We start from the raw sequence: 136,811 nt of genomic DNA on the forward strand, positions 1-136,811 counted from the left end.
AGAACGTTACTTTTTGTCACAAAAGGAAATGTCTCACTTATAGTGGGACGGCCTAAAAACAAATATGTCTCACTTAAAATGTGACGGGAGGAGTAACACCCAACAAAGATGTTTAGGCTTTGCATGCTATTACACTTGAACGAGAATGTATTATGTACTCAGCTGAAGTAATGAATGTGGGTTTCCACAAAAAATAAAGATGCAGCACTGCTAGCGACAAAATACCATCGAACTGGATAAAGGCATAATTTCAACAAAAGACTAGGCACTGAGAGAGAGAGCTTGACAACTTGAATATTGTGAATGAAGAGATTTTGGTGTTTTGTATGCATGGACTTGACAACCATATTAATAGGTGTAATCCCCTGCATGAGGCAATTGATATTAACACAACTTAAGTCTGTCATGATTGCTAGAGTGAAATTACTCCACCGGGGGTTACAGACATTACACGCGCCACTCAGGGACGCGTGCTCGAGTTGAACCTGGACAGACGTACCTCACGTCTAGATTCGTTCACAGATGAGGACTTCTATATGTCAGTCACGTTTGCTTCACCTTGTTATGTTGGCGAAGCGGCCATCTCTGACCATGGACCACGGCTCACGACCTCGGCCTCTGCATCCGCAAGGTGAGGCAAGGTAGTGGCGTGCGCGTGAGCTTTACCACTCATCTTTTGTCCACTTTAATTATTACATGAAACAATTTAACCTCTAAATATATGAGGGCTCTAAAATCAATATGGGATAGTTAAAACACATATTCCGTCCCATAAAAATATGTGTATTTGAAATGACATGAGAATTAATGCATAATTGGAAAAGTAAGAGAGATGAGAAGAAAGTTAGTTAAAAATAGTGTTAGTGGATAGTGAGATTCACATTATTGTTAATGTTCAATGAGTTGTAACTGAGGGTCATAATGGTATAAGTTTTAAATAAATTGATGTATATGAGTAACGAGTCAGGGTCAACTTTCCATAATTAAACAAATGCCACTGTCTTCACAAAATTATACTACTTCACTTTCCCCATTTTGACCTTGAATTGGAAAATTTTCCTATGATTAGCTTCCCACAATTGTTCCAAATTCAGTAAAAAGCAAAGATTAATCGTCTGGAAAGGTTATGGTGCTATTATATCTCCTACTTGTATGTTTTGCTGGTTGGCATTCACAAATCACAATAGTTTAAATTGACATTCATAGCATGATACTCTTTTCCCTTCTAACAAAATGAGATTCACAAATTTTACAATGTATCAGTGAAACAATAAAAGAAATGAATGAAGCAACAAAACTAAATTTGTGTTTGAAACACGTGTGTTCACACATGTTTAACGCGGATACAACTCACTGATCGTTGCTTCATTTCTGGAAAACTCAATTGCTTTGTTCTCGTCGTCGCTACTAGGCACGAAAAACCCCGGCTGCAAAGGCACCGGGAAAGTGTAAGACAAGCTGTGAAGCATCACCACAACCGAAGCCATCGTCGGCCGATCACTTGCATTTTCTTGAACACACAACAAACCGATATGAATGCATCTCAGCATATCATTCCGAGAGGCCGAAGCAGACATCAATGCCGGATCGATCATCTTCTTCGCGGTTCCGGCACGCCAATTTCTCCAAGCCTATAAAAATACTCATGATTTTACCAAATCTTTATTGATGTTTTAACCACTCCTAATCAATGAGAATACTTGAACTTACAAAGCTAAGCATGTAGTCTACATTCTCTCCATTTTCTACATTCTTGAAAGAGCTATTACTCTGTCCGCTGATGATTTCCAACACCAGCACTCCAAAGCTAAACACGTCGGATTTCATCGAAAAATGCCCGTTTCGTGCATATTCTGGTGCCATGTACCCGCTGCCAAATGTACATATGATATATTTTCAAGCTACCGAAAAGAAGGCACTATAAAAGAACATTTATAACTTACTAGGTTCCAGCTATTCTGCGCGTTTTGGCCCGTGTTTCATCCTCTGTGAACAATCTTGCCATACCGAAATCTGAGATTTTAGGGTTGTAGTCTTCATCTAGGAGTATGTTGCTCGCTTTAAGATCACGATGAATTACACGAAGACGAGCCTCTTCGTGCAGATAAACAAGTCCCTTGGCGATGCCCTTTATGATCTTGTATCGGCTGTCCCAATTAATAGCCAAACGCTTCATCGGATCTATTTCTCAACAATATAAGTGCATATATATATACATCAATTTTTTAGTTAGCAGAATTAGGATGTTTTTTATCAAGTGGCCAAAATGAAAGAGGAAATTACCAAAAACAGAGCAATCTAGGCTTCCATTTTGAACAAATTCATATACGAGAAGCCTCTCCGCTCCTCGTAGTGAGAATCCCAACAACCTTACTAAATTTATATGCTGAAGCTTGACCATCAACACCACTTCGTTCTTGAACTCCAATTCACCTTGCTTTGAGCTCATTGATAACCTTTTGACTGCAATTCGTTGGCCACTCCGAAGTTTTCCCTATAGAATTCATGCGTATATCAAACTATGCACTATTGCAGTTTTCCATAATTCTCTTGAATATGAAAATTTGGTTTAAAGTTTAAACTATCTATTATAAGATGATTAATCCCAAATTTTGCCTCTAGATTAATGGTATTCATATTTACGTACCTTATAAACTGCACCAAATCCTCCTTGACCAATTTTAAGCCTATTGGAGAAATTGTTGGTGGCAGCTACAAGCTCTTCAAAATCGAAAATGAGGGACTGCTCTGCGCTTACATCCTCCTCCTCATCTAACCCTATTTAAAATGTAAATATATGTCAGAAACTAGCATGCATCATAGTCACATGATGATTTAAAAATAAACAAAAATAATTGGATTACTTTGTAATGTAATGTGCTCTGTTTTCTTCTTCAGTCTGTTTCTGACATAAGTGCCAACACAAGCAGCAATAAGCAGAGACGCAACAATTGGAACAAGAATAATGGTCACGGTTCGAGTGCTATTACCATCGTCGTTGCCTGCAAAATCCACATTACAAACTGCTTTACATACAGGCAAAATTGTCATTATAAGACATTTATTGGTGGACGGGCTAAAAGGGGAAAACTGAGACATTTTGATGGCAGACGGAGAGAGTATTAAACTGAGTTAATCGATGCATTACTCGACGATGACCGTGTCACCGGAGGAGACAAGGGCGCTGTTATCATCGCTCGAACTTGCTCAATCCGACTAATATTGTAAAAGGGTTGGATGGAATATTCAAGATAACAGCCTGGCATATACAAAGCAATCCGTGCATTGTTACCACAACAGAGCAATTGCTCCGCCCTGATCAGGCAATTGGAGCAGCCCGCTGCCGAGAGGTCCGGCACGCACTGCACCATCGCGAACATCGTCTGAAAATCCGGGGCTGTCTCGTTCCCCGCTGCGATCTTCATCAGCGGCCCTCCCGCGGCCGCCTGGCCTCGAAGCTCCCTGAGCAGCACGCGCAGCTGCTGGTTGAACTGCTCGGGGCTGCTCATGTTCCGGACGCTCCCGGAAAGGACACTGTATGATTGAGCTCCGACGCCGCCGGATATGGGCTCGTCGGAGTAGCGCAGCGTGCACATTTGTCGGAAGAGGATTCCCTGTCTCCGGTTGGGGCAGAGAGACTGGAGAAGTGGGGCGATGGCTCCTCGGAGGCAGCTGCGGCATTCCTCTAGCTGGAAGTCGGTTCGGCAGAGTGCGCTGGCGTAGGCTCGGTCCGGGGCTTGGCCGGCGGTGGCGTTGTAGTAACCGTTGTCGGTGATGTTTGGTGGGAGGGATGAAATGAGGGAGATGAGGTTGGCGCTGTATGTGCCGTTGGCGGTGTAGTTGCCGCCGAAGCAGCCGTAGTTTTGGGCTGTTACGGAGGCGGAGAGGTTGGTGAGGATGGCCAGGATCAAGAGGAGACATATTTGACTACTCATTGTTGTTTGAGTTTGGTTTTAAAATTGGGAATGGGAAGGGGAAGAAATTAGGTAGACCAAATTCAGACAAGTTGGGTGGCGAATATTGCATGCATGCGATTTAACAACGAAACAATTTTATAAAATCAATATGTAGGTCAAAAGTTACTTATATAAAAAAAGACTATGTCGGTCAATAGTTGACCTTAAATAAAGACAATATATAGGTCAATAGATGATCTTATATTATATCAACGCGGTGTGTAGAATTAAGCAGAATTTTAATATTACTTTTAATAATTTTCAATTTATATTTGTATAAAATGCCGTAAACAGGACTTTCACTTACTGAGTCGTCGCTACTCACTCGTCGCATTTCATGAAGAAAACAAAATAAACATTGTACACAAACTCAGTCTCCCAAAATATCACCAGTATTTATTCAGATTTCATTGTATCTTTTCCTCCCAATTATTACTCATTCTCTAAAAATATTGAAACTTCATTGTATCTTATCCCCTCAGGATCATTCTCTTAAAATATTGATATTTTATCTGTCCACAATTTAAAATTTCATTTTGGCTTGATGCTTATTTTTAGAAATTATTTGACTATAAAAAATAAAAGTTAGTGGTAGAAAAATCTCATTTTATTGTCAAACTCCCATTTTGGGTTATGTTATAACTGTAAAACTAGTTTTAAATGGAAAATGCATAACCATAATCATTGCTAGATAACACGAAAATTTTGTGTTATGGTTCATCTATCTTGTGAGTATCAAACATATTGCATACGAAATAATTAATGAACTAAAAACAAACTACTCCCTCCGTCCCGCCCTCCGTCCCACTTAAGATGACACGTTTTCCTTTTTAGTTTGTCTCAACTATAATATCACATTTCCTTTTTTGGTAACTTCCTCTCTCCAATTAATACACTCATGACTCAACCACTTTTTCTCACTCCTATTAAAATATTCATCTTTCTTTATCTCTCTAGTTTAATACTTACACCCACCTTCTCTCTCCAATTAAACACTTTAACCAATAATTCCTAAAACCCCGTGCCGGCTAAGCAATGTGTCATCTTAGCCGGGACGGAGGGAGTAATAATGAACTCCGTGCTATCTGACAATGACCTTCCGTATTTGTGATTGCTACATAAATCAAAATTTCAGACTTTTGTTAGTTGCAAGAAACATTAAGGGTCTCATTGCAGATTATAGCCAGAAAAACAAAGGTACAGGTTACGGTATAACTTTAGACCGATAAAGTAGCTTACGACTGAATGAAAAGTAGACTTATGAAATCAAAATGAAAACAGCAAGAAGGCGAACTCTTATCATGACTCTGGATAAATTTGTTAGTTATTGGAACTTGATATAATTAACATTACTCGAATGACCTGTCGAGAATGATGCAGGTTTTATACCAACTAAAGCAATGTGTATAGATGAAACAAAACCACTAACCTAACTCTGCTACAACTCTCCACCCTATAAAGGTATCAAATGTTTGTACATCACTCACCAGTAATCCTCTCTAATCCAAGTGCTTTGGATACTGGATACTGGATACTTCTACAAGTATTTCCTCTGTATTGAACAAAAAATGCAGCTCTGCAAAAGCAACAACTGAAAGTTAATCATAACGCTAGAATAATAAACCTTCATCGATAACTAACTTTATCAGCAACAGGTCTGATTGATTTCTGGAAATATACGAGTTTGCTGCAACCAACAAGATATGATATGCAAGACATACCCACTTCTTTGGTCTTCTTTACTCAGAAATTCTCTTGTTTCTTGCCTCTGCTTTCCAATGCCTTCGGCTGGATCCATTTGCTGCACTATTATCCGAATTTTGAGTATTTGAAGGATTTAATAGTGGATTTTCTTGATGGCCGCCACCATCCACAAAGGTTGCTGAACTTCCGCTTGAAATTACAGTGCCACCATTATTCAAAGGACATGTGTCTGAGTTCTTGTGCATATGGGCTGTCCTGGCATCTTTCTTCCAATCTCTCTGACAATGAATACGGGTCAAGTAATCTGGGGCAATTCCGCTTACTGAAATATCAACTTCCAGAGGTACAGATAGAAACTCAGTATGCAGCTGCTGATAATGCATAGGTGTTGATTGATCAATACTTGACGCCTTCCTTAGATCAGCTTCTTGACGCTTACGAGCTCTATATCTACGTTGCCTCTCCCTATTCTTCAAACGACGAACCGAAATGTCATCAGGACTTCTAGCAGCTTCTTTTTCATCATGATGTAACAACAGAGAACCATCCATCCTGGAATAACCACAAGTAAAATACAGGTTAGTAAGACATGTGTTTCAAAAGAACATCAAGTAATTTCCAGCCCAAAACAGCTTTCTCTATAACCCAAGCCTTTTGAAGAAAGTATCCTTCAGTGCAGGGATTTCAACCAGGTTGACTCTTGATTGCACAATTTACTTCATCCATATTGATTTTCAATAAAATTTTAATTCAGCAATGAACAAATAAACTGGGTTTATTTGTCTGTAAGCAGTCACCACGCGTAAAGGGATAAAAGGCACAGAAACGTAAAAACTGTTCCAATTAGAGGAACAATATATAGGTGTAATGGAGACTAGGAGATCCTCTCATATAGGAACATATAAGTTTGTAGTTTCTGAGAGAATGAGAGTTTGGATGCATGTCTAAATTAATAACCAAAGTTAGTTCCATGGCGAATATACTTTGGAAATCCTTTAAATTTGAACCTGAGATGTATTCAACAACAAAATGTAGATCAGATTTTCTCCTTGAAAGATGAAGAATTATAGCTTCTACTAAGGAACTCATACACAATATTTACAACTCATCTGACCAGCTAGGGAGGGTAGGCACTTAAAAGAGAGAATTTTTCCAAAGCTCCTTATCTTTTAATAAAGTATGTTTGAGCCTATAAGAAACAGCAAAGCAGACCACATGTACACTTCACATGCAAAATTGCAATAGCTACAACACAAATATAGATGACCCAGTACTTTAAATCCACCAAAAGGTAAAGTTTACAGTTAGAAAAGAGGGTACAATGAAGGTGGTCATTGGCTGATAAATCTTTATGGAACACTTTTAGCAATGCAGCTCGGCAGTAGACATATTCAGTTGACAAGAGATATTATTGAGCAAGAAAGAAATAAACCACTAAAAGGTAGGTAGCAGTAGATATGGCTTGAAGATACACTAAAACTGATGGTAGCACTAGCATCATATTTTAAACAACCGCTTTTAGGGGAAACTTTCACTAGTAATTTTTTACCCGGGCAGCTCTTAAGATGATTATATCATTCTTGCTATCTTAAACTATGCAGAGCCTCCTTCTCACTCTTTCTTGCAACTTTCTCAATGATGGCCTGGAACCTATTCATGGTGGACTGGAATAACTCCAATAGTTAGTTCAATTGGTGGTACGTATCAGAGGCAGTGCTAGAAATATATCTTGACTTAAGGGGAGCTAGAGTTCGGAATTTTCAGCAACAAAGGGGCTAAAATCAAGATTTCTGAAAAAACAGAAAATCATAAGGTAAGAATCACCTGGGTTTGCATTTAATTATTGTAAATGAACCCTTCAGAGGTTTAAATGATACTATAAGCTATAGAATTCCATATATCACTGCCTTATTATTTTTCAGACAGGTTGTTAGTACAGCTGAAGAGAATTAACTCAGTGGAAGATATCCTATTTCTTCTTTTAGTTCCCAAGTGCTATTGACTTAATGTTAGCCACTTGATTCACTGATTCTAGTTTTTTCACAAACGATACTCCCTTCATCCCTCACAGGTATAGCACATTTGACTTGCATGTGTGAATGCCAATCATAGTAATTGTGCTACACTTTTGAAGGACGGAGGGAGTATTAACAACACCATAAGTATGCGTTGCAACTTGCATGTGTGAATGCCCAGACTGTTAGCATCACACACGATGTTGTCAAAAACGAGCCTGGGGCGCAGGGTGCACGCCGCTTGGCTGGAACTGCCCCAAGGTAGCCAGAGCGAGCCAGGAACTGCTGGGCGAATCTGGGGCGGTTGTGACCTTTCAAATCTTTAAGCATTAAAACCCTCAAATGTCATAAATCTCTTTTTCCTAAATACAAAGAACATATTGAAATCTGACAGAATCCCTTCAAATCTCCAAAAATAATCTCTAACATTCCTTTAAAAACAATGAATGTTCCACAATACAGCACATTGTCACATCCACAATTCTGAATACGGCTCGGCTCATATTCAGCATTCTTCTTCTACTCAAATTCCTCCTTGTTCTTCGAGTTCGACTGAAAATTTTCAAATCCTTCCTCAATTCGACTCACATTCTCCCAGAATATTTCCAGAAATGGAAACAATCCAGTCGAAATTGAGTCATGTTTCGAATTCCACCTGTGACTTTTGTTTATATTTCTAAGGTTACTTTTGTTTTTGTTTCCGAATTCCACCTGCAACTTTTGGTAAGTGTCTTCTTAATTAATCCCAGTGACTTCCACACAGGATTTTCTCTTTCTAGTGCAGAGTAACTGATTTTTGGAACTGTAAGTGCGCCCGAATAGTGAGGCCAGCACCCTGTCGCCTCATGCCACACATGTATCATAATTTAGAAGTTATGGATACAAGAAGATTTCTAGTCCTCTGTGGAAGTCTTTGAATAACCACACCACAACTTAGGGGAATATAACTGACAGTGATTAAAATTTCCAATTCTTCATATAGGAGTTTTCTGTATCAGACTATCAGGATTAATTAAATGTGCATCAAAAACTAGTTTATAATGGCTCCTCCACACATGAATTAATCATTGATCCCTAGATGATTTCTCTTATTAGATTGATCAAGAAACAAAACATAACTGTATATTTTGTCTAACAGGGACAGATAAACTTATACTACTATTCAACATCGATGCTTGTTCAAAACCACCAATAGTCACCAAATAACAAATTCAGAGAGAGCCAGAGACGAGAAATTATCAAACACATCACCTTCACAAGATCCATCACAGTTTCTATGAGGGAATTGCTAGAGGAGTTGAAGTCATGCATTATTAAAAATTAATTAAAGACTGAAGACAGCTAAATGAGCTTTGTTTTTACCATTTTAGCATTACTGCTCAGGCTGGAACACAATCTAACGACGTCTCCTTTGATGATCTTAACTTGCATGCATTCTACAGTAGTATTTTCCAATAATCAAAATCACGAAATCATCAGAGCTCGCACCGGGCCCTACCCTTTCACAGATATGAAGTTATTAGATCTCTGTTATGATCTATTTCGAGCCATTTATTTCCAGTTTAGTTAAGACACATGTTACAACAGCACTTTCTTACCTAAGTTTCTCTTATTTGATATATCATGTAAATTGTCATTTTCCTGAGACTTTCTTCATCAATTCCCTACTTTAATTATTTTCAAATGAATACATAAAGCCAGGCGATAAGCATAATAAATTAATGAATTAGCAAAGAAATGTGTTAATCAACAATAAAAGCTCAGATTCCCCATTTCACAGAGATAAAAATCTTAGTCATGATCTCACAGCAAAATCCGTTCAGGAGGTATACATATACATATCAAGCAACAAATTTAGTAATCAATCGAGATTACATATCTATGCATTGCGTATATAGAAATCACAAAACACCCTAATTCTACAACCACGCCTGCACAAAAAAAAAAGAGAAAAATTTACCTGGTTGAAGATTCCCCGGTGAAAAAAACAGCTACCAGGAAACACCATGAACAGACCGCCGTAGCTAAGCCGGAAGATTGAAGAAGAGGAGATGGACGATCGAGAAATGGGATTGGTGTTGGGCAAAGCTAATTTCAGTTGCTTTACGGAGAATTTCTTGGGTTCATAATTTGATATAGTCAAACTTCCCCTAAAAATAACAAATTCATTTTAATTTAGGCGACTCTATGGTAATCTTACTTTCTCACCAACTTTTGTTGTTTAAAGATAACCTTCGATTTGTTATAAATTTAGGGCTGGCAAAACGTACCGAAATACCGCACTTATCATATCGAAAAAATACCGAAAATACGAATTTTTGGTATACCGCACTTTTCGGTACGGTATGATACCTTACCGGTAGATTAAGGTACGGTAAAGATATGGATTTTGCATATACCGCGGTATACCGCAATTACGGTATCTACTGCAAAATTACAGTATATACCGTAATTTTGCGGTATATACCGTTAATAAATATATTTTTTAATATATATTATTTATAAAATTATAATATTTATATTTTTAAAACTAAAGAAAGATTTGAGGCATAATTCGTAAAGCAATAGCAGCCATCATTAATTCATTATTCTGCCCTAATTTTAAATCTCAATTCTTCAATATTTTATATATCAAACAGGTATGATTTGCGGTATACCGCGGTATACCGCAACACGGTACGGCATACCGAAATGTCGGTAAGGTAAAAGTTTTCAAATATTGACATACCGAATTTTCGGTATACCGGTATAGGTATGACATTTAGTCATACCGCAATTTGCGGTACGGTATGCGGTATGACATTCTCGGTGCGGTATACCGTACCGTGCCAACCCTATATAAATTACTCCTACTACCGGTATAGGATAAAAAAAATTTATTGATAACTGTGTTTAGGTATGATATAACTACTTGATATTGATATACTCCCTCGTCCCCCATAATTTGTCACCATTTGACCCGGCACGGATTTTAAGAAATGTAATAGAAAGTGAGTTGAAAAAGTTGGTGGTACGTGAGTCCTACGTTTATATATTAGTTTTATAATAAAATGTGAGTAGGAATGAATTAGTGGAATATGGGGTCCACTACCAAAAATGGTAAAAGTGAAAGGTGACAAATTTTTAGGGACGGACGAAAAATGAAATAGGTGACAAATTTTCAGGGACGGATGGAGTATAAATTAAAAAGGGATCCGCAAACTTTGTCAAATTTTCATTTTTGGTTTATAACATTTGAAAATATGTTCGTCAACTTCGATTTAATATCATTTGAGCTACTCCCTCCGTCCCAGTTTTGGAGTCACATTTTGTCATAAAAGTCCATCCCAGTTTTAGAGTCATATTTAGAATTTTTCATGTTTGGTCATACAATTTTACCCATTGTTTATCAAAATTACGTCAAAATGTCATTATCTACATTAAAATAAACCAAAACAAAAATAAAAAACCAAAAAGTCAAAAAAAGGACTCACATTCAACCAACTCACTTCATTTATTACACACTCCACCATCTCACTCCACCATCTCACTCCATTCATTACAAACTCTACCAATTTCTTAAAATCCGTGTCATAACTAAATGTGACTCCAAATGTGGAACAGAGGAAGTATTTTTTTATATAAAAATATCATTAGAGCATCCACGATGGATGCTCTTAGCTAAAAGCAGCTCATGCTGTCAGCTCGACACACAACGAGCTCGCCGTTGATGAAAGACCATGCACTCAGCCTACTCCAATTTAGTTTGATTAGAAGTTCCATCGATTCATAGATTAAATTGTGAACTAATAGTTCCATTACTTCGATTGATGTTCTGATTTTTGTAACATTAATACTATTGGCATTCCCATTTTAGGATTCATTGTTAAATTTGAGGTTGGTTAAAGTGTTCTTCAAACTAATGTTTTGAAAGAATCTAGAAACAAATTTAGGATTCAAATAATCTTGATCGAAGGTATACATGTACAATGGCCGCCAACTAATTGGACTTAGAGCATCTTCAATGGCGGACTTCCCGTCGCCCTTCGGAGAGGCTTTCGGAAGTTCGTCGGGGGGAAGGGCGCCATTGTGGCACGGAGAGGAGGACGCGGACGTCCCGTGAAGACACGGGAAGGGCACGGCCTTCGCGGAAAGGGTGGGCGGACGTCCGCCAATGTGGCGAGGCGCGGACGTCCGCCGCGGATGTCCCGTATTTTAATTTTTTTTTTTTAAAGCTCTATATATACAGTCCGTTGAACTTCATATCGAAATTTTTCTCGTAACGATTCCATATCGAAATTTTAATTTTGTAACGTAAATTGAATATTTGTGAATTTGTGAATTTTTTTAATTGCGGGAAGGGCGATGAGAAGGGCGGATTGTGCAGTGAGAAGTCCTTATGACGTGGCAGGAGGGTGAGAAGTTCGTATGATGTGGCAGGAGGTGTATTTGGGAAGGGCGTCGGGGAAGTCTGCCCATTACAGATGCTCTTATTCAGGCCGTTGCCTTATTGAGATTAGGCTAAAAATTATGGACCGTGAATAGTATACTATCTGCATATTTTAAAAATAAAAACTTTTAAAACAATATAAGTTTTAATATATGATTGGTAAAGTAAGAGAAAATAAGAGAAAAATTGATAAAGTAAAAAAAATAGAGAAATTTTATAAAATAAGAAAGGAAAGAGAAAAAATAATGAAGTTAATGTTAGTGGATCGTGGGATCACTTAATTGTAGCGATATAAGTGGTAAAGAAATTGATATCTAGGAGTTCAAAGATTTCCTAAAATAGAAAGCTTGAAAGCTTCTATATCTAAGAGATGAATTAAGATGAAACGAGTCCTTATTTTTAAAATAAGGAGATTACTTTCATTTCACGATAATTTTAAATGTTACCGATCAGATTCAAGTGAATCATACTTATAATTTATAAAAGTGATTAATACCACAAAACTGCAAAATTTATTAATGAATACAGTAAAAAATACAAACTTGGATAGAATTTAAAATGTTTAATTTAAGAGAAAACTGAAATTTCATTTTGAATAATGTTTTGACTTTTGAACTAAGCAAGTTATAAAACTGAAATTTCAAAACACAAATATCTGTAATCTATTGCTGATTATATGGATCCAGCTGCTTAATCATTTAACAGTGACAGTAACTGAATGGAATTAAATTGGTGATTGTCAAACGCTGCCTTCAATTCTCAATAAAACTGTCTTAATTTAATCATTTCTTACTTTCGCGTTGACCAACCAAAAGGTTTCACCGGCGATTCTTCAGCTGCAGAAAGAAATTGCTCGTGCTCCACACCATTCTCCCGCAGTTCAAGGTCTCAATTTCGTTTCCTTTTTTTGTTTTCCATTTCCATAAGGTCTGGTCCTTTTTATCTGGGGATTTGAGGGAAAGATTGAGGAGTTGTGAGTTTTTTGAGGTCCCAACGAGGAAAGTTGTCATTTTGTTTCTCTGGGTGAAAGAATCAAGGTTCTGGATTTCAGCAGATAGATTCAGGATTTATCTGTCTTGTTAGTGCTTCTTGGGTTTGAGGCTTGACAAGAAGATCTAGGGATTTTGCTTTGTCGGTGGAAGAATTGAGATTTTTGAATTTAACCCTTGAGGTTTTGGAATTATTGATTACTGAAATTTGGGGTTTTTTTGTTGAAGAAGAAGGAAAAGTAGTTAGGTTTTTGCTGAGGAAAAAGTGGAGTTTCTAGTCTTGAAAAAATGGATCCAAATCAGCCACCTTCGAATAGGCAAACTGATCATTTAGGTGTGAACAAGATTGGGAAAAACATCAAGAAAAGCCCCTTGCATCAGCCTAATTTTGCTAGTGCTGCTGGAAGGCAGCAGCCTCAGCCCCAAGTCTACAATATCAACAAGAACGATTTTCGCGACATAGTTCAGCAGCTCACCGGTTCACCATTACGCGACCAGCCCCCTAGGCCTCCCCAAACCCACCCGAAACCCCCCAATAACCGGTTACAGAGAGTCCGCCCCCCACCCCTGGCATCGACCGGTAGGCCTCAGCTCCCCTTTCATCCTCAGCCCCCAATGCGAATGCCTGCACAAGCTCCCATGCCTTACCCGAATAACCTAGGGAGACCTCCACCCCCGGCCCAGTTTGATCAGCGTTCCCCCAACATGTTGCTACCATCCCCTCCTCCTGATGTATGGGGAAACACTGCTGAGTCTCCCATTTCTGCCTACATGAGATACCTTCAAAACTCGATCATTGATTCAGGTCCCAGACAACCCCATCCTTACCCACAAGGCCAAATGCAGCATCAAGTTCCTGCACAAAATCAACCACAGCCTCATGCATTTCCTAACCCGGCCATGCCTCCGAGAGGAAATGGACCTCCCACGAATCTCCCATCCCCTCGTTTCAATGGTCCTCCACCCCTTCTTCCATCGCCTCGTATGAATGGGCCAATGCCCCCTCTTCCTTCACCAAGGGCAAACGGACCTCCGCCCCTTTTACCCTCCCCAACTTCGCAGTTCCTCTTACCTTCGCCTACAGGCTTCGTAAACTTGTTATCTCCGAGATCACCTTATCCGTTGCTTTCTCCAGGGTTTGACTTTCCCCCGATCTCACCCAATTTCTCGTTCTCTGGAATTTTAGGTCCCGGACCTCATCCACCTCCCTCCCCTGGTTACGGATTTCCTTTGTCCCCTTCGGGTTTCTTCCCTGTACCCAGTCCAAGATGGAGGAACCAATAACGGTTTAGTCGAGACTCGAGCACAGCTTCTCCTTCAGGGATCATGATGTGGACTGCAATACAAGACTTAATCTTGAAAATGTTTCAAGCCTTTGTACTCTTCCTCTTTACTTTTTTTTTTTTTTTTGGTTTTTATTTGCTCACACAACTTTGTCTTCTTTGTATTGCAAACTATGTAACAGCTACTGTCTAGTCTTTAGATGATTGAGTAGAGATTCCAAAGCCAACTCTAGTGCTTAGATGAAGCTGCAGTAGGTAAGCAGATAGTGTTGTAGAATTTGCAAAGTTATGTAGGTTGCCTCATGTACACTTTATTATTTTTCATCTATATGTTCAATTGACATTTCAATTTTTCCATAACCATGTCTTGCAGATTGTGAATGTGCCCTTTTATTATGGATATGTTTGTTGAAAAATGTGTATGCTAAGCTATTCAAGAAAACAGTAAGGCAGAGGGATAAAATCTTGGCTCTTCATTTCATGGTTGATTCTTTGTCATTGCAAACATAATATTCTTCTAGATTTTGGTCAAATTGTAGACTGTTTCAAAGTTATCTGCTTTGAGCTGAGCGTGGAAACGGTCAGGCATTGAGGAAAAAGACTTGTATTTCCGTGGTGTTTCCCTTTTTTTGTCTGTGTTTGCTTTTTAAATTTTTGTGTTTTTGTTTTCATACAGAAAATATTGCATCAGTAACAAAAGAAAGTTTGATGCGGTCAGATAAAGAAAATCAAAAAATCAAAGTTTTTGGATCAGAGAAGAAGAGTTTTTGGATGTGTGTTGGCAAGATAAGACAATATTCTAGATGATGAGACAGATTTTCTTGTCTTGTTTCTCTGTACAGTGATACCAGTTTCCAGAAAAGGAACTAGATTAACTAACCCTCAACTCATAAAAATACACTTTTGAGATAAAAAGTAGTTTGATGTGTACTCCCTCGTCAATGGCGAATTGATGCTCGAGGCTGCGGCAGCGGAGGCTTCGTCAATGGCATCATGAAATCTGTTGTTCTGCACATGAGCTGCGATCACAGCGTTCCACGCAGCTGAGTTCTTGAAAACACGCAGTGCTTCGTCCAAACATCCGCATTGTCCCAGAAACGTCGTCCTTCCTCTCCAACTTTAATTTTAAAAACAATTATTTTATTCAAAATAGCAACAAATTTTATTTTGAATAATAATAATTTTAGCAGTCTTATTGACTTTTCTGCACTCGTTTTGTAAAAATGATAATAAATAGTTAAAGTGGAGAAATAATAAAGTAAAAAAGAGAATAATGTAGATAAGACTCTTCTCTACATTATTCTTTTTTTTACTTTATTATTTCTCCATTTTAACTATTTATTATCATTTTTATAAAACGAGTGCAGAAAAGTCAGTGGGACTGCTAAAGCGGGACGGAGGGAGTAACTTTTTTAAAAATAACAATATATTTTATTTATTAAGATAATAAATTTTATTAATAAAAGAATACAGTAAATTTTATTAGTTGAAATAATATTAATAGCTTTTATTCACAAGATTTATAAATCTTATTAATAAACTAGGTAATATTTTTATAAGAATAATCATTTTTAAATAGTATGTACAAAAATACTCTAATTATAACTACAAATACTTTAAATAAAATCATGAATACAATAAATGTGCATAATAAGCATATTTTAATTTAATTATCATAACTAAGATATATCTTTCCAAAATAATACTATAAGGGTATATTAGTCCATATTTAAATTAAGTGTATGACAAAGTGACATAGGGGCATTATGACATAGAGACATTATGTCTCTAAATCAGTACTTTTGTATTTTTTTTTATAGAGACAAGCATATTTCATACTAATAAAATAAATGTGAATTTTTTTTGTTGAAGTGAGAGTATTTATAGATGAAAATGTGAATTTTGGGAAAAATAAATTGAAAAATAAATTAAAAGTATGTAGAAAACGGATATAATTTATTGGGAAGTGGGAAAATATTTTTTTATTTAAAAACGTTTTTTTAATTAATTTTGATTTTATTTTTTTTTAAAAAAGAAAAAATAAAATTTGCCAGCCGTTGGCCAATCACAGCATGACACATAAGGCTTCTCAGCGGCACGGATGTGCTCTTATTTAAGAGCAGTGCCGTGCCGCTGGCACAGACGGACAAGAGCCCGCTGCGGATGCTCTAAGATTGAAGCTTTCAAATGTGAACTTCCTCACAGCATGCACCTGCTCAAACATGGTCTCTTTCTCTCATTAGTTTACATTTGTTTTGATTTTATTAATTTTGCAGTGATTGAAAGGTTGAAGGCAGAGAGAGCGGAAGAGATGGAAGGGTACAAGCGTCAAATGAAGATTGGAGGACTTCTGTTCAGATCTGCACACCGATGTCAAGTGATCAAGCCTCTGTTTTTCCCCTGAAATCAGTAAAATTTTCTTCCATATTTGTCATTCATTTTTATTGGTTTTGCATTGTTTAAAATAGGTTAGGATTTCAGAGATTCGCGGAAGGGCTGGGCAATAGGAATGAGTTTGGTGAGGAACGAAGGAGGGGCATTTTCGCCATTCAAGAGAGCAATGAATGAAAAGAGTGAGGCTGATTTGAGCGACGATGGAAGATCAGAAGAAACAAAGGCGTTGTTGGTCTCCGGAGTTGCACAATATTTTTGTTGATGCCCTCCAAAGCTTGGTGGCGCGCAGAGTAAGAAATCTCCAACCTGATTTAAAATATATGAAGAAGCGAGTTGATTCAGCGGAGCCGATAGCAGGCACCAGCGGTGAGAGTATCAGGAAATGAAAACGAAGATGAAGACAAAGACGACGACTAGTCGGTGAGAGCAAGGACCTTGCTTGCCATACAAAAACATACTATCATATACTCCTACTTCTTAATTAATTTCACTTTCATTCTACCCTTACTTTGCCGGAGAAATTTAAAATCGCTTGTCATATTGTTTCATATAAAGCTGTTTTGAGATATTTACTAGTAGCATGTTTTTTCTGAGGAATTCATTTAGGATTCTTTTATCAAATTTTTTTCATCACCAGAAAATTGGTTGCAGTGACGATTTCGATTTCTCTTTGGAATACCCAATCGTATAATTCAATCCCCCCACCACTCAGGCACTCACCATTCCTCCACTCAAGTCTCACAGAGTATATAGTGCTAGTCATTTATATTTTGTACTATAAATTTTAATTAGTGTTGAACAAAGTTTGTTGAAATTATAACAATCATTGATCAACTGTTTTCTTAGTTAAAAAATAAAAAAAGTGTCGTTATGCCTAGCATTTGATTGGAAAATGATAGATGCATTATGTAGTTCTAATAGAATATTTAAGATTTTATTAAATCAATTCTTTTTTATTTTATTAAATCAATTCATTAGTATATATAGTGCTCAAATTCTGTTAATTAACTATAAATAGAATATTGATTATTAATTGATCATGTTTATATTTTGAGTCGAAGAACTTTGGTCTTTATATCCACCATATTAAAGATGCTTCTTTCATTGTCAGTAAAATACAACCAAAATCTGATTCTCTAAATCCTCAGCGAAATTTGAAATCCCCATACCTCATTTGGGACGAAAAGGAAGTAACAACCCACATTCACAATTTAGTTCAAAACTTTCAATAAAAAACCCATTGTTAAGTTGTTACATCAACATTTCAAATTTCTGTCACAACAGAGACAATCCAATCAAAATAGTACTTCCTCCGCCCCAGATAATTCGTCCCAATTTTCCATTTTGGTCCGTCCCGCATAATTTGTCCCACTTCACTTTTACCATTTTTAGTAGTGGACCTCATATTCCACTAACTCATTCATACTCACATTTTATTATAAAACTAATATATAAAGGTAGGACCCACATTCCACTAACTTTTTCAACCAACTTTTCATTACAATTCTTAAAACCCGTGCCCGGTCAAAGTGACCCGAATTATCCAGGACGGAAGGAGTAATAAGAAGAGCTAAGTTTTTCCGATTTAAATTTTTTACAACAAAGCAAAATCAATACCCAAACTACATGCCGATTCTAGCAGCAGTCCATATCTGCTCATGAAAACTGATCTAAAAAGCAGAAATTCTTCATAAAACCTAACTATGTCGCCCAATCCTACAAGGGGCATAATGTTAACCAGATATAAGAGGAGATGCTGCTCCTAGTTCCAATTCCAGAAAGTAAATGGTACATTACAAGTCAACAACCTCGTCATCAAATCATTAGCAGTTAAGCCATGTCAACTTCCTTTCTGGATGCTGCCAAGGGTAGCATGTCTTTGCGCCATAAATTATCATTGGAGAACCTTTTCACGAGTATGCTACATGAAGTTTTGATCTTAGGTAGAAGATCTCAAGACTGCATTCACCAAGTCAAAAGGGAATTCTTTAGAAACCCATGTTTTAACTTCCATTAGAATTTGATGCATTCTTCTTCTTTCTCTTATGCTTAGGTTTCACAGCGTCCAATAATGTCTTGGCTTTGTTTTTCTCCTCTCTAGCTTCAGCTGCCACCAATAACGGAGGTGATGGATCTGCATCTCTATGGGATTCATCCTTTACATTCAACTGTTGCTTTTCAGGTGGCATTACATCCATCTTCAGATTTGGTGTTGCTACAGCTGCAAGATATGAAATGATTTATATCTCTATCTACAGAACTAGCGAAACCAAATAGATCCGAGCTGCTATGGATCTAAATCCATATAGTGCACATGCTTAAATATGCTGGAAAGTAATATGAATATCAATTAAGGACGGAGACTGGTTCTTGTGAAAGAAGTAGATTGGAAGCATCTAAGAGTTAGCTCATGCCCAGTTGAAAATATAAAACTACCAAAACTACATACAGTATATAAAAATTACCAGATTCTGAAAATATAGAACCACAAACAATTGAAGGAATAAAACAGAGGGACTTGATGATTAAGAATCAGATATAGTTGATTTCAGAGAGCGAGGCACTTGGGTGTCCAAATATAAGAAAAATCATGGTTCTGAACAACAAGAAATATGACACAAATTGCATGAAAATATATTCATTGAACAAAAGATCAAGAGTAATTCCTTCTGGGAGGGAGTAAGATGGCATCAGGAAGAGAATTACAAACCAGCAAGAATTCGTACTAGGGGAAATTCTTATTTCTTAGAGTCTAAAACCTAGAATGCCAATATTTAAAAAGTAATAGCAATAAAAAAAGTAAATGCAAGACAGATCTTGAAATAAATTTATTTACTATCTAACTTTCAGAGCTAATAATAGAGTTTCATCACTCCTTTCATCAAATGCACAAACTGTTAATAAAAGACTAATCATCCCAAGATCTTTTGACAGTTTATGTTGTGGCTTGAAATTCTGTGGAGAGTTTGTGAATGATTATCTGCCTATGCCATCATTGGTCAATCTGGTCTACGGAAACAAACACAAAGATGACAGAACTACCAATAGAATACCTCGTGAAGCTAGAGTTGCTTTTAATTCATCTGCATCTGCAATCTTTGAGTATGGATCCCTGCAAGCACATATAATATACATCAAGAATATGTCTGTAATAAACAATTCAGACCAGGAATATGGTGATGTATTTTGAAGACTTGGATGCATAGATTCCTTGATAGCAACAATAAATAGACCACCATATTAAATAATTTGACGATTTTGCAGTCCGTGCAGGCATTCATCCAATTGGACCAATGATGACATAGGCACATAATCACATCAGTAATACTACTCAGACCATGATGTATTCCACGATAAAAAAAATTGCACGTGCAAACAAAACATTCCAGTTCATTGTGAAGTGAAACACATATGTTGACATATTCAGATATAATAAACATGCTCAAACAAACTCATACAAACAATAAGTGAACATAAAAAGGCTTTTCACAGTAAGAATAATTTCCTTCACTGACAAAGTCAGTAGAATAAGTTTACCAACTAGAAGGTCCACTAATGCTGGCTTTATGCTTGCTGTGTCTCAAACTGCTTTCATCTTTCTTTGATGAGTGGCCCTCAATTTCCATGTCATCACTTTGACCTTTCTCAAGTTCCAGTTTAGACTTCTCCATGTCCTTTGATATATTGCTGATATCTACTGAATCAGGGTGTCTTTTGATTTTTTTTAAATCTCTTTTTGTTTTATATGATTCAACCTGCAGAACAAGTAAATAATTGCAAAATATTTCACTAAGCCAGGTTATATAATATATTATGAGATAGAAACAAAAGAATAAACTTAGTTAAGTGCCAGCAACTGCTGAATCATGTGTACTGACAGCTTTTTTTATTTTTCCAGTAATATCAGCAGCCTTCACCGATGCTATCCGCAAGCATTGCATAACAACGCTTTGCATTACACCTTCTCCTCCAGCTTTTTGAATAGCACAGACATCACCATTTGTGTTCAAAGTAGCAGTCAGTTTTCCACCCATAACAGCTTCTTCAAAGTGCGATGGATCAATAACCTAGCAACATATGTGGGGAGTAGTGTATCAGAAATCTAACGAATCAATGTGAGACAACAAACATGTGAACTCGGGGAGAAAAGTCACGTTCATGATAAGCTTACCACTCTGCTCTCATTTCCAATAAATGCAAATGTTACTGCTATTGGGAGATGGTGTACAATCAATGCTAAGGGTTCCCTGACCTGCCATAGCACAAAAACAAAATTTGAAGTTCAATATCTATAATCTCCTTTTTACACAGGCCATCCAGGCAAAATAAACAGTTCAGCACCCACCAAAACTCACCTTATATTAGTAAGAGGGGCAAGGTGACAAAGCTATTGACTTAAAAACAAATTTATTGCATGGCCTAAATAAAACATGAAACGTGCTAGCAGGACAAAATTGCAAACAGTTGAGGGGGTGCAAAATATTTAGAGATCATCTATAAAGAGGAGAGAACAAACTTCTGGTGGATGTATTATAACTTCCTGACCATCTTCCCCTCCCAGTGTGCACTCTGGCCTTCTGAATGTCAAGAGCGCAGCCAAGGCTGCAATATTGGCAGCATCAACAAGATTCCTATTTTCAAGGAAAACAGAGATGCCAATAAAATAGTCTATGATGGCCAGCAGAAGCACGTAGATCGTCCATTTGAGTAAGGCATAGATGTGCAGCTTACCCGCTATTGTCTAGAATGTGAAGATCAATACGGATGGACCACACCCATTTCCCGGCAACAACACAAAGTGATTCAGTGTCAATGGCCCTGCTTTCCCTGTGAAACACATTTCATGTTTCAGCATGAAACCTCATATCAAATTTCACACTATCTGCTAGTCATAACAATATCATTTATGCTTCATTAAATAACTCCAGATGATTAAGTTCGTCAATTAAATGGAAAATGCTGAGTTATAAAATTACCTTAACCCACGATCAACTATCCGTCCCAACTCAACAGCAGATTCCCCAGGACGACCAATTTCAAAAGAAGGATCTGCCATTGGTGAGAACTCAGTAAATATGGCAAGAGTACCTTCATTAGGGCGATCGCGGTAAGGTTGCACTAGCTGTGATGTTACAAACCCCATTACGCGAGTCTGGCCCAGCTGGACTTCTGATGAGCCATCTTCACTGTTCAGACACCAAAAAGCTGGCAATTTTATTTCAACTCCCACAATCAAAATTATCTCTAAATCATGAACATAATTTAAATTAAAATTGAAGAGCACAAAGAGAACTATATAAGAAACAACAACTCAAACGTTTTACACATTTCAACATCGAATATAGTTATCCACAAGTGGTAAAAAATATTCGCTGCTTAAGAAAGTCCAGGCATCAATGAACCTTATCATGAAAAATTTACAAAAAAAAACTACTACCACTATCCTTAATTTTACCCATTCTTGAAGCAATGAACAAACTGTCAAGGAGATGCCAGCGATAAAAAAGAGAATAAAGCAGAGTGATAAAAGCTCCCAATGGTGGAAATTTAAAGTTCTAGTTTTTTCATAGTTAGTGATTTATCACAGGGAAAACAAATAAAAGATCACTTAAACACTTATCCAAGAACCTTTCCAGTATAAAACTCAGCATAAATAGATTTAGCGTGAGACGTGAGTTCTAAACTAAAGTAGTCTAATCAAGAGATTACACGATTAACCTTACTAAGATGTATAGTTGTAGCCAACTACAATCACAAGTTATAATATCTACTTTGGTAAAATCGAAGATGATATCTTACCTTCCGAACTGAATAGTCAGGTTCCGGTAATCAAAAGGGCCACGGCCGTCGATTCGGAGGTCAGAGAGCAGGGCTGTTTGAATGAAGTTCTTCTCATTGACGGTCATCCGCCACGAATTGGCCAACCGCTGCTCCATAGCATGTGAGTACTTGGTTAATTTCTTCGGCAAGAGAATTGAATTCACAAATTCACGGCGGCAGCAGCGGGGAGCTTGCTCAGGCGGCGGAGAATTAAGAAGAAAAGGGGCTGAGGCGGTCGTAGTTTAACCGGAAATTTTGAGAAGAAGAAAAGGAATTTGAGATAGAAAGGGTTTAGGGTTTAGGGGAAGAAGGCCGGAAAGAGATGGGCCACATTTAGTGTAATATTAATACTGTTGGGCCTTTTTTCAATACACGAGGGTTGAAATTTAACTGGAATTAGAATTTTACAGAATTAAATTTTGAAAAATTGAATTATAGATACTCATCATTAATTTAAAAGGGATCCAGCTGCTTCACAGCATTACTCCATTCCATAGTTGTCAAATTAAATGTGTTCAAATTGATAAAAATATAGCTCCATAGCAAAGGTTATGATTTTCTACATCTTATCAATTCAATTTGATTTTTTTTTTCCGGACCGTATTACATTTTTCAGACACCCAAGATATGAAGATTCTTCATAACGATCGAACAACATGAAAAGGGGAGACGTGCAGAACTCGATGTGAGATTGACAGAAGAAAAGAGAGAAATATAGGATGGATAAGTAACTTATTTTATTATTGATGTTGAATCTAGAGACAAATATATTTACAAAGGTCAATTATGGGGCGTATTAAAATGCTAACTTCCTTAATTGCTAACTTGTTAACTCATCAACGTAGTGTATTACACGATGACATTAAAAAGTCAACACATATTTGTGTTGACATTTAAATATCAATGTCAACATAATTTATTAAAATATCAACTTAAGTTTATGTTGACATTTCAATATCATAGTGTTGACATTTTTAATGCATTGCATTGATGAGTTAGCAAGTTAGCAACGGATCACACCTCGGTCTATTAATGTGTCATAATATAACTTGGAAATGAGTTTGGTAATATTCGTTATATCGGTATATACCGGTAATATTGTCGGTATACCACGGTATAAGAAAATTCATATCATTACCATATCGAAAACTTGTGGTAAGGTACAATATCGTACCGTATTGAAAATTATGGTATAGTGAAAATTCGGTACATTTTCGTACGATACAATAGATATAACGTTTTTTGGTATTTATACATACCCCTAGGTACAACTCATCCATATTTATAAGCATTCCTTACATTTTAGAGATCAATACCATCTCTAATTTCTAAGTCTACTGTTAACACAATAAGGCTTATGTCGTTTTATACAGTCCATGTTTGGACCTCGAATATCATATTACACATATCTTTGAAATGCTCAGTTATTTTTGGTTTAGTTATAGCCTATTTTTGTGCATAGCCCATATTGTGATTGATGAACTATTTAGAATGTTTTTAGTTGATGACTATTCTCATATTGAATGTTTAACTGTTTTTACAATCTAATCATTAAGTGCCGACGTAGGATTTTTATCATCGGGCATTTGAAGAAGAGATGTGTCAAAATATCAATCAAAAATCTACCTACTGATTTGTTGTTGAATGTTTTTGCCCGTCTCGATTCTGTCACCCATGCATATTACAGAAGTATCTGCAAGGGTTGGGGAGACATCCTTACTTCTCCCAACCATGTTAAAGCTTGTCCAGTAAGTCAAAGCAAATCCATAAGTTAGTCAGTTCCTGGAGTTATAATTTCGATATGTGATTTAAGATGAAGTAAATATTTAATGGAATACCAAATGGATATATTTGTAGTTCTGTACGATGATTTTTCCGATCAGCAATATTTTAGGCCTACGTCGGGAATTAATCTTGCAATGAAATTCTATATGCCTATCTAAAACTCATATGGTGGCTATATTCTCCCTTCCCTCTGTCACACATCTTGAGTGTCACAATATTTTAAGATTAATTGTTAGGTGGAGTAAGTAAAAAAAAAAAATGGTTGAATATTTTAATGAGAAAAATGAGAGAGATTTATTTCTAAATATAGAAGGACATCTTGAGTATGACAAATTAAAAAAGAAAGGTGAACATCTTGAATAGAACAAGAGAGTATTAGGTAAAGTGGAAGCATTTGACCCATGTAATCCATATCAAGAGAGTGTTTGATGATACCTCCCTCCTCGTTCTCATCATCCTTTTAGGCATTTTTGCTAGAAAAGTTTTAGAATCGATGAGAAGTTTGTAGTTTTTGGTGCATTGACAATCCATTCTTTTAGGGATAAAGTTTGGAAAGCTATTGCCCACTCTAGAGAATTTAAGAGTATATGCAACAATGATAGCTTCTTGTGTATTGAAAATTCATTCTGTTAGGGATAAAGTTTGGAAAGCTATTGCTCACTCTAGAGAATCTAGGAGTATATGCAACAATGATAGCTTGCTTTGCTATAGTGGTATGCCTCATTGGATTAGAAAAGACACGAGTGAAATTTGGTTTGTGGATCTTGATTCCTATTAATTAAAGCACATTCATATATCTCGGTGACAAAAACAAAGTGTTATTTTTGGTTTGTGGATCTTGATTCCTATGAATTAAATCACATTGTATATCCCGGTGATGAAAACAAAGTGCTTTCTTTGTCTTTCGGTGATTGTTTGTGAGAATATTTGTATTTTGTGACACTCTTCGTCTTTCAGTTATCCCTAATTGATATAAAATAATTTGAATTTTGTTGTAGAACTACTCCATTCGTCCCACAAAGTTTGTCACATTTCACCATTTTCGCATGTCCCACAAAGTTTGTCACAATTGAAATCTTTCCAAAAATAGACATTAAATACACCCCTCACTCTACTCAATGTAGGACTCTTATTCCACTACACACCTCCATTTAATACAAAATTATACAATTTTTTAAAACTCGGGCTGGGTCAAACTGAGACAAACTTTGTGGGACGGATAGAGGTGCCTACGGTTCCGGAACCGGCGGTTACAGTTCGGAACCGCCAGTTCCGGTTTTGGAAATTGCCGAACCAGAACCGAACCGCGAGGGTGTTTCGCAGTTACGGTTCCGGTTCCAAAACCGCCGGTTTCGGTTTCAAACCAGCGGTTTTCCAGCGGTATTTTTACGGTTTTTCACGGTTCCAAACCGTCGGTTTTTTGCGGTTCCGGTATGGTTTCATGGTTTTTCGGCGGTTTTTCGCGGTTCCGGTTTGGAACCAGCGGTTCCGGCACGGTTTCGGTTCAAAAAATTTTGAACCCTGAACCGAACCACTGTTCAAAAATCGACGATTTCGGTTCGGATAAATTCTCACGGTTTCGGTTCGAAACCGTAACCGACGGTTACGATTTCGGTAAAACTTGGGCAGATCTAGGGACGGAGGGAGTATATAAATATGATACAGATATCAAGATATTTTAGAATTCTCTAGATTAAGTAATAGAATATCTAGATGTTCTAATATAAATAGGTATAGAATATAAAGGAAAAGAGTAAAGAATTCTAGAGTAAGTGAGTGTCTATAAATAGAGGTGGATTGTATAATTTTGTATAAGTTGAAAAGTTTGAAAAAATAAAGTGTTTCTTAGGTTCCCTATATCACTATCTCCTAAACCATTTCTCATATAAAGTCTCTAAATACGCTCCTTAAGTGCTGAGCAATATTTTGTTATTAAATCTGTAGGTGAATGTGTTTCTTTATTTTAAATAGAATATAAGAACTTAACTTATACTATTGAATGATTGTGCAGATGCCTCTTCAAAAAGGTGTACTAAGAGTTTGATCTGTGACAGTACTGTTAACACGGTTAAACTTGAAAGAAGAAGAAATTGTACGTTGCAGATGTCTTTGCCCGTGTGGATTCCGTCACTCGTGCACATTGCAGATATGTCTACAAGGGTTGAGATAACTTGATTTCTTCTCGTGACCTAGTTAAAGATTTTCTAGTAAGTCAAAACTTGTCCATAAGTAAAGCAGTCCCTGGTGTTATTATTTCCATCTGTGGTTCAAGGAGAAGTACCAGTGGAATACCAATTGGACTTACGTGTATAATGTTTTTTCAAGTCAACACTATTGTCGGACTTTGGCTGAGATTAACCTTGCGATGAAATACCATTTGCCTATCCATAGCTCCTCGGGGGGATATATTCTTTTAGGTAGAGTGGATGTTTTTTACCTGTGCAATCCTGTCTCTCGGGAGTGTTTGATGATTCCACCACCTCTTCGTCCTCGTGTTTTGGTTAATATTTGGAGTATTGTAGGGTTTGGGGTTAGTTTGAGAGGTAGAGGTAAAGTTTTAGGAATCTTTGTCAAAAAAGTTCAAGAGTTTGTTGATAAGTGTGTAGTTTCTGAATTGTTAAAAATGCATGTTGTTGGAGGCAGTGTTTGGGATGTACTTGCACACAGACAGTTTGGGAGTATATGCAGTAATGATAGTTTGCATTGCAATCATGGTAGACTTCATTGGATTAGAGAAGACACGAGTAAAGTTTTGTCCGTGGATCTTGATTCGCATGGGTTAAGTTCATTCTCATATCCTTCTTGTGGTGAAAACAAAGTGGTTTCTTTGTTTAACCATGGTGAGACTTGTTGGTGAAGATCAAGGATAGAACATCTGCATATGGAAAATGAGCGTGTATGGGGATGGATCATCGTGGATTAAGATCTACGAGGTTGGTGCCCCCGTGGGTTATCGCATCTGATGGTGTCGTGTAATAATTGTTTTTGGAAATGGCGACTTGCTACTTTCCGACAAATATACCGGCTATCTTAAACTGTGCAGTGGTATTTTTGAATGAGTGATATGATGGGCTGAAGAAGAAAAGTTTTAACTGTTATCAATACACCCCTGCATTAAAGTCTCTGAAGATTCTAATGGGGAATGAGATGTAAGTGTTTATGATTTTGTTTTTCATCAGAATATATTAACCTAATTATCTTCTAATTTTTGAATGATTGTGCATTATGACACAAGATCATTAAGCCACGAGTATCAATACAATGTACAAAAAAGGTCAATCAAGGGTATCAATATCAATTAACAAAAAGTTTGTTATAACTAACTTTTAAAAATATCTCAAAACTTTAAATGCATATAATTATCTCGATTTAAATTATTTTTTACACAACATATATCAAATTAAAGATAATTTTATAGGGATTCCAACGAAATCGTACATGCACATATTTCGATATCAAAATTTGGTAATATTTTCATGAATTTTCATATAATCCGTGCAATAGATTACATCAATACAACTTGCAAAATATGTCAATATAATACATGAATAATGTCAGTATGAAAGTATATTTATGTTTTCATATATTCGTGTTGATATATTTAATACACTAATATTGAAAGAATGATCCTCAGCCCTAAATTTGATAGTTTTTCTTATCTTTTTAATATTAAAAAATAAAAAAACGAAATTACATATGACAATTTATAAACTATTAGATCTAGTGGCGGATCCAGGATTTTTCATGTGAGGGTACAATAAATAATTATACCACCTCGAAGCTTCAAAATCTAATTGATTCCTTTTAGTTGTTTAATTTGTTTTCTCAGTCATAATTGATTATTTTATTTTTATTAGTAAAACATCACAAGGGTGTGCATTAGAAGAGAATTAGAAAGAAAAAATTATGCTCTCTTCGTTTTCAAAGAGTATAAACTATTTTCTTTTTCGTTCATCCCTAAAGAGTATGAACTTTCTAATTTTGAAAAATTCAAACAACACGCAACCCCTACACATTATTTTATTTACAACTTATACCATTACCATTAACACTTATACCGTTATAATTATAATAATGTGGACTCCACTCTCCATTAACATTATTTCCACTACTCTTTCTCTCTTTCTTACTTTTCTCCTTATTTATTAAATTCATGCTGAATCCAAAGTTCATACTCTTTGGGGACGGAGGGAGTATATTACTATGACGAAATGATATGGAATAAAAATACACTAGAATATGTTTAAAAAGCTAAAATGATAAATTTATAAAATTATCTTTTAAAGATTTGAAAAACAGAAAAAATAAATATATGTGTGAATTATATAGGTTTCAAATGGATTAAAATATTTTAAAAAAGCTTAAATGATGCATGTATAAAAAATGCTTTTAGAGATTTGAGAAATAGAAAATGAATTTTTTAGATTTTAAATACATTAGAATATTTAAAAAAACAAAAGAATGAAAAGTATAAAAATGCATGAGATTTAATAAACAAAAGATGTGTGCATCAAATGGGTTTCTTTTCCATGTAAGAATCTTTAAAAAGATAAAAAGATTTGAATAAAAAAAAGAGCTGTAAAAAGAAAAAAGAACACATAGGTGGCACTGATAGGAATCGGACTTTGGACTACCTTAGAAATAAGAGCTGATTACCACTGGACCAAGGATGTGAAATACAATTAGGAATACCTAAATTCATTATGAGACATATTTTTGCGGTACTGGTTAGATCTCCAGATTTCTATGGCGTTAGATTAATTGTAATTAGCAATTAAGGGATGATTTAGCAATTGATCACCCCCATTTGATATATTAATATATAGATCCTTATGATATATGCCTGATCATTTTTTTTATATACTTAGATAATCAGGGGTGCGTTAAAATGCTAACTTTTCTTAAATTGGTAACTCATCAACGTAGGTGGTGTGCGATTTTTAAGATAAAATAATACTCTCTCCGTCCCATAAAAATTGAGTCGTATTCTTTTTTTAACTAAAGACAAAACATCTAATCACTCTTATTTTTTTCCATCATTTACTTTACTCTCTCTTATCTTTCCTACTTTTTTTATCTCTCCTATTTATTTAATATAAATTCTTAATCTCCGTGCCCAAAAGTTTTGTCTCAACTTTTATGGGACGGAGGGAGTACCAAGATACAATTTAAGATTGAGTTGTGAGATTATTTTAGTCATTTGGGATTAGCTATGACTAATTATCCCATGATTATTCATCTAGGATTGAGTTGTAGGTTGAATCTCGTGAACCAAACACATTACAAATTTAATCCTGGATACAATCTTGCAAATCGAAAACCCTCGTAGTGTATTAAAAATGTCAACACGATCACATTCAAATGTCAACACATATTTGTACGTGTTACATTTTAATAAATTGTGTTGCCATTTAAATATCAATGCAACATAGGTGGTGTTGGGTTTCCTAGATAAAATAATACCAAGATATAATCTAAGATTGAGTTGTGAGATTATTTTAGTCATAGGGGTTTAGTTATGACTAGTTATCCCATGATTATCCATCTAGGATTAAATTGTGAGATTGAATCTCATGAATAAAACACAATACATATTTAATCCTGGAATACAATCTTGCAAACCGAACAATGTATCAAAATATCAACTTAAGTTTATATTGACATTTTAAATACTCCCTCCGTCCGCCATTAGGAGTTTCAGTCACTTTTGCGCACTCTTTTTGTAGAAATGAGAGTGCAAAGTGATCGGGACTTTTAATGGCGCACGAAGGAAATACATTTCATTGATGAGTTAACAAGTTAGCAATGGATCACACCCCCTATATAATCATATACTTGAGCTTGTCTTCTTTTATGCTTATATATTTTTTCTCACTAGTTTTTCTTCACTGCCATTATGTTTCTGCCTTATGGTTAAGTATATGAAATTTTCTTCATTTATGTTTTCATATGTTAAATACTCTATGCCACATGTCAATCAAAATGTGATTTGCTTTTGTCTCTTTCAGTTTATGTGAACTTCAATATAGATTCACTTTTCATTTGGTTTAAGAAATTTGAACCTTTCAATATTGAAGTGAACTTCTCCTACTTCCGAGAAAAAAAAAAGGTTCATTTGTATATTCCTATTTGATGTGATTCGCTTATTATGCTTTGATTTCTAGTTCATGGCTACAAAGTTTTTATTATATGGATTCTTAGGAGATTATCAAGTTTTATATTGGTAAGCAACACAACACCTCTACAGAAATGGTTGAGTGGTCAAGTTTTCTTGGGCAAAATAGTTTCTTAACATAGTGGAGGAGCATTGGCCTACTTCTGTTACTTCCCATCCCATTGTTCACACGAAATCAGCAAAACATAGGACGTTGCATATCATCAAAAGCTGATTTTCCTAATTTCTCATTGTATTCGCCCTAGATATGCCTCTACAAAGCTAAGTACTATATGATTCATTTCAAGACTTTTATGTCGTGGAACACTATTATGTACAAGTTGGAGCTCTATCTTCACAACTTCCTCGAAGATTTTCCTTGAGCTTTGAGCTTGTGAACTCTCTCGCGTAGTCTCCGTTGATGGTCGTGTATCTTCCAGAGGCCATGTCCTAGAACCACGGACGAGTATATCCCATGTGTTAAAATAGGTGCCAGAATGTTGTCTGTCTGTTGAACGCACACAACACGAAATCTGGTTAGTGCCTTATGCCTATACATTTTGAAGTAATTGTAGGGCAGTTGTTATACATACTTGGATCCATTCGAATCCGAGATACAGTGCCAGAAGTGCCTCTAAGAGAGGAGAGTATATCTTCTTCATTTGCCTCCTTTCGTACCAGGCTGCACAAGTTGTCAAAGTTATCAAGTTTCATGCAACAAACTTGTGAACTAACAGATATTTTAGAGCATTGTGAAGCTATTAGTCTATCAGATGATCGATATACGAGTTTTCAGAATCGGAGCAACCTGTGTTTTAGAACTAATCAGCAGAATTTTAGATATGCATCTTAGGCTACAATAGGTAAGAGGGCCAAAACACACCACAACAAAACAAAATTGTCAGACTGGAAAGTTTTTGGTTTCAGGTGGTAACTTAGCTAGATAAGAATAACATAGGCTAAACACAACCATTTCTTCGATGGATTCAACAATATCATGTAATTCTTCAAATACTCAATCCTACATACACCTATCACCCAAAAATGAAGCTTGAATCACCGAAAGGAATGGTTCATAATCTGAATCAAGTTAGTTGCAATATTTTGGATCTACAACCACAGTCACTGGTAATTGCAGGACTACACTAGATGTGCATAAGATATATTAAGCTCCTGCTCCTACGATTGGACTTGTAAGACGGAAAGAAAATAAAATGATATGTATAAGATGCATGCAAGAGCAAAGATGTGATTTCTGATATGCAGGCGTCTAGCACCAAGGAAAAGGGATGCACTACTTGTTTTGTTATGCAGAAATATGATCTAGCTATCGTGACTACCTCTGTTCGAAACAATAGGGGGTGCAGTAAGAACTAATATTGCTTGGGTGCACACTTACCAGCAAAGAGCTTTTTCAGATCTTCACGACCAGAGCGTGACATCAGTACTGGTGCAACTACATATGTAGGGTCTGAAATATATAATGAAGAAAAAAATGTGAAGTTAGGATATTAAGTTGAAAGTTCATAAAGGCAACCATCTAAGATATTCGAAGAAACTTATAATAGACCAACCTTTAGGAGAGGCAGCCATGTAATAAAGAGAACCAGTAAGAGCAGCCGTGATGACAGCAGCAAATGCTTGTGCAAATGGGACAAATGGAGGCAGCAGACCAGCCTGTGTACAGAATTAAAGATTGAAAAAGTGGAAATCATTTCTATCTCTACAGTTCTAATGAAAGTTTTTTAGCTATTTTACCAATGAAGCCATTCCTCGGGCATCACTAATCAAATCACCGCTCTTGAGAAATATTTCTGCTACCGCTCCCTGCAAATAGAGATGTGTTAATAACACAGCATATTGTTTCAAACAATTGAAGAAATAAACCGCAAATTAACAAGATCATTATTGTAACCGGAGGCGCCTCCAATTATAGGAGGCAAAAGCTTGTTGCTTTTAGGTCAATTGAATAATAAAACAAGTGATGTTACATATAAGCAAGCTTAATCTCTCTGAGCAGTTTCAAACATAAACTTGAATTCTTACTGGAGAAATTGATAGAATAATAACTAGTCTAATATTATCACTAGCAGGGAGAACAAACCATATTCAAGTATTCATGAGTTTGGATGATTGATGAAGCAAACCTGAACGGCAGCACGATAAAAGAGCTCCTCTCCTACAGAACTTGCCGCAACAATGAGCATAAACTGCATGAATGCATGAAAACAAAAAATGTATTAAGGCCTGCAGTGTAATCTGAATAGAGCAAAAATGAAGAGCTTCACAGATGCATCTTTTACCTGCCATGGTGACATTCCATAGAAGAAGCCCCGCAGTTCCTCATCCTCCACATCTCTGATTGCACGAGCATGAGGAGACAGCTTAACAACTTCATCCTGCATCATTAATAGTTTACTACCATAGTTACATAATATGCAAGAGTTACAAAATTTATATATGTGTTTCTTTAGTAGTCAAGCACCGACTTCTCATTCTATGGTGATTCTACTACTAATTAGTTATTTAAGTAAACAAGGCAAGAAAACGATACCAGATAAATGAAAGTAATGTAAGTGTTAAACAAAGAAGGCATGTCATACATCTAGTATGAAGAGAAGGGCCATAATTGGAGGAGCTGCATATCCCAATCCTTCAACGATGGCATTTAATGTTAGATTGAATCCTCCACTGCAATCAATCCCAGATATGGAGCATATAAACCGCCCGGCCAAAGCCATTGCACCATATATTCCTAATGTTCAAAAAGAAGGTTAACGTCACATTAGAGACATCCAAAAAGTTGGTGCTGAAGCCACAAACAAACAAACTAAAACAGATGGCATGTGAGGCTGAGGTAGGAGTCTCTTAGGGCTACTCCATTCCTCCACTAATTCAAGTACAGGTGAATAATGCAGTACTAGATTTGGTGGTGTAATCCCAAATTACTTTACTCTTAATTGAAACACCTAAAAGGTTGATACTTGTATTAAATGAAATGACTATCATAAAACCAACAAAAATGGCTCGATGTCGAGGGACAATTAACAGCATCAAGAGAAGTGATGTGATTCACATGAAGATTAGTGTAGATTCGAGCACTGAAATTTTATAACTGACCAGCAATTGGACCAATTTCTACATGCTAGGATGAAAGTTGCCCATAAATCCTTGAGACATAATAATCTCATGCGAATTTGCCAGAGTGATAAACGACTTTTGAATTGATTATTTCTCCCATCTAAGTTCTAATTATTCCATAATTTGCAGTCGTTTCCATGCCCTAAAAAATGGTATATTTGCCACTAGATCTACAGGATGTGAAATTTGAGGTCTTAAATTCCAGAAATATTAATTGCAATCAACTAAACTATAAGAGTATTCAATGCAAATTATGGGATATTCGGTGGGCACAATCACTAAAGGATGATAATTGCATTAAATCAAATAATTAAGATGTCACATGAAACAAAAATAGTATGTACTAATCAATTTCGAGTTAATAAAAACGTTGAGCAACTTTGTTTCAACTGTAGAATTGATCGCAATTAAAAGCGAATTCAACTCACCCAGAATCGCAATCATTTCTTATTAAAAAAAAAAGCTAATTTAGAGAAAAAGGAAATGAAAAGCTTTCAACCTCGAGGGATCCGTCAAGCAAAAGTAGATACTGAAAAAAAAAACAAAAATGAAAAACACAAACCGATTCCATATCCAAGGCGCACAATAGCTCCAATCTTCTCCCACACGAGCAAGTCCGCAGCAGCTGTATCGTTGTAGCTCTGGTTGAATGTAGTCACCTCCATAGCCGGCACCGTGTACCCTCCTCCACTCTCTCTATCCCCACCCTCCACCACTTCTCCGCCGCCGCCATTCACCTTCGCCATCACCACCCCAAACCTCCTCGTCCGCACAACAATACGCTCGCTCAAACAAGCACCGCCGCGGCGCCAACGCCACGCCGTCGGCGGCGGTCTCGGGGCGACCGAGGTGAGCGATATTTCCATAGTTGATATCAAATCAACTGCGGCAGAGCATTGACGCTGAGCATGATAGTGTGGAGATTGGAAGAGTATTGAGATTAGATTTTTGGGATTTTTCTGATGATTGACGAGAAGAATGAGGTCCGCTGGTTTATAAATTTGTTTTTTATTTTATTTTTTTATCGATTATTTGTAGCTGTGAGTGGCGCCACATCTGAGTCAACAGATAATTAAATAATGAGATCTGGAGGGCCAATCAGAAGCGAGGATGGTTGTTGCGGAGATAATGCTTCTGTTCTCATAGAATTTTTAACTTAAATTTAGTATGATGGGAAGCTTTTGTCGTTATGACTTCTTTTAATGCATGCTCATAGATATTATGGTATGGTAATGCGTCGTTATTCAAAAATTATGTCGACTATTTTTTCCTTATCAAAAGAAGAGGAGTCGTCTTTATGGTTCAAACAAGTCATATATCCGATAAACTTCATATTCGTCTCGTCAAATCTATCTAATTCTAGAAGCAGCATATAAATCACTCCTATAAAGCTATAAACACATCAACTAATTAAAAAATGATAGAAATATAAAAATTGTTAGAATAAAACACTTTGATCATCTTCTATAAGTGATATTATTACTGCAGAATGAGGTAACCTTGTTCAACTGAATCTCTAATATATCCTCCTTATTTTATGTAATAGAAGTTTGGTTAACGTGACAAGTTATACGTACTGCGAAATCGCCTACTATTTATATTTGATCGAGATTTTGCTAGATGTCCAAATATTACTTACCTAGTTTGTTTATTCACAAAAGACGGTCAATGACTAATGGGCTTATATTTGGACTCCAAAATCATTGCTTTTATTCTGACATAAAAAGCCCATCTAAAAAGTACTCCTTAGACAAGTTTTCTGTTTTGTAGTTTCAAATGAAATTAAATTGAAGAAAGGGAAGTACAACGTCATTCTAATTCTAAAGTCGCTGTTTAGATTAGTGGCGCACGCAAAGAAGAGAAGAAATAGACATTTTTAAGCACAAGTGGACCAGCCGTCTTCAATCTTCACAACGCAACTTCACCATCAATATTCACAACTTCCCTTTTACCTAATTTTCAACTTATCTAATTATTAATGTTTGGTTGATTGGAAAGGTAATTGATGTCCAACTTAATTAAATTCCCTCCATTTCTTCTTACTTTTAAATGCGCTCATTATCCATAGATGTCGGTGCCAAAATTTAGACATTAGGATTTTTCCCGATTATGAATGCTTCTTTATTTTGTTACTGTAGCATTAAAAAGGTAAAGCCTGGGCATTTTTAATTGTAGTTAAAGTACGTTCAGCTATATTATTTTTATTTCAATAACCTGAAAATTCTTATTCGCTGTAGAATTTGTAGTACTAATATTTATGATATAATGCATATTTTAACGTGGTAAAACAGCTTTACTTTTGTTTACTGTTGGCCTTAAAAGAGTAAAACATGGGCATTTTTAACTGTGCTTAATGTATATTCAGCTAAAATATGGAGTAGTTTAATTTCAATTAACCATCATCAAAAGATTATTATCACACTCCGAATGCTAGTGTATTTTTTGTGATAAGTATTGAAATTATTTTTATTAATTCATAGTATCACTCAAGTAATTATTTTAAATATAATTTCATCGAGTCCGATATTAAAACTATACTACTTTGTTTGGATCATGCATCTTTGCCATATCCGTCACCTTATCTGTGCATCAACTAGTACTTATCTCAAATATGTATAGAAAAAACTTTATATAGTACAAATAAATAATTCCACATCCCAATTATGTTCTTTTATTGTAATACAGCGGGAGAGGAGCGGTAGTTCACCAGTACCACCAACATAAGTTCTTATATCCATGTTATTTGAAAAGTAAATTGGGATTGGTCAAAACATACTAAATTTAATTGCAAAAGTTAGCTTTTAAGACATACATAAACTGAATTCACGTAAAGGAGTAAGTACATAATTTAGTAATTTTTGGATACTCAAGATTATTCAATATATACCTTAATAAGAATTAAGATTGATCTGCTTATTGTTTATGTTTTTGTTTCACTCTTCGCGGCGGTTTAAATAACGTCCCTGATCACAAATTTGCAAGTTAAAAACGATTCCTAAAACAAAAAAAAAAACAAAGATATCTATAAACACGTAGTTAAAGTGGAGTATAATTTGATATTGTACGTCCCCAATTGCATTCCATTATTGACTTGCAATTTTAAAATAGCAATAATTCACCATATTCCAATTCCCATTTTAATATCGATCTACTTTCTTCATTTCTTTTAATTAAATCATGGAGTAGCACGGTTTCAGTAAAAATAATTGATAATTATAAGTTTATAAAATAATATAATGTGTGATAATATTTTTAAATAAAAAGAGATTTATTTTTATGAAAGTGAGAAAGGCACTTCTATATTTTAAGTTACAAAATTAATTAACAAAATTTACGACTCTCGTTTCTCTCTCACTCTCCCTCTTCCATGGAAGACGCGATTCCAGCAACGGAACAGCCAGCATCAGAATCAACCGCGGAGCCGAACCACGTGCTAGTCCCGCCGGGGCTGACGCCGGAGGAGTTCGAGGATCTCAAACCCGCGGTGGCGGAATTCCACAATTACAGGGTCAACGCCGGCCAGTGCTCCTCCATACTCGCGCAGCGCGTCCACGCGCCGCCGCAGCACGTCTGGTCCATCCTCCGCCACTTCGACAAGCCGCAGACCTACAAGCACTTCATCAAGAGCTGCACCGTGGGCGACGGCTTCGTCGTCCGCGTCGGCGAGCTGCGCGACGTCAGCGTCGTATCGGGGCTGCCGGCGGCCACCAGCACCGAGCGCCTCGACATCCTCGACGACGAGCGGCGCGTCACCGGCTTCAGCATCGTCGGCGGCGATCACCGCCTCAGGAATTACCGATCCGTGACGTCCGTGCACGAGCTCCGCGGCGCGATCTCCACCGTCGTGCTGGAGTCGTACGCGGTGGACGTGCCGGAGGGGAACACGGAGGAGGACACGCGACTCTTCGCCGACACCGTCGTGAAGCTCAATCTGCAGAAGCTCGCCTCCGTCGCCGAAGCTAGGGCTACGATCGATTGAATTTACAGGTAAATCAATTCCTATCTACGGTCGATTTGCACACAATTCTGCAATTCCACTTCTGGAAATAAGATTCCGAGAAAAAATGAGGGGTTTCTTTATTCTCAATTTCAATTGAACTCTTTGTATTGTTGTTTGAGTGTTGTGTGAATTTTGATTTATGGTGGATATTGATCAATAATTGGGAATAATATTGGGAAGAATATTTGTAATTGTAAATTAGAATATTGGCGATTGTGGAGTAATTGAGATCTGAGAATTTGACGTCAATCAATTTATTCTTATTCGATTGGTAATTTTGCATTGGAATTTGAAAGGCACTATTACTATATATAGGCTAATGCAAATATGCAATGTACTGTATGTATAAATCTGTATTTTGTTTATTTAGGAGTACTAATATTGTACATTGGTAAAAATTAGTTTTGGAGCAATTGTTTTAGTTTAGGTGTTGCACTTTCTTTGTTGCCAACAAATTCAAACTAATTATATTCAACATTAGTTTGACCTTACTAAAATTTCATGTATTAAGGACACCTCACACTTAAAATTCAGACATTAATCTGACTCTTAATCAATTTCATATTTTCATATACTATCAATATTTTTTACTTCTTGTTTTGTTTAAACTTCTTGTTTTTTTGAATGGTTTCTGATTTTTTGCAATGAGTCATAAGCATTATATCCATAGATTCTAAAATTATAATTTGTGGAGGATACTATGGAAGAAGATGCCAGAATTTGGAATTACTGATATCGCTAATAACGGACTTAAATGACAATATTTACAGTTAAAGTTTGGCGTATTTTTGTTATTACTTTAGTTTATACACTTACTTTTAAATAGAATAAAGAACATGAGAAAAATTGACACGAAGTCAATCAATGAACTAAAAAACATTATTAGATTTAGATTTAGTTAATGTGATATAAAAATACAAGTTATATGTTTTATTTTTGCATATAATACATTTAGGATATTTTTAAAATGCTTAAATAAAAATCCAAACAAAGCCCAGCCCAGTCCGACCCAACCCGGGCCCATGTGGCAAGTGGGCCTGGGCAAGGCCGGGCTTAGCAAAATTAGAAAAATTCAGGCCCAACCCAGCCCACCTCAAACATGGTACTGGCCCGGCCCGGGCCTCAATATAGGCGGGCCTCAGCGGGCCCGGCCCGACCCATTTGACATCTCTGAGATTGACCTTGCGATGGATTATCATTTGCCTATCCATTGCTCCTCGGGGGATACATTCTTTTGGGTAGAGTGGATGCCTTTAACCTCTGTAATCATGTCTCATGGAGTGTTTACTGATTCCTCCCCCTCATCGTCCTCGTCCACCTCGTTTTGAGGTTAATATTTGGAGTTTAGTTGGGTTTGGAACTGGTTTGAGTGGAAGGGGTAAAGTATTAGGCATCTTTGGTAGGAAGGTTATTCTTGATGATAAATATGTAGTTTCTGGATTGTTAAAAATCCATGCTGTTGGGGGTAGAAGTTTGGATGTAATTGAACACTCTAGAGAGTTTGGGAGCATATGCATCAATGATCGTCTGCATTGCAATAGTGGTAGGCTGCATTGGATAAGAGAGGACACCGGTGAAATTTGGGCAGCTGATCTTGATTCGCGTGAGTTAATTTCATTCTCGTATCCTACTTGTGGTGAAAAAAATGTCTCTCTATGTTTAACCTTCGCGAGACCCTTTGTCTCTCTGTTATTGGTGGTGAAGATCAGGGATAAAGTATTTGTATATGGAAAATGGTTGTGTATGGGGAAGGTTCTTCTTGGGTTAAATTCACGAGTTTGGTGCTCCTGTTGGGTATCGCATCCGTCCCTGTCGGCCTGTAAAATATTTTGAGAATGGGAATTTTCTGCTTCTGTCTGACAGACATACTGGCTACCTTGAGTTTTTCTGTAGTGGTTATAGAAAACAGATTATCGAGTTAGATGGGTCCTTGAAGGAGTGAACTGGAGAAGAAAAGCTTTAGTTATCACCAATTCACTCCTACATTTAAGTCACTGCTGACTCTAATGGGTGATGAGCATTCGGCTGTTATTAAATCCATAAATATTTGTGATTATTTACATTTGAATATAGTAACCAATTTATACTTCTAATTTTTTGAATGATTGTGCATGTTCCTTTTAAGAAGAGCGTGTTAAGAGTTTGATGTGTGTTAGATGTGAAATGGCTGAAAGATTGAAGATGAAGAATTGTATACAGATTTTCTGTTGGTTAAACTTCGATCAACCTATGTCGTTTTGTGCATATTGCGGATATATGCAGATTCTTATGATATATTTTGCCTGATTTTGGATATATGCAGATCCTTATGATATATTTTGCCTGATTTTGGATATATACTTTGATATTCATATAGTATTAGTGAAGAAGAAATTTTTTGGATATATATATGCATATTCTTCTTTTGTCTCTTTCTGTTTTATATGATTTGCTTTTATGCTTTATATTATGGAGTTCATGTCTACAACAGTAATATTGCTTCTGTATTCTGCTATGAGTCTATGACCTTCATCAATCAGACATAAATTCAAAGAGCACCTGAAATTTTTTAAAATTATCTTTGAATCAAAATGTGGAAATGGAGAGGACAGCAAATCGTGATGATAGTAGTTCTAATTTTTCAAAATTATCTTTGATTCTTGTATTTGATCTGAATAAGATGACTAAACTTTGAACTTTTATCGATACCTCACTAAGACTATTAAGGTACTGTAGAATTCAAACATGTTGGTCTACTTCTATTACTCCCCATCCCATGGCGTGGAGAGAGAAGATGAGTTCTTGGATTTTCCAAATTTTGAGAAAAAGACGCGGGACTATATTTTAGAGGTAGAGAGTGAGAATTTGGAAGGCCATAATTGCATTGGCCTACTTCTATTACTCCACATCCCATTTTTCACACAAAATCAACAAAACATAGGAAACTGCATATCGTCGAAAGATAGAATGAAAAGAGAATCAAAAGCTTATTTTCCTAATTTCTCATTGTATTCTCCCTATATATGCCTCTACAAAGCTAAGTATATGATTCATTTCAATACTTTTATGTCGTGGAACACTATATATTACGTACAAGTTGGAGCTCTATGTTCACAACTTCCTCGAAGATTTTCCTTGAGCTTTGAGCTTGTGAACTCTCTCGTGTAGTCTCTGTTGATGGTCGTGTATCTTCCAGAGGCCATGGCCTAGAACCACAGACGAGTATATCCCATGTGTTAAAATAGGTGCCAGAATGTTTATTTTAATTTATTTTGTCAACAAGATATTTGAATTTAAAAGGTCGAATGAATTAAATTGATTAGGACCTTTTCTAAACTAAATGGTTTTTTTTTCTTCAAGATAACTTTGGAATCATTCCAAAATTTTAATTCTCTTTCAATACCAATTTAGATTTTGTCAAAGTTGAGACTGGTATACAATCCCCAAGATTTTTACAAAAGGCTTCCAGAAAGAGCAAGACCTTAAATCTCTTCAAATTTACAAAAGGAAAAAGTCCCCTTAGACAGATATGCACAAAAGTGATGCACCAACCATAACATAATTAAGACAACAAGTCATTGAATACCCGACAAATAAGTACCACTAGGCACAGGTGACGAACTTCTAGAAGATCGAGTGTTATGCTATATAATTAGATTGTAACACTTTTGAGAAAATAGATGTAAAGGTCATCACATGATCCATACATATATGTGAGTGGTTGATCGATCAGTGTGCATATGCGCGCTACACCGATTTGCAATTCAAAGTAGGAGACAAGATATTCTTAAAATTATCTTCTTCCAATGAAATAATTATAGTATTAAGTTTCAAAGGGAAGCTTAGGCCTTGTTTTGTGGGACTTTACGAAATTCTCAAAGAAATTGGTCATGTCACTTAACATTTTGTGTTGCCACCAAACATTGGCAATGTGCACATTTTTTATGTATCATAGTTTTAGACGTATGTGTATGATTCGAAATATGTGGTCCCTAAGAAAAATTGTTCTAAGCCAATACAAGAAACAATGTTAAGTCTTTAATCTAAGTCGATGAAAACTGTATAAATGCACGATGATAGAAAATAATATGAAGGCATACCTTCCAAAGAGGTAAAATAATGAAGAGTTCCAAAAAGGTAACGAGGTTTAGGAACCCAATCAATATCCATGAAATTGAGGATTCATAATATCACGAGGATTATAATATTTAGCAGTTTGTTTGGCGATAACTTCACTCATACCAAGAAGGTAGCTTCCAAAGCCTCCTACGATTATTGGATTTGAGTGTCAATCAACACATATAACTAGTGTGTATCTAAGAGAAAGGGAGTTTTGTTGGGGATTCTGTGATTACAACAGATAAATACTAGTAGGGCGTAATATAAAGGAAACTAAACTGAAACGAAATTACAATGAATAATTCAAAACAATAAACCGCAAAGTAGGAAATATTAGCCGAGTCTAGGAGTCCTCTTTCCGCAAGACGAGATACGCCCCGGTAGTGCTTTTCGGATTGACGTTTCGTCCCCAAAGATAAAATGGCTACCTCTCGTTTGATGCAGCACTGCAGTCGAAACGAGCTCTGGCGAACTGGAATAAGGCGAGGGCAGAGCTTCGACACTATGCAAGAGAGGAAGAGAATGCTTATGATGATGCTTGAGTTTGTTTCTAGTTTTTGATATGTAGAATGCTAGAATGACTAGTCTATTTATAGGCTCAATCCACATGCAGGGGTCAACAACCTTGATGGAAGTCATCATGGATCATGAAGCAGAGTCTGTAACTGCTGGGGGTTACAAAACGTTACGGATTTTGAATCCCGGATGTATCTGGACATGTACATCCTGAAGTGAGTATTGACTTGATCAGGTCTTCAATCAGCTTGATCAGGTTACTAGTCTGTGCCAGCTCCAGCCTTATCACATCGTTAGACTTCGCTAGCCTGATCAGGTCACCTGGACTCCGCCAGCTTGATCAGGTCACTCAGCTTGATCATGGCGGCTCTACAAGTTGATCAGGTTGTTGGTCCAAAAAAGTAATACCTTGGCAAGGCCTAAGAGCCTAACGACCAAAGACCACTCAAAGATCAATTGTCAAGATCCAAGTCCAAGCCTACAGACTTATTCTAAATATGTCAGTGTCTCTTTCTAATGATGAATGTATAAATATTAGTATAATTTATTGAATAATTTATACTCAACTACCAGTTGTACCATGTATACAATCTATTGATAACTATATATTGAATCCAATGAGAATCTCCAATTACTTTCTAAATTTTGTTCTAAAAGTGTGTGTCTTGCCAAAGTTTTGTATCACGTTCTTCTTTGTGTGCTTTATTGTGGCATCGGCGCTGAAATGAGGGAGGTTCACTCCCATTCATTTCGTACAGGGATCCCGTTCATTGTCGGGGGCAAATCACGCGGTTAGATATGTATGTTGGGAGATTGATTCTTTTCATCTAGGAGAGAGGGTCAACAAGGTCAAGGCACGATGTTGCAAACTACTTGCAACATCAATAGTTTTTAGCAGAGTGTTGACATAAAAATCGCAATAAAGAACGCCTATCAGAAAACCCGATAAGGAATATTAGGAGTCACATGAATTGGAGAAAGGAGGGTCGACTGCTATACTCGATTTTGATCAATGGACAATTTTATAAGTCATTAGCCGCTGCCAAACAAAGAGTTAATGTCATTCAAACAAAAATAATGGAATGTATTGTACTCCCTCCGTCCCAAGGAAGATGACCTCTTTCTTGGACGGCACGGGATTTTATGCAACTTTATTTTGTGTGTTAAATGAAAAAAGTAAAGTAAGAGAGAGGGAATAAAGCAGAGATAAATGGGTTTCCATTTCAAGTAATGGGTCATCTTGATTGGGACAAACTAAAAAGGAAAGTGAGTCATCTTCAATGGGACGGAGGGAATACTAAATTAATTGCGAATGAAATTTTTTGTACTATAATTATATAAACTTTAAATTTTTTTTTACCGATACGGAGTAAAATAAAACATTTTGTACGAGTTATGATAGTAGATACTTATTTTCAAATGGTTCATATAGTTTTGCCAAAGAGGGAATGCATAAAACTGAGAATCTGAGATCAGAAATCAGAACCGCCGCGCCGCTTGTCTCTCCTAGGAGTATTTTTTTTCTAATCCACAAAAATTTGAAATTTATTTTGCAGTATCATTGGAGTAACATTCTTTCTGCATTTTGGGTTTTGCAGATGCTCTAATTCTTCTTCCCAATTCCTTCGAGTATGCCCTTCTCTCTCCGCTCTTAACTAAGTTAATTGGTTATCTATATAGATTAGTAGTGTTTCTTTCTCTACCTGGTACGACTCAAATCTTTTTTTTTTTTTATCAATGAACCTCTAAATCATTTTTGAGGATTTGTCTTCAACTCAAACGCAAAATCCTAGGTAAAATTTAGAATCACTTTGTTTGGTGTGTTTCGTTTAATGTAATGTGCTGATACGGCGCTATTTGCTGAGGATTCATAAGTTTAGTGCGATAAAAATACATGCGGATTAACTGTTTGATAAAATGTCCATATGATGATACATGGGGTTCGTTTGAATGGAATGGTATGTAAGCTGAACGCAACTTATTAGGATAACGTGAACATGCGTATGCTTTCTCTTGCCATTCTTTGAGTGAACCTAATATTGGATTTCTGTAGCTTTACAAAGCCTAGGTTTTTTTGACGGACAAACTTGCCCAATAAAATAAATTAGAATCTATTTAACCTTGCCAATGCTTAGTATTGCTGCAGAGTCTTTCCTTTGGTAAATATTCAGGTCTTAGTCGTAAGTTTTATTATATTCTCAAGGCACATTAGGTACTGTAGAAAGCATATATCTGGTCAGTGCAATATCACAATTTTAAAAATAGGAAACAGACTGAAATGATATCAAATTGATGAAGGACATAATTGTACAGAAATAATCTACTCCTTTGGCATTAAATTACCAATATAGAGTTTTTAATCAACATAAAGAATACTTATCTGAAGGTTTCTGTTAATCTTAAGAAACTTCATTTCGTTGCAGCAGTCTTTGAGCACTCAAGGCATTTTTTGCAACCAAGACCATGTCTTTACAACATGAACGATTATTGGGCAGCCAAAAGTCGTAAGAAAGAGAAAAACTGAAACTTTACCTCTTCATGACTAGTATGTTTAGATGCTTGTAACCCATCTCGCCATGTTATAGAAGATACTTCTCTACAGTTACAATGAGCACTTTGACCCCCCTACATAGTTCAGACTTGTAAATCTTTTTACTGGGCTTAGAATACAAACTTCTCCGATGTCTTGAATTTATTTGTGATTCTAGTTTGATTGTTGTTAATGCTGAAATACACGACACATCTTTGCATTATGTTTTTTTTAGCAGTTGGTGACTTTGTTGGCTTTCTCAGACTCGAATAACCTTTTGAAGGGGCCATGTTCTAGTTACAGTGATGTTTGTTGTTTATTTGGCATCAAAGACATTCGAAATTTTATCTTTGATGAGAAACGCCATTTCACTTTATGGAACACTATTTTAAAGTTTTTTATATATTTGCTTTCTTATTGGTTGGGTTGTTGGCGAAATGAACTAATACCATGTTTGTGTAGGTCATGTACATTTAAAGAGTTTATAACATCCAAACGCTGGACTGTGTAGATAATATATCTATTGGGCTTTAGAAATCATTTCTTTAATCTAATCGACATCCTCAGTGTAATAGTTTGAGCTTTCTTTCATTTTCTTAGGGATTGAGTGAGCTAAAATTGTTCTTCTATGAGAGTGACAGTTTGTAATTTGTCTCGGTTTGTTCAAGGATTGAGAGGAATCTAAATGAATAGGATCAAATCTTAGAAAATAATTTCTTGACGTAACTTAGATCAGGGGAGATTTCATGGATGAAAAGAAACTGAAGTTAATCTTTTTATGCTGGTGAGGGTGTGTGTGTGTTAACTGGTAAGGCCTTCTTGTTTCTCATTTCAACTTACTTAAATTAAATGTTAACTTTCATATGCCCTAGCAGCCTCATGAAGAGGCATATCACTTGTGCTTCGTTTCAGCTTTCCCCCAAACAGACATCAGCAATCACAACATGTGAAATTCTATCTATTATACATTGTTGTTCATGTTTATTCTTAACTTGCTAGGTAAAAATTTTCCTGATGGAGGCTAAGTTCTTCCGCTTTCTCAAGATTGTTGGAGTTGGTTTCAAAGCAAGAGCAGAGGCCGAAGGCCGACTCCTATACCTAAAACTTGGCTATAGCCATGAGGTGGAACTGGCTGTGCCTCCTGCAGTTCGCGTATTCTGCTTCAAAAACAACGTAGTATGCTGCACTGGGATCGACAAGGATAGGGTGCATCAATTTGCTGCTGCAGTCCGGAGTTGCAAGCCTCCTGAAGTTTACAAGGGCAAAGGTATCATGTACATCGACGAGGTCATAAAGAAAAAGGAGGGGAAGAGATCAAAATAAGCTGTGGTGCTCGCAGTTCTGCATATGCTACTCTAGATATCAAGTTTGATAAGCAAATTAGTGCTGTGGCTGAATGTTCTTTTCACTGAGGAGAAACGTTTAGAATGTTTCCATATTTCCTATGTTTCATAACTTAGATTAGATCGGGCCTTTTCAACAGGCTGCTGTTTCTTGAGTCGAAAACATCAGCCATATTGTTTTGCATCTTCGGCTGGGTCTGTGACTTTGTATACTTTGCTTCTTATTGGAGTATTTGGTTTTAGCAATTCTTTTGACTTATTTTTATACTTTGCATCTAAAGTACTGTATCTTGCAAGTAGGGCACGTTTGATTGTGTAGAAAAGACTAGAAACGGGGCCTAATCAATGCTTTCCCACATGTTAGATTTGATGGAAAGTATTCTCACCAGACCCGGGTTAATATTTGTGACCCGTTAAATTTCAGGTTTGTAAAACGCTTTCCGTGGATAACCATAACTCACAACTCTCACGCAATTCTGGACTATCCTGAAGGCGACGAACCTGTCGTGCAGTCCACGTACACTATATATGTATGAAATTGAATGAAATACTTTGTTGGTATGTGTGTTGTTGGTGTAAGATTATGTTGGCCTAACTTTCTACTCATGCGATTTTACCAAGTCAAGAATTCATCCCACTTTCTTGCAGAGCAAGTCGATCTATCATCTTATATACACCAATCTATCATATCTCTCTCACTACTCACCTATTCCTTTCCTGCAAGTAACCTAAATTCTCCACCTGTTTTGGTATTTATTAGGTTCTTGTTTTCTCTTACTTTCTGATCTTGTTTAAATAATCTATAGGAAATATATAAAAATTACGCAATGGCAACTGATATGAGCCGGAACGACGCTGCTTCTAATTCTTCCTTGAAGAAGCCATGCGAGGAAGGTGGAAGCTCTTGGGACAACTTCAAGAATCAGATGAAAGACCACACACACTCCTTCAAACTAGCCTTTCACTCGGTATTATATTCGTTGTAGCTTAATTACAGTTATCTTCATTATAACTATGTTTTTTGTATATATGTTACACTAATTGTTGTAATATATGCAGGTGAAGGAGAAAATCTCAATTCCTGCAAACTGGAGTGTAGATCAAAATCCATCTCATGAATCAATGGAATTGCCATGGGAACGTGACTTCACCTCAGTTTGTTGAGATGTCATCTCTTAATTTATTACTATTGCTGTTATTTTTCTTTTCCCAATAAGAGGTTTCAGATTAGCTGGAATTGATATTTCATGTTAAAATTTGCTAGCTAGCATAGCAGATAGTAATCATATGTTTACCGGGTTATTAAATACTGTATTTTCCTTTGCATTAATTAAGAAGAAATTATAACATCCTTTGCACTTATGTTAAGGACTTTTTGGATATATGTTAAGAAATAAGATAAGGTGTTATATATCTGACTATAATGCCTTTTATTGTGTAAGATATTGGTTAAACATAGAAGTAATAAATTCTATGCTTCAAAAAATAAAGATCTATCAGTTTTGCTAACTATAGACTATTTGTTGGGGGAAAAAAAATATGAGATTCACATGAACACTATCGTTGATTACAAGTAAAAATTTTACTTTTTCAGAGGAAAGAATTGGACAGATAGATTTCCGAATTTCACTTACAATTTTCAATTCTATTATTTGTGGATTGATTTCTCCGACTACAAATTGGATTTTTAATCAGTCGATTTTCATCATTGGTTGTGTGATACGGAAAAATGTTAGCATTAAATTATTTAAATATAGTCAGTTGATGATCGAGATCCAAACTCTAAAGTAAGAACAAAAAGACTGTAATCCCCCTAAACGAAGGTTAAAACTCGAGCAAAATTGAAAATAATATCACAATTATCTATACATATATAAAAGGTGAGTTTTGGCCATTATTTTAAATAATCAAAAATTTTGGATAAGATTTTAAATATTCAATAGTTATGGGCGTTTAGAAAATAATAATGCAAAATTAAAGCAATTTAATGTTGCCACTACACCACAATCGGTTACATAATTTATTGGTGCATTTGATTTGAAATTTTAATAGAGAAATGAACGTTAAAATAAACGTCAATTGACCATAATTGATTGATATTATTGCAGTATGAAATACAACATAAAACAAGTCTCTATAAATACTCATTCACAAGACGTCTTCTTTCAACGAAATTCCAACAATAAAAGTAAGAAGAAATGACATGGAATGCAAATTGCTGAATTTGATTTTGAAATTGGTGAGTATTTTGTGAAATTTTATAGTCCATGAATTTTTATAATATTGTGATTTTCAATAGTGGACTTCTTGCATAATTTTATATCATGAACTCTTGTGTTTACACAAAGTTACAATATAATATATGTGATTGATTTTTGTTTGGAGTTCTTACCAGCGAATGGAAGCAAACTGACTGGATGAAAAAAATGACGCCAACGTATGACAATGGAAGTGCTAGAAAAGATTACCAAAGAAGATGAAGGTTATTCAAATAATGGAGGCGGAAAGAAAATGTTGGGAGAGAAGATAAATAGAAACGTATTAGAGCATGTATAATAGAAGATAGGGGGGAATTTTTTAGCCTAATTAAATATATTTTTTTCTTTGTTTTTTGATTAATGGTTTATTATTGATTGATTTTTAAGTGATGGAATCATGGAACTAATTGAATATTAGCATGGAAAGTCTACCATCATTTATAATATTTTAATTTTCACTTAATAATATTGATATCGTTGGGGTAAATATATACCAATCGGAAGAATTAGATTATTCCACTTCCAAAATTAACCAAATATTAGATGTATATTAAAATATTATTATATTATATGAAATTGGTTTTTTTTTTTCAACCAGTTGACCATACAATCATGGGGAATACGTTTTTTTGGGTAATTAAGATGAAGTGATGAGATGTGTAATCAGTTTAAAGATGAATAAAAAGTATAATTTTTAAAAGTGCTAAAATTAATCAACAACATAATTCACTCATGGAAAGCTAAATTTTCGAAATTACCAAAATAATAAACATAATCAATTATAGAATTGATTGGTCATTAATGAGATTATTGATATGAATTGCTGAGTGAGATTAATGAGATTATTTTGTTAAAATGCTTTTTATATTATTGTCATTTATTTATTCTGAATAATTAATTAACTTTTGTTAATATTTTATTTAATTGGATAGTTAAAAAAGTGATTCAAAAATTATTATAATATTTGTAATGAAAATTTTAATCCATCAACCAAGCATTTCAAATTAAGATTATCCTAAATATAACATAAGCAATCAAACAATTTATATAATTCAATACTATTAATTTAGTCATACAAAAAGTTCATTACCGCACAAAACTCTAACTGAATTCTTAATTAGCAATAGACTGTGTAACTCTAAATGAATTCTCAATTAGCAATAGACTGTGTAACTGATTCTAATTAGTTGGTCCAACAAAAAGAAAATTTGCAACATGGTAATTGTAAAGTAGCATAAAAAATAGTATAGATGTTTCATATTTCAATAAGCCACGTTTAAAAGTACAATAAATAAAGATCAACGTTACAACATTCAAAAGGGCTATATTATTCATAGTGTTAATTCAACCAATTAATGTACTAATATTTTGTGTAATTTATCATTTGAATTTTTTTATGGTCATAATTTTGACGTTTTGAATATTATGAGTTATCGATTTATTATTTTGTTAAAAGTGTGATTTACATTATTTTTAGTTGAGATATATGAAGGATTGTTTTAAACATATTTTTAAATGTGTCTAACACTTGATATAGTCTCTTTGTCGTTGTCCAAATAATTATGTCTGCCTTGATTCCATTTCAAATATGTTTAACTTTATGTCTTTAGGTGTAAAATGAATCGAGGAGCATATAGCTCTGTAGGCTAATTTATTAGAGATAGATATTAAAAGGGAAATTATGTATAGAGATAGAATAACCCAAATTTTGTATAAATAGTGACAGCGACGAATCCCAATATCTCGTAAAAAAATTCCCATAACTGCAAAAGCATTCTGTTTTGCATTTGGGGAGGGAAATTCAGTTAATTCGTTGGCAAAATGAAAAACGATAAACCCCAAATTGGAAAACCCCCGCGAATTTTGAAGCTCAACCGCTTCAAGCTTTCCTGTATATATATACATATACATACTCTCCAAATCAGCTCATCTCTTTCACAAATTCAGTTTCCAAAATCAACCTGCATTCGATACAGATTCTCGCAATCGCGGTATGGATTTCCCAGTTGAAGGTCCCAAGCCCAAGAGGAGAAGGGGCCGCCCAAAAAAGGATGGTGGAGACCCCTCTCGTTCTCGTTCTCGTTCTCGTTCTCGTTCTCAACCGACGCCTGCTGCCATCCCTCCTTCTCAACCAACGCCTTCTGCCATCCCTCCTCACATTCTTGGTTTGTACTCTTGTTCTTCCTTCCTTTCGACCTACTTTTTTCAATTTTTAGTAATGTTTCTCTTTTTGGTGGCCAGCACCTCAACGAACCACCTTAAAACCCCATATCCTTAAGGTTCAAATCGGAGAGGTACATTTCTTGTTTTTCTTTATTGTTTAAGCTTCTATTTCCTTGCTTTTGGCCTTCTAAAATGGTTAATGACTTTTGTTGCTAAGCAATTGTGGGAAGAAACTAGAATGTGCCTTCTTGTAGAGAATGTGAATTAAGTGCTTTCTTGGTGATTAATTGCTTTTCAGTTAACAAGTTTGGCCTTCATGCTTTTATGGTTAATGGCTAAGCAATCATGGAAAGAAACTAGCATGTGCCTTCTCGTAGTGAATGTGGCCAGGTTATGTTTTAAACTTGGCGAATTAAGTGCGTTCTTGGTGAATTATCGCTTTTCAGTTAACAAGTTTGGCCGTCGTGCTTTTATGGTTGATGGCTGTTGTTTCTAAGCCTTCTTGTAGAGATTGTGGCCAGTTTATGTTACTATTGAACTTAGCAAATTAAGAGCATTCTTGGTGAATTATGGCTTTTGATTTAAGAAGTCAGATCGGTCAGTTTCTACACTCTTGTTAGTTTGAATTATGGCTTTTGATTTAAGAAGTCAGATCGGTCAGTTTCTACACTCTTGTTAGTTTGAATTATGGCAATCCATGTATGCACATCTCATGAACAATATTTTTTTTTCACTAGGAAAAGTTTTTTAAAGTGCTATAATTGGTTACCTTGTAATAGCAACCAAGTATGGTGTATGTGTGAAATGCAAGTTTTGATTAATTTTGAATCGTCTGCATAAGGAATTTCTCAATTATTATACATAAGATTTGTTTACTACTCCACGTTCAACCATTTGCTAATGAGGGTTCAAAGATTTTTGCATAATTTTAGTGCACCTGTAAATTTTTTTAGGTAGAGTAGAGTGAATGCATGTGGCAGAACTTCATATAAATATGTTATGTGAATTGGCTAGGTCGATGATGTAGTTCAACTCTTCTGAATTCCTTTCTGCTTATTGCACTTAGGCTATGTTTATTTCTTTCAGTAATCTTCTCTCTGCACTATTTGCATGGACATGGAACCATTAAGCATAGTTGCATATCTTCTCTCTGATAACCCATAAATGTCATTGACATTGAATTGAGAATACCTAAATTTGTTAAAAGAATCTATCTAATAAAGTAGAATGTTATTTATCATTCATGTCTTGTGTTGGTGATTGTGGTTTAAAAGGAGTAGTCGACTGTTCGAGGATAGAGGATTAAGTTACATTTGGAGTTTCTTTAATAACAAGACTTGAAGGTCTTTTTTGGTTTGCTATTGGAGTTTAGAGCTATTAATATTTTGTTTTAGTATGAAGAAAAGGGAGTCCGTTGGGTTAGTACTCTTAGACATTTCTTGGTGTTTCCTATAAAATCATTGTCGACCCTCTTATGCTTGATGACGCTTGTCGTCTAATTAATGCTTTTTGGTTTCTCATATTTGTAGGACATTGTTTCAAAGATCACAGATTTGACAAAAGAAGAATCATGGAAAGATGATACACTGTGCATTTTGTCTGCTACTGGTTCAGTCTCTACTGTTAACATAGGCTTTGACAAGAACTCTGTTAGCCGTGACATTCCTGAGGTTGTGCTACTGATAATCTCTGTTATGATATTCCTTATGGTAAATTTAATTGTAATGTATTGCTATTGTTCTTGTGCCTGAAAATGAACTGGTTTGTTGATGAATTGACAGGGACGTTATGGCATATTGTCGTTAAATGGTAGCTACTCAGTATCGGAGAGCAGGGATTGTCAAACTGAGGGGCTGATGGTGTCACTGGTCAGGTCGGATAACTCTGTATTTGGTGGTACCGTTGTTGGAACGCTTATAGCTGCATCGCCCGTTCTGGTTATAGTTGGGGGCTTCTCAAAGGCCAAGGGTGGCGATGGTGATGGCGGTGGCGGTGGCAGAGGCAGAGGCGGAGGCGGAGGCTCCTCATCTGATCCACCTCCTTCTGATTCTAGAGCTCCCTCTGCAAGGGGCAGTGGAAGCGGAGGCAGAGGCAGAGGCAGAGGCAGAGGCAAAGGCAGGAGCAGAGGCAGAGCCAGGGGCAGAGGCAGAGCCAGGGGCAGAGGCGCAGGCAGAGGTTCCCCATCTGCAGAGGGCAGAAGATCAGGCTCAGGCTCCTCATCTGATTCACATCCTCCTGCAGAGGGCAGCGGAGGCAGAGGCTCATCTGATCCACCTCCTTCTGATAGGAGAGCTCCCTTTGCAAAGGGCAGTGGAGCTCCCTCTAATCCACCTTCCAAATTGTGAGCTCCCTTTTCAGATGGTTCAAGTGATTTTAAGCCTTTTCAGTTCATCTAATCCACCTTCCCGTTGCAGAAGCAGAGGCGGAGGCGGAACTCCCTTTCATTGAAGTTCCCTCTTCAGATGGTTCAAGTGATGATACCCTTGTGCCGTTGATTCAATCCTAACCAATACACAGCTTTACTGTACTTGTTTTTCCAATGTAAGCAAATCATCCATCACAGATACACAGCTTCTTCTTTTAGTTGTTTCGATTGTAGCAAAATGCTATACTTTTTCTCATTCAGATATATCACCATGTGTCAATACTTTGCTCAATCAATATCTAGTCTTTCTCTCCCTTTCCTTAAATTTTCTATTTCGTTTTCTAGTAGTATTCTTTTCATTATTATTCCTTTTGTTGGGTTGGTATGATTTAATTTTCTTTCTGTTCTGTTTTTAATAGGAGTACGTACGTTTGAAAACGTATCTCTAGTTACATAATATGAGTGGTTAGTTTAATCATGTTATAAAATAAAGTGCGACTTTAAAATTAAATAATTACTATAGTATTTAAAGGTGTAGTAATTTAATTTGATATTAGTTTATTTTTAATATGTTATGCAATTATGTGGGATGCGAAAGAGATCAGTTGTGACTCTACAGTACAGCAATTACATGCGGTTAAAGGTTGGAGATAATGCTAGTGGAAGGGTAGTAGTAAATACTCATATATTAGGAATTTTTAAAATTATTAGTATCTTATAATTTAATGGAATGGTGTCCAAAATTTTAAGAAATTATTTGTTTTATCCAAATTATTATTTTCTATGAAAGTGTTAGTGTATGGACATTAATCGATTAAAATCAACACAGATTTCGTAAGGATGAATTTATGTTATTTATAAATGATGCTATTAGTAGTGACAGCAAGAAGCCAAATGGAATGGTGTGAGACAGCAATACCGTAGTAAAAATGTGTGTGTCTGTATAAATCGTTCCGTGCTCATAGCTCATGTTTGTGTTAAAAGTTTCCTTATTATGATTTTGATGCAAATGTGAGTTATTTATGCAAGCCACAAGGGAGACTTAATTATATTTATGTAATTAGAGAATGCTTTACTGATTGTGTGTAAGTTTTGAACTTTAAGGAAGTTTAGTGTTTTTCAGATTAGAGAAAGATGTACAATTGAGAAAATGGAGAATCTCTGATATTATCGAGTCGAACTATTTTGTTCCATGATTGACATGCAAGGTTAAGAGTTCTAATTATCAATATTTCGTTGAAGTCACAAACTTATTTTTACGCATGACATGTTCGATCTTAGAGATATAACTTTTTGCATTTTGATTTCAATTTGAATATAGAAGAATTTCCACAAACTAGAGATTGAAGGTCTTGCTTAGCTGATGATTCTATAAGGAAAAATGAAATTTTCTTTTTTAATTTATTTGTTAATTAAGTTGTGTGTTGCGCAGAAAGAGTTCTTTCAGAAGTTTATTAAAAAAATCTTCATGCAATAATAGAATTGCAAATCAACTAAGTACTATTAAATGACTACTTAATTCCTATATTAAAAAAATTACTAATGCAATGATTTCGGAAGATAGAAAATTAGAAAAAAATTTATGAAGTGATTGTATTAGTATATAAATATTTGAATATTGTGATTAATTTATTATTACTATTATTTTTAGAAAATTTCATGGGCCTCTCTCTCGTGAAATTGCTGGTAATGCAACTGGTTTTTAAAATTGATGCAGTAGTCATCTCATTCAAAATCATATGGTTTTTCATTTCAGTTAATTCGTTGAGATACAAATTCGGCAAAATGCAAAACGATAAACCCCAAATTGTAAAACCCCCGCCATTTTTGAACCTCAACCATCGTCTCTTTCCAATTCCACCTGCATTCCGCTCAGCTTTCCTCTATATATACTCCCCAAATCAACTCTCTTTCACAAATTCAGTTTCCAGAATCAACCTGCATTTTTCTCTCCTGATTCGATACAGCTTTCCGAGATTCTCGCAATCGCAGTATGAATCCATTTGATGCTGAACTAACCCGAATTGAAGGTGCCCACACTGATGGCTTAAGGGGCCGCCCAAACCCAAGAAGGGGTAATAGAGGTATCCCCATTCCCCAAGGCCTCTCCCCGACGCCCGCCCAACAAGGGCCTATTTCTCAATCTCCTGAAATTCTCGGTTTGTACTCTTATTCTTCCTTCCTTTCGCGCTACTTTTTAAAACTTTTTAGTAATGTTTTCTCTTTTGGAGGCCAGCAATTCAAGGAATCGACTTAAGACCCTCTGTCCTTAGGGTTGAAATCGGAGAGGTACATTTCTTGTTCATTGCCTTGTTTTTCTTTATTGCGCAACTGGATTTTGATAGCATTTTGGACTTCATGCTTTTATGGTTGATGGCTTTTGTCGCTAAGCGATTGTGGAAAGAAACTAGTATGTGTCTTCTCGTACAGAATGTGAGCAGTGTATGTTAGTAAACTTGGGGAATTAAGTGCGTTCTTGGTGAATTATCGCTTTTCAGTTAAGAAGTTTGGAGTCGTGCTTTTATGGTCGATGGCTGTTGTTGCTAAGCAATGTGGAAAGAAACTAGCATGTGCCTTCTTGTAGAGAATGTGGCCAGTTTATGTTAGTATTAAACTTAGCGAATTAAGTGCGTTCTTGGTGGATTGTGGCTTTTGATTTAAGAAGTCGATCGTTCAGTTTCTATCACCAGGAGTAGTCCTGGAACGATATGCTCTTTTTAGTTTGAATTATGTATGCTTTAATGCAATCCGTGTAATGTACATCTCACGAACAGTAGTTTTTTTCACTAGGAAAAGTTTTTTTAAAGTGCTATAATTGGTTGCCTTGCTTCATAGAATCTGTATTACCTTACCGCATGGTAGTGTATAGCAACCAAATATGGTGTATGTGTAAAATGCAAGTTAGGGAGAATTTTTTTGAATGGTCCGCATAAGGAATCTCTCAATTTTCGACCCTCTTATGCTTGATGACGCTTGTCGTCTAATTAATGCTTTTGGTTTCTCATATTTGTTGTTTCCTACAAAATCATTGTCGACCGGCCTCTTATGCTTGATGACTCTTGTCGTCTAATTAATGCTTTTGGTTTCACATATTTGTAGGACATTGTTTCAAAGATAAAAGCTTTTACAAAACAAGGATCATGGAAAGATACAGTGGTCATTTTGTCTGCTACTGGTTCTATCTCTAGTGTTTACATAGGCTATAACGGGAGCTCTGTTATCCGTATCGTTCCTAAGGTTGTAAATGTAATTGTCATGTATTGCTATCGTTCTTGTGCCTGAAAATGAACTGGTTTGTTGATGAATTGACAGGGATGTTATGGCATACTGTCTTTAAAAGGTAGCTTCACAGTATCGAAGAGCAAGGTTTGTCAAACTGAGGGGCTGATGGTGTCATTGGCTGAGACGGATTACTCTGTATTTGGTGGTTCCGTTCATGGAAAGCTTATAGCTGCAACGCCCATTCAGGTTGTAGTGGGGAGATTCACGAATGCCAAGGGTGACGGTGGCAGTGGCGGTGGCGGTGGCAGAGGCAGAGGCATAGGCAAAGGTAGAAGGAGAGGCAGGGGCAGGGGCAGGGGCAGAGGAAGAGGCTCCTCATCTGATCCACCTCGTTCTGATTTAAGAGCTCCCTCTAAACGGGGCAGTGGAAGCAGAGGCGGAGGCTCCTCGTCTAATCTACCGTCTGGAGGCGTAGGCGGAGGCTCCCTCTCTAATCCACTTTCAAGTGATTCTGGTGATTTTGACCCTTCACAGTACATCAGTCAACCCTTCTCACCTAATCCACCTTCCAGTGTTGGAACTCACTTTGCATCGAGCAACGGAAGCAAAGGCTCCTCATCTAAACCACCTTCCCATTTCGCAGGCGGGGGCTCCTCATCTAACCAACCCTGCAATGAAGCTCCCTTCTTCAGATTTTTATAGTGATTCTGGTGATGAATGATGATACTCCTGTGCCGTTGACTCCATCAAAATGTAAGCAAAACGCTAACATACAGAGCTTTACTCTACTTGTTTTACAATGTAAGCAAATCATCCATCACAGATACATAGCATTTTCTTTTACTAGTTGTTTCGATTGTAGCAAAATGCTATACTTTTCTCATTCAGATATATCATCAAGTGTCAATAATACTTACCAACGGCTTGCTCAATCAATTTGCGTTCTTTCTCTTATTCATCAATATTTCTTTAGATTTTCTATTTTGTTTTCTTTTGTAGATATCATTCTTTCATTATCTTTCTGGTTCCTTTTCTTTGGGAATTAGGAAATTTCTATGTTTTTATTGCATTTGGTTGGTTAGATTTGATTTTCTTTCTATTTTGTTTTCAATGCTTTGATATTAGTTTGAAAACTTATCTCTAGTTACATAATATGAATGGTCAGTTTAATCATGTTATGAAATACTGAAGTGTTAGTATATTGTATGCCACTAGCTAGAAGGGTTTGGGAGATCAGTTATATGATAGGAGGAGAGTGACTCTTCAATACAGCAATTACATGCGATTAAAGGTTGTAAATTTCAATTAATTAGGACTTAGGAGTACTTGCTAGTGAAAGGGTAGATCCGTAGATCTGTATTAGACGAGACCTTAAATAGGAGTGTATATAAGGAAAGTACTCCGTAATGGTGCCCAAAACTTGAAATGGCACTAAAGAAATTATTTGTTTTATCCAAATTATTAATTTATTGAGTATTTTCTAGGAAGGTTTTATACTTTTATTTAAGGACATATATTAATCGATTGAATTAAACACAAAAAATCAACACATATTTAAGGATTAATTTATAATTAGAAATGTCATCGTTCCCGATGCTATGAGAAGTGACAGCAAGAAGCCAAATAATCCCCACGGAAATTATTTACGTTCAGACATACACATACCGTAGTAAATATAATCATGTATGTATAGTGTATACCGATCGATGCTCAGAAATCAATGTCAGAAAATGACACTGCACTGCAACCTTTATCAACTGCCAATCCAACCCTAGCTGCAGTATATAAATTTTTATCTCTCTTTTTTACTCATGCCCTAACCCTTCTTCCAAACTTTCCAAATCATCATTCCTCACTATACCAAACAAAAATATTGAATCAATCAATTCAATGAAACAGTGCTCACTCGTAAAAAACCTCGAGGTATTCTATAAAATTTAATCTTGAGAAAAAAAATTAAAGTAAAAAATGGAAAATTGCATACAAGTAAAATCAAAGTTCCGTCATGGCGGCGGGTGCGGCCTCCGCCCCAGCCGGAGTTCTAGGTCTATCTCCTCCTCTTCGGCTGAGTGTTTTGTGTTTTCGTCCAAACCTCGAATGTTGCTGTTATTGTTGTCGTTGCTGTTGTTTGATGCAGATGGTTCAGTGTTTGTGGAGTGGCAGAGGGAGGAAACGACACTGTTGGGTGCCGTTTCAGTAGGTTTAAATGTATTGTTGGCGAAATGTTGAAGAGGAATTGAGTAATTAGGGAAAATGATGGAATTAGGGTTTGGTAAAGGGTAAACAAGGCACAATCCGTCAGCGCCGAATTCGTGGCCTGTTTGGATAAGTATCCGCGGTGGCTGAGAGGGGACGAGGGGCGGCGGCGGAGGCACCTCGTGCAGCCTGGCGCGATCACGGCGGTGCACGTTCATGTGGCCGCCGAGGGCTTGGGCGGAGCGGAACTCCCTCCGGCAGTATGTGCACGTGTAGGAGCGCGGCGGCCACGTGCAGCCCAGCAGGTTGCCCGTCGTGTCCTCCTCGAACGCCCGGACTTCCCACGAATCGTCGTCTTCGTCTGGAGATGCCTGATTGTTGTTGTTCCGCATCGCGAAATGTGATTGGGGTTGGTTTGAATTTGGGAAGGAGGAGGTTAGGGACGTGAGTCCGAGGTAGGGAGCCATGAGACAAGTATCATTTAAAGGTTAAATCTCATTTAAAGGTTAAAATAAATGCAAAGTTGATAATTTTTTTTAAAAAAAAAGGAAAATAAAAGGGAAGAAAGATGATATGGTATAGTAATGGCGTTGAAGAAAGAGATGAATTGAATAAGAAAGAGATGAATAAGGGTGGTTAAAATAAGGGGGATGGGCGTAGTGGGAAAATGGGGACAAAATTCTCATAGCACCGAAGATATCAACAAAGTTTTTTGGGTATGCAGTTGGATTGTAGCTGTGAACACATAGCTAGATGAATATACATATAATTATAAGCATATGTATGTGTGTGTGGGTAAAAGATGTATCTTTGCACCTCCATTTGAGTACAAAAAGCAACAAACTGTGCATTGGCTTCAACGTATGTCCATGTCGAACAATCTTTGTCTTTCATCTCCTTAAGAGAGAGAGAGAAAGAGAGTAAATAATAGAGTACTCCATATAGTCTACTTAGCATAGATTGGCTGGATTTTATTTATTTGACTTGTCACTTTAATCGTTGCTTGTAACGACAATCAGTCTTACTCACCTAATATGGATACACTAGTTTTGATTTTTGAACACTTATCTACTCGGAAACATTGTACATATATAGTTTTCCCTTTTTAAGTAATTAAATAATTAATGAAATGATGATGTGAAAGTTGGCATATCATATGTTTAACCGACAGTTCATTCTCGTCATTTTGCAATCTCTAACATCTAAAAACTCATCTTTATCTGTAAACATTCAAGATTTATGACTTAATTCTTTCTAACTAAATGATAAATAAATTAAGAGGGTGCTTAATGTTCAAAGAGCTAATTATAACTAATTGTTGTCAAAATTTATTTTATGGAGAGCTAGCTTGTAAATTCTTTTGAACAAACTTATGAAATTTATAAGCTCGACCAAAAATACTCTAAAATAAAAAGAATTCTAAGAATGAAATTAAAATTAAGCCAATTGATTATAACTTTCGTTTTCGTTTAATTAATTTTGTTTCGACATGGCGTGGATTAGGCCACATTGCTTTCAAACGCAGATCACTAATTGCCATTGGTGGCCAGGAGGATTTAGCTAAGAGGAGGTCGATAATTTTTATGTTTTAACGGAGTACTAATTATACATCTTGTCCCCAATCTAGCTATCAGCCACTATATTTAACTGTCACGAATTTTAATAATGTTAATGTTATTGACTTTGTTTTTGGAGAGATATATAAATAGAATAAGGATCTCATTTTATTGGTAAAATGTGTTTTAAGTAAATTTTGTTCAACAATGACATATTTTGTAAATAATAGTAGTAGTACTATTAAAGAAGGTTAAAAAAGCTATAGCCTATATGGCATATGAGTATATTACTATAAAGGGCTGTGACAATTTTTCGGAAACAAATTTTACATGAGAATGGAATAGTTAATTGAAGATCTCAGTGTAATATGAAGATTAATTAATTCAAATTGAGTAAAGTTGATTCAATTTTGTTATGTCCAAACTAATCCAGTACATCGATTTTGATTAATTATAATTAGTGGGTGACGAGGGTTCATATCCCAATATAACTACTTAATAGATTTTTTATCCATATATATACATTTTGAAGTTAATAATAGTTATATTGATGATAATGTTTCTGTAAATTAATGAGGAATATTGGAGAAGATACAACTTAAGTGAGAACAAATGTAATTAGGAATGAGCTGTAGCTAGAGACAAGAGTTAATTAAATGCCTCTATTTATAGAAAGTTACAAAGTCAGGAATATAGATAAGTCTTCATTCTACACTAGTACTAGAAAAGATGCATATAAATATAATTACAATATAAAGAGATTGCCTCGTTAAAAAACTTGCCAGGAAATTCCAATATTGGGACAAAACTTCGCTAAAGGATATTATAACGAGTCAATTTAGTATTTTAGTTGATCTTGTGTTCCTACTTTCTGAATGTTGGCATTAAGTTATCTATAGGGAACAAATCCTATTAGGTAGGTAAAATAATGTTTGAGAGTTAAAAAACCTGTTTAATCATCGGTCAATTTTTTTGGATTCAATACCAAAATACACTTCTGTTCGCAGCTGAATTCATAGAATATGTTGAGTCTATGTCCGAAACCTTAAACCCTCATCACTTTAGCCCTCGTCTTGCATGCCTTCCATAGTTTCACCGAATTATGTGTATTGTTTTTATTTTAAATAAGAATTAGTATATTTAATTAAGATATTAGAATTAATTTAGTATTCTATTATTAATTATAATTTTATTATACTTAAAAGACTAAGTTAATTACATTAGTTATTCAACAATTTATGATAAAAATGAAAAATGTGAGTAGCATCTGAACGTGAGTAGCATGAGATGGAAAAAATAGTAACTACGAGGTAGACTAAGAAAAAAATAATCAGAAATTGAATTAATTTTGTAGACGAATCAAGAAAGTATGCGTCAACAGTGACGAAGCCGCTATGAGGCCTGAGGGGCCAGTGGCCCTCCCAACATATACAATTATTACTGTATATATGCTATTAAAAAGACAAAGATTGTGATTAGCATAATTGGTTTTAGCCCAAGTCAGTGTCCTAGCTTACCCGATTTTGAATCCCACAACCTGCAATCGTTTTTTTTTTTTTATTCTTTGCATAATTTCTTACAATTTTATGCTCCCAAGTTCAACTCCACTTGAGCTTAGAAATCATTCTTTTCCTTGCTTTATTTTCTTACACTCTTAGGCCATCCACAATGGGGCGGACGATGACTTAACCATCGTTCGTGCTTGATCGATCGTCCGCGGACGATGCTCATCGTCCACCACTGTGGCATCGCGGACGATGCTCACGCGTTTTTTTTTTCCAAATTTTTTTCTTATTTAAACACCACAATTCTCTACCATTTCAAACACTCCAATTTCACATCTCTTCAATTATTCTCTCTTATCTCCTAAAAAATGAATCCCGACGGCGACGATTTGAACTTTCTATGGATGAAGTTGTTTTCTCCAATCGTTGTAGTGTTTAAATATTCAAAAAATAAAGAAAATGCTTAGGGCGGGCATAGTCCGCCCCATTGCAGCTAGAAGGGGCGGAGGATAAAATGCTGACGTGGCAGTGCATAGGGCGGGGCTTAGTCCGCCCCATTGTGAAAGCCCTTATGTCCAGGAGTTTGTTTGATGTTCCCAAAGTTCAATCCATTCAGTCACAAATTATTGTTTTTACATTTTTAATTCCAACAATTTGTTTTATTTCCTTACAGTATATTTTTATGTTTTCAAGTTCAAATCCTTCAGCCTAAAAAAATTTAAAAATAAATCCTTGTTTTCTTTCTGTACACTCTTATGTCTAAGAGCATCTCCAATGCAAATAGGCCAGCCATAGGCCAGCCACTCTCTCTCCTTGCCACGTCAGCAGCACTAAAAATCCATCTGCCACATTAGATTTAGGCCAGCCATAGGCCAGCCGCAATAAAAATAATTCAAAATATACTACATTTACGGAATTAAAATTACGATTAAATTACAGAATTAAATTTACGAAACATATACGGGAAAATTCATTAATTGCATTAAAAAAAAGGTACATAGATAAAAAAAAAATTACATAATAAAGAAAAAAAACTATCGGCGTGCAGTCCTCCATGCCCACAACTCTTCAATTATATCCTTTTGGAGTTGAATATGAGCTTCAACTTGGCGTATGTCGGCATATTTCTTGAGGCGGTCGGCTTCATCGAGAGGTACCCCACGTCGTACGCTAGGGGTGGCCGTTCCGTGGCTTGGACCGGCTTCATCGTCATTGGCCCAACTAGTCAGTTGTACGCCTTCGTCTTCGACGATCATGTTGTGCATGATAATGCAGGCGTACATTATTTGGGAAACGCATCTGACATCCCACAAACGCGTTGGACACTTAATTGCCGCCCATCGAGACTGGAGCACACCAAATGCGCGCTCCACGTCCTTGCGCACCGACTCCTGCCTTTCCGCAAAGTAGGCCTTCCTTTCATCACTTGCGTGTCTGATCGTCTTCACAAAGACAGGCCACCTAGGGTATATCCATCCGCCAAGTAGTAGCCCATATCATGCCGGTTGCCGTTGGCCACAAATGAGACGGCTGGATCGATGCCCTGACACTTCTCGTTGAATAGGGGCGACGAGTTGAGGACGTTGAGGTCGTTGTTTGACCCGGCAACCCCAAAATATGCATGCCAGATCCACAGCCGGTAATCAGCTACGGCCTCGAGGATCATCGTGGGATTCTTTGACTTGTAGCCGGTCGTGTAGGCCCCCTTCCAGGCAGTCGGACAGTTCTTCCACTCCTAATGCATACAATCTATGCTGCCTAATATCCCGGGGAACCCATGCTGCTCCCCGTGCATCTGCATCAAATGCTGACAATCTTGGGAAGTAGGGCTTCGAAGGTACTACTCACCGAAAATTTGAATCACGCCCTGACAGAAAAACTTCAGACATTCCAGGGCAGTCGTCTTACCGATGTGGAGGTACTCATCCCACATGTCTGCCGCGCCTCCGTAGGTCAACTGCCTGATTGCCGCCGTGCACTTTTGAATAGGGGTGTGGTCGGGTCTGCCAACCGCATCGTGCCTGAAGCGGAAACACAGATATCGACGCTCCAAAGCGTCAACAATACGCATAAACAATTCCCTGCGCATTCTAAAACGCCGCCTGAACATGTTTGCGGGAAACCGCGGGTTCTCTGAAAAGTAGTTGTCATATAGCCGCTGATGTGCAGCTACGTGATCCAGATCAATCACTGCTCGGCGGTGGACAACCCGTGGAGGGTGAGGTATCGCCTGCTGTTCCACCCTACGCATGTACCGCTCCATCTAGCGGTTCATGTAGGCCTCCATAGCCTCGTTCATCCTCCGTTCGTACTCCTCAGCATCCCCACCACTCCTACCACCCGCGTTACTCATCGCTCGATGATGCTCTTGTACAAAAATTTAGAGAGGGAAAAAACTCGTTAAAACAAGTGGTGCAAATGAAAATGAAACTAAAATCGCGTTTATATAGGTTTTTAAAAAAATCGAAATTGGGCGCTGGCCGATCGGCACGCCACAATGGCGGCCAGCGCATCGGCCAGCGCCACGCAATCGGCTAGCCCTGGCCGCTTTTTTCGCCGATTTTGCGCTGGCCTACTCCAATGGTTCGGGTAGCCGACCGGCTAGCCACGCGAATCGGCTAGCTGGCATTGGAGATGCTCTAATAGTTTTACTCTAACTGCTATTTTATTTGCATATATCCAACTTTTAGTTTTATATTACCCCCCTCGTCCCATTAAAATATGGGCAATGGATATAGCACGAGAATTAAGACAAAATTGATAAGGTAAGAGATGATGAGAATGGTATGGTAAAGTAAGAGAGATGATGAGAATGGTAGTTAAAGTAGTGTTAGTGGATAGTGGATCTACATTATTAAATTCATATAACTTTCCAAAAGTGGAATGCACAAATTTTTATAGGACGGACGAAAATGAAAAGTGCACATAATTTTATGGGATGGAGGGAATATAATTAACTTGCAATCTTGCACCTTGTTTTCAAACGATAATAAGCATATAGTAATATATTTCTAGTTTCTATTATGAATTCTCTTTTTTTTCCTCTCATTTTTCATCTACTATATCTTTTGCAAACCCCATTGCCGATGCTACAAAAAATTTCGGCGGTGTCAACTCTAAAAAATACCTAAGCTTTGGGCACCCAACATAGAGTTCATGGCTTCGTCACTGTGCGTCAAATCATTGAATTCATGTACATGATTTCAGTAATTCACAATTTTACTGTAAAAATCATAAAGATGTCTATGGAATTATTATCTGAAATCTAGTGTTTTTGTATTTTCCTATAATTGTTTTATTTTAGTAGGAGTACTAATAATATTGTAACTGGATAAATAGTTTCTTTTTAATATTATTATTGTTATGAAATGATTGTAAATAAATTTTATTAGTCATTTATGATGCGAGGAGGGGAATTACTATATTTAAAAAAAAATCTGAACACTAAATATAGTTGAAATCTAAAACCCTCCGTCCCTTCAGCCCTCGTCGTGCCTCTGCCTTCCATCGCCAACATCACCGTCCAGTGCTGCCGTTGAAGTCTACAGAGGTTCAACGAAGGAGCGCTGCTCTCCAACATCACTCATAAGGTTGATTCATTTGATTTCTTCAATCTCCATACTCTATTTTTTTTCATAGGGATTATTCATATTGTCTGAATCGGCATTGGCCGGTTTTTGATTTGTCAGGCCTGTGTGCAATCTACAAAATTCAAATTCAAAATTAGGGCAAAACACCAATTTAGGGCTAATCCAAGCAACAAATTCAGGTTTAATATGTCGAGTTCCGGCGAACCGAGCAGAAAACGGCCGTTTATAGAGATAGATAAGCCGAGTACAGTATTGTGCACAGTGGTGGCAATGGATTACAAGAATCTCTTTTACAGAGTGTGTAGTGTGTGCGAAAGGACTCTGCCGGACAATCCCGGTAGCTCTTGCAGCCACTACAACTGCACCAACAGTTTCAATCCTTCTACTTCCAGCTCCAAACGCCTCTTTCGTGTTCTTGTAAGTTGCAAATTTGAATGCTGGAAGGAACATTGGGTGAAAAATTCAATTGCTTTTATGAATTTGGATGTAAATTGTAATAAATGATTCGATTTGCAGGTGTCAATAGCTACGGATACAGAGATTTTGGTGGTGATAATGTTCGATAGGGCCGCGAGAGTGTTGTTTGGTTGCTCTGCTGATGAGTTTTTTCACTTTGCCAAGACTCACCCCTATGCCTGTATGCTTTTGAGCTCATGTTTTTCCACATTTCTTCTAATGAAACAAAAAGTTTAGTAGATTTTGATGTGGAATTGTGCAGCTACAACGGCGAGCAAGGCTCTGGAGGGAGAGATTTTGACTGTAACGTTATCAAAGCCGAAGAATGGCAATGCTCAGCACCTACGTGTGGTATCGGTTATACCTATGCGAAGTGATTTTCAGCCAGCCATCCACACTTTGAGGGAATTGTATCCACCCTAACTAACATTTCACTTTCGTGGAAGCTATTCTGTGATTAAGAATTTCTATTCTTGCTTTATGTATTGTCTAATACTAGAACTTGAGAGAATGAATAATCGTAGGTTGCTGCTGCTGAGTATGTTTAGTTTTGTGTATTTTCCTAGATTCTTTTTGTAGTTTGATGCCCTGCAAGATTCTTGGCATCGTTTACAAACACGAGGACATGTGTATATTCTTCTAAATCTCAATCAAAATCCTCTATTTGTTCTTGATTATGATCATTAGGGATAATTTTTTATGCATTTTGCAGATCAAAACTACTGTTGCAAATATTAGTGAAAATTGCTCTGTTTCACAAAAATTCCAATGATGAGAGGTCTGTTTCATCTGATGAGAGTGGTTAGTTTGTAAAAGTGGTAAATGCCAAATTTTGTCTTGTACTAATAATGTGAGTGGATACCTGGAAGAGCCCAGGCCAGTGGGATTTTTGGTCCAGGAATTGTTTGTCGGATCTTATAACGTTTTTGTGAGCAGTGATCAGATGATCATCGGGGAATCACACTTCTCCTCACCGTTTTAATCCAAACTGATGAATCCTCTTTACCAATCTAAGAAAATTCGTCAGAAATGAAGAATAATGTTTCTTTGATAGGCGTTTATAGTGAATAAGAAGGACCGGATTTTGGGCCGAAGGGGGAGAAGAAGATGAACACTGGGGAAGTCAGAAGATGAAAAATTTGGTGATGAAATCGAATTGATTCCCTGCCCTTACACGCGAGGCAAGGGAGGCGAAGGAATGGTATATGAGCGTGCGGCTCAGTCTTAGACCACGTTGCATATCGGGAACCCAGTGCCATTGGTCGGTTGGGTCCTTGAGACCGAGAGTGCCCTAAAAACAACTTTGATACATATGAGCACAAGCATAAATTTACATCTTCAAGTTATTTATAATTAGTTACTCTCGTGGCTTTTCTTCACAAATATGAAGAAGTGAGGATCAAATGCATCTCAAAAATGACGACGAAATGTTGTTGTTTTTTTAATAAAAAATAATAGGTTGGGAATTCGAGTTATCTCAAATATGTGTAAATCTTGAAAAAGTGAAACTAGACCACAATCAAATTTAGGCGCGTTTCAGATTTAGTTTAGGGAGTACTCCCTCCGTCCGCGAATAGGAGTCCCGTTTTTCCATTTTAGTCCGTCCGTGAATAGGAGTCCCGGTTCACTTTTACCATAAATAGTAATAGGGTCAAACCTTCCATTAGCTCATTCCATTCACATTTTATTTAAAACTAATATATACAAAGTGGAACCCCTATTCCACTAACTTTTTTCCACCTACTTTTCTTAACATGTCTTAAAACTCGTGCCACCAATGAATGAGACTCCTAATGGCAGACGGAGTAGTATATAGTACTTAGTAGTTTATGATGGTTTTTCGGTCAAATTAAAAAATCTAATGGTTAAATATCTTAAATGACTGTCATTTTTATCCGAAACCTTTTATTCGTTGTGATGATTTTCAAGTTGAAAATTTATTTCTTGTAATAATTGACAAAATAGACATAATATCCACATTGTGCTCGAGATTTTTGCATGAAAACAACCTCACCAAATACGAGTAATATTAGTGATGTTATTTTTGTCACATGGCATAAAGTAACTGTAATATTTGGAATAGCTGAAAGAAAGAATGGGTATGATTTTGATTATGAAATTAGAAAGCATGCAAAGGTGATCATGCAAAATACCCGCTCTCCTAACTGCAGAGTAAACTACGGATCAATCCATCATGCACAATTATCAATCACGGATGCGCAGTTTCCCGCCGCCGTTTTGGTTTTATTTTTATGTGAAATGTTGAGCTGATGTTTGGAGCTTGAAATCTCAGCTCTCAGCTTGAATTAGAGCTGGAAAATGGACATCCTGTTTTCTCAGATTCAAGCGGACCTCCGCTCCAACGACTCCCTCCGCCAGTCCAGCGCGTTACTCCAAGCGCTGCAGCAATCCGCGGCGGGGCGTGACATCTCCGTCATCGCCAAATCCGCCGTCGAAGAGATCGTCGCCTCCCCTGCCTCCGCCGTCTCCAAAAAGCTCGCATTCGACCTCATCCGCAACACTCGCCTCACCGCCGATCTCTGGGACACCGTCTGCACCGGCATCCGCAACGACATCGACTTCCCCGATCCCGACGTCACCGCCGCCGCGATCTCAATCCTCGCCGCAATCCCCTCCTACCGCCTCAGCAAACTCATCCACGACTGCAACAAGGAGATCTCCGACTGCTTCGACTCCCCCAGCGACAATCTCCGCTTCTCCGTCACTGAAACCCTAGGCTGCATCCTCGCGCGCGACGATCTCGTCACGCTGTGCGAGAACAACATGAAGCTGCTCGATCGCGTCTCCAATTGGTGGAATCGCATCGCCCGGAACACGCTTGACAAGTCCGATAACGTCTCCAGGGTTGCGTTCGAGTCCATCGGAAAACTGTTCCAGGAATTCGAGACGAAGAGGATGAGCCGCCTCGCGGGAGACAAATTAGTCGATACTGAAAACTCGGTCGCGATTAGGTCGAAATGGGTTGCTTCGATGGTCGATTTCTTGTGGAAGATGAGAAGCACGTTGATGTGCCGATCGCTACTTCTACCTATAGAGAGCTTCAGAGCTACGATTTATCCTCTGGTTTATGCAGTTAAGGCCGTCGCATCAGATTCCATTCAGGTGATCAAGAAGCTCTCTAGCAGGAACGTCGTGGCTTCGGATTCAAAAGAAGCAGAGAGGTTTATAGGAGTGTCGGATGTGGTGTCGCATTTGGCTCCTTATTTGGAGTCATCATTTGATCCTGCTTTGATATTTGAGGTGGGGATTAATATGTTGTATTTGGCTGATGTTCCTGGTGGGAGGCCGGAGTTGGCATCTGCCTCCATTACTGCAATCCTCACACTCTGGGACAGACAGGAGTATTCTTCTGGACGCGAGACCATAGTTAGAGCCGTCGTCAATAATTTGCATCTCCTTGACCTTAGCATGCAGGTATATCATCATCTGCACATCACATCTTCAAATTCATAAATTAGGAATACTAATGCTTGTTAATTTATTTGGAGCTAATTGCTTTCATATGCTATCACAGGTGTCATTGTTTAAAAAGCTGCTTCACATGGTGAGGAACTTGAGGGCGGAGTCGGATAGAATGCATGCTTTGGCATGCATTTGTCGAACTGCTCTTTGCGTTGATCTTTTTGCAAAAGAGAGCATTCGCCGAGGGCAAAAACCTGTTGCAGGAACAGATATTGTGTCACTGTTTGAAGATGCGGCTGTTAAAGCTGATCTGAATAATGTGACTACAAAGAGCTTGTTTAGAGAAGAATTAGTTGCGATGCTGGTGGAGAGCTGCTTCCAATTGTCGTTGCCTTTGCCTGAGCAAAAGAACTCTGGTATGGAGAGCAGGGTGATTGGAGCGTTAGCCTATGGAACCGGTTATGGTGCGTTGAATTGGACAGAACCAGCTTTGGAAGTGGTGGAAGTCTGCAGGCCATGCGTTAGATGGGATTGTGAGGGTCGTACGTATGCCATTGATTGCTATCTCAAGTTGCTTGTTAGACTCTGTCACATTTATGACACCCGTGGCGGAGTTAAAAGAGTAAAAGATGGGGCTTCTCAGGATCAGATACTCAATGAAACACGGCTGCAAAATTTGCAGCGAGAGCTTGTTAGGGATCTCCCGGAGGTTAGCAATGCAGCAGCAACTGAAATCTTGTCTTTGCCTTTTAAATACTGTAACGTCGTGAATATTGCTTTTTTGCTTCTCTCTGTTAGAAACCAGGGATCGATTAAGATTTCTCATACTCTGCTTGTTCTGATTGTGTTATGCTATAAACATAACTGGCCTTACTGGCAGGTAAACACGCCTAGAATTGGTGCCCGTCTTCTGTGGGCAATTGCAGAGCACGTTAATTTGGACGGATTGGATCCTCTTCTGGCTGATGACCCTAATGACCTGTTAAACGTCATTGTGACAAATATCCATAATATCCTACACAACACAGACTCATCTCCTAGCACATTGAATCGACCTCAAGATGTTCAAGTAGCACTTCTATGTGCACAACGTGTGGGATCACGTCATCCTAGGGCTGGCCAATTGCTGCTCCAGGAACTTGAAGAATTCAAGAGCAGTCCCTCTTCCGATTCAGTCACCAAGCATCAATGCCGTTTATTACTTCCGAGAATTAAATATGCATTAAGCCATTCAAGTGATAGGTAAGCATTTTGCTCCTATGCATACTTAGAGAAGAGTTACAGTTTGTCTACTGCATGTTTGTCAGGTGATCCTAATTTCATTTGATGATGTGTCTGCCAACTAAGCTTCCCTTTATGATTTATACCTAATCTGGTTTGAAACTACTTTGTGTGTGGTGCATCTAAGCCCTACTTTACAGCAATCCAAGGGTGCCTCGATTGCAAGATTGCAGCTTTATACAGAATATTTGAACATTAAATATTGCATAACTTGCTATGGTTGTCTGATCTTGTTTTTCTTTTCTTTTTTTGGTTTCTAGGTGGATTGGGGTTGGTGACACCAGAGGAGACTACCCTTTTAGCCACCACAAGCTAACTGTTCAGTTCTATGAAGCTTCTGCGGCTCAGGACCGGAAACTAGAGGGATTGATTCATAAAGCTATTTTAGAACTTTGGAGACCAGATCCCAACGACTTAACTCGATTGCTGGCAAAAGATATTGACTGGAGTTTGGTCAAGGTTCCCCCACGTGCATTGACTTTGTCTGCTAGCAGTGATCCTTGCTATGTTGAAGGATATCATTTGACAGATCCAAATGATGGAAGGATTACCCTGCATTTAAAGGTAATGAACTCTACTGAATAGGTCGCATGTTAAACAACAGTTTTTTACCTTATGAGTAGTACAATGAGATAAGAGTAAAATTTCACATATTGCAGGTTCTTAATCTTACAGAGATTGAAATAAATCGCGTGGACATACGATTTGGTCTATCCGGTGGGTTATACTTCATGGACAAATCTCCTCAAGCAGTGCGGCAGTTGAATTATCTTAATTCACAGGTAACTGCAGTATAATTCGGTTAATTCTGTTGAAAACTCTTATTTCTTCTAAGTATTTTCTTAAATTTCTAACAGACGAGCTATATATATACTGTGACATGAGTAAGATTGCATTAAAAAATGATGCATGAGGCGAACGAACTAATCACTCAACGAAACACCACATTTATTTCATTTATATACTTTGAACTCTTATATGGTGATATCCTATGGAACTAAAACTTGACATTAGTTGTAAAAAGTTAATAATATAAGAATTTATATCCAGGAACCGGTGCATTGCAGTGTGACAGTGGGTGTATCGCACTTTGAGCGATGTGCATTCTGGGTTGAAGTCATGTACTACCCTTTTCAAGGTAGGCATGCTCAAGCAGAGTACGGAGGAGGTTACGCTGAAGAAGATCCAGAAATGGCGAGATACAGGAGAAGTCTAAGGCCGGCAATTGGAGAGCCTGTGATATTAAGATGCCAGCCGTATAAAATTCCTCTGACTGAACTTCTTTTGCCACATAAGATATCACCAGTTGAGTTTTTCAGATTATGGCCTAGTTTGCCTGCTATAGTGGAGTGCACAGGCACGTATACGTACGAAGGAAGTGGTTTCAAGGCGACTGCTGCACAACAGTATGGGGAGTCTCCTTTCCTCAGTGGCTTGAAATCTCTGTTGTCTAAGCCTTTCCATAAAGTTTGCTCGCATATTATCCGGACAGTTGCTGGATTCCAGGTACTCAAAACTATATATATAGATAGATAGATGGCTCTTATTTATAGTGAATGAGATGTTGATTTGTTAAAACAACAGATGTGCTATGCTGCTAAAACATGGATAGGAGGGTTCGTGGGGATGATGATATTTGGTTCAAGTGAAGTGAGCAGAAATGTGGACCTTGGTGATGAAACGACAACGATGGTGTGTAAGTTTGTGGTTAGAGCTTCGGATGCAAACATAGCAAAGGAGATGGGGTCGGACGTGCAGGAGTGGATGGACGACTTGACTGATGGTAGCATTGAGTACATGCCTGAGGAAGAAGTGAAGGAGGCTGCTGCGGAGAGGCTGAAAATGTCGATGGAGCATATAGCGCTGTTGAAGGCAGCACGGCCGCGTAAAATGAGTGATCATGAGCAGCAACAACAGGAGCAAGCGGATGAGGATGGAAAGGAGACCACCTTATTTAAGTTGAGTGCAGAAGAGGTCGAACATCGAGCTCTTCAATCCGCCGTCTTGCAAGAGTGGCATCACCTATGTAAAGACAGGAGTACCAAACTTTAGCCTCCAAGTAGTATAATTTTAGCTTTGGAAAAAGTGTTTCAAATTTAGCAAGGGAAATTAGAAAACTCAGTTGTAGTTCTGGGAATTCCAGCTTATTTATCATGTGAAATGGAAATTATAATCTCCAACTCATAAAAACGTCGTTATTTGAAATAGAGGCTAAAATATATCAACCCCAATTTTTAACATTTTTTTTAAAAGTCACTAACTACATTTTTCTTTGGAGTGAACTATACTAAAGTCCATAATCTTGTCGAAAAATACACCAATGGTCCCTAAAAAATTTTTATAGCCTATTTGGTACCTGTCGGTCTTTTATACCCATCAGCATTAAAAAAATCTCCTAAATGTCATGGAGGACATTTTCGCTATCTGGAAATTACAGTTTTGATACCTCTTCAATCTTGCAATTATTTTGGACATGCATAAAAGCACATTTTACAACAAAAAATATTTTCTTTTGAATTAATTCACTTAAATTTTTTAAATAATTACTTGAATACCGTATAGATTAAGCTTTATAATGAAGAAATTACTATAGTTCACTTTAATACTTTTAGTAGAAAAATGTTACTTGCAAGAGTACGCTTTAATTTACGTTAGATATAATTCATTTAAATTTTAATTATTATGTTTAAAAAATATTTTTCACTATACTATACTTTAATTAACGTAATTAAAATATTTATTTTTCACTAACATTTAAATATTTAAGTAACATTTTTAAATAAAAAATTACTATAATTCGCAATAATATTTTTTCTTCTCAAATTTAAAAAATAAATTTTTAAGTTAAAATAAATCCCTAAAAGAATTTTCAATAAATCACTTTAATATTTATATTAAAAAATGTTACTAATAAATATAAATTTTTCTTTGCAAACATACAGATTAAGTTGTATAATAAATAATATTTAATTTTAAAAATAAATAAAGCATAATTAAAATATTTGGTTTTTTTATTTAAATTTTTGAAATCATAAATCATCAAATATTATTTAAATGAAAGTATAATTGAGTTTATAAAAGAAAATGGTGATGGAAGAAAAAATAAAAAAAATTAAAGAGTAGAAAGGTCTAAAATGCCCAGAATTTTAAATATTCACACTAGTGGTGTTTAGGATTACTTTAGTCTTATCATACCAAAAATGATATAAAAATTTTTAGAGACTATTGGTGCATTTTATGTGAAGTTTTATATATGTCTCATTTGACATAATTAATTAATAAATAGAATAAAAGTACAAACAATACTCGAACATAGGGATGTTAATTGGGCTAACCCGCTCGGGTTCAGGCCAATCCACTCGGGTAGTCGGGCTATTTGGGTGCCGGTTATTCGGACTGTGAATTTTTCAGGTTATAAATTTTCGGTCATAACCCTGAATCTTCGGGTTTCGAGCTAATCCATGGACTATTCGGGTCAATAGCGATCTGATATGTTACTTTCCATACATTCCAATATTCTAACTTATTAAAAGACAGATTGTCGTAAATAATAAAGTATTATCAAAGTGATCAAGCAAAAAAAATACTAGCAATTGAAAAATTGAAACAAAATATATAAACATATTGTTTAATTAATAACACAGATGAATCTGACTATAATTAAATGGAAATCATATGAAAATCCTAACTTTCAATTTGAGAGAGAAGACATAATTACCATATATACTTCATATCAATGTTGTATTTAATATTGATATTACCAAATATACGTCATATAAATACATAATCCAAAATTTTAATTATATTTTTATATTAAATGCTTAATCCGTGGGCTAACCCGCAACCCACCCAGGCCAGCCCGCATAATCCGCCGACCCAAACGGATTAGCCCATGTAGTCCGCTTTTGAATATGGCTTGCAATTTTCCGGTCCTAACCCTATGATTTTTACAGATTATTCGGATCGTCCCATGAATTTCGGACTAGATTGACATCCCTACTCGGACATACCCTAACATGCCAACTAGCCGAGGCTAGCGAGCCAGGAGGAAGAGTACACTACAAAAGAACTCGGGTTATTATGTTGAGAAGACTTCTCTCAAATTGGCAGCCAAAGTTTGCTGTAAATTCAACTTGAGAGGTCCAAAATATAAAAGCGAAAATAAAAAAAAGGGCGCAGTATTATACGAAAAACAGTTCGCTGACTGAAGAACCCTTTTGAATCAACCAAAAATTGCTTCAAGGGGAGCAGATCTCGTTTCTCATCTCCGGCGAGATCTCAGCCATGCCGCTGGCGGCTTCCGCGATTTACTTCCTTAATCTTCGCGGCGATGTTCTCATCAATCGCCTCTACCGTGACGACGTCGGGTCAGTCCTCCTCTTCAATTTCCTCACTTTCTCTCCCTATATATTTCTAATTGAGATTGATTCTGTTGCTATGATATTATCTCGAGATTTGACTAGAAATATATTGTTGAATTTGCTGGCTTTCTTTCCTTTCTTTTGCTACTGGAGGTAAAGTTGAAGGTGTGAGGTGAGATGGGGAAGGGTATGGATGAAAAGCAGTAACTGAGCTTTGTTGCGCCTCATTGTGTGGTTAATGTTGCGTGTTGAAGAAATGGGATTTGAATCTGATTCTGAGGTAGAAATGGTTAAAAACATATGATGGAACTTGGTGCTTTAAGGGTTTTTTCAGCTCTTGGATTATTGGAGACGCATTGGAAATTAATACGGTGATAGTCCTGTGTAAAGATGAGTGCTCTGTGGCGAACTATAAAACCAACAGTTGTATTTATCCCTTTTTATAGGACACGAACGATTAAATAAAAACGGTAACACTATTCTTCCCTTAAGGTAGCCATCAGCATCTGAACCGCCCTCAATTCTGTTGAAAGAGCTATATGAACTAACCTATGGATCCATTCTGCTAATGATGGCTTTGCATCATGCGATATTTATGATGTTGTGCCTGTCAATGGAAGATTAAGTAGTTGCCTCTGGCAGTGAGCTTTAAAGACCTGTCTTTTCTGTATTTGAAGTGGGCAAGAAGACTGAGGCTATTCAAATCTTGAGTTCTTGACATTTGTTTGATTAGCACTAGTTGTATTGCTTCTGCAGAAATAACAATTTCCAAATGGTGTATAATCTGGTATGGTTTGTTAACAGGTGTATACACTATAGAGATTCTTAGGTAGTGATCAAGGTAGCACGAACTTGTACAACCAAAGGCTACTTACACAGACAATAGAAGAGTCCTGGACATAATTAGAAAACAGAATTTTAGAATGCAGTCGAAGTAAACAAATATCAACCAAAAAAAGAAGGATGTCTGTAATACCAAAGTTGTGTATAACCCTAACTCATGTACAATCCACTCTGTCCAGCTCCAGCTCAATACTTACATTATCTTTTGTTGAATTAACAGATATGTTTACAATTAATGGGTTTTTTGATTAAAAATTTGTGCTTTTTTTTATCCCGAAGCTACCCATAGAAAAATTAAGTAAGAAAGGCCATCCAACTAACCACGACCACTTGAAATTATCGGGATATCATGCGTACCTGACTTAATATATCTATCCACGTTCTGCAGTTAATTAAGGTTAAATTGAAGTTGGTTTCTCAATACAAATTTGTATTGATTTGCCACTGGCAAGTAATTCTCTTTCATCACCTTCCTTGATTTCTGCTGTGATATCAGTATTGTGATTTTGGTTCTGGGTTCCTACTCAAACATAGAGCTGTGAATCTTATATGAAACCTAATTGTGCTGTTTATTTGGAAAATCACAGCTTTCATTTCTTCAATGTTAAAACTGTCTCATTTGTTTTCTGGTGTCTGTTGCATTTAGCTCAAAATGTATACATATGTACACTATTAACTTAAACTGAATATGAATAACAATTTTTCTGCTTGAACTTATCAGAGGCAACATGGTGGATGCTTTTCGAGTGCATATCATGCAAACAAAGGAACTTGGCACTTGTCCTGTTCGGCAGATTGGGGGATGCTCATTCTTTTACATGAGAATTAGCAATGTCTATATTGTGATTGTCGTAAGCAGCAATGCAAATGTCGCGTGTGCATTCAAGTTTGTCGTTGAGGTATCTTATGGTTAAGACCATGTTTTTATTTTTGCATCATATACTAGCTAGCTTGTGATCCTTCTCTGGCGATTTTTGTGTGTTTGGAACATCTTGTAGTTGGAGAATTTATTTAATACATATGGTCAATAGTTCCAACTGTCTCAGTTTTTGAGTTGGCCATCTCCTTTGTCTATTAGTGTTTTACAATAGATATTTGTACTTTGAAGTCATTATGATCGTTGGAGCCTCAAAAAACCATTCGGGGCTTTAAACAAACAAGCAGTTAGGGGAGCATTTATTCTTTTGCATAATTTTCTTTTAGTTTGCTTGACGCAGGTATCTTCTTCCTGTGCAGGCTGTCACTTTATTTAAATCATATTTTGGAGGATCCTTTGATGAGGATGCCATTCGCAACAATTTCGTTCTGATATATGAATTGTTAGATGGTATGTCTACTGAATATTTTCTTATTTACCCTCATCTGAAGAAGACCTTTCTTACTATAAAACTAATTCCTTTACTGAAATTGTAATTAAGGATATGTTTGGCGTAGGAGAATCTGTGACGGTTCTTTTTTTTTTTATGGAACTCTTTGATGTGGCTTACGCTAGCCCATTGTTTAGTTTTCCATGAGAAATTTTAATTCCTAGAGAGCCTTTATGTGAATTGTTCTCTTTATTAATGATCGTTTTGCAAAAACGCTGATGCCAATCAAATCACTGAATTCTCTTTATTAGCCTAAGTTACGGTACAAAATGAGCAATACATGTCTTCAGTTGTTTCTTGGAAATTGTTGGACGAACATGCTCTATCCTTCCAAAACTTCTTAGTGAATAAAACAGTGATGAAGAGTATATAACATCTTTGTGGGTCCAAACTGGCTATCTGGATGGATAATATTCTGATATTTTGCATTTCAATTGCAGAAATTATGGATTTTGGGTATCCTCAAAACCTCTCTCCCGAAATCTTGAAGCTTTATATAACTCAGGAAGGCGTGCGCTCTCCTTTTTCTTCCAAGGTCAGGTTATTCAAGAATCACGATTATTTTAGGGATGTGTTTGATTTTTCTGAATTGTAGCATTGAAGAGTTATCTAACAGATAATGTTTGTTTAATATTCTTATGAGTGTGTGATCCTGACCTTTACCATGTGTGCATACCTAGCAGACTGCTGATAAACCAGTTCCAAATGCAACTTTACAAGTTACTGGTGCTGTTGGGTGGCGCAGGGAGGGCCTTGTATATAAGAAAAATGAGGTGGGGTGTCCAGATTGACATTACTGTTGCAGTTTTTGCTTTTGCTATTCATGTGGCTCAAATAAACTTTCTTTGCAGGTGTTTCTTGATATTGTGGAAAGTGTCAATCTTCTCATGTCTTCAAAAGGTAATTGTCTGTTTATTGCTAAATAGTTGCCTTATGCATTTTTATTCTTGTTTGCTTGCAACAATTTGCATAATGGTGTACTTATTTCTTTGATGCATCTTTTTTATTATACCCATATGCAATATGGCCTTTGTAGGTAGTGTTCTACGTTGTGATGTAACAGGGAAGATTCTTATGAAATGCTTCCTTTCCGGGATGCCTGATTTGAAGTTGGGATTAAATGATAAAATTGGACTTGAGAAAGAATCACAGCTCAAATCCCGTCCTGCTAAGAGGTAGGTCACATTATCTTTTAGTTCCACCAAATTACAACTGTTAAGCTGGAAGCAGACAAATGCAAATTGTAGTGCGACATGTTAATTGAAGCATGTGGATTTATCTTTTATTTTAATTTCCTTATATGTGAACACGGACTCGTAAACCGACTCTAACTCTTAAGTCTCTAAGAGATAAAAACTATCTCTAATCAACTACTAATGCTAAACTCCCTAGTCCCTACTCAAACAAATAACCAATAAGGAGTAAGTAACTAAAGATAATGAAGGGAATGTGGGGACGATCACTATCAGTTCCTGAATATCTACTCCTTTCGAAGTTCAAACTTAGGTGATTCTGGTATTAGATGTTTCAAAAGTGGCATGATTTAAAATTCACAATACAGTTCAGCATAATGAACTTAGTTCATGTTAGAGTTGCAGAACGACTCAGTTTCTGATTCATGTGATGAAGTAATCAAAAGCATGCTGCACGCAGGAAGTGCAGTCAATACATTGAATTTGTGACAACCTAACATTTCTTGCTTCAAAGCATGAAACCAAATTTGAAACAGTACTGAATCATGCTCAATAATAGAGGGCTCTGACAAAAGTATTTGACGTCATTCCTTTAAACGAAGGTTATTCCAATTTTCAGCTTAAATTAATTGAGAAGCATTGCTTCTTGGGGTGAGATATCCTATATTGTGATACTGTACAAAGATTACATGGGTGGTTTGTGGGCTTGCATTCTAGCCAATAACTGATCCAGTATGTTTCAAGTGTCATATTTATGAGTGTTGTTACTACTTACTACCTTATTTGAATGTTACAACTAATTATTACATTGTCGCAGTTATCTTATTCTTGCTTTCTCAAAATTTTCAGCTTCTACATTTTAAACATATTACTAGGTGCTGCAATTTTCTTAGGGCTCTTTACTGTTAATTTTATCTACTTTATCATTATTATCCTGTGCAGTGATAGTATGTTTCGCTTGGTAACCTCATTTTTTTTTAATTTTGGTCTGCAGTGGAAAAACTATTGAGCTTGATGATGTCACTTTCCATCAATGTGTGAACCTTACAAGATTCAATTCTGAGAAGACTGTTAGTTTTGTTCCTCCTGATGGTGAATTCGAATTAATGAAGTATGCCTATCTTTAAATTTTAAATTTCCTTCAAAGATATCTGGAGTTCATATTAGTTCAAGATAAAGCATGAGTTTTATTCATGGTACAGTTGATATTATTGTATGCACGTGTTTATATCTAACCACTTGTGCACAATCAGCTTTTTGAAATATCTTATGTAGATCAGTAGATCAGATAGATCATTAGGGTAAGCTTAGATCTACATCATTCCTTTCTTATTGGTGATACTGGCCCTAAGTAGGAAAAATCCTGACTAACAAAATTTCCTGTGCATCTCCAAAAGTCATCTAGAAGCATTATTTTTTAAAATTCGTCTTGAGTGTTCAGAATCTCTTCATTGCTGGCTATGGTTGACTTAAACTTTATTTTGTTTAGCTTTGAGAGTGATATTCAATGGGAGATGTAGGGCTGATTCCCTCTAGAACAGCTTATACAAGATACCACCAATTAGTATTTATTTTTGTTTTCATGGTTCAATATTTTAATCCAGCCTTTAACAAGTGGAGTTTCCCTTGATTTTTCTAGCTTTCTTATATGTATAAATGCCTTTGTCACAGGTATCGTATTACTGAGGGAGTTAATCTTCCATTTCGGGTTTTGCCAACTATCAAGGAACTGGGTCGAACACGTATGGAAGTTAATGTAAAGGTTGGTGAATTGTGATACAAAATTGATTTCAAATCACTGTTAATATTAACCACAACTTTGAAAACACCTATTTTTTTTAATTTTAGGTGAAGAGTGTCTTTGGGGCAAAAATGTTTGCTCTTGGAGTGGTTATTAAGATTCCAGTTCCCAAACAAACAGCAAAAACAAGTTTTCAGGTGACATCAGGGAAGGCAAAGTACAGTCCTTCGATTGATTGTTTGGTCTGGAAGTAAGTTGTTTCTTGTCTTTGTGTCATCTTGAGAGCACCTGAGTTTTATATTTGCTCAGGAATCACGTTTCTCCCCCAACCCATAATCCATCCCCCACCCCCCTCCTCATCCCATTCCATCCCATCATACGTTCTCCCCTTAGTGAAATCTGTCTGCTGAGTTTATTCTTATATAGTACTCCATCAGGAGTAACATTATTCATTCTGACAGCATAGAAAGTTTTGTAATATGCTTTTTGCATTTTACTACTCCCTCCGTCCCACTTTAGGAGTCCCGGTTTACCATTTTTGGGTGTCCCACTTTAGGAGTCCCGGTTGGAACATTCCATAAATGGTATTAAACCCCATATTCCACTAACCTTTTCTCTCTCACATTTTCTTATAAAACTAATATAAAAAAGTAGGACTCACATTCCATTATCTTTTTTCACCAACTTTCCTTTGCATTTCTTAAAACCCGTGCCGAACTCAACCGGGACTCCTAAAGTGGGACAGAGGGAGTACTATTTGTTAAGCTTGATCATGGATGAACTGTGCTCTTTTCAGGATAAGAAAATTTCCAGGGCAAACTGAGCCAACATTGAGTGCTGAAGTAGAGCTGATATCCACAATAACTGAAAAGAAGTCCTGGACACGGCCTCCCATTCAGATGGAATTTCAGGTGCACATCTCCTAGTAGCTTAATTCTTAGCTGTGCATGCTTATCAATGATCAGATCAAAAGAAGTTTGCATGATATCATGCAGTTGACTGCAGAACTCATTTAACTGTTATACTTTTGATAAATAATTGGAAGTAGGTTAAGTAACCAATTAGGTTTATGATGAAACCTATACATCGATAACTGATCCCTGAGAGACACTATCTTGCCTTTGCCTGTTTTCCTATTAGACCTAAGGAAATACTCACTTAGACTAGAAAACCACTGGGGATTAAGAACATAAATCCAGTAGCCGAAACAAGTTGTCCAAATAAGAGAATATCCACGCCCAGACCGATAAACTATTCATATCAAAATGGTTCACCTTATCAATATCTCAAAATGGGGCCCGTTTGGTACCTAAAAGGGTACTGAAATAGGACCGAACCTCTAGTTGGGCACTTCTTCCCCCACTTCCTTACTGGAAGAGCAATCTTTTCTTATGGCCTTCACCTCCCGCCCGGCCCGGAAATAGAGAACCTAATCCCATTCACTTCTGCAAGTAGGGAGGGGATCCTATTGTCAACTTTAAACTATAGTTTTATTTGCTCAAATCTTCATAGTTGGTTTGGTGGTTTATGAAGAAAGTGAGAGTTCAGAATCATGCTAAAGTACAGTTATGAGTTTTACCCGACCTGTACAAGAAAAGGGAAAGAAGACACATTATTGATGTTTCTATCCTACTCTTTTCACGAGCCCTGTTCTTAAATCATGGAGGCTTTCTGTTTCTATTCCACCTAGATTAATTTTATATAATGTAGACTCTTAGTAGTTTCACATGTCTTACAAATCAACCATATACGTGGCAGGTTCCTATGTTCACAGCATCTGGATTGCGTGTTCGTTTCCTTAAGGTAGTTTCCAGTCTCCCTAGGATATGAACTAACCAAATCTAGGACCGCTAAACTTTTACTACACACTTGTCTGCAGGTATGGGAGAAGAGTGGCTACAACACCGTGGAATGGGTTCGTTACATTACAAAAGCTGGTTCATATGAAGTTAGATGCTAAAACAGCTAGACGAGGACACAGGAAGGAATCATCTTCGATGAACCATGATCCAATGAAGTTCTGTATCTGCAGTATGTATTCGCTAAGGGGTTATTCAGTGAAACAAGAAAATACAAAGGTACTTCGAGCTGAGTCTATGTTTGTATACAGCGGCTGACTGTACAGATACAGACACACACTTGTTCATTTGAATTTTGTTTGCACAACTTTCTTGTATAGTGTAGGCCACATAATTAGTTGCGATTGCATTCGTGTGATGATTGAAACTGTTGGAGCTCTGTTTTAATTATCTCTGGTTTTCATTGTGCTTATTTACATTTTTTTACTAATATAATCGTCTCTGTTGTTTTTCATAATGATTTAATCCATGCAAATTTATCACTTGTGTATATAATGGACTCATAGATAGATATTTTTTTTATGATAACGATTATCTTATTAATAGCAGTGATAGATTGATAATATAGAAAGGGGTTCTACATATTGCTTCCTGGTTCAGTCGGAATATTTTTCAATCATTTAATCATCTGTGACGATTATTATAGAAAGGATGGATGAGTATAAAATTGAAATTTTGCATAAAACGTGTAACACCAAAGGCAGTGAGTACTTGGAAATATCTCAGATCGACACCAAAAAATTTTAATGCGCTGATATAAAAGTGCTGGTCAACATCAGATTGATACCTATTGGGTTTTGAATACTATCTGATATTTGGTTTATTAGTAGTATTTATGTGATGAATTTTTGGACCATTCATGTTTGAAAAGTAAAGATTCGAACTTACATTTCAGGTAACACCCCGGATCCAATGTAAATATATTGATTAATTTTGTAAATTACGTGAAACACTATTTTCCATTTAGGCATGAAAACAATATACTCCCTTCATTCTAAGTTATTTGAATGTATTTTATTTTGGATTGTCGCACATTATTTGAGCCAAAATATAAACTATAGTAGTTAGTTAATTACCGATTCTAACAATGGGTTCTGAATATATCTTGGAATGTGAGTAAGTGAAGCACGTTTTATTATTTTGATCAACAATGAGGGCCGACAAAAACTCTAAAACTTTCAATAAATGAATTGGAGTTTTAAGGAAGTAGTATTAACGAAATGTAACATCATATGAATTTGGAGGTCCACCACTTAAAGATGATTTATCTCATTCCTATGTATAGTGCTCCAAGTGGTCCTCATATTAGTAGTATCATCTTACTCCACATGGCTTCAATGATTCAAATATATGCACCACTTCACCATATCTTACCTCTTATTATTTGCAGATATTCCACCTCACACGCCACAATGGTTTTTCATACTACTAATAAATAGACAATAGTGTGTTGATATCAACCACACGCAATGTTTATGTATATATGGATCATCCATTATTGTACTCCACTTAGCTATGATTCATTCATGTGACTGAAATATCGTGTGATTCATTAATGTGCAGCTATATAATTAATTAATATGCTAAAATATGATCTATTGTTTTGTCCATAACTTCGTTACTGAGTTGTATTATGTTTCAAATTGTTAGTGACGTCTATTCAATTTTAATAATAATAATAATAATAATAATAATAATAATAATAATAATAATAACAACAACAACAATAATAATAATAATAATAATAATAATAATAATAATAATAATAATAATAATAACATTGGTGATGATGATAATAAATTAGTTTTATTTAGTTTTTATTCGAGTGCTACAGTGAAATGGTTATGACACTTTTTATTGCTTGCTGCATCTAAATTCTTGATCTATCTATCACCTTCACTCATTGACATCCATATTTTTCAACTAAATGCTTAGTGTTACACTTTATTAACTTTTTCTAACCATTTTTATTTAAGTTTTTCCAAATTCGTGCTAAACTAATGTGCGACATTTATTAATGAATGAAGGGAGAGGGTAGTATTTTTCATGCAGTTAGTTAGTTAGTTAGTTAGTTAGTTAAAATATTAAGTTAATAATGATAAGTACTAAATACTATTGGACTATTGGTTGGGTCGGTCATCAGTCAGATACAGGCTAAGCTGTTAACGAGCTTTGGTTTAATCAAAGCTCGCTTCAAACAATGGATCCAATGCAAGTGCGTTTTATTTTATTTGTAGCCAATTTTTCACATGATTCAGTCAAGCCAATTTATTTGACAAGACTAGTATCACATATTGGAATTTTAAGCTTCCACGTGACTAATCATATGTATGACTATTTTTTGGTTGCACAATTAAAATGATCCATTAAGATTAAAATTTGGACTAAAGGGTAGTATTTAATTTGTTATTGAAATAAGTGTACATATCATAAAAGATTTCTATTTGTTGAGAGACTGATAGAAAATAAAATGTCTTAGTATATTTTATATAAATATAAGCTAGGTTATGGTCCCTATGTGTAAGAAGAGTGATTCAATATCTCTATATTCTTTCTATAATCGCTTAAAATAATTCAGCCATTCAATTTAATATGAATTAATGTATGCTTCTGTTCTATAATTTATGGTCATTCTCCATTCTTCATTCCGTTTTTACGTAATTGTTCATTCATTTATTCCAACAATACCGTCCCCATGGCCGATAGACTAAGAGCATCCGCAACGCTGCGCGATTGCGTCTCGGTCTCGTCTCGACGAGACGAGACGTCATCGAGATAGCGTTGCGGCTCCCGTCTCGTCTCGACGAGACGAGATGTCTCGACGCCCGAAGTGTCCCGGCGAGGCCAGCCTCGAGCTGGCGAGACACGCGCGGGCGGCCGGCGTGATGCCCACTCGCCGACCCGCGAGTGGGCGTCGGATTTATGACGTCATAATTCAATTTTTTTTTTAAATCAGATTTTTCGAATTTAAAAAAAAAAAAAAAGTAATATGACCGTTCAACGGTCATATTTTTAATTTTTTTTTCTATATTCTATATATACTCTTCTCCATTTTACACACAAACACACATCTATTCTCTCATCTCTCTTTCTTTCCTCTCCAATCACTTCTATAAAATCATTCCTTTATTTTTTTTCTTCTCCCAAATTTAATCAATTATGAATCCATTTGAGCAAATGCGTCGAATAATGGAAGAATCGCTAGAAGAAGATCGACGTAGGGAGGAGGAAGCCGCCGCGCCTCCTAGGCGACGCCGGACATACATCCACCGTAACCGGGAGGAAGCCGCCGCAAGGTTGGAACGTGATTACTTCAGTCCGAACCCGGTGTGGGGAGATATCTACTTCCGTCGCCGTTTCCGTATGTCACGCCCGCTATTTTTGCATATCGCGAGTACATTGGCGGCACGGGAAGAGTTCTTCAGAGAAGGGTTCGACGTTGTTGGCCGTCCTAGCCACACGACGCTCCAGAAATGTATTGCGGCGATCCGTCAGCTTGCTACTGGACAAACGGCGGATGCGTTCGACGAATACCTGCACGTCGGAGAATCCACTGGGCGACTTTGTTTGTTGAACTTCTGCAGCCTTCACCGCCGAATTTTTGAAGAAGCCAACCACGCAGATTGTCAGTTTCTGCTCCGTCTTCACGAACAAGTGTACGGATTTCCCGGGATGCTCGGGAGTGTCGATTGCATGCATTGGCAATGGAAGAATTGCCCTGTGACGTTGAGGGGGTCATACACGAGCGGCCACAAAGGCACCCACCCCACCGTTATACTCGAGGCCGTCGCCGACTACCGGCTATGGATTTGACATGCGTATTTCGGGGTCCCCGGCTCGAACAACGACGTCAACGTGCTCAACAACTCCGACCTCTTCGCTGAAGTTCTGAATGGTAAAGCGCCGGCCATCAACTTCGTCGCTAACAAATGCCAGTATAAAATGGGGTACTATCTTGCCGACGGCATCTATCCGAAGTGGCCAACCTTCGTGAAGACGTTCAACAGGCCTACGGACGAAAAGCAGTCTCTTTTTGCGCAGAAGCAAGAGTCTGCTCGCAAGGATGTGGAGAGAGCGTTCGGGGTTCTCCAAGCTCGATGGAACATTATCAAAGCCCCGGCTCGACAGGTGGTTTATGGAGAATATGGTCGACATCATGTATACGTGCATAATCTTGCACAACATGATTGTCGCCGACGAAGGACCTGAGGCGGGAAATTGGTTCGACCCTGAAACCCTGGGAAGCTCAACCGCAAGTAGTCCGCCTCGAACGGGAGTGCATCCGTCTTTGCAAGAGCGGTTGTCTATTCGGGCAAGGACACGTAATTCTACCGCCCACGCCCAACTCCAGGAGGATCTAATGGAGCACATTTGGGCAAAATTTGGCAATCGTTAGATGATCGTCATTAGAGAACTCCTTCTTCTGCTTCTTTGCCTCCATTTTTTTTTTGAGTTTAAGTGTGCAATTTGTAATTTCTTGTTTTTTAATTATGTCTTTTTTTATTTTTTTAGGTATTTAAATTGTAATTTTATTTTATTTAATGAAGTGTGTTTTTTATTAATTGAATTTGTTGGAATTATAAATAAAAAATGAAATTGAATGAATAGTTAAGAGATTGATAAGAGATGGTTAAGAGATGGAGGGATGCAGGTGTTGTCTCTTAGTTAAGAGATGAGCTGAAAAATACAATGAGACCATGAATAGTGAAGAGATGAGACGGTTAAGAGACGGATAAGAGACAGCGTTGCGGATGGCCTTAGATTGATGTTCTAATTTTTGTAGCTAGACAAGACTCCAAAACATGATTTGAAATAAAGAACGTCAACGGTCGATCTAACTTGTAATCCAATCTTGTATTTTTTTCAACTATACTTAATTATCCACCGTCCTACCTATAACAATGCACGTAATTATATGTTCCTCCCTAAACCAAATACTAGTATTTTATTAGACTAGCTTTTGGTATACTATATAAAATGGGCGTGTGGGGCACCGGCTATTCTAGTTCACACAAATAAATGTAGGAGTATTCAATAAAATCAAAATAGTATACTATTCTATACTTTAAGATCTTTATCCCTCCAGCTGTATGAATCTTCTCATCCACAGTTTCTCATTTGTCTAATTTCAACAACTCTAACATAAATATCTATATAGGGATCTATATTGGCTAGTGAAAAAATCGTAAGATTTTGATTAACATACTTAAGAGTCAAATTAAATTAATAGTGGTGAAATGAAGATGAAGCTGAGAAAATCAAGTCAATTGAAATAAGATCCTCTCATCGACAACATTAGTTTTCTATATATCTTAATAGTGATTTAACCAAAAACATTTCAATTGTACATTGGAGTTTAAAGTATGCTACATTTTTAAAAAGAAACAAACTGTGTTTTGATTGCAAGTTTTGGTGATATATTGTACAATAAACGACAAACTATAAATAGATGTGGTCAAAATCAACTTGTGTACAAGCAGGCATTTCGTCCTCTCATATTGTTGAATGAATTTGTGATGCAAGTTATTAATAGTACGTAACATTTAGTTAACACTTAATTGCCTAATTAAAAATTACTATCATAATAAATATCTTAATCACTGATAGTTGAGATGGTTAGTTAAAATTTCAATCAAAGTATTACTACCTCCGTCCATCAAAATTTGTTCCACTTTAACTCGGCACGGATTTTAAGAAATGTAATGAAAAGTGAGTTGAAAAAGTTAGTGGATTGTGAGTCCTACTTTTTAAGTATTAGTTATGAGTAGGAATGAGTTAGTGGAATATGAGGTTCACTACCAAAAATGGTAAAAGTGAAATGAGGCAAATTTTGGGGAATGAACATAAATGAAAAAATGAGACAAATTTTAGTGGACGGAGGTAGTACTACGATGGTAATTATGGAAACAATTAGGCACACGTCTGTATCAAAACCCTAGCTCATTGGGTACGTACACACCAAAGAAAAGTCTGAGACAAATATCATCTCCAACAACTCTATTAAAATTTTATTTGGTCTTCATTTTATCGTTGTACTACTATAATTATGTATTTTTTTAAAAACAAAGTAACATTACTATTTAATAGTACATGATTTATTTTTTAAAGACAAAATAACACTACGAGATATTGACTCACAAATATAAAAAGGTTTACTCAATTTGTAAATCCAATTAAAATGTGAAAATTAATTTATTATCATAGTAACATAACACTTTTTGAATTCACGTGAGGTTATAAATTCGATTAATGGTTTATATTTAGAGGTCATAAACGTAAATAATTGTTAATAAAATACCATAAATTAAATGTTTTAAAAATCGGGTCGGACCGGTCAGTTCAACCCATTCACCAGTCAAAATGAAAATCAATAGTTCGGGGTAATTACACCATGCATACAAAATATTTCATCAATGCTACAAATTAGTACAAAAAGTTTTAAGTTAGCATATATCATACAAAAAATTTGATTAGTGTTTCAAATTATTATATTCTGTTAAATAACACTAACACCGTTAACTTTTACTTATTTTTCATCCTTCACTCCACTCAAAATTATTTCTTAGTACTATTTTTTCATCATATTTACATGATACTCCTAGAAATAAAAATTGTGATGAACACCTAAAATGAATAATAGTACTTGCATGAGTGCAATAAAAATCGTGATAAACACCTAAAATAAATTAAATTTTCAATAAAAAAACTTATCAAATTTTGGAGTGGAGTGAAGGATAAAAAATAAGAAAAATAATATGGAGTGGAGTGAAGGATGAAAAATAAGAAAAAGTTAGCGGTATTAGCGTTATTTGACGAAATGTACTAATTTGAAACACTAATCAAACTTTTTGTATGATACTATATGCTTAACTTAAAACTTTTTGTACTACTAATTTGAAATACTAGTGAAATATTTTGTATGTATAGCGTATTTACTCCCAATAGTTCAAATATCGAAACTTTAATTGTTAACCCAATACACCAGTTTCAACTTTATTAATTCGTCCGTGAATAGAAGTTCCGGTTCACTTTTACCATTAATGGTAATAGAGTCTCACATTCCACTAATTCATTCCACTCACATTTTATTTAAAACTAATATATATATACAAGTGGAACTCCTATTCCACTAACTTTTAATCACTCACTTTTTTTTAAATTTTTTAAAATTTGTGCCGCCCATAAGTGGAACTCCTAATAGCGGACGGAGACGGAGAGAGTAATTATTCAGACTTTAAGAGCACCTAAGTTAACGAATCTATCATATCATATCATATGGCACTATATAAAAAAACATCACCAATGTTATCATGATTTTTACCACATAAACTAATGTGTAATCACAAAGCATGACACAAGAAACAGACAAATCTTGCATGGGCGCTGTAATCGGGTGGACTTATTACTCATAAACAAATGGGGATTATCACTGTAGATGTCAATGCTTTTAAATTTTGTAATACAGCAGTCAGATTTCAAACCGACAACGACATTCCAATACTAATTATTTTGTAATGGGGATCGGTGTTTCTTGAGTTTTTTCAATCGAAATAATGCCTTTTGATATTCAAGTTGAAATCGACACCAGATATTTTGGTGCAATTTGTGGAAGTGCTGCCTCTTCAGCTTAACCATTACTTTATTGTTTTCCCTTTCTCATCTGTCATCACTCATTTGGTACAAACCTGTAAAAATCGAATATTTCCTCAATTCAGCCTAATAAATGTGGGTGCATATATATATCTGAGAAGTGGTTGGATTTGTTGCAGCATTTGTGGGTGTTCAACTTTTTTTAGCAGGATCATGAAGACTAAAAGAGGAAAGCGGTCTGAGGTAACAGATGATCAATTGGAGTTACGCATTCAATGTGTATGTAGAAATGTTTCTGAGAATGCGGTTGTTTGATGATTTACTTGTGTTTTTTTGCCTCAGCCGTTTTGGCCATCTATTATGATGAAAAAATGGCTGAATATCAAGCCGAAGGTTTATGATTTCAGTGAAGATGAAGTGGACACAGAGAGTGAACGCAGTGAAGATGATGGTATGGCTCATCAATCATGGTTCTTGCTTCCTTAATTGTGAGCTTTGTTTTTGGTTTCTGACATGAATTCTGTTTTGGGCAGTTTGCTCTTGTAAAGATGAAGGTATTATGCTCGATGATCATGTCGATAGGACGAAGGGATTTCAATCTGCTTGCGCAACCAAAACTACAGGAGGTAGTTTATCAGTAATTCATTGTGTTGGATCTTGCAAATGCAGGGAAACTTATCTTTTTCGAGTGTATAGCATTTGCTCAATCAAATACTTTTGTGAAAGTATCTAAGCTTTTCAATTTATGGAATGTGATTGTCTCAAAGAATATCCTGCCTTCTCTTGATGCTAAATGATTCTAATGATCCAGGTAAACCTTCAACAGCATTTTCAGCGAAACACAGGAGAAGAAAATCAGAAACTCTGCGACTTCAGTACATAAACACAAAAGATGTGAGGTTTGGCTCAGTGAGGAATCATAAATTTCTAGCTTTGCATGTGGCTATTTCACTTTTCCATCTACTTCTCGGTTGCTCTTGGGATTTGTTATATTTGTTCGCTCTCTATGGTAAGACAGATGATTTCGCGTGTGCAGAGTAAATATAGGTACTTGGAATGTTGCTGGAAGGTTTCCAGATGATGACCTTGATATAGACGAATGGCTCGGTATGCAAGACCCAGCTGATATGTACATTTTCGGGTAAGCTTAGCAGCAAAATTTGGAATATTGATAGCTCGCCGTGCATTGTGTCCGTATAAGCTGCTAAAGAAACTAGTTAACTTAGTGCATCAATTTTGAACTATACTCTATTTCAGGAGGAAAATAGGTGCAAACATTGAAATAATCATTACAAAAAATACTCAAACAATACAATTCAACTAGTTTGCTAGTGCATCAAACTTAAATTTGTTCCCAAAGTAAAGCCGTCCATGTTTGTTATTGCTCTCCATTTCCAGACATGCCTGCAATTCAACTGCAAAATTCTCTCATCTGAAGAAGATCTTCTCTGAGTATCTCTATTAATCTCACACCAATTTCACTGTGATTTGACCAAAATACTTGAGATGCAGCTTGATGTTTTAGCTTATAGAAATTGGGTTTACGCATACATAGCCGAATTTATGAAGCTTTTTATTCTTTTTCATAAGGGAGTGTTTGTGTAGTTATTCTTTAAATCACTCAATAATCCTTGTTTCATTTTATGGATCAAGAATTTGTGTTTACATGTGTCAATATCTAAATACTATAGGATAAGATTTTGTTATGATAATTCCTAATTATGAAGCATCACAGCTTCCAGGAAGTGGTTCCCTTGAGTGCAGGCAATGTGCTTGTTTCGGAAAGTAGAATGCCGATCTCAAAATGGGAGGCTATCATCCGCAGAACATTGAATAAGTCAGCAGAACCGGAACCCAAACATAAAAGCTACAGTGCACCGCCCTCTCCTGTTTTCAGGACTTCCTGTGCTTCGGATACATTGGCTGATGAGGCAGTTATTCCTGCACTTGACTTATTCCCCGATAATTCTGGAGGCACCACTATGGACAGTGACTCAAAGGTCTGCGGAGAGGACATCCAGGCAAAGAGAGTCTCTGATATTATCTGGAACAGCAGATTGGACTGGCCAGAGCAATCACTTGATGCTACATCTCATCAAGCTTTATCGGCAAGGTCGTTACGAAGAGTGCTGAGCAGTTCAGCAAGAATAGGATGGATGAGTAATGGTCTCACCTCCAGCCCTCAAAATTTCCCACAGTTGAAGAGAATGCACCAAAGCTTCGGAAATCTACGGACAGTTCACATGGAGGAGCTCGATGAAGTTGTGGATTATCTCTCAGAAGAGTTGGATGAAATTCCTGGAGAAGAAGAAGATTGTTTTATGGAAATGTCAGATTTCAGAAATGAAGATGCAATGTTTAGCACTCCAAAAAAATCGCAGTCAACGTACGTTAGGATTGTGAGTAAACAGATGGTCGGAATATACGTGTCAGTGTGGGTGAGGAGAAGGCTAAGGCGACACATAAACCACTTGAAGGTCTCCCCAGTCGGAGTTGGGCTTATGGGCTATATGGGAAACAAGGTTTGCTCATTCCTCTGGTCCTTATAGTTATTATCGCAAAACTAGCATGTTGCACCTTCATCTTTATTGTTGAACAACAACTCCATGGCCTAAATTTTGAAGATTATACCTCAGTAATTGTTATAAGGAGAGTTCTGACTGTAATGTTTTCTTTTTGCCTCTCACAGGGTTCTGTGTCCATAAGCATGTCACTCTTCCATAGTCGTCTATGCTTTGTCTGCTCTCATCTAACCTCTGGTGAGAAGTATGGAGCCGAACATAGGCGTAACTCTGATGTTCTTGAAATCATAAGGCGGACTCATTTCTCAACGCTCTTCGACATTGATCAGCCACAGACAATCCCATCTCACGAGTAAGAGCACTATATATTGTTAAGATAAAAAATCTCAGACTTTTCATACACTAAATGGTCATTTCTTCTAATTTTTTGTGCTCATGTTTATGAATTAGTCACTAAATACCCCATTTCTATATGAACAGCAAGATATTCTGGTTTGGAGATTTGAATTATCGGATCAATATGTCGGATTCAGAAGTGAGAAAGTTGGTCGAAAAGAAGCAGTGGGCTGTGCTTCTCAACCACGATCAGGTATGAGTCATCTAAACTAGTTCCACTATCATTATTATTAGAGCTTGATGCTTCAAGTGGTAAAGAATGAAACAATAAATGGAAATTAATCATAATTGTAATGTGTTTGCAGTTGAGCAATGAACTCAGAAATGGACATGTGTTTGATGGATGGAAAGAGGGGATGATCAACTTTGCCCCAACTTACAAGTATGAGATCAACTCTGACAGATATGTTGGTCAAAACCCTAAAGGAGAGAAAAAGAGATCCCCGGCATGGTAAGTCATGCATTCGTCAAACCAGACATTTTTTAACCCATAAATCATAGTAATAAATTTGTTAACAAGAGTTCATTTATGCATGTGATGCAGGTGTGACCGTATACTTTGGTTTGGTAAAGGCATTAAGCAGCTATGTTACAATCGATCGGAGATGAGGCTCTCGGATCATCGAGCTGTGAGCTCTTCGTTTGTGGTTGAAGTTGAGATATTTGATCAACGAAAGCTTAAAAAGGCACTCAACTATTCAAGTGCCGCAGTACATCCTGTTTTGTTCCTCGACCAACCTCAAGAATATTTTTAGCCTTGAGATTCATAGCTAGAGTTCATAGTTTTTGTGATGAGTTTCAGCGTCTGGTTTGCCTCTATTTGAGCATCAATGTTTTGTAATAAAAGACAACATATCAAATATCAATATTCTTGTATAGCTCTGCCATTTTATTTTACGAGTAACCCAAATAGATCGTTAGAGATGGTGACAATTTCTTTTCATATCGTTTCGAACATCCTTTCCAAACTCAGTTTACGAGCAATGGTAAAAAGAATTATCTTAATGTAATTATTCTTTCTCCAATCACAATTGGTATATTACCGCAACAAGCCTCAAAATTGATAAGGTCAGGTCCAAATAGAATTACTCCAAGCATATACACAAATTATTTGGCAAAACATTTGCGACATTGTATGACAAATTGATCTTATCGTTTTAACCCTAAACCGATTGGAATGTTTTGCCTACGTGACAAACAGATTAAAATTTGAAGGAAATTAAAACAATGAAGTTATAAAACTTGATTCTGCTTTCGAGAAATCAACTCTAAAGCAGTGACAATGTAATGGCATCAAAGTTGCAAAATAAATGACGAGAAAGAAAAGAGAATGTTAAATTTAAAGAAAGTGTGGGGAAGATGATTGTTGACAGATCAACTGAAACCACTCTCTGCTTAAGAAAAGTGAACGTTAAATTTTTAATCCAAAAGAAGAGATTAATCAATAACAATTAACAGCTGAAAATGAAAGGGAGTGTAAACTAGTGAATAAATTCCAATTTTGTGGGCATCAGTTCTCCAAGGTGTGTTTTGCATCATAACAAATCAGTCGCAAATTAGATTCATCCTCTGCCACAAAATTTTAAAAATTTCCAACAAAGGTAAAATACATAACATTAAAGCTTATACACAATTTAACCAAGCAATCAGAACCTGTCGAGATTTCAATTTTCAAATCAGACTAAATCAGTGATTAGAGCATGAATTTCATCATCACCTCGCCAAAATCAATTTGAAATTTGAGCATAAAATTTCTAACAAAATATAAGGTAGCAAAATGGAGCTAAGAACTTCTTAGAGGGTTGTGTACCATCACAGACAACAAGCATCTTCGGTCACAATTGGATATTCATCACTGCTCTGCCTAATTCAAATAGAAACACTCTTTCATAACATTTCTTCTCTATATTAGATAAAAAATACTACTGTACTTGTATAATAAATCAAACAGAAACACACTTTCATACAGATAGGATGATGTGTAGCTGATTATATCGCAAGCAGAAAATAAATACTTACTAGAGATATGAAATTCACATACTCCATAAATACATAAAAACATGATTTTGCTAACATTTTTACAAGGGAAAAAAAGCTTCATCCTGCAACAGAGGAATCCTTCCTGATCAGCGGCAATGGACACATAAGTGAAACTAAATTATGTAAAAGAAGAGTGATGAATTGGTGACATATACAAACAATGTTGGAAAGAGAAGGGAATATTAAATATTAGCATTATGGAAGTATGGGGAAGATGATTGTTGACATATCAACTGAAAAATTGAAACACAACTGCCCATCTTCGCCTAGTGATTTTGATTTTGCAGAGAATACTTTCAATCAGAATGCATTTTGAATCAAATTCGCACAATGTTGATACACACAATCTCTGCTTTACATTCCTTTTTATGAAATCAATTACTAGAGAACAGAGAATAGGAGAAAATGAATGGAATGAAGCTGAAAAAAGAAATTCTTGTGATAAATTCGAATTTTGTAAGGGGCATCAGTTCTCCAAGGTGAGTTTAGCATCACAACAAATCAGTCGCAAATTACCCATTTCACATTAAATTCATCACATGCCACACAATCAAATCACAACATTTGAAATTAAACAGGCGATCAGAACCTGTCGAGATTCAATTTTAACATCACAACAAATCAGTGATTTGAGCATGAAATTCATCGTCACTTCGCCAAAATCATAGGAAAATTGAGCATAAGATTTCAAACAAATTAAAGCGCTCAGAACTTCTTAGAGGGTTGTGAACCGTCACTGACGACAAGTCTCCGGTCACAGTTGAATATTCATCATAGCTGCTTAATTTAAATGCATAAAACCAACAATACCTCAACCAGCTCAATCAGAACATAAAATAATACAGAAATATGAAATTCACATAAATTACAAATTTAGGAATGTAAATTGCATAAAAACGTGATTTTGCTAACAAGGGAAACAGCTTCATGCTGCGGCAGAGGAATCCTACCAAAGCAGCAGTAGCAATGGCAACATAGGTGTAAAATAAATTAAGACAAAAATATCGAATTGGTAACATATGCAACTAGTGGGAAAGGAAAGGGAATATGAGTATTAAATTTTATGGAAGTGTGGGGAAGATGATTGTTGACAAATCAACTGAAAATTTGAAGGACAACTGCCCATCTTCGCCTTGTGATTTCAATTTTGCAGAGAATACTTTCAATCAGAGTGCATTTTGAATCAAATTCGCACAACGTCGATACACACAATCTCTGCTGTAGATACTTTCAGTTCAACAAAAATCCAAAAGCAGATATTAAAATTTTATTGGCATCAGTTCTCCAAGGTGAGTTTAGCATCACAACAAATCAGTCGCAAATTACCCATTTCACATAAGATTCATCATCTGGCGCACAACCAAATCACACAATTTAAAATTTCCAACAAATATTTAAAATTTAACAAGCGATCAGAACCTGTCGAGATTCAATTTTAACATCACAATAAATCAGTGATTTGAGCATGAATTTTATCGTCACTTCGCCAAAACGAGAATAAGATTACTAATAATATAAAAGGAAAACAGAAATAGCAAATCGGAGCTCAGAACTTCTTAGAGGGTTGTGTACCGTCACTGACGGCAAGCGTCTTCGGTCACAGTTGAATGTTCATCACCGCTGCTTAATTCAAATGCACAACACCAAAAGAATGTAATTGAGAACTGCCTTTAAAGAATACCTAAACAGAAACACTCATTCATATAAATCTAATGATGTAAATATCAAATTTTTGAGGGGCATCAGTTCTGATAGAAGAGTTTAGCATCAACGAAATATCAGTCGCAAATTACCCATTTAACTTTAAATTCATCCTCTGCTCCCAAAAATTTCTAAATTAACTAAATTTGAAATGAAACAGACGAATTTGAATTTCAGAAGCGATCAGAACCCGTAGGTATTCAGATTTAACATCACAGTAAATCAGTGGATTGACAGACATGAATTTCATCGTCATCTCGCCAAAATCAACTCGAATATTCGAACGCAAACAATATAACATTTAAAAAAAATTAAATTATAAACATCTCTGGGACAGATTCATCGCCGTTGCTCAAACCAAACCGATGGAATGGAAAAACACGAAACACTAGCACTACAAACACATTGTACGGAACAGAACGTAGAAGGAGAGAAGTTGTGGAGTTGAATACAAGTGGAGCGGAGAAAGAATGGGGGAGGGTAGAATTTATAGTGTTTTTGGAGGAGTCCGTGGAGGCGCTTAAATTGCTGCGAGCTCCTCCAACCCTAAACCACTACTAGGAATATGAATTACTCCAATTGTGTTAAATTTAAATAAAATCAACAATAATTATTGTTATATCGGGAATTTTATTAAATAATCACGGCAATTTTAGGATGAAAGTGAAGCCAATTATATATGACTAGTCTAATCTAATTATATAAATCATTAATTTAATTATATTATACTATTATATTGTGTGAATTTTTAAATTGGATGAAAAAAATGAGATTTACCCTTTTTAGTCCTTGAAGCTATGATTATTTATCTCATTATTATGTCTCTCAACAGATAAAGCACAGTAACTATTAGGCTAATGTTTTCTCAAATCCAACAACTTTTATAATTAACTGAACAAACAACACATAACTAATTATCATTACTAATTTAGTAATTTAACTCCAAAGAACCTCTCACACCTACTCCATTTATAAATTTCTCCCTTGCAATAAAACTCATAAGTTCATCATCTATGCTTCCATCTAATTTCTCAGTGAAGAAGACATATAAAGATGTAAAGTTGTATACTGTATCTCATATGCATCATGCAATAGGTCTTAATAGGAGTATATATAAAATCTAAAATATAGACGAGAAGTAAAAGCAACGAATTAAATACAAAATTTAAACTAATCTTACTGAGACTACGAGCAACACATGCTAATATAAATTTCACCAAAAGTGATGAAAATAATGCTCTATTGAAGTCAATTGGTTGTAGCACACAAGGTTGAACCATATGTACTAAATTTCAAGACCATTAACAACCTAGCAAACAATCATTGGTTAATGGCTGACCAATTATATGAGAGTGCGAAGCATTTTCAAAAGAGAAACGGACTCGAATATCATTCAAACGCAAAGCTACCCCCCTCAACTGGCTGAGTACTGCAATTGTTGCACCTGCTTGTATTTCAACAATGAATTATAACGAGGAAAAATACATTCTCATTGTTATTAACAGCTATTCTAAGTTTACGTGGGTCGTGTTTTTGTAGTAGACAAGTGAAACGATACAAGATTCATATACTACTGAATAGATTGAGCACAAAGAAGCAGACTGGTCTCATCTTCCTACATTTGATTGTTTGTGTAGTCTCCACAATTTGAACTATACTAAATTCACCAAGTTGTTCCAAAGAATCAAAACGAACTACTAAATACATTAATGAAATACTCATTTGGCCGAGGACTTCCAAAAACAGTTGCATCATAAGCTAACCAGTACTGACAAATAACCAACCCGCCATTAATTGGGAAGATATTGGAGTGCAGCAATGCTGACCAAGGACGACAACATATCCTCTTAGCCAATTCCATCTCCCCTATCTTTAACAAATAGGAAGGCCAAAGAAGAATAAAAAAGAGGCCGAGATAGCAAAGTAGTGTTGGGAGCTGATGTAATTTACAACCTTTAAATCTTCTGTACTAGTACTACACTTACTACAATCATATATGAAAAGACCTTTCTATTCCCAGGTCATCTTGATGATAATATATTGAGTAAATGTCAAAATTGGTCCTAAACATATAGTCATTTTACCTTTTTGGTCCTAAATTTTATCTTTTGGATTTTTTGGTCATGCACATATGAAAAATTGATCATTTTGATCCTCCGTCAATAGTTCCGTTAAAAACTAACGGTCAACGGATTTAATCCCAATTTTGACCAAATTAAACTCTTAATTCTAATTTTTTAGTCACTAATTAATCTTCTAATTATTTTAACAAATATCCATTTAAAATTAAAATTCAAAACACAATGCTTCTTTTCACACTCTTCTTCTTCCTCACCTCCGCCGCCGCCGGCACCCTCCTTCCCGACGCCGCCTCCCTGCTGGCCTTCAAGTCCTATGCCGACTTCGACGGCAAGCTCCTCTACACCACCAACAAGCGCTTCGACTGCTGCCACTGGAGCGGCGTCAAGTGCGCCCAGGGCCGAATCGTGCGCTACGACGTCAACAGCCTCGCCCTCCGCGGCACCGTCTCCGCCGCCTCCCCCGCCGGCCTCGACCAGCTCCGCGTCCTCAGCCTCCGAAACAACTCCCTCTCCGGCCCAATCCCCGACTTCTACTCCCTCCTAAACCTCAAAACCTTGTTTCTCGACCACAACCGCTCGACTCCAACCGATTCTCCCGCGAGATTCCTCCGCTGAACCAATCGACTCTGGAGCTCTACAACGTCTCCAGCAACAATAAAAACCCAAGATTTAATTCTAATTTTAAATGGATATTTGTTAAAATAATTAAGAGATTAATTAGTGACTTAAAAATCAAAATTAAGAGTTTGATTTGGTCAAAATCGGGATTAAATCCGTTGACCGTTAGTTTTTAACAGAATTATTGACGGGAGGACCGAAATGATCAAATTTCCATATGTGCAGGACCAAAAAATCCAAAAGATAAAATTTAGGACCAAAAAGGTAAAATGACCATATGTTTAGGACCAATTTTGGCCTTTACTCTAATATATTCTATAATTTGATTGCTTATTTGATATGTTGTAAGGTATGCAATTGCAGTTGTTTACATTGAAAGAGCTACTTCATGAGAAATAAATTACTCATGATTAGAGAATCATCAATGATCAGATGAGAATCAAATAATGATGTTCCTAAACCTGTAGAAAGCTCAAAATAGGAAAAGAAATTAACCTGCCTGCTACTAACAACTCCTTGCTGATTCTGAACCAGAAAATTAAATAAAGAAGTGCGAAGACCTGAGATTCGCGAAAAGATCATTTCAAAGACTGGCATTATTGCTTCAACTTCTACGAATGTCTTGTGGGGTTGAGGTGAGGTAGAAGATGGCATTGCAGGCACAAGTAGCAGGCGGTAAACTGATAAACTATTTTTCTGCAACGGAAAGGTTTCCTCACCATTGATCAGCTAGTAAACCAGATGTTTTATCACTGGAAAATGCTACTCACGGAACAATCATCATGAACCCGCCATATTGTTTCACCCAAGAGGTTAGCAACTGAAAGAACTGTCAACTGAGGGAAATAGTTTTTCTCCGACACTGGAAGGGTATTTGTGATAATAACCTCTTGGAACAGGCCACTCGACAACCTCTCGATTGCAGGGGGGCTGTCACAGAACAACATCAATAGATATATGGTTAGAAGTCGAATCATCTCTGTACATGGAAAGAAGCCAGCATATTAAGCACTGATTAAAAATGCCTCCTTACTGAAATAAAAATTCTAAAAACCTACATATCGTCCTTTGGAAGACACTCTGAATTCCAGAATCAAGATACATGTTTTTAAGAAATTTTATCTTCTTTAGGACACAGCATCGCATGACTCACATTATGAATCTTTTTATTTTTCTCTTACAAACCGAAGTATAGGATTTTCACAATAGGACTACTTTATAACAGACACCAAATTGGAAAGAGTGGACTACCACAAGTAATGTTGTAAGGCAATTAAAAAAAATGAAGTATTGTGAAGCATTATTTCTCACTTCCAAGTTACAACGAATTAAAAGTTCCAGAACACGGTGTGGTTTAAGTAGATTGAAGATTGGTAGGGTATACTAAATATGTCATGAATTACAGGTTTAGAGTACAAATTGCAAGCCAAAAAGAGGCAATTTCTTCCAGTAGCCAGTTTATGAACTCTGGATAGAGATCACTTTTGTTCAAACGATTAAAATTTGTTTTGGTGTTCCTGATTCAAAAAGTTTTCAGCTCAAAGGGGTACTAAGATGGGAAAAGAAACCTCATAAATTTTCTGAAGCTGTCTAGTCTGTTCAAGTGCTAGAAATTATCCCTTCATGTACTTTTCCTCCCAATGAAATGATGGAGGATAAATTTTAGAAATATTTTTTAGCTTGAAAAGTGGGATTCAAAGCCCACAACTACATAAAAGTGTCTTATAATAGTTCAACGAATACAAAATTATAATTGTTGTGGCAGTTTAATGAATACAACATTATGCAGATTTGCAAAATGGGGTCTATATACCACCAATAATGACAAAAAAAAAAACTTTTTTAATGTGAAAATATGCAAAAGCTTCATGTAGTTTATAGTAGTAGTTTTCTGGTTGTAGTTTGCTAGTCATTATATGTATGCACTATGCAGTATGCATTAAAAGTGGGATTTCATGCTCGAGTGAGCAAATCTATACAGCAACTCAAAATTAAGATGATTGATTATCACCACTATTAGTATTATTGACACAATTTGTATTTAAGAGTATTAAATAACATGATAAAGCAGCACAAGAAAGTTTATTTAGTGTCATCAAAGGATCCACGATATTACATAAAATGGTGAAAATAGCCACAGATAACAAATGTTGATACCTGAAAACAGCATGAGTGCTGCATGCATAGACTTCCCGAGCACCTTCCTCATGCAGCAACTCTGCACCTTTGGCAATAGTTCCTTAAGAGCCACAGAACATACAGAAAAATAAAAAATTAGTTTTGTATCTAAGAGAGGGTGAAAAAAAGAAGAAGAGCGAGGGAGAGAGAGAGATGTTGCATCCAGCTGCTTCAGCAAACAAAATTACTGAATAAAGAGAGTATTTATATTATTCTATTACCTGCTGTATCTATCATGTCATCTACCATCACTGCAACTTTTCCTTTAACATCACCAATCAGATTCATTACCTACAAATAAAATGTAATGTAACCAAGAAACAAAAGATAAATTACAAAAAAAAGAAATGAGTAGTCGAAAGAAAACTTTTTGTCTAATAGCCAAAATAAAACCCATTGTGTTTTTTATCTTGTACAGACATATGAACTTGAGAAATTGTTCAAAGACGGCTAAGCTAGAAAAACTTAATACCTCAGCAACATTATGCCCCTGTCGCCTTTTGTCCACAATGGCCAAAGGTGCATCAGATAATTTCTTGGCAAAAGCTCTTGCTCGTGCAACTCCTCCAACATCAGGTGAGACTACTACCAAGTCACCAGAGGATATCTTCTTGCTGGCAAGATAATCAAGGATGACAGGCTTTTGCATAAAAAGTAAAAACACAGCCAAAAACAAAACAATGTGAGTACGAATGAAAACAAGTAATAAAGGTGAAATCTTTAATAAAATACTACCTGGCAGTATACGTGGTCCACGGGAATATCAAAGTAACCCATGGACTGCCCAGAGTGGATATCACAGGCAAGAACACGATCTGCACCTGCTTCTGTGATAAGATTGGCTACTAATTTGGCAGCAATAGATTCACGTCCTTGGGTCTATTGACATCAGAACATTGTAAATTAGCAGTGCCACATTTCAGTAACATTTCCTCTAGAATTTATTCAGTGAACTCCTCACTTGTAAGTATTTAATCATCATTGTGTAAATAACTGAACAAATGTGTGATATATCACTGAAAAATCCACCTTTCTATCCGCTCGAGCATATCCAAAGTATGGGATGACTGCAGTGATATTTTTGGCTGAAGCTCTTCGGCAAGCATCTATCATTATCAGAAGCTCCATAAGATTTTCATTAGCTGGAGGACAGGTTGGCTGGACCAGGTATACATCACAGCCACGGACACTCTCTTGCAACTGAACGTAAATCTCTCCATCTGCAAATCGCTTAATGTGGATATTTCCAAGGTTGATGCCCATATACCTAGCAATTTCCTAAGTGAGAACCAATTCATCAAATTTAGTGAAGTAGAATAATGAGTGGAGGAATGCAGAGCATAACAAATGATGTGTGACACTACCTAACAGAGGCAAAAATACCTAACAGAGGCAGAGATAGAATGATAAAGCTGCAATTAATATAAAAGGCCGTCCATGTGATGCTCAGTCATTGGATTTCAATTTCCTACATGTCAAGTCCCTACATTGAAGTCATCATCATCAACTCATGCAGGACTTATTGACACTGCAGACAAGTTTAAATGAAACTTAAGGCAAGTGTTTCTACAAGTAAGTTGGCACTCAAACCAGGGTAACATGTATTGTGTTCCATATTTAGAAAAACACATGGAAATAAGAGTACAAGTCCAATATGAAGAGAAAAGAGAGCATGGATTCACCTGAGAAAGCGCGAAATTGCCAGTACCGGAGAATATCTTGATCCTGTTATTAGTAGTATTTGTGTTCAACGCAGTCACCAATCGTCTCGATTGCAAGTACTTGGGCAACATCTGATCGTTGAGAACAGGAACATAAGGCTTCCGGTTCGCCGGCCCTGTCAACTCACATCTCTATCAACACAAACCGAAACATAATAAGACAAAAAAACACACAACAATTCACAGTGAAATCAAAAGCGGCGGTCAATCTCCAAATAGGAAAGGAAGAAAACTTGTTGAATCCAATCCGAAGAGCAGTTAACATGAAACAGAGAGAGAGCAATAGAGAGAGTTACGGCGGGAGTGGGAGTAGGAAAGGAGGAGCGCGAGAAAAGAGAGGAAGCGGCGGAAGAAGAGGTTGGCGGTGGCAAGAGCATAGACGCCATGAAAGAGAGAGGTCTGTGTGTGTGTATTGGGGGGTTTCAATGTCGTCTCTTTATTTATTTTTGCGGATTTCCTGACCACTCACTGCAGCTCCATTAACACATTCCCTTTCCTCAATCTTTTTAATTTCTCTTTTTCACTCTAATTAAGTACTCCTACTACTATAATTCAATCTATCCAAAACAAATTAATTATATTGCTAGTTTACTTTGGTTTGATACTTTTTCTTGAAAAAGTTCACTTTTGTTTATAACAATAATTATACTCCGTTTATTTATAGTCATTTGGACTAGATTCCATTCGGGTAAGAAATGGACTTCAATATTACTTCTCCACCATATGAACTCTCATTTTCTTTTTACAAAGATGGTGAGTAGCATTTACACTAAAGTAACTTATTTTGTTTATATTTCATTATAGTAAAATTTAAATATATAAAAATGAGATTAATATTTTATTTATTTTTTCAATCACATTTCTTAAAATTTATGTCTGAAAAATAAGACTCCTATTATTGAAACTATTAGTATATTTTCAACTGGGCTATAATATTTGACAAGTTCATTTCGGTTGCTAAAACTTAAAAGCATGAATTTGACATATTTTTCTGCATTTATGTAACAATCTGGTCAGTTAGATTTCATTTTTATCCAATCATAACGAGTGTATTTTATCATGTCAAGTATTTGTATACGCAGTGACTAATAAATGGAGTATAAAACATAAGAATATACTGTATATTTTAGGTCATACTGTATTTGGTAGTGAGCTTGGTGCCCTTGGCCTATAAATTGGCAGACATTCCATGCATTCCATAATACATCACAACAAGCATTCACAAATCATAAGTTCTCTCTTTGCATTGTCTTACCCTCAAAGCTCTGCCCTCGACTTTCATCCATTTCATCAGAGCTTGTTCCGTTTTATCTTTGTGGACGACACACCAAACAACTGAGAGCACTATCGGACCGTATTTCGTATTGCGGAAAGATGACTCATCGATTCAGCTTGACCAATTTCTTTTTTTTTTAGTTCAACTTGACCAGTTTCTTTCTTTTTAGTTCAGCTTGATCACTTTGTATGGTATACTCAATTTCACAAACACACTTTTTCAATTTGTTGATTAATAATAGACAACATATCTCACTAATTCACTTCATTCATGTGTTATTAGAGCATCCACAATGGATACCCGATCTCACACCTGATCGGTCGAGATCAGGCTCGGGCATGATCGGGCATCCATTGCAGAGGTCGGGCGTGCCCAAGGACGACCGAGAGTTCGGTCGCGCCCGATCAACGCGTTTTTGAAATTTTTTTTTTTTTTTCTTCTTCAATTCTATAAATATACCTTAACTTCACTCATTTTTTCAAACAACTATCACACATCTCTCTCAACTCTCTCTCCATTGCAATATCTCTTTCATTCACTTTTCCAAAATGTTTCCCGGGGAGGATATTGGTCGGTCTATGGAACGCGCAATGTTTACTTTCGGAAACTAGATTCTCGTCGGAATTCGTGCAATACAAGAGCAAGAGCAAGCCGAACAGCAGGCCCAAGAGCAGGTCCCGAGGCCCATCCGCCGACGGACATCCGTCCGTCGAGAGCATGTCCTAGCTCATCAACGTCTGTTCGAGGACTACTTCGCCGAACATCCCCGGTGGGGCGCGCCGGTTTTTCGCCGACGGTTCAGGATGCGGCGAGAGCTGTTTCTCCAGATTGTTCACGCGTTGGAGGTGCGCGACGAGTACTTCCAGCAGCGGGAAGATGCGGCCCACAGAAAGGGTCCATCCCCGCTGACGAAGTGCACGGTTGCGCTTCGTCAGTTGGCTCACGGCACTACGGCGGACATGTTCGACGGGTATCTTCACGTCGGGGATACAACTGGTCGGGAGTGTCTGGTAAAATTTTGTGCGGGCATTATTGACGCCTTCGGCGCCACATATTTGCGCAAGCCGAATGCCCAAGACTGCCAGAACTTGCTGCGGATGCACGAAACGGTGCACGGCTTTCCTGGAATGTTAGGGAGTATTGATTGTATGCACTGGGAGTGGAAGAATTGTCCTGCAGTGTGGAGAGGCCAATTCACCAGTGGGTATAAGGGTATCCACCCAACGATAATCCTTGAAGCAATCGTTGACCATAGTCTTTGGATTTGGCATGCTCATTTTGGCGTGGCGGGGTCCAACAACGACATCAATGTGTTGAACTCGTCCAGTCTCTTCACCGAGCAATGCAATGGCAACGGTCCAGTTATCAGCTTCACTGCCAACGGATGACAACATCATATGCGATACTACTTAGCCGACGGCATTTACCCGAGATGGCCAGTTTTCTTGAAGACGATCTCCTGCCCAACGGGTGCGAGGAGAGAGTTTTTTGCGGCAAAGCAGGAGTCTGCACGGAAGGACGTGGAGCGAGGATTCAGTGTGCTTCAAGCGCGTTGGGGAATAGTGAAAGGCCCGGCTCGTTCCAGGTACAGGCATCATATCGCCAATGTCATGTACGTGTGCATCATTTTGCACAACATGATTATTCACAATGAAGGTCGTGCAGCTAGCGAGTGGTCCGACGATGAAGCCGGTCCGAGCACAGGTCATGCAGCCTCGCCGGTCGTTCGAGGTTTATCCTATGGAGTCACCGAGAGATTGCAAGCTCAGGAGAGCATGCGCAACCAACAAGCTCATCTTGATCTCATGAACGACATGATTGAAGAAGTTTGGACACGTAATGGTCGTTGAAATTGTACCTCTTTAGTTGTAACTTTAAAAAAAAAAAATAAGTAATGTATTGTTTTTGCTATTTCTTTTAATTAGAAGTCTAATTTTGCTATTTATAATTGGTAAACATAAAAAAAAATTGAAATGAGAAATGGATAATAGATAGAGCATCCACTAGGACTCCATCATTGCAGAAAGATAGGGCATGTTGACGTGGCAACCGCTAGGGCTCTCACTAGGGCATCCATTGTGGATGCTCTTACTATAAAATTATAGGATTAAATTTTTCCCTCAATAATGTCACTTTCTTAATTTTTATGAAATTGGTATTTAATATTTAACCATTATTTTCAGGAACTTCATAACACCGATTTTCTAGCATCGCCATAGCTTGAAGATATTATTGAAAAGAAAATGTTGAAACATTTATTATCTAACACACCGGCGTTGTTTTGAAATTTGAATGAACTTGAACAGGTTCATTCAATCAAGAACCCTGAAAAGTGAAAAACAATATCAAGATATCTAGTACAAGGAGAAAAAAAAACATCCCTCCCCAATTTGTAAAAGAATTGTTGTAGTCCTACAAAAAGATTACTTATTTGCAATGAATAATAGTACTCCTACTACATCTTTGTAATATGAATTGAAAATCAATGACACAAGCATCACACTTGAAGATGAAATTAGGATCCAAACTAAGCTATAGTAAGCTCTCCAAAAGCACATTATCATTTGTAAAGTTGCTCATAAAGCTCGATCGTCTTATACAATCCAAAACAATGCAAATGAGAAACAAAAGCACATTCTACATCTTATATACACTGTAACTCAAAAGAAAAGAAAAGAAAAGAAAAAACCTCATGTAGAAGCAGCAGAAGCAGCCATTATAGCTCTCTGCAACTCGCTCTCCACATCAATGCCCACATTCCCATTCTTCTTTTCTTCCCGTTTCTCACCGCCGTAGCCACTCTCTTCTACTTTCCACTGCTTCATCGGCGCCACCGCCTTCTTCCTCACGCCCTCCTTAACACCCCCATTCCCATTTCCACTACCAACGCCGCTGCTGCTTCGCCTAACGCCCTCCTTGACCACATTCTCGCCGCCCCTGCTCCGCCGCCTCAATTCCTCAAATTCACTCTTCATTTGTTGATTAGCTCTTGTTAGATCATCCACCTCCCTCTTCATCCAGAATAACATGCTCTTCATCACCTCCAATTCGCCCGATTTCGCCTCATTCTTCTCACTCTTTTCATCAGCCCTAACCGCATCGTCAATTCTCTGAATTCCGATCTTGTTGATTCTCAAAATCGGCAATTGATCCTCCGCCAAATTCACCCGCCATCTGAAGCTCAGAGCCAGCCTCTTCGCCAGCGGCATCTGCGTCGTCGCCGCCAGCTGCGTCCCCTTCAGAATCGAAGCCCTAGAAATTTTCTGCGGCGGGAGCTCCTTCACTGCCGCGGGCGTCTCCAGCGGCACGAACGCGAAGGAGCTGGAGTCGCACACGGCGTCCGGATTGATCGATTCGGCGGCGATGGCGGGTGGAGGGTGGGAGGCGGTGGATTTCCGGAGAGAGAAAGATCCGAGCTGGGGTTTGAGGAAGAGAGAGAATGTAGGGTTGGGATGGGCGGGGTTGGAAGGGTCGAAGGAGAAGTGAGCGGAGATGACGAAAGGAGAGTTTTTGGGGGAGCCGAAGAGACCCGTGCCGGATTTGAGGGTGAGAGTGAGGGGTGGGGCGGCGGCGGTGGCGCTGGCGTGGGAGAGTTTGAGAGAGGGGAAAGAGGGGAAATTGGTGGAGAGAGAGAGGGAGAGGTCGGAGGGGTGGGTGGTGGAGGTGGAGAAGTGGGAAAGGAATGGGAGGTTGAAGATTGTTAAGGGAATTTTGGCACGGAGGAGGAGCGACGGCGGCGGCGGCGGCGACTGGTGGTGGCGGTCGTGGTGGTTTTCATCAAGCTTGAGTGAAATCTTCATCTTTTCTTGAATGACAACTGACTTTCTAGTCTGCTTTTTCTTGCTTCTTTCTCTCCTCGTTGATTTTGTGAGGCTATTATTTCTTGGGAAAAGCAGCTAAATTATCTGTTTTCCAATGGAAATTACTCTTATTAAAGAAATGTGGAGTAGATTTTTTTCCTAATGAAAACAAGAGTACCCCATAAATATATCTCTTATTAACAAGTTATGTATTTAAATCATTATATGGCTATTGTTATACACAGCTAAATAACACATTCAAAGATCAGTCGTTTTAGTCGAATTAATTATTTCTCTCGTCTCATTTCATCACTTGCATCATCCAACAATCTCATAGTATCTTATTTCTCTCAATTTCTTCTTATTTCGGAGTACTATTATTTATAACTATGCATTTATTTTAATTAAATTTCTGTATAAATAAGTAAAAATATCATAAAACATAAAATTCTATAGTTAAGATAAAAAAATTAATAATTAAATAAAAAGAACTATAAACATAAGTGTATAGTGTCTTCAAATTTTTCTTAGAGCCATTAACAATTCATACTTCAAATCAAATCTCAAATCATATTACAAAATTGTCGGGTCATCATTTCCTTCAAATTTAAATCATACTACAACTGCAACTATCCATTGTCCATGCCTCAAATCAAACCCACAATCATATCACAATTCAATTCTTCTCTAACTTTTTTATTTATAAAATGTAAATAAATGACTTTAAAGTAATTAAACGACTTAATAAAAATTTCCAAAATTACATAATTTAAACTAATATACTAAATTAAAAATCTTAATCAACAAATACTTTCTACATTTTTTAGTTATAAGTAAAACAAACAACTACTGATGCATAATTTTGTCCTCATTGCTCATTGATTACGTATTTTGTATTAGCATAGTTGAATACTCGTTTATTAAAATTGTGTCTTCAATATTGTCCAATCTATTGGATTACTTCGCAGTTTCAGAGTCTTCATCAACTTTAGTGCTCAGATCCCTTTTCTATGCAAACTTTGAATTTGACCCGGAGAATTGCCTAAATATCCTTGTAATTGAACACCTTTCCTTTGTCGCCGGAAAAGGTCTCCTTCGATTTTAGGTGAATATCGTCCCAACTATGCCGATAGGCCACATCTTTGTGCCCATGTTTGTTTAATCTTGTTGTACATTAAGGCAACTTTATCCATTGTTACTTTGGTAGTTTTTGAAGATTTGGTCTTTAAGGCATTAAAGAAACTCTGTGTAAAAAATCTTCGGTGAGCCACATTCTTCCCCCTTTTCTTTTGCCGAAGGTCATAATGGTTCCATGTTAGAGGCATCGTAGTCCTTGACATTGATCCTCTGACAAATGATAGGGGCTCTTGTTGCACCCGATAATAGATAAAATATTGTATTATCCATCTTTGTATTCCAACTCATCAAAAGAAGCCAAATTCTAACACTTTCATTTAACATAAGATTGACATCTTGCTTGGCATTGGAGATCTTTGTGATCTGTTTAAAATAACAACATCGGAAAATCAAAATGGATAATGCAATTTAAAATGAAATTTAAAGCAAATTATGTACGTATATTTATAAATATAATTTTAGAATAAAAAAATTAAATAAAATTTTACCCCAATCATCCATCGCCCACGTTTGCAAAGCAACCACTAGCCATAACGAATCGCCAAGAAAACATGATCTGGGACTCACAGGCATGACCTCGCCCTCGCCCTTCCTCACTCCTGGAACAACGCACCAGGGTCGAACTACTCAACTACACTACAAAATTGACCGGCCCTATTTTGGGCTCGGTAGCCAATGCATTTAGTGGAAAAAAACCTCAAAAATGTTAAAAAGAGGAAGAGACGTTTTGGATCTCCATAAGAATAAACCTTTTTTATATACATAGGACAAGTGTGAGAATTAGGGCCCGTTTTTTAGCCTTGATGGGAATAAGGTGGCTACGACTTGGGCCTTGATTATTTCATGGACAATAGTGTTTAGTGAAGTAATTAAACTTAAGTTTTGTAACTTGGACTAAATTGGTCTTTTTCCACTCCCTTGTTTTATACAGCGTTTCTCTAGCTGGTTTCATATTTACTGACAAATATGCCCCTACTATTTACATGGAGAATACCAAATATGCCCATGGAAGCTCAATCGATGCGCCAACTTCCCGCTCAGATTCACTCTATAAATAACGAGACGCACCTCCTCCCGCCATCAGACCTAGAACTCCCGCGAAAAAAAGAACCCTTCATCGACATCGATTCACTCAAGTAATTCTCCTTCGCTCATTGTCGATCACGTTCTGAGTTTGTTATTTGAGTGCCATCTAATTTATTTTTTTACATATTCATGTAGATGTCAGGATCCTCTCGTACCTATGGGAGTCAGCAAGTTCCATCTGGAAGTAAAGGTTGTGTATGATATATGAGCAATTTTGTTTAATTTTATATGTGAATGAGTACTTATCTATTACAGATGTAATGTAATGCAGAGAGAACTCGTCGTGCGTGGAGCGACAAAGAGGAAATGTTCTTGATTGGGATAATGAAGGAGTTGGTAGCTACTGGCTGGAAGGCCGATAACGGCTTCAGATCTGGGTATCTGCAGAGAGCGGAAGAGGCAATGCGCCGAGAGTTTCCGGGGACTGATTTGAAGGCCAACCCTCATATCCAATCGAGAATTCACACCTGGAAGAAGAGTTTCTATGCTCTGTCAAAAATATTAGATCGAAGTGGTGTGGGATTCAATGTTCACGGTGACTATAAGATCGACGTAAGCGACGATCAATGGAGCCAGATTGTTAAGGTACTTGTAGACTCCATACATATCTCTTGAACTATATACTATCACAGTTTCGCGATTGTAACTAACATCATTAATACAGGCTGACGGGGCTGCCCATGGACTACGTACTAAGTCGTGGCCATATTACGAGGACTGGAAGTGGATCTTTGGTAAGGATAGGGCGAGTGGGATAACAGCTGAAGACATGCTTGATGCTTACAACGGACTCGATCCGATTGAGCAAGTGGCAACTAATGGAACTGGCCTCGATTACGACTTTGGTCTCCATGACTTCCTTGGAGGTGATGCAGGGCTGAACAGGGACTCCCCTCCTGTGATGAGTGACAATGGATTCTCTCGTGGGCGTGAGGCACCTCCTGTGATGACTGATAGTGGATTCTCTCGTGCGCGTGAGACACCACCAACTGAAACCTCGAGCAAGAAGCGCAAAAAGCACGATGCTTTGGAGGGACTTGTGGATGTCATTGGAAAAATGCATGAAGCCACCAATGCTCGACTTGAGTATCTGGGGACCAGGATTGGTTATGAATTCGACCTCACAAAGGCACGTAAGGATGTTTTCGAGCTTGTTGGTAATATCAATGGAATAAACCTTGCCCAAGTCTTTGATGCTTCTGACTTCATTCTGGAAAAAGTTCAGCGCTTGGACTTCTTCATGAGTCTCCCAGAGGTGGCAAGGCATGCGTATGTCCTTCGCGCATTGGAGAAGTGTTCTGCTAACTGATCGAGAATGTGTGTGGGGCAGATGACAATGAAGCTAGTGTTGGTATGGGCTATTAGGATCACTCTGCTTTTTGCTATGTAATTATAAGTATGGTGTGGGTCTAAGTTAGTATGGTTTGCTAAGCTAGTGGCTATTTTGCTAATGTAAATAGATGCATATCTATGAACCAGTATGACTATTTTGTTGGTATGGATTGCTAGGTTGATGGTTATTTTGATATCTACAAAAGCGTATGGAAGTAATGAAGGTGTGATGCTAAATAGTTTATATAACCACTACTTGTTTGATCCACAAAATTTATAAAATATTTTGATGATATTCTGTTGTAGCATAGTGTTTGTCCTCCATGAGGTCCATCCATCCACAACAATTTCAAAACTTGCCGATAACTGCGCGACCATATTACATTAATGACATGAGACCAATTCGATTGCACATTCTCATATTACATTAATAACATGAGACCAATACATATGAAAACACTACACTATATTATCATATAGTAGTCATCGCCCATGGTCATTTTCTGTTATGACTCATTGCTAGTGCTTGATACCCCACAAAAAACAAAAAGAGCGAGACGTTAGCGTTATATGCATCATATAGCTTTTATCTATTCAAATGTTAATGGTCACATAAAACTGCACATCATCCCTATCCACCAACTGGAATGACAGTCGATCTCCTTCAACTAAGGCATTGCCTTGCATAAAGCACTTCCACCCATGTTCAACCCAAAGCTTGCCTTTGCCGGTACCTAAATGCATCTCCCAAGTGTTGTCAAAGGTGGTGAAGTAGGCGCGTTGATCTTGCATAGAGGCGGCAGGGATGTATGCATTCCAGAATTGAAGAGGCAGTTCCTAGATCATAAAAAAAAATTCATATAATGTATTCTAGCAGGAAGCTTATACGAGGAGTACAATATGGTGTTAAATTTCAATACTCACGAAGCAGCCCGCAATATTTTTCGGAGTCAGTACCAAATTGAAAGTGGGGTACACGCCTTCAGCGGGCGGCATCACCTCTGCTTCGTATTCATCCTCGGACTCTGCATCGGACTCACTTTCAGAGGGAGAGTAATCGTCAGACGATTGTATATCGGGGGAGTAGTAGTCTTCGTCGCTTGGAATCTCTCCATGAGCTACACATATGGACGGGGCAAAAACTATGTTAATTCAATGAGTGGTGCTAAAATTTAAAAATATTATTATTAAAGAATGTAATTTTCAAATAATATGGCTCTAAAATATGTTAATTCATTGAACTTTACAACGAATAAACACTGAAATATGAAAAAATTCTAGCTTATATTAATATTTTAAGACTTTTCCCATAGCCAAGTCAAAATGCTAGCATTATTCTAATTAAAGATATTAGTAAATGCTTAATGCTAACAATGATAAAGCATAAGGCATTACTCCAATAAATACACGCATTACCAAATTTCTTTATTTTATTAAATACAATGTTGATACCTTTGCAGAATTTTAAATATAAGTAATATTATATCATTTTTTTCGGTTCTTCCACAAAATACACCGCCATTGTTGTTTCTATCTTAGACTTTATATTAGTTTGAACAAATCATTACCTCTTAAGTCTTTTTTCGGTGGGCAACCACTGCCAAAATCAAATCGCTTCACATGGAATGTGCCTCCACCAAGCCATGTGAACATGAGCACGTCCAGATTCACGATCTCGTTGGCTTGAACAAAGCTACTCCATCCAATCCTGAAAAAGAAGCCATTTGCAACTCTCAGCAGAGTTACACCCCACACTCTCCCATTGGGCATCATAAGAACACATTGATGTGGCAGGTCAACCCCATGCCGACCAACAAATTCAGGTGGGAGGCGCTGCAGGATAATAGTATCATTTTGCTTCTATTTTTGACACAAGAATCGAATATATATCAAAGAATAAAACTATGAATCTTACAATTCCGTTGTTGTGGAGGCCCTCGGAGTAGCACTTGAAGAAACCTGGGAGCCTTGCATATTCACCATCATTCAGAGGGGGAGCTGCCATTGTGTGATGAGTTCTATAACCATCGTAGAGCTATTTATTGATTAGGATTATAAGAGAAAGAGAAGAGGGAGCTCCACCTAAATTGCAATAAATTCTCAACTTACCCAAATCTAGTGCGGGATTACTGTAAAGTTGACTTCGAAAACGGTGCGCAATGAAGAAGTGCTCTGCAGAATGGTTGATGGGGGTAGATGGGGTAGTTCGATGTCAATCCTCTGAGATAATCAATGAAGATGAGAGATATGAGTCAGGTTTATCTTATGCTTAATTAAAGCTAACCATTAATTGCTGAGTGAGGAGTGGGTAGTTGTGTGATGTAATCTACTACACCTTTCTTTTTAAGATGAGTATTATAAAAAGGCTTGTAGGCAACTCATTCTACTACATATATCTCTAACTTTCCGAAAATGGCTATGAACATACCTCTGCAAGATGTCTTTTTTTATCAAGGCAATTGGAATCCACGTATGGATACTCTGATGTTGTCAACTATCATACGTTTTCGCGACAACGCATGCTGGGAAGGTAGTAATATACCCCCATGGGTCTTGAACGAGTGTGGGCTGGCTATACAGGGTGAGTTCGGGATCGAACTCACAATCTCTGAACTGACTGACCGGCTACGCCATCTGCAATCTCGACACCACACCTTCAAAGAGGTGGTACACACTACAGGGGCATCTTGGATTCAACGTCAAAACTTTGTCGCTGCAGCTGATTGTGTGTGGGATGAAATATTGAAGGTAATAACTGCTTCTACTACATTGTATGGCATATAACTCATTTCATATAACTTATATTTATTTTGTAGAAGAACACCTTTGCTGCGGCATACTATCACAGAGACGAGCCTGAATTCAATCTCCTAGCTTCTTTATTTGCTCTTGATGATGTAAAGCTTGAAGATGTGCAGCTTGATGACACTCCTACAGTCATTGTAATTTCCGACTCAAGCGGAGGTGGAAACCCCATCCCAGTGAAATGTGTGACGCCGTCAGAAGATGAAGATGAGGTCAACTCTCCGGCTATTGGGGCAGAGTCCAAAGTCCGACGTAAGCTATTTGTCCATGATGAAAGCCCAACTGATTGTCAATCGTCAACTGTGAAGGACCAGTGTCATGTGGTTCCACTTATGGGTGCCGGATTCCAGTCAAAAATGAAAAATAAACCACCACGTCCCACTCAGCCGACTTGCCCACACGTGCTGAATGGTTCCCCTTTTGCGAGTTCATGTGCCTCGTGTAGCCCTCTCCCTGCCAGCCGACGTACTGCTCCGTAGAAAGTTGTCTAGATTATGCTTGCAAGTATCTACAAGTGCTTTGTTTATAGTAGGCTAACCTTTATCTTATATTAGATATTTGATGCCCATCGTCTCCCCTTTTTGTTTTTTGAATGTGTTTTGGGAGGCTTTTTGTTTTGAAGATGTAAAGTGGTGTGTTTTATCAAACACATCAACTGATATTTAAATGGGCTTTAATATTCAAAATATATTATAACTATTTTGGGTTGATGAAGGTGTATATGAAACTACACTATATCAGTCCGTGTTGGAGCAAAATATATACTCATTCTCACAAATTCATATGCATAGGGTAGAGTTTTAGTAACATAGAGTGCTCATGATTCATAATCCTTGTTCATACATTCAAAAACATCCCATACATATTACATAGTGCTAGGAAGAGTTGAACCACTTCAACTTGACTCAAAAGGTGAAACTTCTGCTTGTCTTCGTTGATGATGCATCAGAGCGGAGCACCGGTGTACTGAAATTTGCATAGTTCATATTAGGTGCTTGCTAAGGCCAAAACTGACCACAACACAAGTAATCAAACATAAGAATTTTGTCGTAAAAAAACATACCACATTCCACATCGATTGTGCTAAGGCATCTCGATGAGTATTCCACTCTGTTGTAGGCTCAACTGTGTCAACAAACTCATTTTCAACAGCCTCGGCTTCTAAATCATTGTCAATATGACCTCCATCCATTGCCAATTCGATTGGATCGGATAACATTGCGCCTCGCACATAGTTGTGAAGTAGAAAGCAAGCCATAATAAGCCTAATCTGCACCTTCACCGGGTAAAAGGCTGCACTCCTCAAGATTCCCCAACGCATTTTAAGTACAGCGAACGCACGCTCGATGACATTTCGTGCACGCGTGTGTCTCATATTGAAAATTTCACGTGGACTCTGAGGAGCCTCAGTAGCGGGCCCCCATTCTTTTAGATGGTAGCGGACACCTTTGAAGGGAGTTAGGAAACCATCACTATTTGCATAACCATTGTCGCATAGATAGTAATTACCTGCAATCGAATAATCAACTTTGATCAATAGTAATAGATAGCTGAGAATCAAGTATAACGGTTCCTAAATCACACCTCGAGGAACCTTCAATCCATTGGGGCGATTCACAGCATCGCGGAGGACCCGAGCATCCCCTGCAGATCCCTCCCAACCCGGTAGCACATACACGAACTTCATATCCCGGTCACAAACGGCTAAGGTGTTGGTGCAAATTTGACCTTTTCGTGAACGATACCGAGGTTTATCAGTCTGGGGCACGTGTAAGCTGATATAAGTCCCATCTAGAGCTCCAAGGCACCCCTGCATCAATAACAAATTTGTTTAAAAGCTAGAACTACATTATATTGAACCTCTTTGGGCTGTAAAAGCTAACACCTTGAACCACTTCCATCTGTTGTCGGTGCAATCATCTGTTATCGGTTCCGGTATAGCAAGCAGAGAGGCTTGCAACCTAATCACAGCTCGTAGGACACGATGAACATAGCGAGAAACCGTGTATCCAGAACGCAGGAAATCAAATTTGACAACGCGATTCTTTTTGTGGTGTGCCAAGATAGATAGAAACAACGCGACCTGCTCCTCAACCTTCACAAACCTGCCGTCTGTTAGGTCACCAGTTTGTCTGAATATGCGACATAGCCTTCCGAAAGCGTTCCGATCCATACGCAAGTTTTCTAAACATGCCACATCGGATACATTGACCAAGCGATTAATATGCCTCACTTGGTCTGGTATCCTTTTGATACGACCATAAATAGCTCGTACAGATCTTTGGTTCAGCCTCCGACGGTTCTGTTGTAGATATATGAGAATCATTGCAATAACATCAAGTTGATGGCTATGCATAATCTCCTCCATCAGTTGAATTACAAGTGCCGTCGTCGAAACTGGAGATGCCATTGTCGAAGAACAGGGAAATCTACAAAAGACACCGCTACTGCTTATTTTGCAATTCACAACCACGATAATACATATGATGTAAAAGTCACTGATTTTGGCTCTGCCTAAAATGTGTATGCATATCTTCTACAATTCAATAGTAAATAATTCATATTCACAAAATGAAACACAGCGAAACAAGTGAGCTGCAAGAATCGTTCAAAATCTAATTTGCAAAAAGTTCACCAATCTAGAACCCACGGAAGAAAAAATTGAAGGGGCGATCTGAAAGACCACACAATCAACCATAAATAATTCATATTAACAAAATGAAACACGGCGAGACAAGTGAGCTACAAGAATCGTTCAAAATCAAATTTGCAAAAACTGCACCGATCTCGAACCGATGGAAGAAGCAAGTCCAGATTCGATCTGAAAGGCCACATAATCAAATGTTTCAATTGTATAAAACTTACCTCCACAAAATGAAATCCTTTCGCAAAGTTTGGAGCGCTGCAATGAGGTGTCGAGGGTAGATGAGGAAGATGAATTATAGTCCTTCCACACTCCCCCAAATTGGAAAATAAACCCACAAGATTTTCTGGATTGTTTAACAATGGAATTCTACCTAAAACAGTAAAAAAGGACGGGTCGAAGACCCAAATCCCGGGTCGAATGGAAAAACGATCAATGGTACAAAACAGAGAGAAAAAGGTGGACTACTTTCATTTTCATGTATTATCAAGGCTAAAAAACTGGCCCTTAGTGTCCTACTCGTTTTTTTTTGTCATCGTTATCATTATGAGTATAATATTACTACTAGTAGTGACACTTTTATTTTTCAAGACATGAAATGTTATTATTTCAAATTTATAAACTGTAACAGTAAATCATTCACTATTAAAAATGAAATTAAATACTACTACTAATAAAAAGTGATTATATACTTTGATTGGATGGAAAAAATTCAAATAATGATTATAAACAAAATTAAAATTAAAAACACTGCAAAAAAATGAAATTGGGTACAAACAAAATATGTGTGTGAAGATGGTCCCAACTAAATTGTAAACCAAAGAGGAGTCGACGGAGAATCTTCATCTTCCTGACTCTGCGCCTGTGTGATTGCCGCCATTATTGCTCTATTTTTATAGTCGCTCATAATATATAACCGTTTTTTGTTACCTCGCTCACAATTCGTAACCATTTTATATATTTGCTCCTATTTTTCGATGGCGACGACGGCAATGGCGACGGCGACCGTAAACCTGCCTCCTTCTTCAGCTTTCATGTCTTCAACACCTGATTGCCTCACGTCTTCCGGCAACACGGTCACCGATATTTTATTCCACCGCCAATTACCTAGACCACCACTCCGCCTTCGTCTCTCTTCTACCAGTACCCGCTGCAGCTATGACGACAACGCTACGGACTCTGATTCCACCGTTACTGCCTTTCCGCCCAACGGTTTCGCATTCCCCGTACGTATTCAATTTCTCTCCCTACTCGTGCCTGTGTTTTCATTTGGAATTGGAATATTGCGTGGTTTAAAAAAAAAACGGTTTATTTTCGATATTGGAGGAATTAATGCATGTGACTTGAATATTTGTTGATGATTTATGTCTATAATGGGGAAAAACATGTTTAATTGATGAAATTTGGACGGTCTCATCTGATTGTGAATCAAATTTACCTAGTTGCTCTGTTTATTTCATGATCTCCTGAAGAAAGTCGATTACTCATCATGCAGAGGTACTTGTTGCATATATAACATTAGTGTATTGTAATCTCGTTCATGATGCATAGCTGAATGTATAACTCTCTATTGACAATGACGACTGCAAATTAGGATTGCCCAAGTTGCCTGCTCCGTCATTTACTTCCTTGATTCAATACAATAGAAAGTCGGTTCAGCTGTGCTAAATGTTTGAATGATGGCATGTTGCCATTGCATTACTGGCAGCTCTTTAATTTTTTTTCCAACATACTATGTGTTATCCTAAAAGGTAACTTGAATTGTTCTGCGTTTCAGTCTATTGATAACAATTGGAGGCTGACTCGGGTTAATTTAAATTCTCAAAGGAAAACGAAGATCATCTGTACTATTGGCCCTTCAAGTAGCTCGCGCGATATGATCTGGAAACTGGCTGAAGCTGGAATGAATGTGGCTCGTTTAAATATGTCTCATGGTGATCATGCATCACACCAAAAAACTATAGATCTGGTCAAAGAATACAATGCACAATTTGAGGACAGAGTTGTTGCCATAATGTTAGATACCAAGGTAACGACTGCATGTCTCAACGTGTTACATCTGAACTATCCACTTATACAGAATCCTACTACATAGTTACTGGCACTGTGGCACATAATAAAGGATAATCCTAAATTCTGTTCTTGTGTCCATATCACTGCATAATTAGTTTATATTTTTACAAGACAACTTACTATGGACCCTATTTTTTTATATTTGTTAAGCATGATAATATGATTCTTTTATGCATGTGATTGCCATAAGCTTGTCTTGAGTTGTTTACTTAATTTTTTACTCTTTTGCTTTTTCTTTGTACTTTCCTATAATACCATAAACAACATAAAACTGTTCTTTTTGACTCAACATGTAAATCAGTTATAAAACAAAACATCATGATGAACTCTATATAAACCTTAATGATCTTCATTTAGGGCCCTGAGGTTAGAAGTGGGGATGTTCCACAGCCGATCCTTCTCAAGGAGGGACAAGAGTTCAATTTTACAATCAAAAGAGGAGTTAGTACAGCTGACACAGTTAGTGTTAATTATGATGACTTCATAAATGATGTTGCTGTTGGAGATATTATACTGGTTGATGGTGAGTACTATCTGTTCTATAGTGAATTCAGAAGGTGTACTTTTTTCAGTCATTTGCCCATATTTTGTTCTTAGGTAGCACAGATGATGGTTTTACTTTTTATAGGATGGGTTTGTATAACATTGTCTGACGGGTCAAGATCTTGATCCAGTCACTAGCAAAATATCAAAAACAAAGAAAAACGGAAGAGAGAATAACTACAAATATGTCTTTATATATGAGTTTATGGGCACCGCCTCATGGATCTTGACCCATCAGACAGTTGGACACAAGCTTTTACGCTTTTTATATTGATTTCTGTCTACCTTCTGAAAGTTACAGTTATCAATTGCACTCGAACCATGTGAATCGTACTCCTCACATGCCAACAATAGGATGCATGATTGGAATGATCTTTTGTTTCACTTCTAGTAATTAACTAATTATATATTTATATAACACAAGAGGAATTTAAATGTGAGAATGATATAAGGAGGAATGTTTAATGCCTTTTAGCTTTTTTATGCATTTGTAGAATGGGTATAACTTTTGTATCTAGTATTCATAGGAGTTAGGGTTGTTTGAATGTATAAGTGGAACAGATTGTGCATGCAAGTTAATTGCATCACAACTGGATGTATGTGGTAAATATGATGCTTATTCTGCAGATAGTTCCATTGCAGTATTTATTGATTAGCTTTGTTACTAAAATAACTTACTACGGGTGACTATCTCTTATAGGTGGAATGATGTCTTTTGCTGTGAAATCGAAGACAGAAAATTTGGTAAAATGTGAAGTAGTTGATGGTGGAGAACTGAAGTCAAGGCGTCATCTGAATGTGCGCGGGAAAAGTGCGACACTCCCTTCAATAACAGGTTGGTTGAGTTTTTCCAATTCTCTGATTTGTAAGTATCATTTTCTGTTTTTCTAATTATACTTACCAGAATGGTAAATCTTCAATTGTGTGGCACTTGCAATTGTCACAGAAAAAGACTGGGAAGACATTAAGTTCGGTGTGGATAACCAAGTTGATTTCTATGCTGTTTCTTTTGTCAAAGATGCCAAGGTTGTCCTTGAACTAAAAGATTATCTCAAACGTGAGTCCTCTGAACATCTTATCCTAAAAAAGCAGGCCTTCTTTGATGTTTTGATTGCATGCTTAACTGGACTTAAAACACCTTATCTGCACTCTGCAGGTTGCAGGGCAGATATTAGTGCAATAGTAAAGATTGAAAGTGCTGATTCCATACCAAATCTTCATTCTATCATTTCTGCATCTGATGGGGTTAGTGTAACCCATGTGCTAGTGGAAGTTCTTACGTTACTGACGATAAATGGGTTCATTGAGTAGATTAAGGAACTACATCTAATAATTACACAAAGTATGAATAATTTCTTAAAGTATCTTGTAGGTGAATTAATGTTAAGAATTACATCTGTAAGATATTTGTTAAATGTGAGAGTGTATGTATGTCTGGAAAAGATTTTTGGAAAGTCAGAAGAATAAGGTATTCTTTAAATTGGCCTATTCTTTTGAAACAGTGGAGTCAACCCAGAAACTAATAGATCCTGCTCTCAAGCCTTCAGATTTTTCGGCTGTGATGTGTGAGTCGGTACTCTGTAAGGTTACAACAGCTGCTGAAGTCTAACCCAATCACTTAATGTATAACACTGACCTAATTTATACTAGTACATTGCCATATCCGCAACCGTAGCCCACTACCCAACAACTCTTTGAGATTACTTGGATTCTTTTTTAAGTTCAATTCTTAATATTATTTCTCTTAGTTTATCTGTGACCTCATCATAAAATGTTCATATATTGTCTTAACTGTGGGTTTATTAATTCTTCAATAATGATGGTGATAGGCAATGGTAGCTCGTGGTGATCTTGGAGCTGAACTCCCGATTGAGGAAGTTCCCTTGTTACAGGTACTTAATGCTAAAAGATGGAATTTAGTATTGCTCTTTATACATGTTTTGCTTGCTGTATTGTGAATTACGATGAACTTTCTCAAAGGATATAGATCTCCAAAATTCCACGAGATGGGAGAAAGAAAGGCAAAACATGACTTTGCTTTATATCATTTAGAATAAAAAATTTTAGGAGAGCAATTGATGGTCATGAAAAATTGGAAGGGCAGTTTATCTTGCATGATTATAGTTCACTTATGCTCCTTTTTCTCTCTTCATTGCATGTAGTAGTTTCCTCTCTTCCTGCTGTTCATTTTTAATCTTTCTGTTCTTCTGTGGTATACAACTATACTCTTTCCTGGTCTCAATACTGTAATCAGGCTTGGCAAGAATGTAGGTATACTAAATGCATATCAAAATAAGTGGATTTAATCTTGGCATGAGCTAAATATTGCCTTCATTTTCTGATAATTTATTTGGAGAAACTGATACGACTGCGTTGATTGGACTGAAGGTGTATTCAAGGCAGAGGCTTGAGTGAAAGAGACACCAGTCTTAGTTATTTTTATTGATCAATTCTTAAATTATTATTGTTGCTTTGATTACGTTACAGGCTTTATATGTTTTGCATGGGTCTGGTTAGAATTTAAAAGCACTAAAACGCATTTTCAATGCTAAAGGCTTATGTTTTTCTAGATTATCCCCACGGCCTACTTAGGCTGTTTGCAGAGCTTTCAACTCTACTAACCTTATTTGGGTCTAGTTCATTTAATCAGGTGATTTATGATTCCCTATTTGTATACAGGAGGAGATCATAAGAAGGTGTAGAAGCATGCAAAAACCAGTTATAGTAGCTACAAATATGCTAGAGAGTATGATTGATCACCCAACACCAACAAGAGCTGAGGTTTCTGACATTGCGATTGCAGTACGAGAAGGTGCTGATGCAATAATGCTTTCAGGAGAAACAGCTCATGGGAAGTGAGTTATCTTGATCTCAGGGGACTCATGCTTGAAAGTTGTCGCTCAAGTTCTTCGTTCGAATTTCCAGTTGTTATTTTGTCGCCATTTTCTAAATTGCAGATGAAACTGATAGTTTAGGCTTGCTTGGGTTATCAGTTTATTCCAACTTAAAATGGTTGTGTTTACTGGAACTGATACTTCTCAGCTGGATATTTGAATATGATCTAACTTCTATTTTCTTAAATTTTACTTTCCTTACAACCAAACCATAATCTTAAGAGCAACTTGAAATTTCTTATTTTAATCAATGAACCTTGAATTAGCTAGCACCTTAGCAAGATAACTTAATGCATGATTATGCTATTTGTTTCTGTTTAAACTGATGAAAAAAATAGTTTACTAATGCTTTAAATTAGATGTATTCTTCATTACATTATTTTGTATTTCCATATTAGATTTCCATTGAAGGCAGTTAAGGTGATGCATACTGTGGCCCTGAGGACTGAATCAAGCTTGCCGTTTACCAGCAGCTTACTGAGTGGAGCTGCTGCTTATAAGGTGCGTGTAGTTCTTAGTGTCAGGATTTCTCTAGCAGAATTAATGGTAAATATTTGTAAATGAGATCATAGTTTATGTGTTTTTGGTGACCATATCCCTAAGTTCTTTCCTTGATTTCTAACGGGATGTTACAAGGAGATCATTTTCAGTCCATAAGGCTGGTCAAAGTCACAACCTTGGCCAGTCCATAAACCCTCCTGTACAGGCATTAGCCAATAGCCAGATAACTTATTTTTCCTCTTCCTATCCATATCCCTCTTCTTGCCTTTCTCTTTGATTTTCCTCCTCTGTTAGCTTCTTGTTCCTCCTCCCACTCCTCTTTTATTTACATCCTCCCTGAGCTCAGGATTTTTGTTGTGAACATAGTTTAACCTCTAATTTACAATGTTTAAGTGGTTAGGTTTTGACTTGGAATTTTCTTGACTTAATTTTTCTTACTGTTTGAGTTTGTGTTATTTCTGTTTGATATAGCAGATCCATATGAGTGATAGGTTTGCCCTTCATGCCACCGAAATGGCCAACTCTCTGGGTACACCAATCATAGTTTTCACAAGAACAGGTTCTATGGCAATAGCTTTGAGTCATTATCGACCATCTTCAACAATATTTGCTTTTACAAATGTGTAAGTTTTTATAGTATCAGCATTCCCTAATAACATGTATGAATTTTACCAAGTTTAATTGTTGTGATTCTTAACAGCTATAATTTGACACAACCATATCCTCAACGCCATGTGTCTATCTCTCTTGAAGCGTCTCTTGGTTCATGCTCTGAATATTCTTCCTTATGATGTATTATTGCTAGTTTCCTTTTGTTTTAGGACAATTTTGTTTTATGCCCAACTTTGAAACTTCTCTGATCGAATGTTACCATTGCCAACACCAGTTCCATAATTTAAAGTGCTGTTGTATTTATTCTGCCACCTTTGTTCTTTCTGAGTAATGATACAATAAACAGCAGACCATAACTTTACGAATTATGGGGGCAATAGAAGTTGTTATGGTGTGAGAATTCACTAGTATGGAAACTGAGAGGAGAGACTCGTGGATTAAAAAACATGAAAATGCGTATCTGATAAGATATCCAGGCTGTGTTCATGATTATGTAGACAATAGGTAGAGGTGGACTAGTCATAGATAAATTAATGCATTCAAAACGACTGGGCCTTAACATATCCATAAGCATCTACATTTCTGTTAATGTGTCTATAGATATTTATTTGTTGGTAACTGATCCTGATTTTCTTGCAGTGAAAGGGTGAAGCAGCGTCTGTCCCTTTATCATGGCGCAATGCCCATACATATGGAGTTTACAGATGATATTGAGGAGACCTTCTCTCAAGCTCTGAAGCTTCTATTGGTGACAAAATGATATTTTTATGATTTCTTTAGCTTGCTTCTTGGTTTGTTTCTGATATATACTGCACGTTTTTTTGTATTTTATCTACAGAACAAGGGTCTTGTGGCTGAAGGGCAGTATGTAACTCTGGTCCAAAGTGGAGCACAACCAATTTGGCGACGAGAATCCACGCATCATATTCAAGTACGCATAGTGCAGAGCTGATGCACGGATAAGAGGGAAATAAAGCTACTGCTGTGCAGAGATATCGCTAGATAATAAATCTTCAGTTGAGCTAAAATCGGGGTAAATATGTTTGAATTTACTCTACTGTAGTAATAAAATTACATTGTCACTTTGTTTTACAACGTTAATGTTATTGCTTGCAAGTTATGATATTAGCATTTATAGAAGGGTGATTGGTGATATTGCTTGCAAGTGGTGCTCAAATTTAAGGTGCTAGTATTAGTGAAATTCAAGACCAAATATGATAGATTGGGATTGAGGATCTATCTACAGAGAAGTAGAAATAGCATTTATAGAAGGGTGATTGGTGAGTGTTGGAGATGATACCCTTAAGTTAGGTGCAGTTTTCTCATTTAGGAATCACTTTGCGAAGATGAGATAAATATGATAAAGAAGCTTAGTTAGCATCAAAATACACATAGACATCTGTTAAAGAAGTTGCATAATTATTTTCATGAGAGCAGCACATCAATTGTGGAACCAAATTAAAGAGCCTTGTCACAAGTTGCCCTTGATTTCAAGCCGTAGGCACATGAGTCGCAGACGACGAATCTCTTCTCTTCTCCAATTCTTGAGTACAAACAAAGCGTGACTTGGATAAAATCATCCCCTGATTGAGTGAGGCAGAGTTGCTACACAAGTTAGATGATGTATTACACCTCATAATCCTCATCATCTTCCCCTTCACCCTTCCCTGTGAACTTCATGCTCTTGTACCACGACGCACACGCTATGTATATCATGAGATCAATGACCGTTAGCCCCGCGAGGAGGAAGTAGAACCTCTCCAGATGCCCCTTGTTGAGGTTCCCCGGTATCCACCCGGGCATGTTGTCCACTGTCGATATCTTCATCACTATTGACACCAGCAGGCTGCTCACGTAGTTCCCCAGCGAGATGGATGTCATGCACAGCGCGCTCCCGAAGCTCTTCAGCCCATCGGGTGCCTGAGCGTTGAAGAACTCCAGCTGCCCCACGTACATGAACACCTCCGATGCCCCTATCAGAGCGTATTGCGGGACCTGCCAGAATATGCTCAAGGAGCTCGACCCTTGGCAGTGTTTGCAGTCCTTTCTTGCATATTTCAGCCTGTAGCACTCGACTATCCCGGCCGAGACCATTGCCATCACCGCGATCACGAGGCCAATCCCCATCCTCTGGAGCTCGGTGAGCCCATTGGAGTCCTTCCTCACCCTGCGCACGATGGGGTCGACCACCCTCCTGTATAGGAATATGAAGAGGGCCACGCTGAGGATGTCGAAGCTGGACATGCTTGCAGCAGGGATCCGGAAGTTGGAGATCTGCGTGTTCATGGCATCGCCCTGCTCGACAAAGAGGGAGGCCATCTGCGTGAAGACGACGGAGTAGATTATGGTGCAGAGCCAGATGGGGAGCAGCCTCAGTATGCACTTCACCTCCTCCACTTGGGAGATGGGGCAGAGGCGCCACGGGTTGTTGGACTCATTCTGCTTCAGCTCGTCGAGATCTTGCTGTGTCACAAATGCTGCCCTGTCCAAGAATCTGCAACAAAAACTCATGTCAATAGATGATACCTAACTTTATGTAAGTAAATTTCGCTTGTGTTGAAGTGTATCACAGCTTACTTGATCCCCTGCGTGTGGAGCATCTTCCGGCCACCATTCTTGGACCCCTCGGTCTCGTACAAGTTGGCGTCCTCGCCCTGTGGGATCCTCACACTGCACTTCTTTGTGGCAGAGACCAAGACCTGGGAAATGCGGGAGAGGGGATTGCCACTGGGCTTGAAATGGCGGTAACGCTTGGTGCCTCCGAGGAAGAGGAGGAGCGCGAGGGTGGCAGAGGCCGTGGAGGCCCAGAAGCCCAGCGCCCACAGGCCTTCGTCCTCAAAGTATCCCAATATAGTGTTGGAGAAGAGCGAGCCAAGGTTCAATGCAAGGTAGAAGTAGCTGAAGAAGGCCACTTTCGAATATCCCTCAATCGGATCCTCTACATCGAATTGATCAGCACCAAATGTAGCTATGTTGGGCTGGTAGCCGCCATTGCCAAGAGCAACCATGTATATAGAGATGTAGAAAAGCCCCAGCTCCCAACTCGAATGCGTGTTGCATTTCGTGTTCTCATCCCCACACCCCCCGGGCTTGAGCAAGAAGACCTGTGTGGATAGTGACAAGAGCACTAGACCCTGTTTGGAGAAAATGGTAAGCAAAGTTTCTGATCATGTGATGTACTGTTATAAAAAGAGAGAGATGCTTACAATGACAAATATGGACTGAAATATGGCACAAGTTTTATATCTTCCCCAATAAGAGTCACTAAGGAAAGCACCAACAAGAGAGAATATGTAGACAGTCCCGGTCCATTTGCTCACGCTGTTAGCTGCTTCCGCGTTGTCTTGCTGCAGCACGCGAGTTAGGAACAACACCAGATTCACTCCCACCCCGAAAAATGCTAGCGTCGCTAGACCTTGATTCACTGCATATACACCAAATTATTCGTCAAACTAATTTATTTAGTCCCATTTTCTTTCTCATTATAATTATTAGAGTGATTTCAAGAACACATCCATTGTTTCATATTACTCACAAAGCAACATATCATATGTTGATTTGGAGATTGTCAAGAGTTATTCTATTTGCTAGACTGATTTAGGTAATGAAGGTGGAATGATTATTCAATGTTCACGTGCAATTTTATCAATATTCCTTATGTAACATACTGCCTAGATTCGTGTAGAGAAAATAGTTTGCTTAATTTCCACTTGCTGCAAAAAATTAGACGTGAAACCTTTGCTTTGGTCTTTCCCAAAAAATACAAGCATTACAACTGACTATTGAAAGGTTCCATCCCTTGGCTTTCCATGGATCATCACCCACACAAGAAAAGACCAATATTATAATGTTTCAATTTCTTTCAAGAAATTAATTAAGGATGGTAGAATTGAACATGATAGGAGAGAGAGATGATGGAGGGAAAAAGAACCTAACAAAAACGACTATGATATAGAGGCTTTCCAAATTGACATCTAAATATTAAGATAATTAAACAGAGATGGGAATTTGGGAGTGCGGTATAGCTAATTGATGAAATTGACAAAGATCCACCTTTTTTTTTAAAAAAGGAACACATTTTACGTCAAAATATTTAGTTTGGGAAAATTTTATCTTTAGTGGAGGTATTATAAAGATACAAACTTTTTAAAACCCAATTGTGGTAATATCAATAAAAAAATTTAATCGAAGTTTACAAGAGTGATGAAGTCTTGAGTTCGGTAAAAGTGATAAGATCGCATTTATTTAAACTAATTTAGTCACCCTTTTGAAAGGAGACTAATTAATTTGGAGAAAATAGCAAAGCTCATGTGATTCGCAAATAATGCTAAGTGCTGTCATCAATGCACTCATTATCATATTTTGCAAAAAAGCAGTGATATACTATACTCCCTCTAATTATATTAAAAAATTAATTTCTACATGGGATATATGTTCTGTTTAGTTGTCGATCATTTTCCATTTCTAGTGGTTACGAAAAAAAACAAGAAAAAGCAAAAAAATGATTTAGCCCTTGAGAGAGAGATAGAGAGAGTTAATGAATGAGCCAAAATAGTGTCTTCTTATACATATGAAATCCAAATTTAAGCCTTGTCGAATAGAGAAGAAGAACAAGTGGCACCTCCCCTCTTCATGCAAACAATTAGTCTTGGATTACGTGTCATCTTAGTCTGTTTCTTTTGTTACATTTTGCTTCATCACTTTTGAATAAAATTTATGAGCAAGAATGTTACTCAACTTAAAACGGTGAGTAAAATTTTAGTGGACCAGAATTGGCTATTTATATGCATAATTTTGATGTGGGTGTGATAGGATTTGCATGCCACTACACTTGGACACTTGCAAATTGCAATCTCTCTTTCAACATTAATTTCCTCCACAACCCAAATTGTCAATTTCAAGAACGTCAATTTTGATCCATTTGAAGTTGTAGAATGTTTAGTGCATATGCAAAAAGACACTCTCTTTAGTTCTTTGATGTGAAAGTAGACCACGATTGAATTCACCCTTTATTTTTGAGACAATAATGCAAATATATGTGATAGAAGAGGTAGACTTACATAGTATGATGGTCCCAGCAGACCATTTTCCAGTTCGGTCTCGAATTGCAAGTTGTCCATGAAAATCAACACTTCCATCACATGTGTATTCTTCTTCCTTCAATTTGTGAGCCTAAAAATAAAATAAATCAAGTTATTATGCATGCTTTAGAATGTGATGCATACTGTGATGAGAGTAGGTTATGATTAAACACCTTGGATAATTCTAAGGATCCCATTTGAAGGAGAAGATGAGGGATTGTGTAGTGAAGTTGTGTGAGTTAAGTTGATGGGGAGAGTTGTATATATGAATATTGTTGAAGAAGGAGTTGAGAATATATGGAGGCAAGAAACAGGTAGGGTATATATAGAGGTGGGAGGGAGAAATGGAGGGCTGAGATTTAAGGATGAAAACATAATGGGAGTGACAAAATCCAGATGGCTCAGCATTTTGGAACACTGGTGTTGTCACACTCTACATATCAATTTACTCAATTTCAATTCATGGTATATCCAATATCATTGGATTAAAACCAGTCAAAAATTCCACTATTCCTCTAATTGTGGCTATATTTTTAGGGAGTGGGAGAGAGTGGATGAAATTAAGTGATTCACTTTAATTAATTAGTTGAATTTAGTAGTAGTAGTAGTAGTAGTACTCCCTACTTATTATCAAGAGTTTATTGCACCAAATAGATTATATAATTGTATTTTAGAAATTATTGTCTCATAGTATTAAACAAAACATAGTTACATGGTTGATACTAAATTAAAAAATAGGAGTATAATTTTTTTTCTCAAATAAGTGCTAATTTTTTTTCTCAAATAAGTGCTAGTAGTTTTTTTTCTCAAGGAGTTTTTTTTTTGTTTGGAGATTATATGAAATAATGAAATCATTATTATAATCCTTTCATGGTGATTTAATGAAATGCTGCATAAATTATTTCTTAGATACCCCAAAGAATTTGTAGTGGTCTCTGGGGGAAATGGTAAAAATATGACAGAAAAGAACTAAAAAAGCCAACTCCTCATATTCTTAAAATGTATTTCATCATTTCATTTGATTTTCCATCTCTTGTAGCAATTCAATGTTCAAGAAAATGCAATGAACATATTATGTAAGTGTAGAAATGACATGTTTGATTGGATTTGGACCTGAAGAGAACAAACATTTTAGGGGCTATAATCAAAATTTTATTGAAAATGTATTTTAGTGGTAGATTTAAATTGTTTTATTATAATTTTTTTTGTCCTATTATTTTCCTTTTATCTCTATGGTGGAGAGGGACAAGCGAGCTCGGTTGAGCCACAAGGAATTAATGTTACTGTTTATAAGTCAACAAAAATATATGAGAATTGATAGGGCCTTTTTGCATGTACTATTCTCGCTAATAAAGTTGATTTTCTCCTACTTGAATGATAGTAGTATATATTCTAAATTCATAAGTAGCCGAATATGTCACACAATATTTATATAGGGACATATAAAGTGAAATTTATCCATATGGCAGAATTTATGTGCATCGAACTTCTCATAACGTATTATATGTATTATCGAATATTGTTGTAAAATCAAATGTTCTAAACAAGGCCTTTTCATATTAGTAAAAAAACTTCTGCGTATTCACCATCCTCATTTCAAATTTATTTATTTACTAATCAAAATGAATATTTAATTAGAATGGATATACCCAAATGTTTCCTCTTTACATGGAATATTAAATGGCAGTGTTCGATTTAATGGATTATTTACACAAGATTGAGTTATAGAATTATATTAGCATTTAATTCAAAAGATATGCTCAGATACTTAACTTCGGAACAATAACACATAAAATTCATCTTGTATTAGCTTATTAATCTCGACTTTTCTCTGTGCCAATTTTAGTCTAGGATAATCTCGAATCAGTTTAACTATGATAATCTCGTGACAATTAATATTGAGCTACTAATCGCCCAAGTAGTATTAATTTGATTGTCTATAACTATTTCCCTAGAAAGCTAAAAAATAAAACACGTGATATATGAATATTCTAGAAAAAGACATAAAATTCAGAATAAATTAAAGATCGAGTGAGGCTAGAAAGGTATACTAGTAAAAGCTATCAACCACGAACGGATATGATTGTGCTGTTGCACCAGAGAATAAATCATCAAATACCTAATTTTCTCTCAGTATTTGTCCCTCACGAATAATAATATCTGTAAAAGAACAGGAAAAAAAAGCAATAAAAAATGAATAATAATATCTGTGAAAGAACAGGAAAAAAAAAAAGCAATAAAAAATTGGAAGATCCTGTGTCCGTACAAATGTACAATGTAAAAGAAGACTTGCACTTTGTTTCACGAATTAAAAAGAGTGAATACAAAATTAGTCCTGGACTATGCATTTATCTCGCCAATGAACCCTGAACTTTAAAAATATCCACAGACAACTCTGGACTAAGCGTTTATCTCGAAAATGGTCCTTTTTCACTGTTTCGTGACAAAAATACCCTTTTGGGAGGTTTTGGGGAGTTTGGGCAATTTGGTCTTTTTACATTTTAAATTTGATACTCCCTCCGTCCCACAAAGATTGCTCAAACCCTCCAAAAGGGTATTTTCGTCATGAAACAGTGAAAAATGACCATTTTCGAGATAAACGCTTAGTCCAGGGTTGTCTGGGGATATTTTTAAAGTCCAGGGTTCATTGGCGAGATAAACGCATAGTCCATGGACTATTTTTGTAGTTCACTCATTAAAAAAATCAGACACTCCCTCCGTCCCGTAACAGGAGTCCTATTGGCACGTGTTTTAAGAAATGTAAAGAAAAGTGGATTGAATAAGTTAGTGGAATAAGAATTTCACTTATATACATATATTAGTTTTATAATAAAATGTTAGTGAAATAAGTTGATGGAATGTGAGGTCTACTAACCATTTATAGTAAAAGTGAAATAAGACTCTTATTGTGGACGGACAAAAATGGCAAAACAAGACTCTTATTGTGGGACGGAGTATTTTCTACATGGACTGGCATATTGATTATTGAATGAACTTCAGAGTCCTGATATTATAATTTCATTCCCATGTTTGACATCTAAATTAATTATTCATTTTAGTATTTATTAAAAAAATAAAATTTATTATTAATATAATCAATCGTACTTAATTAATTTAATTTTGAAATTTTTAAATTTTTAAAATTTTGAAAATTATACTAGTAGGGGAGTATAAATTTTGTGCAAGTTTTAAAATTAAGCCATTTACTATCAATTACTAATACACAAAACTTTAGAAACAAATAAACAATATCTTTAAACTCGTCAATTGCTCTGAAAAGGTTGCAACAGAGATTAGGAATCTAAGATGCCTTAAATATAGGTTTAGTTTCATCGTGTTTTAATTATTCAAAAAGTAAAAAAAAAAAAAATCATCACTTCAAAGTTAATGTTGATAATAAGTAGATGTATATTTTGAAGGATAAATTAATTGATAAAAATAATTCAAGCTAATTCATCACTTATTATGTAATAAAAATATTTTTTCCTCATAATAAACTAATCAATCTTGAAAAATTATACTACTACTCCATATGATAGAGTACTTGTTATGGTATAATTTCTCAATATTATGTCCTCCCCTATTTACATAAAATAATTGAAAATTCTCAGATTTCCCCATTTTCTTTATACTATAAAAATTAATTGCCAAATGTTTACTAAAAATAAAAGGTGTAATTGTTATCAGAGATGTAAGAAAAGCTTAAATAACATAAGTATCACTACCCAAACTTAGATATCTAGGTTGACTTCCTCTTCATAAACATCTCTTTGTATTTTTATCAATTGTTTCCAGCATTGATGTTACTCAATTCATATATCGTGTGCCTAGTCTAGGGAGAATAGGAAATTTGGACACTGACCCATAATTGAAGATATGAGAGGTGGCATGAGATGATAAGTTTTTTCCCATCCTATTCCTCTCAAGATCTTAAAAGATAGTCTTGTTACTAATATCTCTAATGGACCACGTGATGACATAAAAGAGGGATATCTGAATATTCTTTTCAAGATTTCAGAATGGGTCACCCATCCGAGAAAGGATGCAAGATATTTGGATAGACATATATCGAGATTCCAACAGTGGTAGCAGTAATACTAGAGGCACCAGAGAACCTGCAACATGAGATGATACGCTCAAATAATTCCACCTCCTCGTAAAATGCACATCGATCGTCGTCCGCTTTTGGAATGCCCACTTTGAAAAGATTAATGTTTGTATTGGGTCTTGTTAGAAGGATGAACTCACTTGCACCTGAGCATGCAACCGAGACAATGTTCTTGTACATATTTAGTACTCCCACTGCGGGACGTCGCATTTTTTATTGACTCGGATTTTAAAAAATTATTTGTCGACTTTATAAAAGTAAGTGGATAGAAAAAGTATGTGAGTCCTATAATGGATTATATGAGTATTAGTTTTATAATAAAATATAAGTGAAATGATTTAATTGAATATACGTAGTACATTTATAAAAATAGAAAAAGTGAAATAGAATATTTAATAGCACACAAACCAAAAAAAAGAAATATATTTGGACATTTAGTGATGGAAGAGGGAAGGTGGGAGGGAGTTTATAGTAATATAGCTAGAAAATGTAGAGTTTGAAGATAACATGAGAAATACAACTATATATCCGCAAACAGGGAACAAATTTAAATTTAATAACACGATATAGTGATATAACTTTTCTAGGCAAAATGACATTGATCTAAAATTACCAATAACTAAAATGTATACGTAACAATTGTAATATATACTACTCTTTAAAATAAAATCCAAATAAAAAACTGATGTACGAAATTAAATTGATCTATGATCGAAATAGCACGTGAACAATTTTGGACTACATTGTTAAGCTTGCAACTATACATCTACATAATTTTGATTTTTAACATAATATAATACTTATATAATATTTTTTTTATCAGCCATTCAGAAATTTTTTAACTGTCAATATTTTAGATATAGGATAGAATAAGACTAAACTAAATATGTAAATGTTAACATTATTAATTTACTAAAAGTACATGTGGATATTTTTATCAGTAATAAAACAGCTAATGACTTGACTTTTCAAAGAAAAAAGTAGATTGCCTTAGATTTTTGTCGTGTGTACATAATTTCCTCGAATCAAATACGGGAACACAAATGAGTAGGTTTTGACATTAGAGTTTAACATAAATAAATAAAAATAGTTGAGCTTAACAGTAATTAATTAGGTAATTAAAATAATCATAGTTTTTGTTTCATTGAGATAATAACGTTGTCTATGGATATAAAGTCGGTGAGAAACATGATGTACAGATAATACTACAGAGATGCGATGTCAATAAATAGTTGTTTGATAAGGTAGGCAACACAGTAGGAACAAATTGCATCCATTAATACAGAAGTTCTTTAACAGCTAAATAAAACCATTTTTCAATAAACAAATTAAAACCATTTTTGTTTGATCAATTTGTGTATCTTGTTATCTGTTATAATCTGCAGCGATTTGGGGAATTTCTTTTCAAGTCTAACTTGAAATCTCTTTTACCGACTGATTAGGCTCTCCTGGATATTCCTTCTCTTTGGGAAACTTTTAGTTTACAATTATATTCGTACATAAAATTATAGAATAATATCTAGTGAGATTGATCATAGTATAACTAATCTTAAATGCACAAAATTTAGTTCGCTACAGTTTATAGTAAAGGATTTAGTTTTCTATAATAAAATTTTAGCTCAATCCATGTTTTCAAATTCGTGTTGTGAACTAAAGAACTAAATTCGTGTTCTCTAGTGATTGCCCTATACCACCACTCTTAATATCTATATATATATTGACTTTAAATGATATTTTTACTCGGACCAAATGATACTTTTATCTATAACATGATATAAATTGATAGAGTATTTTTTTTTTAAATGTAATTGATATTTTTATAGAAATATATGGTACTTATTAATGCTACTTTTAATTCATGGAAATGATGCATTTAATAGTAGTAAATGTACTTCTTTGATGATTTGGAATTGTAGATTGTATGGGGTCTGATTCTGATCGGATCGTCTGTCCGCATGGTGCGACCATATGCAAGAAGTTTATTTCTTCAGAAAAACATAGATTTCCAGTTATTTGCAATTTGTTTCTTTCATTATGAGCATACTCGGTGTAGGTCTACATCACATATATAATTACAACAATATTAGGGCATCAATAACCTTTTAAGCACTACATTGTTGGCACTACAAGGCCACAATCAGTTAACACTACATTATTCATCTATTTTGTCTTGATTTGCATTTTTAATTATTTTATTTGTAACTCTCAGTTAAATAGATTAACGAATAAATGAAAAATAGTAAAATTTCATTATATAGTTGAAATAAAAAAAACTATACATTTTTTTAAAATTTACAGAATTTAAAATTAAAATTAGGAGAGAGAAAAAGAAGAATGGGAATGTGTGAAGAATGAAGTGAGGACCGTGTCTACTTACAGGTGATCAAAACTAAATTAGATTTTCAATTTTTTATAAAAAAAGTAATGTCACATGTCGCTGGTTGACGAAACTCGTGCTCAAGCACACACATACACTTTTTTATATAAAAAATTATCAATAATGGTTTCCCGTTTACTGCCTTGATGACTTGAACTCTCGACCTATCCCTAAACCCTTTAGAATCATTTGCAAATTACACTGATGAAGTAAATTTTACTTGAAAAAATGATATAAACTGTGCATAACAGTGAACCATATTTGAAAAGTTTCAAAGATAAACTATACTTGACGTTCATATGTTCTAGGTAGGTTGCTATAGACAAAAAATTTAGATTGACTTCAGCATAGCGACTAGCAAAAAAAAAAAAATCTTTACAATTGATACCTTCTCCTTGGATTTAACTCCTTCAATTTTAAGTTAAAATGCATGTGTTTATGCTAGATTGGGTCTTTTGTTCTTACATATTTTATTTGTAACCATTTTTTTTATGTTTTGTAGATTTTTAGTGTTGTGTTTTAGATATGTCCAGATTTATAATTATTCGTTGTATTTTGTTATGTATAATTTGTATTTGTACTTGGTTGCCAACTGTGTGACATGCCATTTCACTGAACACCTGATAAAAGAGATCTCGGTTAACGAGTGGATATTGTGTGTCTGATTCCTATAGCTATAATGTAGACAATACTCCATTACAAAAAAATGATTAGCTCCATAATATATGATCAAAGAACTTTAGTATGAGAAAAAAGTTATGTGAAGTAGAAATAGTCCACATAGTAGAAATTATGTAGAAAGATTAGGTGACCTAACTAAGTGATGTGCAACAGTGCAGGTGTCTATAGAGAGCCAATGAGTGTATGGGACTGTGTTAAAGACCAGACAACCTTCTTGTCATTGTCTAACCAATCATATTCATCCTCTGACGTACCTAAGTTAGTTCTTCATTTATTTTCAACAATAATTTAATTAATTCAAGCTTAATGGAATCTGACTCCCAATTCCAGAAAATGACAACACAAGAAAGAAAAGGGGAAAGATATGTGGACATACAAATTTTTATTTAGTCATGGCTCGTATCACCCATGCTTTTCATGATACATTGAAAATATGTAACAGTAAATCCAATAACTTATAATGCTACCAGTTGCAATCTCATGAAAGCTCGTCTATTTTTTACAACCTAAATGTCCTAATTTTTCTATTTAGTGTCATGCCACCATTAAACTTTGTTATTTGAGTAATCATTAGGCTTTCATTATTCAATTAATCCTTCATTAAGTGAGAGTAAATGATCAATCATCTCTATTTTTTTTTTATGCAAAAGCTCAAAACAAAAAATGGCAAGAAAAGATCGAACTTACAAATTTAAGGCTCAAAAGACCAACATATTAAGACAATAAAAACAACAATTGACAAAAAGCATAAAAGCAAAAAACAACACTAAGCCAGAATCTGAACACCTGCAAGCTAAAGATTTCACATAACCTATCAAGAGGAACACCAAAAGAACAACCAAAACAACACCAAAAAGCACTCCAAGCACCAACACACCCCAAAAAAGCAACCAAGAACAATTGTAAAACAAGAAAAGCACACATCCGAACTTCACCATCTCTAATTACCAGTTCGAATTGAGTAAAGGGTCCAAAGTCTCATCATTTGAGCGTTTACCCAAAAATGACCCACCTTTTAGGCAATTACCATTTAATACTTGTCGTTTCATTTTTTGGAATAAAAACGTCCAACGAAAATATTTCAGCAGTTGAAATATCGACTTGACATGTGAAACTATATGTTCATTGACTAATCGATGTGTAATTTTGGGATATGTAGTTTGGATACTCGACGTGTAAAATAATTTTCTTTCATATTAATATTCGGATCGCCGAAAATTTGTTATAGATAATTTTATTCTAAAAAATGAAACAATGTATATCAAATGGTAATTAGTTAAACGATGTGATATTTTTGAATAAACGCTCCAAACGATAGGAGAAAATTGACCTTTTATCACCTTTGAATTCAAGTTAAAAAAATTGCTTGGGGTCAAGAATATTGATATAAAAAAAATTTAGTTCGAAAATTGCAAATAAATAAAAGTGAAAAAGGGTTTACTCTTATCACTTTCAATTGTACTAAAGATATTAGGTGC

At 36.7% G+C, this 136,811-nt stretch overlaps 20 protein-coding genes, 12 non-coding genes and 1 pseudogene across 50 annotated transcripts; 13 read left to right on the top strand and 20 right to left on the bottom strand.

Moving 5' to 3' along the window:
- Window positions 1–1,178: 1,178 nt before the first annotated feature.
- On the bottom strand, window positions 1,179–3,966 carry LOC125216544 (cysteine-rich receptor-like protein kinase 8). The gene is made up of 7 exons (XM_048118284.2): window positions 3,149–3,966; window positions 2,865–3,002; window positions 2,648–2,778; window positions 2,284–2,494; window positions 1,944–2,181; window positions 1,711–1,870; window positions 1,179–1,631 (listed from the first exon to the last, which is right to left on the bottom strand). The coding sequence occupies exons 1-7, from the start codon at window positions 3,933–3,935 to the stop codon at window positions 1,335–1,337; spliced, it is 1,962 nt and encodes a 653-aa protein (XP_047974241.1). The 5' UTR covers window positions 3,936–3,966; the 3' UTR covers window positions 1,179–1,334.
- A 1,262-nt stretch (window positions 3,967–5,228) lies between these two features.
- LOC125216547 (uncharacterized) lies at window positions 5,229–9,818 on the bottom strand. 4 transcript variants are annotated; one of them, XM_048118289.2, is made up of 4 exons: window positions 9,636–9,818; window positions 9,038–9,111; window positions 5,678–6,212; window positions 5,229–5,532 (listed from the first exon to the last, which is right to left on the bottom strand). In XM_048118289.2, exons 2-3 carry the CDS (start codon window positions 9,046–9,048, stop codon window positions 5,696–5,698), a joined length of 528 nt encoding a protein of 175 aa, XP_047974246.1. In that variant the 5' UTR covers window positions 9,049–9,111; window positions 9,636–9,818; the 3' UTR covers window positions 5,229–5,532; window positions 5,678–5,695. The 4 variants fall into 4 exon arrangements, with proteins under 4 accessions (XP_047974246.1, XP_047974244.1, XP_047974245.1 ...); XM_048118287.2 differs by having other exon boundaries at window positions 9,038–9,169; XM_048118288.2 differs by having other exon boundaries at window positions 9,038–9,174.
- Window positions 9,819–12,875: 3,057 nt separating this feature from the next.
- LOC125216546 (uncharacterized) lies at window positions 12,876–14,736 on the top strand. The gene has a single exon (XM_048118286.2). The coding sequence runs from the start codon at window positions 13,382–13,384 to the stop codon at window positions 14,375–14,377; it is 996 nt and encodes a 331-aa protein (XP_047974243.1). The 5' UTR covers window positions 12,876–13,381; the 3' UTR covers window positions 14,378–14,736.
- A 3,590-nt stretch (window positions 14,737–18,326) lies between these two features.
- LOC125215314 (exosome complex component RRP45A-like) lies at window positions 18,327–22,902 on the bottom strand. 2 transcript variants are annotated; one of them, XM_048116697.2, is made up of 9 exons: window positions 22,570–22,902; window positions 21,747–21,956; window positions 21,502–21,597; window positions 21,287–21,401; window positions 20,942–21,022; window positions 20,649–20,837; window positions 20,308–20,525; window positions 19,824–19,882; window positions 18,327–18,991 (listed from the first exon to the last, which is right to left on the bottom strand). In XM_048116697.2, the coding sequence occupies exons 1-9, from the start codon at window positions 22,704–22,706 to the stop codon at window positions 18,774–18,776; spliced, it is 1,323 nt and encodes a 440-aa protein (XP_047972654.1). In that variant the 5' UTR covers window positions 22,707–22,902; the 3' UTR covers window positions 18,327–18,773. The 2 variants fall into 2 exon arrangements, with proteins under 2 accessions (XP_047972654.1, XP_088925495.1); XM_089069369.1 differs by having other exon boundaries at window positions 21,747–21,975; window positions 22,570–22,700.
- A 7,823-nt stretch (window positions 22,903–30,725) lies between these two features.
- Window positions 30,726–34,661, bottom strand: LOC125215237 (uncharacterized). Its single transcript, XM_048116599.2, has 9 exons — window positions 34,233–34,661; window positions 33,133–33,284; window positions 32,833–32,928; window positions 32,677–32,739; window positions 32,288–32,356; window positions 32,104–32,206; window positions 31,929–32,000; window positions 31,123–31,211; window positions 30,726–31,037 (listed from the first exon to the last, which is right to left on the bottom strand). The coding sequence occupies exons 1-9, from the start codon at window positions 34,534–34,536 to the stop codon at window positions 30,885–30,887; spliced, it is 1,101 nt and encodes a 366-aa protein (XP_047972556.1). The 5' UTR covers window positions 34,537–34,661; the 3' UTR covers window positions 30,726–30,884.
- A 2,316-nt stretch (window positions 34,662–36,977) lies between these two features.
- Window positions 36,978–37,945, top strand: LOC125211609 (abscisic acid receptor PYR1 pseudogene; annotated as a pseudogene).
- Window positions 37,946–43,656: 5,711 nt separating this feature from the next.
- LOC125210833 (large ribosomal subunit protein uL6m-like) lies at window positions 43,657–46,403 on the top strand. Of its 4 annotated transcripts, none has more exons than XM_048110438.1 (4): window positions 43,657–43,796; window positions 43,883–43,913; window positions 44,708–44,788; window positions 45,814–46,403. In XM_048110438.1, the coding sequence occupies exon 4, from the start codon at window positions 45,829–45,831 to the stop codon at window positions 46,135–46,137; it is 309 nt and encodes a 102-aa protein (XP_047966395.1). In that variant the 5' UTR covers window positions 43,657–43,796; window positions 43,883–43,913; window positions 44,708–44,788; window positions 45,814–45,828; the 3' UTR covers window positions 46,138–46,403. The 4 variants fall into 4 exon arrangements, with proteins under 4 accessions (XP_047966395.1, XP_047966393.1, XP_047966391.1 ...); XM_048110436.1 differs by having other exon boundaries at window positions 44,711–44,788; XM_048110434.2 differs by lacking the exon at window positions 44,708–44,788 and having other exon boundaries at window positions 43,665–43,796.
- LOC148931087 (uncharacterized) lies at window positions 46,211–47,504 on the top strand. Its single transcript, XM_089066715.1, is given in 4 exon segments — window positions 46,211–46,234; window positions 46,487–46,723; window positions 46,964–47,125; window positions 47,217–47,504. Coding segments are annotated over 4 exon segments (528 nt in total). The 3' UTR covers window positions 47,322–47,504.
- A 2,685-nt stretch (window positions 47,505–50,189) lies between these two features.
- LOC125209372 (uncharacterized) lies at window positions 50,190–53,235 on the top strand. Its single transcript, XM_048108970.2, has 5 exons — window positions 50,190–50,580; window positions 50,657–50,709; window positions 52,108–52,248; window positions 52,360–52,919; window positions 52,993–53,235. Exons 1-5 carry the CDS (start codon window positions 50,409–50,411, stop codon window positions 53,024–53,026), a joined length of 960 nt encoding a protein of 319 aa, XP_047964927.1. The 5' UTR covers window positions 50,190–50,408; the 3' UTR covers window positions 53,027–53,235.
- Window positions 53,236–54,764: 1,529 nt separating this feature from the next.
- Window positions 54,765–57,065, top strand: LOC125216101 (uncharacterized). The gene is made up of 4 exons (XM_089066340.1): window positions 54,765–55,102; window positions 55,180–55,232; window positions 56,043–56,180; window positions 56,256–57,065. Exons 1-4 carry the CDS (start codon window positions 54,937–54,939, stop codon window positions 56,865–56,867), a joined length of 969 nt encoding a protein of 322 aa, XP_088922466.1. The 5' UTR covers window positions 54,765–54,936; the 3' UTR covers window positions 56,868–57,065.
- A 729-nt stretch (window positions 57,066–57,794) lies between these two features.
- Window positions 57,795–59,220, bottom strand: LOC125216100 (uncharacterized). The gene is made up of 2 exons (XM_048117722.2): window positions 58,150–59,220; window positions 57,795–58,020 (listed from the first exon to the last, which is right to left on the bottom strand). The coding sequence occupies exon 1, from the start codon at window positions 58,826–58,828 to the stop codon at window positions 58,169–58,171; it is 660 nt and encodes a 219-aa protein (XP_047973679.1). The 5' UTR covers window positions 58,829–59,220; the 3' UTR covers window positions 57,795–58,020; window positions 58,150–58,168.
- A 5,637-nt stretch (window positions 59,221–64,857) lies between these two features.
- LOC125215735 (replication factor-A carboxy-terminal domain protein) lies at window positions 64,858–66,145 on the top strand. Of its 2 annotated transcripts, none has more exons than XM_048117264.2 (4): window positions 64,858–65,012; window positions 65,112–65,429; window positions 65,529–65,649; window positions 65,731–66,145. In XM_048117264.2, exons 2-4 carry the CDS (start codon window positions 65,199–65,201, stop codon window positions 65,889–65,891), a joined length of 513 nt encoding a protein of 170 aa, XP_047973221.1. In that variant the 5' UTR covers window positions 64,858–65,012; window positions 65,112–65,198; the 3' UTR covers window positions 65,892–66,145. The 2 variants fall into 2 exon arrangements, with proteins under 2 accessions (XP_047973221.1, XP_047973222.1); XM_048117265.2 differs by having other exon boundaries at window positions 64,867–65,012; window positions 65,192–65,429.
- A 1,642-nt stretch (window positions 66,146–67,787) lies between these two features.
- On the top strand, window positions 67,788–72,272 carry LOC125210667 (protein TPLATE-like). The gene is made up of 7 exons (XM_048110228.2): window positions 67,788–68,903; window positions 69,004–69,600; window positions 69,772–70,133; window positions 70,433–70,736; window positions 70,832–70,954; window positions 71,223–71,678; window positions 71,757–72,272. The coding sequence occupies exons 1-7, from the start codon at window positions 67,788–67,790 to the stop codon at window positions 72,222–72,224; spliced, it is 3,426 nt and encodes a 1,141-aa protein (XP_047966185.1). The 3' UTR covers window positions 72,225–72,272.
- Window positions 72,273–74,283: 2,011 nt separating this feature from the next.
- LOC125215669 (AP-2 complex subunit mu) lies at window positions 74,284–81,948 on the top strand. The gene is made up of 13 exons (XM_048117164.2): window positions 74,284–74,539; window positions 76,098–76,275; window positions 76,613–76,703; window positions 77,184–77,278; window positions 77,427–77,516; window positions 77,595–77,643; window positions 77,780–77,918; window positions 78,931–79,047; window positions 79,608–79,698; window positions 79,785–79,927; window positions 80,474–80,588; window positions 81,436–81,480; window positions 81,557–81,948. Exons 1-13 carry the CDS (start codon window positions 74,457–74,459, stop codon window positions 81,635–81,637), a joined length of 1,317 nt encoding a protein of 438 aa, XP_047973121.1. The 5' UTR covers window positions 74,284–74,456; the 3' UTR covers window positions 81,638–81,948.
- Window positions 81,949–89,106: 7,158 nt separating this feature from the next.
- Window positions 89,107–92,922, top strand: LOC125208896 (type I inositol polyphosphate 5-phosphatase 2-like). Of its 2 annotated transcripts, XM_048108409.1 has the most exons (11): window positions 89,107–89,213; window positions 89,306–89,369; window positions 89,469–89,577; window positions 89,660–89,752; window positions 89,938–90,025; window positions 90,163–90,267; window positions 90,862–91,648; window positions 91,816–92,000; window positions 92,129–92,237; window positions 92,350–92,495; window positions 92,589–92,922. In XM_048108409.1, the coding sequence occupies exons 2-11, from the start codon at window positions 89,340–89,342 to the stop codon at window positions 92,797–92,799; spliced, it is 1,863 nt and encodes a 620-aa protein (XP_047964366.1). In that variant the 5' UTR covers window positions 89,107–89,213; window positions 89,306–89,339; the 3' UTR covers window positions 92,800–92,922. The 2 variants fall into 2 exon arrangements, with proteins under 2 accessions (XP_047964366.1, XP_047964365.1); XM_048108408.2 differs by lacking the exon at window positions 89,107–89,213 and having other exon boundaries at window positions 89,220–89,369.
- Window positions 92,923–93,686: 764 nt separating this feature from the next.
- On the bottom strand, window positions 93,687–93,766 carry LOC125217250 (small nucleolar RNA snoR14). Its single transcript, XR_007175667.1, has one exon. It is a non-coding gene; the product is annotated as a small nucleolar RNA snoR14 (small nucleolar RNA).
- Window positions 93,767–93,824: 58 nt separating this feature from the next.
- Window positions 93,825–93,905, bottom strand: LOC125217232 (small nucleolar RNA U61). Its single transcript, XR_007175650.1, has one exon. It is a non-coding gene; the product is annotated as a small nucleolar RNA U61 (small nucleolar RNA).
- Window positions 93,906–94,285: 380 nt separating this feature from the next.
- On the bottom strand, window positions 94,286–94,440 carry LOC125217267 (small nucleolar RNA snoR135). Its single transcript, XR_007175684.1, has one exon. It is a non-coding gene; the product is annotated as a small nucleolar RNA snoR135 (small nucleolar RNA).
- A 102-nt stretch (window positions 94,441–94,542) lies between these two features.
- LOC125217219 (small nucleolar RNA Z101) lies at window positions 94,543–94,632 on the bottom strand. The gene has a single exon (XR_007175637.1). It is a non-coding gene; the product is annotated as a small nucleolar RNA Z101 (small nucleolar RNA).
- Window positions 94,633–94,662: 30 nt separating this feature from the next.
- On the bottom strand, window positions 94,663–94,741 carry LOC125217249 (small nucleolar RNA snoR14). The gene has a single exon (XR_007175666.1). It is a non-coding gene; the product is annotated as a small nucleolar RNA snoR14 (small nucleolar RNA).
- Window positions 94,742–94,785: 44 nt separating this feature from the next.
- LOC125217234 (small nucleolar RNA U61) lies at window positions 94,786–94,864 on the bottom strand. The gene has a single exon (XR_007175651.1). It is a non-coding gene; the product is annotated as a small nucleolar RNA U61 (small nucleolar RNA).
- Window positions 94,865–95,151: 287 nt separating this feature from the next.
- Window positions 95,152–95,306, bottom strand: LOC125217266 (small nucleolar RNA snoR135). Its single transcript, XR_007175683.1, has one exon. It is a non-coding gene; the product is annotated as a small nucleolar RNA snoR135 (small nucleolar RNA).
- A 46-nt stretch (window positions 95,307–95,352) lies between these two features.
- Window positions 95,353–95,442, bottom strand: LOC125217220 (small nucleolar RNA Z101). Its single transcript, XR_007175638.1, has one exon. It is a non-coding gene; the product is annotated as a small nucleolar RNA Z101 (small nucleolar RNA).
- Window positions 95,443–95,492: 50 nt separating this feature from the next.
- On the bottom strand, window positions 95,493–95,571 carry LOC125217248 (small nucleolar RNA snoR14). Its single transcript, XR_007175665.1, has one exon. It is a non-coding gene; the product is annotated as a small nucleolar RNA snoR14 (small nucleolar RNA).
- Window positions 95,572–95,626: 55 nt separating this feature from the next.
- Window positions 95,627–95,707, bottom strand: LOC125217231 (small nucleolar RNA U61). The gene has a single exon (XR_007175649.1). It is a non-coding gene; the product is annotated as a small nucleolar RNA U61 (small nucleolar RNA).
- A 111-nt stretch (window positions 95,708–95,818) lies between these two features.
- On the bottom strand, window positions 95,819–95,909 carry LOC125217221 (small nucleolar RNA Z101). Its single transcript, XR_007175639.1, has one exon. It is a non-coding gene; the product is annotated as a small nucleolar RNA Z101 (small nucleolar RNA).
- Window positions 95,910–95,964: 55 nt separating this feature from the next.
- On the bottom strand, window positions 95,965–96,046 carry LOC125217247 (small nucleolar RNA snoR14). Its single transcript, XR_007175664.1, has one exon. It is a non-coding gene; the product is annotated as a small nucleolar RNA snoR14 (small nucleolar RNA).
- Window positions 96,047–98,869: 2,823 nt separating this feature from the next.
- Window positions 98,870–102,864, bottom strand: LOC125208899 (ribose-phosphate pyrophosphokinase 1). Of its 8 annotated transcripts, none has more exons than XM_089068987.1 (8): window positions 102,647–102,864; window positions 102,345–102,515; window positions 101,692–101,940; window positions 101,398–101,541; window positions 101,135–101,302; window positions 100,884–100,953; window positions 100,642–100,723; window positions 98,870–99,414 (listed from the first exon to the last, which is right to left on the bottom strand). In XM_089068987.1, the coding sequence occupies exons 1-8, from the start codon at window positions 102,767–102,769 to the stop codon at window positions 99,234–99,236; spliced, it is 1,188 nt and encodes a 395-aa protein (XP_088925113.1). In that variant the 5' UTR covers window positions 102,770–102,864; the 3' UTR covers window positions 98,870–99,233. The 8 variants fall into 8 exon arrangements, with proteins under 8 accessions (XP_088925113.1, XP_047964371.1, XP_047964377.1 ...); XM_048108414.1 differs by having other exon boundaries at window positions 102,680–102,862; XM_048108420.2 differs by having other exon boundaries at window positions 102,345–102,499; window positions 102,680–102,823.
- Window positions 102,865–104,462: 1,598 nt separating this feature from the next.
- LOC148931088 (uncharacterized) lies at window positions 104,463–105,047 on the top strand. The gene is made up of 2 exons (XM_089066716.1): window positions 104,463–104,796; window positions 104,839–105,047. The coding sequence occupies exons 1-2, from the start codon at window positions 104,463–104,465 to the stop codon at window positions 105,045–105,047; spliced, it is 543 nt and encodes a 180-aa protein (XP_088922842.1).
- A 9-nt stretch (window positions 105,048–105,056) lies between these two features.
- Window positions 105,057–105,509, top strand: LOC125210378 (uncharacterized). Its single transcript, XM_048109934.2, has one exon. The coding sequence runs from the start codon at window positions 105,057–105,059 to the stop codon at window positions 105,507–105,509; it is 453 nt and encodes a 150-aa protein (XP_047965891.2).
- Window positions 105,510–111,608: 6,099 nt separating this feature from the next.
- LOC125210433 (uncharacterized) lies at window positions 111,609–113,019 on the bottom strand. The gene is made up of 4 exons (XM_089066717.1): window positions 112,930–113,019; window positions 112,583–112,874; window positions 111,972–112,132; window positions 111,609–111,851 (listed from the first exon to the last, which is right to left on the bottom strand). Exons 1-4 carry the CDS (start codon window positions 113,017–113,019, stop codon window positions 111,609–111,611), a joined length of 786 nt encoding a protein of 261 aa, XP_088922843.1.
- A 4,215-nt stretch (window positions 113,020–117,234) lies between these two features.
- Window positions 117,235–124,226, top strand: PKP3 (plastidial pyruvate kinase 3). Of its 3 annotated transcripts, none has more exons than XM_048108412.2 (12): window positions 117,235–117,689; window positions 118,241–118,492; window positions 118,894–119,059; window positions 119,780–119,914; window positions 120,026–120,136; window positions 120,236–120,324; window positions 120,909–120,971; window positions 121,759–121,934; window positions 122,372–122,474; window positions 122,946–123,097; window positions 123,726–123,834; window positions 123,925–124,226. In XM_048108412.2, the coding sequence occupies exons 1-12, from the start codon at window positions 117,441–117,443 to the stop codon at window positions 124,036–124,038; spliced, it is 1,719 nt and encodes a 572-aa protein (XP_047964369.1). In that variant the 5' UTR covers window positions 117,235–117,440; the 3' UTR covers window positions 124,039–124,226. The 3 variants fall into 3 exon arrangements, with proteins under 3 accessions (XP_047964369.1, XP_047964370.1, XP_088923272.1); XM_048108413.2 differs by having other exon boundaries at window positions 122,949–123,097; XM_089067146.1 differs by having other exon boundaries at window positions 117,475–117,689; window positions 118,291–118,492.
- Window positions 124,227–124,484: 258 nt separating this feature from the next.
- LOC125208897 (protein NRT1/ PTR FAMILY 7.3-like) lies at window positions 124,485–128,484 on the bottom strand. Its single transcript, XM_048108410.2, has 5 exons — window positions 128,341–128,484; window positions 128,147–128,258; window positions 126,293–126,510; window positions 125,664–126,220; window positions 124,485–125,580 (listed from the first exon to the last, which is right to left on the bottom strand). Exons 1-5 carry the CDS (start codon window positions 128,362–128,364, stop codon window positions 124,713–124,715), a joined length of 1,779 nt encoding a protein of 592 aa, XP_047964367.1. The 5' UTR covers window positions 128,365–128,484; the 3' UTR covers window positions 124,485–124,712.
- Between the last annotated feature and the right edge of the window lie 8,327 nt (window positions 128,485–136,811).

The sequence above is a fragment of the Salvia hispanica genome, chromosome 3 (assembly GCF_029641045.1).
Source record: "Salvia hispanica isolate PSC_SH4W2 chromosome 3, Shi_PSC_v1, whole genome shotgun sequence".
Taxonomy (NCBI): domain Eukaryota; kingdom Viridiplantae; phylum Streptophyta; class Magnoliopsida; order Lamiales; family Lamiaceae; genus Salvia; species Salvia hispanica.

Excerpts from the sequence above, each read along its gene's own strand:
- LOC125216544 (XM_048118284.2), bottom strand. The coding sequence starts at position 3,935 with ATGAGTAGTCAAATATGTCTCCTCTTGATCCTGGCCATCCTCACCAAC. Across the intron at positions 3,003-3,148 it reads GGTGACACGGTCATCGTCGA|GCAACGACGATGGTAATAGC; the intron begins GTAATGCATCGA and ends TGGATTTTGCAG. Across the intron at positions 2,779-2,864 it reads AGAGCACATTACATTACAAA|GGTTAGATGAGGAGGAGGAT; the intron begins GTAATCCAATTA and ends CATTTTAAATAG.
- LOC125216546 (XM_048118286.2), top strand. The coding sequence starts at position 13,382 with ATGGATCCAAATCAGCCACCTTCGAATAGGCAAACTGATCATTTAGGT.
- LOC125215314 (XM_048116697.2), bottom strand. The coding sequence starts at position 22,706 with ATGGAGCAGCGGTTGGCCAATTCGTGGCGGATGACCGTCAATGAGAAG. Across the intron at positions 21,957-22,569 it reads CTGACTATTCAGTTCGGAAG|TGAAGATGGCTCATCAGAAG; the intron begins GTAAGATATCAT and ends GTGTCTGAACAG. Across the intron at positions 21,402-21,501 it reads CACATTCTAGACAATAGCGG|GAATCTTGTTGATGCTGCCA; the intron begins GTAAGCTGCACA and ends CCTTGAAAATAG.
- LOC125215237 (XM_048116599.2), bottom strand. The coding sequence starts at position 34,536 with ATGGAAATATCGCTCACCTCGGTCGCCCCGAGACCGCCGCCGACGGCG. Across the intron at positions 32,740-32,832 it reads ATGGAATGTCACCATGGCAG|TTTATGCTCATTGTTGCGGC; the intron begins GTAAAAGATGCA and ends GCATTCATGCAG. Across the intron at positions 32,357-32,676 it reads TTTATCGTGCTGCCGTTCAG|GGAGCGGTAGCAGAAATATT; the intron begins GTTTGCTTCATC and ends CTCTATTTGCAG.
- LOC125210833 (XM_048110438.1), top strand. The coding sequence starts at position 45,829 with ATGGAGGCTAAGTTCTTCCGCTTTCTCAAGATTGTTGGAGTTGGTTTC.
- LOC125209372 (XM_048108970.2), top strand. The coding sequence starts at position 50,409 with ATGGATTTCCCAGTTGAAGGTCCCAAGCCCAAGAGGAGAAGGGGCCGC. Across the intron at positions 50,581-50,656 it reads CATCCCTCCTCACATTCTTG|CACCTCAACGAACCACCTTA; the intron begins GTTTGTACTCTT and ends TTTGGTGGCCAG. Across the intron at positions 50,710-52,107 it reads TTAAGGTTCAAATCGGAGAG|GACATTGTTTCAAAGATCAC; the intron begins GTACATTTCTTG and ends TCATATTTGTAG.
- LOC125216101 (XM_089066340.1), top strand. The coding sequence starts at position 54,937 with ATGAATCCATTTGATGCTGAACTAACCCGAATTGAAGGTGCCCACACT. Across the intron at positions 55,103-55,179 it reads TCAATCTCCTGAAATTCTCG|CAATTCAAGGAATCGACTTA; the intron begins GTTTGTACTCTT and ends TTTGGAGGCCAG. Across the intron at positions 55,233-56,042 it reads TTAGGGTTGAAATCGGAGAG|GACATTGTTTCAAAGATAAA; the intron begins GTACATTTCTTG and ends ACATATTTGTAG.
- LOC125216100 (XM_048117722.2), bottom strand. The coding sequence starts at position 58,828 with ATGGCTCCCTACCTCGGACTCACGTCCCTAACCTCCTCCTTCCCAAAT.
- LOC125215735 (XM_048117264.2), top strand. The coding sequence starts at position 65,199 with ATGTCGAGTTCCGGCGAACCGAGCAGAAAACGGCCGTTTATAGAGATA. Across the intron at positions 65,430-65,528 it reads AACGCCTCTTTCGTGTTCTT|GTGTCAATAGCTACGGATAC; the intron begins GTAAGTTGCAAA and ends TTCGATTTGCAG. Across the intron at positions 65,650-65,730 it reads CAAGACTCACCCCTATGCCT|CTACAACGGCGAGCAAGGCT; the intron begins GTATGCTTTTGA and ends GGAATTGTGCAG.
- LOC125210667 (XM_048110228.2), top strand. The coding sequence starts at position 67,788 with ATGGACATCCTGTTTTCTCAGATTCAAGCGGACCTCCGCTCCAACGAC. Across the intron at positions 70,134-70,432 it reads TTAAGCCATTCAAGTGATAG|GTGGATTGGGGTTGGTGACA; the intron begins GTAAGCATTTTG and ends TTTGGTTTCTAG. Across the intron at positions 71,679-71,756 it reads GGACAGTTGCTGGATTCCAG|ATGTGCTATGCTGCTAAAAC; the intron begins GTACTCAAAACT and ends TTAAAACAACAG.
- LOC125215669 (XM_048117164.2), top strand. The coding sequence starts at position 74,457 with ATGCCGCTGGCGGCTTCCGCGATTTACTTCCTTAATCTTCGCGGCGAT. Across the intron at positions 74,540-76,097 it reads CTCTACCGTGACGACGTCGG|AGGCAACATGGTGGATGCTT; the intron begins GTCAGTCCTCCT and ends TGAACTTATCAG. Across the intron at positions 77,644-77,779 it reads TCTTCTCATGTCTTCAAAAG|GTAGTGTTCTACGTTGTGAT; the intron begins GTAATTGTCTGT and ends TGGCCTTTGTAG.
- LOC125208896 (XM_048108409.1), top strand. The coding sequence starts at position 89,340 with ATGAAGACTAAAAGAGGAAAGCGGTCTGAG. Across the intron at positions 90,268-90,861 it reads GCTGATATGTACATTTTCGG|CTTCCAGGAAGTGGTTCCCT; the intron begins GTAAGCTTAGCA and ends GAAGCATCACAG. Across the intron at positions 92,496-92,588 it reads AAAAAGAGATCCCCGGCATG|GTGTGACCGTATACTTTGGT; the intron begins GTAAGTCATGCA and ends CATGTGATGCAG.
- LOC125208899 (XM_089068987.1), bottom strand. The coding sequence starts at position 102,769 with ATGGCGTCTATGCTCTTGCCACCGCCAACCTCTTCTTCCGCCGCTTCC. Across the intron at positions 102,516-102,646 it reads TTGCTCTCTCTCTGTTTCAT|AGATGTGAGTTGACAGGGCC; the intron begins GTTAACTGCTCT and ends TTGTGTTGATAG. Across the intron at positions 100,954-101,134 it reads AGGGGCATAATGTTGCTGAG|GTAATGAATCTGATTGGTGA; the intron begins GTATTAAGTTTT and ends TTTTATTTGTAG.
- LOC148931088 (XM_089066716.1), top strand. The coding sequence starts at position 104,463 with ATGCGGCGAGAGCTGTTTCTCCAGATTGTTCACGCGTTGGAGGTGCGC. Across the intron at positions 104,797-104,838 it reads CTTTCCTGGAATGTTAGGGA|TGTGGAGAGGCCAATTCACC; the intron begins GTATTGATTGTA and ends ATTGTCCTGCAG.
- LOC125210378 (XM_048109934.2), top strand. The coding sequence starts at position 105,057 with ATGCGATACTACTTAGCCGACGGCATTTACCCGAGATGGCCAGTTTTC.
- LOC125210433 (XM_089066717.1), bottom strand. The coding sequence starts at position 113,019 with ATGGCAGCTCCCCCTCTGAATGATGGTGAATATGCAAGGCTCCCAGGT. Across the intron at positions 112,133-112,582 it reads ACCGAAAAAAGACTTAAGAG|CTCATGGAGAGATTCCAAGC; the intron begins GTAATGATTTGT and ends CCATATGTGTAG. Across the intron at positions 111,852-111,971 it reads TGTACCCCACTTTCAATTTG|GAACTGCCTCTTCAATTCTG; the intron begins GTACTGACTCCG and ends TTTATGATCTAG.
- PKP3 (XM_048108412.2), top strand. The coding sequence starts at position 117,441 with ATGGCGACGACGGCAATGGCGACGGCGACCGTAAACCTGCCTCCTTCT. Across the intron at positions 121,935-122,371 it reads GGAGAAACAGCTCATGGGAA|ATTTCCATTGAAGGCAGTTA; the intron begins GTGAGTTATCTT and ends TTTCCATATTAG. Across the intron at positions 123,098-123,725 it reads ATATTTGCTTTTACAAATGT|TGAAAGGGTGAAGCAGCGTC; the intron begins GTAAGTTTTTAT and ends ATTTTCTTGCAG.
- LOC125208897 (XM_048108410.2), bottom strand. The coding sequence starts at position 128,364 with ATGGGATCCTTAGAATTATCCAAG. Across the intron at positions 126,511-128,146 it reads TGCTGGGACCATCATACTAT|TGAATCAAGGTCTAGCGACG; the intron begins GTAAGTCTACCT and ends GTGTATATGCAG. Across the intron at positions 125,581-125,663 it reads CTCCACACGCAGGGGATCAA|ATTCTTGGACAGGGCAGCAT; the intron begins GTAAGCTGTGAT and ends TTTTTGTTGCAG.